At 40.8% G+C, this 125,125-nt stretch overlaps 4 protein-coding genes and 1 pseudogene across 6 annotated transcripts; 2 read left to right on the forward strand and 3 right to left on the reverse strand.

Moving 5' to 3' along the window:
• Positions 1-31,128: 31,128 nt before the first annotated feature.
• LOC109547312 (acidic mammalian chitinase-like) lies at positions 31,129-34,311 on the forward strand (annotated as a pseudogene).
• Positions 34,312-36,788: 2,477 nt separating this feature from the next.
• LOC101325829 (ciliary microtubule-associated protein 3) lies at positions 36,789-41,623 on the reverse strand. The gene is made up of 6 exons (XM_004331151.4): positions 41,527-41,623; positions 41,151-41,293; positions 40,431-40,529; positions 39,567-39,697; positions 38,054-38,171; positions 36,789-37,023 (listed from the first exon to the last, which is right to left on the reverse strand). The coding sequence occupies exons 1-6, from the start codon at positions 41,543-41,545 to the stop codon at positions 36,955-36,957; spliced, it is 579 nt and encodes a 192-aa protein (XP_004331199.1). The 5' UTR covers positions 41,546-41,623; the 3' UTR covers positions 36,789-36,954.
• A 27-nt stretch (positions 41,624-41,650) lies between these two features.
• Positions 41,651-64,514, forward strand: LOC101326117 (oviduct-specific glycoprotein-like). Of its 3 annotated transcripts, XM_033862038.2 has the most exons (9): positions 41,651-41,768; positions 42,886-43,027; positions 43,318-43,367; positions 43,868-43,939; positions 58,032-58,061; positions 58,469-58,673; positions 59,653-59,709; positions 61,370-61,535; positions 63,813-64,514. In XM_033862038.2, the coding sequence occupies exons 2-9, from the start codon at positions 42,966-42,968 to the stop codon at positions 63,855-63,857; spliced, it is 687 nt and encodes a 228-aa protein (XP_033717929.1). In that variant the 5' UTR covers positions 41,651-41,768; positions 42,886-42,965; the 3' UTR covers positions 63,858-64,514. The 3 variants fall into 3 exon arrangements, with proteins under 3 accessions (XP_033717929.1, XP_073665724.1, XP_073665729.1); XM_073809628.1 differs by lacking the exons at positions 41,651-41,768; positions 63,813-64,514 and adding an exon at positions 49,275-49,398 and having other exon boundaries at positions 43,015-43,027; positions 50,720-58,061; positions 61,370-62,360; XM_073809623.1 differs by lacking the exons at positions 58,032-58,061; positions 63,813-64,514 and having other exon boundaries at positions 41,654-41,768; positions 61,370-62,361.
• LOC101326862 (ciliary microtubule-associated protein 3-like) lies at positions 64,499-90,732 on the reverse strand. Its single transcript, XM_073809633.1, has 6 exons — positions 90,673-90,732; positions 71,692-71,834; positions 70,977-71,075; positions 70,079-70,209; positions 67,329-67,446; positions 64,499-66,288 (listed from the first exon to the last, which is right to left on the reverse strand). The coding sequence occupies exons 1-6, from the start codon at positions 90,713-90,715 to the stop codon at positions 66,220-66,222; spliced, it is 603 nt and encodes a 200-aa protein (XP_073665734.1). The 5' UTR covers positions 90,716-90,732; the 3' UTR covers positions 64,499-66,219.
• Positions 90,733-95,310: 4,578 nt separating this feature from the next.
• CHIA (chitinase acidic) lies at positions 95,311-104,996 on the reverse strand. Its single transcript, XM_019919170.2, has 11 exons — positions 104,975-104,996; positions 103,743-103,772; positions 102,729-102,930; positions 101,564-101,620; positions 100,710-100,875; positions 98,002-98,126; positions 97,697-97,820; positions 97,223-97,408; positions 96,590-96,709; positions 96,361-96,502; positions 95,311-95,612 (listed from the first exon to the last, which is right to left on the reverse strand). Exons 1-11 carry the CDS (start codon positions 104,994-104,996, stop codon positions 95,371-95,373), a joined length of 1,416 nt encoding a protein of 471 aa, XP_019774729.2. The 3' UTR covers positions 95,311-95,370.
• Positions 104,997-125,125: the final 20,129 nt, after the last annotated feature.

Raw genomic sequence — 125,125 nt, forward strand, 5'->3', positions numbered from 1 at the left:
TTTGCATGTATATCTCCACAACTAGATTATGATCTCCTAGAGGGAAGAGGCTGTGTTATTTTTCTCTTTAAATCACCAGATCTTAGGTGTCTTGCAGATAAGTACTTAGCAGACATCTGTTGTACTGCCAAATTAATGAAAATACAAGTGAGATAAATGCTGTTACAGTGAATTCTGCCTGAGAGTTTCAGGAAAGAAGAAGGTATCACAGAGGAAATTAACTTTGGGCCTTGAAGTGTAAGTAGGAACTCATCAGGTAGGGAAAGTAAAAAGGCATCTCATGCAGAAAAACAGCATAAGAACAACACAGAGGCTTGGAAGAGTTTGTGCCATTGTAGATCAGTGGGGACTCTGAATTGGCTGGAGCACACAGTACCTGGAAAGGATAGCAGGGAATGAGACTGCCAGGTGGGTTGGATCAGATGGGCAGGGCCTTGCTAAAAGTCTGGACTTTATTATCTAATCGATGGGAAACACAGTGGGTTTAGAAGAAGAGAGAGAATGATCAGAACATTGTTTGAGGAAGAGAGGTCTGCTGGCAGGGCCCCCCTGTTCCACAGCCCTCAGTTGGGGTTCCTCAGGTTCCCGTACCTGGTGGAGACACAACTCCAGAGAGATGCATATTCTTCATTCCTGGTAGAGCTTCTGCCTTAGGACCCTAGCCATTTTCCTAGCTCATGGTCATGGCTGAGAGACCTAAACAGAAGTGAAAGACCCCAAAGCCCAGAATTTAGAGCCAACCCAAATCAGGGAGCTCTCAGCTTCCCTATTTCTTAGTTCCACTGTGACTCTTCACTTTACTATCCAAAAGTCACAGGAACCACAAAAACAGCTCCCCACAGTCCTGTTGGCATGTTGACCAAGGCCTCCTTCCCTGTCCCTCTCACAGTCAAAGACATGGCAAAAGGATTTTATCTTCTTGAGTTTTGACACATAATGAGTTCTCTGAACTTGGCCACAGCTGGTGAGGGGTTGACAACACAATAGGCTGCCCAGGGACCTTGGGAATGGGACAAGTGTGGAGCTGGATGCAGGCTCTGCAGCTGGATTCTGGTACAATGCCTTGTGCAGCTGTTCTACTGTCACAGGGATAACGAGACCCCTCTCAGCTCAGATGTTACACAGAGTGACGGGCCCCAGGTCTTTGTGTGGGGACTGTATTAGAGATGGGGAGGATGCTGCTTTGGGCTGGTAAGTAACACAGACCCACTCCCCTCTTCTCCTCTAAATCCAGAGAATCCTTTTCATCAAGGCATCAGAAAGCAGGGATCCAGCCCCTAGCTTCAATACAAAAAGGCTCTGTTTGGATTTTTCTATTGTCATTTCTCTCTTGTCCTGGCATGTGCCATCTCATCAAGCCCCTGCTTTGTTAGGCTATGGCTTTCTCTCTCTTTTGCATATGCTCAGGGCCCAGAATGAAAAGAGTGACATCCTCTGTGCATTGATAGAAAGTGCTAAAGCAGCAAAGAACTGCATTTCAAAGTCTAAGCAGGTGCGTCCCAGAAAGTCATCCATTCCCTGCATGTCTCTGGCTCCCCTGGGTGAAATGATTGTGCCTCAGAGCCATCCCTATGGACATATTAGGTGTTTCTTCCATTTTCTTTCCTCTTTCCTTCTCTCTTTCATCCCATTAATGATGTGCCACTTTATTCTGTTGCCTAAGTACAAGGAGGAGGCAAGTAAGGAGGGGGAAATATGGCTCCAAGGGAGTAGGAGATATCTGGAATGAGATTGGGGGATCTAGGTCAGGGCAGATTCATATTCCTATTCTAATCATACCACGCATTCAATCAATAAGTATTTATTAAGAAGTTACTATAGGACAGGTACTGGGCCATTTTTTAACCAAAAAGCAAATCTCTATATTATCAGACAGTATTTGACTCCCGTTCAATCCCTTGTGTTTTTAGAGCTCTTTCACATTCATTATTTAATTTTATGGCATGAAAATCTAGAGTTGACAAAGGTCACAGTATTACTCCATCTCTGACAAGGGAGTGAAGACTTAGTCCAGGGCAGTGAATCTACTTGCCTGAGTGCTTGCCCTGAGCCCAAGCCCAAGCAGGGCCTGCATAATGGTCTCCTAGAGACAGGACATCTAAGCCAAGGCACTGCTTCTATAGCTTCCAATCCAAGTCCCATTTCCTCTCTCTCTCCAATATTTTACTTAATAGAATAATTTTTACAACTCCTAGTCTCCTTCATCCATCACCTCTCTCACCACCCATTTGTTGCCCAATGAGGCCTTCTGTAAAGGAAGAACTAATGCTACCCTCAGTGCTCAGATCCATGAGCTGGCAACACCCCACTCCCAAAGAGCCTTGGAAGGCTGTGGTCCATGAACACCTGAGGATGCTGAACACCACCAGGGGGAACAGCTCATCCAACAGGCTCTGGGGTGTCCTGGGCATCAGTGAGAATGCAGAGCTGTTCAGCTGTTGCCCTCACTGAACATTCAGCTGAGTTAAGACAAGAGCAGAGGGCTTCCCTGATGGCGCAGGGTTGAGAGTCCGCCTGCCGTTGCAGGGGACACGGGTTCATGCCCCAGTCTGGGAAGATCCCACATGCTGCAGAGCAGCTAGGCCCGTGAGCCATGGCCGCTGAACCTGCGCGTCCGGAGCCTGTGCTTCGCAACGGGAGAGGCCACAACAGTGAGAGGCCCGCGTACTGAAAAAAAAAAAAGAAAGACAAGAGCAGATAAGCTGGATCTTGGCTTAAGGTCATTGTTGAAAGGTGAGAATCCAGTCCATTGGAGCCTTGATGAACACGCCAGGTAGATGGGCTAATGGTTTAATTAACACGCATTGGGAGAGACCTTCAAGTTGGTGGAAGAATAAGACGTGGAGATCACCTTCCTCCCCACAAATACATCAGAAATACATCTACATGTGGAACAACTCCTACAGAACACCTACTGAATGCTGGCAGAAGACCTCAGACTTCCCAAAAGGCAAGAAACTCCCCACATACCTGGGTAGGCCAAAAGAAAAAACAAAGACAAAAGAATAGGAACGGGACCTGCACCACTGGGAGGGAACTGTGAAGGAGGAAAAGTTTCCACACACTAGGAAGCCCCTTCACTGGCAGACATGGTGGGTGGCTGGGGGTAAGCTTCGGAGCCATGGAGGAAAGTGCAGCAACAGGGGTGCAGAGGGCAAAGCAGAGAGATTCCTGAACAGAGGATCAGTGCTGACCAACACTCACCAGCCTGAGAGGCTTATCTGCTCACCCACCAGGGCTGGTAGGGGCTGGGAACTGAAGCTCTGGCTTCGGAGGTCAGATCCCAAGGAGAGGGCTGAAGCTGGCTGCATGAGGACAGCCTGAAGGGGCTAATGCACCACTGCTAGCTGGGAGGGAGTCCGGGAAAAAGTCCACCTCTGGACCTGCCTAAGAGGCAAGAGACCATGGTTTCAGGGTGTGCAAGGAGAGGGGATTCAGAGCACCGCCTAAACGAGCTTCAGAGACGGGCGCGAGCTGTAGCTATCAGCACGGACACTAGAGAGAGACATGAAACGCTAAGGCTGCTGCTGCAGCCACCAAGAAGCCTGTGCGCAAGCACAGGTCACTATCCACACCTCCCCTCCCGGGAGCCTGTGTAGCCCGCCACTGCCAGGGTCCCGTGATCCAGGGACTATTTCCCCAGGAAACACACAGCTCACCTCAGGCTGTTGCATCGTCATGCTGGCCTCTGCTGTTGCAGGCTTGCCCCGCATTCCATAACCCTCCCTACCCCCAGCCTGAGTGAGCCAGAGCCCCCTAATCAGCTGCTACTTTAACCCATTCTGTCTGAGTGAAGAACAGACGCCCTCAGGTGACCTACACAAAGAGGTGGGGTCAAAGCCAATGCTGAACCCCAGAAGCTGTGCAAACAATGAAGAGAAAGGGAAATCTCTCCCAGCAGCCTCAGAAGCAGAGGCTTAAATCTCCATAATCAACTTGATGTACCCTGCATCTGTGGAACACCTGAATAGACAACGAATCATCCCAAAATTGAGGCAGTGGACTTTGGGAGCAACTATATATATATATATATATATATATATAATTCCTTTTTCTCTTTTTGTGAGTGTGTATGTGTATGCTTCTTTGTGTGATTTTGTCTGTATAACTTTGCTTTTACCATTTTTCCTAGGGTTCTGTCTGTCCTTTTTTTTTTTTAATATAGTTTTTAGCGCTTGCTATCATTGGTGGATTTGTTTCTTGGTTACATTGCTCTCTTCTCTCTTTCTTTTTTTTTCTCTTTTAAATTACTTTTTAATTTAATTGTTTTAATTTTTAATAATTATTTTTTATTTTAATTATTTTATTTTTTCATTCTTTCTTTTTTTCTCTCTTTTCTTCTGAGCCATTTGGCTGACAGTGTCTTGGTGCCCTGGCTGGGTGTCAGGCCTGTGCCTCTGAGGTGGGAGAGCTGAGTTCAAGACACTAGTCCACTAGAGAACTCCCGGCTCCATCTAATATCAAATGGTGAAGGCTCTCCCAGAGGTCTCCGTCTCAACGCTAAGATCCAGCTCCACTCAATGACCAGCAAACTACAGTGCTGGACACCCTATGCCAAACAACTAGCAAGACAGGAACACAACCCCACTCATTAGCAGAGAGGTGGCCTAAAATCATAATAAGGTCACAGGCACCCCAAAACACACCACCAGGCATGGTCCTGCCCACCAGAAAGACAAGATCCAACCTCATACACCAGAACACAGGCACTAGTCCCCTCCACCAGGAAACCTACACAACCCACTGAACCAACCTTAGCCACTGGGGGCAGACACTAAAAGCAACAGGAACTATGAACATGCAGCCTGCGAAAAAGAGACCCCAAATACAGTAAGTTAACCAAAAGGAGAAGACAGAGAAACACACAGCAGATGAAGGAACAAGGTAAAAAGCTACAAGACCAAACATATGAAGAGGAAATAGGCAGTCTATCTGAAAAAGAATTCAGAGTAATGATAGTAAAGATGATCCAAAATCTTGGAAATAGAATGGAGAAAATAAAAGAAACGTTGAACAAGGACCTAGAAGAACTAAAGAGCAAACAAACAATGATGAACAATATGATAAATGAACTTAAAAATTCTTTAGAAGGAATCAGTAGCAGAATAACTGAGGCAGAAGAATGCATAAGTGACCTGGAAGATAAAATAGCGGAAATAACTACCACAGAGAAGAATAAAGAAAAAACAATGAAAAGAATTTACGACTGTCTCAGAGACCTCTGAGAAAACATTAAACTCACCAACATTTGAATTATAGGGGTCCCAGAAGAAGAGAAAAATAAAGGGACTGAGAAAATATTTGAAGAGATTATAGTTGAAAACTTCCCTAATATGGGAAAGGAAATAGTCAATCAAGTCCAGGAAGAATAGAGAGTCCCATACAGGATAAATCCAAGGAGAAACACACCAACACACATATTAATCAAACTATCAAAAATTAAATAAAAACAGGGATTCCCTGATGGTGCAGCGGTTGAGATTCTGCCTACCGATGCAGGGGACATGGGTTCGTGCCCCACTCCGGGAAGATCCCACATGTCGTGGAGTGGCTGTCCCGTGAGCCATGACCGCTGAGCCTGCGCTCCACAACAGGAGAGGCCACAACAGTGAGAAGCCCGTGTACTGCAAAAAAAAAAAAAAAAATTAAATAAAAACAAAAAATATTAAAAGCAGCAAGGGAAAAACAACAAGTAACATATAAGGGAATCCCCATAAGGTTAACAGCTGATCTTTCAGCAGAAATTCTACAAGCCAGAAAGGAGTAGCAGGACATATTTAAAGCGATGAAAGGGAAAAACTTACAACCAAGATTACTCTACCCAGCAAGGATCTCATTCAGATTCAATGGAGAAATTAAAACCTTTACAGAAAAGCAAAAGCTAAGGGAATACAGCACCACCAAACCAGCTTTACAACCAATGCTAAAGGAACTTCCCTAGGCAGGAAACACAAGAGAAGGAAAACACCTACAATAACAAACCCAAAACAATTAATAAAGTGATAATAGGAACATATATAATGATAATTGCCTTAAATGTAAATGGATTAAATGCTCCAACCAAAAGACCTAGAGTGGCTGAATGGATACAGAAACAAGATGCATATATATGCTGTCTACAAGAGACCAGCTTCAGACCTGGGGACACATACAGACTGAAAGTGAGGGGATGGAAAAAGATATTTCATGCAAATGGAAATTAAAAAAAGCTGGAGTAACAATTCTCATATCAGACAAAATAGACTTTAAAATAAAGACTATTACAAGAGACAAAGAAGGAAACTACATAATATTCAAGGGATCAATCCAAGAAGAAGATATAACGATTGTAAATATTTATGCACCCAACATAGGAGCACCTCAATACATAAGGCAAATGCTAACAGCCATAAAAGGGGAAATTGACAGTAACACAATCATAGTAGGTGACTTTAACATCACACTTTCACCAATGGACAGATCATCCAAAATGAAAATAAATAAGGAAACACAAGCTTTAAATGATACATTAAACAAGATGGACTTAATTGATATTTATAGGACATTCCATCCAAAAACAATAAAATACACTTTCTTCTCAAGTGCTAATGGAACATTCTCCAGGATAGATCATATCTTGGGTCACAAATCAAGCCTTGTTAAATTTAAGATAATTGAAATTGTATCAAGTATCTTTTCTGACCACAATGCTATGAGACTAGATATCAATTACTGAAAAAAGATCTGTAAAAAATACAAACACATGGAGGCTAAACACTACACTACTTAATAACCAAGAGATCACTGAAGAAATCAAAGAGGAAATCAAAAAATACCTAGAAACAAATGACAATGAAAACACAATGACCCAAAACCTATGGGATGCAGCAAAAGCAGCTCTAAGAGGGAAGTTTATAGCAATATTTTCCTACTTCAAGAAAGAAGAAGCATCTCAAATAAACAAGCAAACCTTACACCTAAAGTAATTAGAGAAAGAAGAAGAAAAAAACCCCAAAGTTAGCAGAAGGAAAGGAATCATAAAGATCAGATGAGAAATAAATGCAAAAGAAATGAAGGAAACAGTAGCAAAGATCAATAAAACTAGAAGCTGGTTATTTGAGAAGATAAAATTGATAAACCATTAGCCAGACTCATCAAGAAAAAAGGGAGAAGACTCAAATCAATAGAATTAGAAATGAAAAAGGAGAAGTAACAACTGAAACTGCAGAAATACAAAGGATCATGAGAGATTAATACAAGCAACTGTATGCCAATAAAATGGACAACCTGGAAGAAACGGACAAATTCTTAGAAGAGCACAACCTTCCAAGACTGAACCAGGAAGAAATAGAAAATATAAACAGACCAATCACAGGCACTGAAATTGAGACTGTGATTAAAAATCTTCCAACAAACAAAAGCCTAGGACCAGATGGCTTCATAGGCAACTTCTATCAAACATTTAGAGAAGAGATAACACCTATCCTTCTCAAACTCTTCCAAAATATAGCAGAGGGAGGAACACTACAAAACTCATTCTATGTGGCCACCATCACCCTGATACCAAAACCAGACAAAGATGTCACAAAGAAAGAAAATTAGAAGCCAATATCACTGATGAACATAGATGCAAAACTCCTCAACAAAACACTAGCAAATAGAATCCAACAACACATTAAAAGGATCATACACCATGATCAATTGGGGTTTATCCCAGGAATGCAAAGATTCTTCAATATACGCAAATCAATCAATGTGATACACCATATTAACAAATTGTAGGATAAAAACCATATTGATCATCTCAACAGATGAAGAAAATGCTTTCAACAAAATTCAACACCTATTTATGATAAAAACACTCCAGAAAGTAGGCACAGGGAACTTACCTCGACATAATAAAGGCCATATATGACAAACCCACAGCCAACATCGTCCTCAATGGTGAAAAACTGAAAGCATTTCCACTAAGATGAGGAACAAGACAAGGTTGCCCACTCTCACCACTATTATTCAACATAGTTTTGGAAGTTTTAGACACAGCAATCAGAGAAGAAAAAGAAATAAAAGGAATCCAAATTGGAAAAGAAGAAGTAAAACTGTCACTGTTTGCAGATGACATGATACTATACATAGAGAATCCTAAAGATGCTACCAGAAAACTACTAGAGCTAATCAATGAATTTGGTAAAGTTGCAGGATACAAAATTAATGCACAGAAATCACTTGCATTCCTATACACTAATGATGAAAAATCTGAAAGAGAAATTAAGGAAACACTCACATTTACCATTGCAACAAAAAGGATAAAATACCTAGGAATAAACCTATCTAGGGAGACAAAAGACCTGTATCCAGAAAACTATAACACACTGATGAAAGTAATTAAAGATGATACAAAAAGATGGAGAGATATACCATGTTCATGGATTGGAAGAATCAACATTGTGAAAATGACTATACTACCCAAAGCAATCTACAGATTCAATGCAATCACTATCAAACCACCAATGGCATTTTTCATAGAACTAGAACAAAAAATTTCACAAATTGCTAGGAAACATAAAAGCCCCTGAATAGCCAAAGCAATATTGACAAAGAAAAATGGAGCTGGAGGAATCAGGCTCCCTGACTTCAGACTATACTACAAAGCTATAGTAATCAAGACAGTATGGTACTGGCCAGAAACAGAAATATAGATCAATGCAACAGGATAGAAAGCCCAGAGATAAACCCACACACATATGGTCACCTTATCTTTGATAAAGGAGGCAAGAATATACAGTGGAGAAAAGACAGCCTCTTCAATAAGTGGTGCTGGGAAAACTGAACAGCTACATGTTAAAGAATGAAATTAGAACATTCCCTAACACCATACACAAAAATAAACTGAAAATGGATTAAAGTCCTAAATGTAAGGCCAGACACTATAAAAGTCTTAGAGGAAAACATAGGCAGAACACTCCTTGACAAAAATCACAGCAAGATCCTTTTTGACCCACCTCCTAGAGAAATGGAAATCAAAACAAAAATAAACAAATGGGACCTAATGAAAATTAAAAGCTTTTGCACAGCAAAGGAAACCATAAACAAGATGAAAATACAACCCTCAGAGTGGGAGAAAATATTTGCCAATGAAGCAACTGACAAAAGGTTAATCTCCAAAGTTTACAAGCAGCTCATGCAGCTCAATATCACAAAAACATACAACCCAATCCAAAAATGGGCAGAAGACCTAAATAAACATTTCTCCAAAGAAGATATACAGACTGCCAACAAACACATGAAAGAATGCTCAACATCATTAATCATTAGAGAAATGCAAATCAACACTACAATGTGATATGTCTTACCGGTCAGAGTGGCCATCATCAAAAAATCTAGAAACAATAAATGCTGGAGAGGGTGTGGAGAAAAGGGAACCCTCTTGCACTGTTGGTGGGAATGTACATTGATACAGCCACTGTAGAGGACATTATGGAGGTTCCTTAGAAAACTAAAAATAGAACTACCATATGACCCAGCAATCCCACTACTGGCCATATACCCTGAGAAAACCATAATTCAAAAAGAGTCATGTACCACAATGTTCATTGCAGCTCTATTTACATTAGCCAGGACATGGAAGCGACCTAAGTGTCCATAGACAGATGAATGGATAAAGAAGATATGGCACATATATACAATGGAATATTACTCAGCCATAAAAGGATACGAAATTGAGTTTTTTGTAGTGAGGTAGATGGAACTAGAGCCTGTCATACAGAGTGATGTAAATCACAGAGAGAAAAACAAATACTGTATATGCTAACACATATATATGGAATCTAAAAAAAAAATGGTTCTGAAGAACCTAGGGGCATGACATGAATAAAGACGCAGACATAGAGAATGGACTTGAGGACACGGGGAGGGGGAAGGGTAAGGTGGGACGAAATGAGAGAGTGACATGGACATATATACACTACCAGATATAAAATCGATAGCTAGTGGGAAGCAGATGCATAGCACAGTGAGATCTGCTCTGTGCTTTGTGACCACCTAGAGGGGTGGGATAGGGAGAGTGAGAGTGAGAGGCAAGAGGGAGGAGATATGGTGATATATGTATATGTATAGCTGATTCACTTTGTTATACAGCAAAAACTATCACACAATTGTAAAGCAATTATACTCCAATAAAGATGTTAAGAAAAAAAAAACACACATTTATTTGATCCTCACTATAATGTCACTTCTGTAATGTTAGATAATGTCACTTCAGTTATCTAATACTCACAATATATTTTGAAGTGGGTTTTAATCTCCGCATTTCTGTCCGTAAGCAAATTGATATTAGGAGTCGTGTGACAAGGTATCCAGCATCCTGCAGCTGGAAGGAGAAGAGCCAGGCTTCAAGCACAGCAGTATCTGCTCAGAGCCCATGCTCTTTCCACTCACCACTCACTAGGTGGTGGGGAACCCAGGTCCAGGATCCCCTCCTCCCCAGGGTGGCTTAGGCACATGTTGTGAAGAAGAAGATCTGTGCAGGACTCACCAGGAGCTGACTGTTCATTGTTAGTTACCCAGCAGGGCAACAGGTCTGTAGCTTCCCCAGGAAGCCCGGAGCTGAGTCATGTATTTATTGCCTTTTTACAGGTCTGGCTGTGTTGCTGCAGCTGCAGCTTGGTAAGCATCATGAGTGTCTTTCCTTTTGACAGAGGAGTTTCCACCATCGGCAAACATACATATTTGAAAATCTGAGAGAGCTGGAATCTCCACCTCCTATAAGACACTTAAAATTGTTACAAAAAAGAAAGAGAGAAAGGAAAGAAGGAAGGAAGGAAGGAAGAAAAAAAGAGAGAGCTTCCTCAACTCTACCTCCTACACCCCCGTATCCACATTCCTATGAACTAGAGGTGGGAATGAGAGTGTTGAGGCTCACGATGACCCTTGTCAGGGTAAGGAATTAAGATAGCAGTACAATGGGTTAGTTTAGAGTGGACCAGTCTTCAACTCCATAGAAATTAGAACTCTTCAGGGAAGGTGGTCCACTTTATCTTGTATTTGTTGTGACTCCATTCCCAGGCCTTTGAGAGGGGAATTTTAGCTTGTAGTCTTACCTCAGCAATCTGAGCCTTTCTCATGTCTTCCTCACACCCCCAGTGTACACAGCTCATCTATGTCTTCACCACTATGGTGTTGGGGTCCAGGGCAGGCCACCCCAAAACATGCCTCAATGGCATATTGACTATTTTGAATTAAATTTGCTTAAGAAATGGCTGCTGCAAGAGGAACACTTTGACCCTCCTTTCTGTCTCCCTGAAAGTAGGAAATAAATCTCTCATGTGAAAGGGCCACTCCCTGCATCTGGAGGTAGAAGGACACCCTTATCCCCAGAGACAAGGAATTCAGGACCAAGAAGTCTGCATAAACAAATTTTGTTACTTCTTCATTAGTCTGCTACCCCAAGCGCTCACCCCTTTGTTTTTTTAAATCTTCACAAGTAAATGTTTCTTTGTTTAAAAATGATATATAAACAGTCTTATTTGGTCACTTTGGGGGTCTGATTTCTTTGAAACCTCCATGTTTATGAATTAATTTTTTTTTTTACTCCTGTTAATATGTAGTGTGTCAATTTAATTATTAGACCAGCCAAAAGAATTCAAGAGGGGTAAAGGGGAAATTTCCCTTCTCCAAGAATGGTTCAAGATCAAGATGTCTCCCAGTGGAGTGATGATGCCATTTACCCCGTGTTCCAGGCCCTCAAGCAGCAGTGAGTACCTTGTCCTGGAATATCTGGGAGAGTCCTAGGACAGACATTCTGGGTGGACTTGAAACTCAAAGCTAGTTTTGGGAGCCATCTCCCAACTCAGGGCTAAATTATGCAATACGGACAGGGTGGCTCTGGTGGAGACAGGAATGAAAATGACAAGCCACTGTGACACAAATCAAAATGACTTCCCTTTCCTCAGCAGTAATTTTGCATGCCACAATAACTGGCTTCATTGCTCTAATCTTCTCTTTCCCTTTCCTTAACCTTACTTCTGTGAAAATTAATAAAGACAAACTTCTTTTAAAATGGAATTGAGATGCCAGAAGGGGGAGTTCTCACACAGTACCCCTCAAGGTCAATAACAGGAAGGACAGTCGCTTAGAGACCCCAACAGGAAGAATCATCATCAGGAAAGAATCGTCAGTTACAGGACTCAACAGGAAAGATGTACTTGCATCTCCTACAGGAAATGGACAACCCCAGCTACCTGGCCTATGAGAACCCATCATCTGTCTGAACTCCCACTTTCCTCCTTTCCTTCAAAACAACCCCTCCCAACTTCCTCCTTTTTACTCTGTAAAATAACTTCCCTCTCCTTTGTTTGTTAGATTTCCCTTGGCTTTTGCTATAGCCTGCATATCCAAAATTGTAATTCTTTGCTGTTCCTGAATAAACCCATTTTGCTTGAAAAGTAACTGGCTGTTTTATTTTTTAAGTTCACACCTGTAAATTGGAAGGCCCTGTAGTGCTCCATCACGTGTCCCTTTGAAGCTACTTAGCTGAAGGCAGTGAGCAAGGGAAAGTCCAGAATTTCCAGAGGGAATTAACAGGAAAGTAATCTCAGAGACTGATTGAAATTAGCCTCAGTTAAAGAACTTTCTAAGTGAATTACCTTCCTACTGACATCAGGATGAGAGGAGTCAACCCAGTTTGGAAGATCCTCATTTTTTTCTGTTTTCAAATTGGTGAAGCAATTGATAATTTTGTGTGGTGATGTGGTGGTGGTGAGGATAACCTCTAGAGTCTCAGGGGTGCCTTTGGATAAATAGAGTTTATCCAGATCTAGGATAATAGGATGAAGAAAGGCAGAGAACTAGAGAAAGAGAACCAGCATGAAGGGTTACGCTGTGGAAGGAATCTGTCATATGACATACATATAGTATATGATAAGTTTATTTGCAGTGCTTCCATTTATTTCAATAAGTATTTACTGAGTCCGTTATTATGTGCTTAGTACCATGATAGGTACTAAGGATAAGATAGATGCAAGATATCCAAGGAAGAAGGAGCTATAAGAGAAGATATCTTAATACAATGTCTCCTACTATGTCAACTAGAGCAAAGAAGATAAATAGGGGAATATTGCCAGCCTGGGGAATGCATGAAGGATATTAAATATTGTTGGGATAACCCAAGGATATTAGATATCTGTTAATTAGCATAGAGCCAGAGTCTTTCAAGACACTATAGGAGAGAAAACGTGAATGAAAGAGTCCCAGGAAGCTTTTTGTCTAGTGGAGAAACAAACATGTATACACCCAGCTGAAAACTGCAGTGGAGTGCCATGATGGAATTTGTAAAATGTCGTCAGAAAATGATGAGAAAGCAATGGTAAATTCTGCCTGGGTGAAGGATTTAACGGTAGGTAACATTTGAAAAAGGCAGTGAATAATAAGTAGAAATTTGTCAGAGAAGAATGGGAAGGACATTGCAAGAGAATGGAACTCCTCGAGCAAAGGAATAGAAGTGTGAGTGTATAAAACGAGTGTTTGGGTGAACTCTGAGCAATCGAGTAGCTGTAAAACCATATCCTAAAGAGAGGAAAAGAGAAAGAGGGAGGGAAGAGTGATAATGAATATTTTGTGAAGGGAGATGTCATTTTTCTTTCCCTACCGCTGTATTATGATGCCCTTGCTGAAGGGATTTGGGAGTTAATGAGAGGACATGGAGTGTGACTGGTAAGTGGCTTCAAGAAGACCCTAAATTAACTAAGGGATTGTTCATCTGCAAGCACCAAAAGGCCAGGTTAGCTATATTGTCTGCCTTATAGGCTCTATAGGAGGATTTTTTTTTTTTTGGTATCCCTTCATCTATCGCTACTATAGGAGGATTTTTATAATATCAGACTACCAGGAGCAGATGCTGGAGATGAAGATGGATTGCTCAGGACAGGGCTGCATGGGCTGGTGATGATTCCTCTGATATTTCTTGGAGCTTGGACTAGATCAAATCCATATGAGTGAAAGAAGGAAAGGGAACAGGTGATGGCATCTGAGTGCCACTCAAGATCATGCCTTCCCCAGGTTCACCTCCACAGTGGCCAAGACTGGCAACTGTAAGGTATTCATTGACTCAGTGATCACATACATCTGGCTGGATGAGTTTGATGGCATTGACCTTGACTTTGAGTACCTGGGCCCCCAGAGCAGGGGAAAATATTCCAGACACTTCGGTTTCAAGCCTTAACTCATTCACACACACACACACACACACACACACACACATACACACACACATACCTGGTAAACATACATTCCAGTACACACAGGGAGATTTTTTTCCCTACCAAATATTGTTATATTTTATATATATAAAATTTTATTTTATAAAAATTTATATTTATTTATGTATTTATATTTATTTATACTTGTATTTATATAAATTTATATTTAAATATAAAATTTTATATATTTAACTTAAAATTTTGTTCATGTATGAATACTGTATCTTCCCTAAAATTATTACTATTATAATCACCAATACTGTCCTATCTTTTCCAACAGGAAATGTTATCAGCTTTTTTTTTAACAACTTTATTGGAGTATAATTGCTTTACAATGGTGTGTTAGTTTCTGCTTTATAACAAAGTGAATCAGCTATATATATACGTATATCCCCATATCTCGTCCTTCTTACGTCTCCCTCCCACGGTCCCTATCCCACCCCTCTAGGTGGTCACAAAGCACCGAGCTGATCTCCCTGTGCTATGTGGCTGCTTCCTACTAGCTATCTATTTTACATTTGGTAGTATATATAATACAATGGAATGTTAGCCATAAAAAGAAACGAAATTGAGTTATTTGTAGTGAGGTGGATGGACCTAGAGTCTGTCGTACAGAGTGAAGTAAGTCAGAAAGAGAAAAACAAATACTGTATGCTAACACATATATATGGAATCAAAAAAAAAAAGGTTCTGAAGAACATAGGGGCAGGACAGGAATAAAGATGCAGACCTACTAGAGAATGGACTTGAGGACACAAGGAGGGGGAAAGGTAAGCTGGGGCGAAGTGAGAGAGTGGCATGGACTTATATATACTGCCAAATGTTATCAGCTTTTGAGGCTGAGGCTCAAGCCATCCCTGTCTAATGATCTTGGCAGTTATGTCTGCAGGCAAAGGAACTGTTGTTTTGTGTTATGAAATGGCCAAGATCAGAGCATGAGTCAGGTAGCAATACCCGAAGACCTGAACAGCAAGTCTCATTCCAGTGAGAAATTTAAACCTGAGGGACCCATGGAGCTGCAGTCAGACTAAACTTAACATAGTCTGTACATCTTTGCCTGGTGTTTGTGGGGTTCCCCCCCCCTTCTCTTCCTCAAGTCTCTTGCTTGACAGCTGCTGTATGCTAACGACTCTCGTCTCCTGCTTAGGGCCTAGAGAGTGTTCCATGTGTCCTACATGACTTGAGGCTCTCCATGGGCTTGCATGAATGCATGTGGCCCAGCTACTGTACTGATCCAGGGAGAGGAAGGCTTGTTGCATCCACTGAAGGCATGCCACTAGTGAGAGCAGAAGAGGAGAGTTAGAGAAAGTTCTTTATTCTGAGTGCAATCAAGCTTACTGTCAATGCCCACCTGAACAGTGATGGGGCAAGCTAGGTGTGTTGATAATTCCTCTGCTTGTATTTTCCCTAGGACCGTTCTGGGAAAATTTTTTTACATTATAGCCTGACACTAGGCATGAAGAGGTGAAAGGGGTCTGGCTCCAGGGTATTCTTCCCAAGACTCCAGCAATAGCTAGTTCATCAGCCCCCTGATCTATCCACTGCATGAGAAACCAGAGGGGTCTCTGAGGTCATGGAGCATCATTATCTAGAGCTGAAGGAAGCCTACTTGGAATGGACCTGAATGGCACACTAGTTCATTGGAGATTTAAAGGAATAGAGAAGTTTTTTTCCTGGAAGAAATTCTGAGATGCAAGTTGACATATAATCAAAGTGCTTTGCAGAGTGACTGTAGTTAATACAGTGTTGCATATTTTTAAAAGTTGCTAAGAGAGTAGATCTTAAAAGTTCTTATGGGACTTCCCTGGTGGAGCAGTGGTTAAGAATCTGCTGCCAATGCAGGGTACATGGGTTCAAGCTCTGGTCCGGGAAGATCTCACATGCCACAGAGCAAGTAAACCCGTGTGCCACAGCTACTGAGCCAGCACTCCAGAGCCTGTGAGCCACAACTACTGAAGCCCGTGAGCCTAGAGCCCATACTCCACAACAAAGAGTAGCCTCCACTCACTGCAACTAGAGAGAAAGCCTGCATGCAGCAAGGAAGACCCAATACAGCCAAAAGTAAATAAATAATAAATTTTTAAAAATAATAATAACAGTTTGGTAATGATGTATAATAAAGTTAATCTAAAAAAATTAAAGTTCTCATCACAAGGAAAAAAATTGTAATGATGTAAGGTGATGGATATTAATGAAACTTACTTTGGAAATCATTTCATAGTGAATGCAAATATTGAATCATGTTGTATACCTGAAACGAATATAACATTCCATGTCAATTATTTTTTAAAATAAACTGCTGAGTATTTTGTTGTTGTTGTTGTTGTTGTTGTATGCGGGCCTCTCCCTGTTGTGGCCTCTCCCGTTGCAGAGCACAGGCTCCGGACGCGCAGGCTCAGCAACCATGGCTCACGGGCCCAGCTGCTCTGTGGCATGTGGGATCTTCCCGGACCGGGACACGAACCTGCGTCCCCTGCATCAGCAGGCGGACTCTCAACCACTGCGCTACCAGGGAAGCCCTGCTGAGTTTTTTTTTTTTAATTAATGAAACTACCATATGATCCAGCAAAAAAACCCCCAACAAAACAAAAATAAAGTGGGGTAGGGGAATCATGTACAATTACATCTGAGAGCACAGACTTGTTTTGTTGGTCCTAAATGAAAAGCTAGTGCCAACAGGAAGAAATTACAGGGAATCATTTTGCAGATCAATAAAACAATTAACTTTCTAGGGCCAGTTGTTAGACTGAGAGCCACATCATAATGGTATCAAATGCCTGATTAGGTGGTTAGCTCAAAAGTGTCCAGCAAAGGCTAAATGAACCTTTTTAATGCTCTGGTGGGAACTTACATCAAACCAGTGGCTTTAAAACTTTTGAAAAAGCATTGTAACTCTTTCTCAAATGAAATATTTGTCAGATCTCTAATCAGAAAAGATATAAAAGTGAAGGGATTCTGGTTGACATGGTTCATGCATCCTTGTCCAGGTTTCTAGGATTCTGTGGATCACCACTGGAAAACAAAACAAAAACCCACACCGCCAGATAATCCACTGGGTCCCTGAGAAATGTCTCAGCTGCAGGTATAGCCATGGCCATGGCCCCTGTCTCAGCCATCATGACAATGACAGCTTCAGCGAACAACCCTCCTGTGCCATTTCCCTCCTAGGCTCCTGGGCTTCATCATGTGATGACCTATGATGTTCATGGAGGTTGGGACACTGGCACAGGACAAAACAGCCCCCTGCACAAGGATTCCACTGACCATGGAAATTTTGTCTATTTCAACACTGTAAAGTAGGAGCCATTGGTTAGGACTGGGAAGCAGAAATGGGGAGGAAGGTAGACAGGAACTGAATTTGAGCCTTAAGCTGAATATTCCCCCAGGAACTTGCCACAAGAATATTGGTGAGATGATGGAGTTCCTGATGAGAATCTCATCATGGGGTTCCCCACGTATGGACAGACCAAACACCTTACTTCTTCAAATGGTGGGCAGCACCCACCTCAGGACAGGGTCTATTGGGACCCACACCCAGGAGGCTGGCTTCCGATCTACCATGAGGTAACTCCTCCCAGGAGAGACTGCAGTGGAAACTCTAGTCAGTTAGGGAGTGAGATTAGATAAATTTGGGATCCTTTTGTTAATAAAATAACTCTTGTTGCATAATTGCTTATGTCTCTCCATATACCCCTACTGGAGATGAAAAACATTCCCCAGGAAGAGATGAATCACCTTGGAAATTGAAGTGGTCTTCCTATGTGTAAGATAACCTTAGTTTGACTTATAGGAGTGGTAAGCTCATTTTAATAGTAAGAGTTTAAACCCAAGTAAAAATGCAAAGTTTTAAAATCTCTGCTTTTTAATTTTTAGAATACAAAAGCTTTCAGGGAAATAACTCTTGTGAGCTCAATGTAATACTCAAGCTACTTCTGTTTAATAAGTATGTCTAAGATAACTTATTGGGCACTTATATATGTCAGGCAGTGTGCTGGACATTGGGAATATAGTTAAGACATAGTTTCTGCTCTCATGGAGCTCATAGCCCAAGTATAGGAAGCAAAAACACAAAGGAATAATTACAATAAAGTGTGATTTGTGCAACAGTAGAATTGTTCGTATGTGAACATCTAAGAAAAATATTCACCTTTCCTATTGACAACCCCATCACCATGATTTTGCTCACTTGGGTACCTCTGATTAGATATGCACATTTCTTTTTACCTCAAGCCACCATCTCATGGATTAAAGATGAGAAGCCCCCTTAAGACTACAAAGGAATGCATGGATTTGGTTTGACAATACTGAAAGCTATGAGCATAAGGTAAGTTTCAGACCATGGACCTTAAGACTATTTACATTATCTCTGCCCTTGAAAAATTCACTAAGTGGGAAGAGCCCTAGTTAAGGTGACAGGAAATAACAATTACAGTTACAGCTTTGTTATGGTCTCACTGTGATATTAAGCCAATAATTCCCATTATTAAGCCTGTTTCCTAATTTTTAAAACAAGGCCACTGGGATGGATAATTTCTGAGCTGCCTTTCCTATGTTCTTGGAACATAGGAAAGGCAGCTCAGAAACCAATGATTGAGATAGCCTTATACACCAGAGGGCAGACAGCAGAAACAAGAAAAACTACAATCCTGCAGCCTGTGGAACAAAAACCACACTCACAGAAAGATAGACAAGATGAAAAGGCAGAAGGCTATGTACCAGATGAAGGAACAAGATAAACCCCCAGAAAAAACAACTAAATGAAGTGAAGATAGGCAACATTCCAGAAAAAGAATTCAGAATAATGATAGTGAAGATAATCCAGGACCTGGGAAAGAGAATGGAGGCAAAGATCGAGAAGATGTAAGAAATGTTTAACAAAGACCTAGAAGAATTAAAGAACAAACACCTAGAAGATTTAAAGAACAAACAAACAGAGATGAACAATAAAATAACTGAAATGAAAACTACACTAGAAGGAATCAATAGCAGAATAACTGAGGCAGAAGAACGGATAAGTGACCTGGAAGACAGAATGGTGGAATTCACTGCTGTGAAACAGAATGAAGAAAAAAGAATGAAAAGAAATGAAGACAGCCTAAGAGACCTCTGGGACAACATTAAACGCAACAACATTCACATTATAGGGGTCCCAGAAGGAGAAGAGAGAGAGAAAGGACTAGAGAAAATACTTTAAGAGATTATAGTCAAAAATTTCTCTAACATGGGAAAGGAAATAGCCACCCAAGTCAAGGAAGCACAGAGAGCACCATACAGGATAAACCCAGGGAGAAATATGCCAAGACACATAGTAATCAAATTGGCAAAAATTAAAGAAAATGAAAAATTATTGAAAGCAGCAAGGGAAAAAGGAAAAATAACATACAAGGGAACATCCATAAGGATAACAGCTGATTTCTCAGCAGAAACTCTACAAGCCAGAAGGGGGTGGCATGATATACTTAAAAGTGATGAAAGGGAAGAACCTACAACCAAGATTACTCTATCCAGCAAGGATTTCATTCAGATTCTATGGAGAAATCAAAAGCTTTACAGACAAGCAAAAGCTAAGAGAATTCAGCATCACCAAAATATCTCTAAACATATGCTAAGGGAACTTCTGTAAGTGGGAAACACAAGAGAAGAAAAGGACCTGCAAAAACAAACCCATAACAATTAAGAAAATGGTCATAGGAACATACATATGGATAATTACCTTAAACGTGAATGGATTAAATGCTCCAAGCAAAAGACACAGGCTTGCTGAATAGATACAAAAACAAGACTCATATATATGCTGTCTACAAGAGACCCACTTCAGACCTAGGGACACATACAAACTGAAAGTGAGGGGATGGAAAAAGATATTCCATGCAAATGGAAATTAAAAGAAAGCTGGAGTAGCAATACTCATATCAGATAAAACAGACTTTAAAATAAAGACTATTACAAGAGACAAAGAAGGAAACTACATAATAATCAAGGGATCAATCCAAGACGAAGATGTAACAATAATTATATATGCACCCAACTTGGAGCACCTCAATACATAAGGCAATTGCTAACAGCTATAAAAGAGGAAATGGACAGCAGCACAATAATAGTGGGAGACTTTAACACCTCACTTACACCAATGGACAGATTATCCAAAACGGAAATAAATAAGGAAACAGAAGCTTTAAATGACACAACATATCAGATAGATTTAATTGATATTTATAGGACAATCCATCCAAAAACAACAGATTACACTTTCTTCTCAAGTGCACACGAAAGAGGATATATCACATCTTGGGTCAGAAATCAAGCCTCAGTAAATTTAAGAAAATTGAAATCATATCAAGCATCTTTTCTGACCACAACACTATGAGATTAGAAATGAATTACAGGGAAAAAAACACGTAAAAAACACAAACACATGAAGGATAAAGAATATGTTACTAAATAACCAAGAGATCACTGAAGAAATCAAAGAGGAAATCAAAAAATACCTGGAGACAAAAGACAATGAAAACATGATGATCTAAAACCTATGGGATGCAGCAGGAGCAGTTCTAAGAGGGAAGTTTATAGCTATAAAAGCCTAGCTCAAGAAACAAGAAAAACCTCAAATAAACCATCTAACCTTACACCTAAGGGAACTAGAGAAAGAAGAACAAACAAACAAAACCCAAAGTTAGCAGAAGGAAAGAAATCATAAAAATCAGAGTGGAAAGAAATGAAGTAGAAACAAAGAAAACAATAGCAAAGATCAATAAAACTAAAAGCTGGTTCTTTGAGAAGATAAACAAAATTGATGAACCATTAGCCAGACTCAACAAGAAAAAGAGGGAGAGGACTCAAATCCATAAAATTAAAAATGAAAAAGGAGAAGTTAGAAGAGACACCACAAAAATACAAAGCATCCTAACAGACTACTACAAGCAACACTACGCCAATAAAACGGGCAACCTGGAAGAAACGGACAAATTCTTAGAACCGTATAACCTTCCAAGACTGAACCAGGAAGAAACAGAAAATATGAACAGACCAATCACAAATAATGAAAATGAAACTGTGATTAAACATCTTCCAACAAACAAAAGTCCAGGACCGGATGGCTTACAGGTGAATTCTATCAAACATTTAGAGAAGAGATAACACCCATCCTTCTCAAACTCTTCCAAAAAATTGTGGAGGAAAGAACACTCCCAAACACATTCTATGAGGCCACCATCACCCTGATAGCCACACCAAACAAAGATACTACAAAAAAAGAAAATTACAGACCAATATCACTGATGAATATAGATGCAAAAATCCTCAACAAAATACTAGCAAACAGAATCCAACAACACATTAAAAGGATCATACACCATGATCAATTGGGATTTACCTCAGGGATGCAAGGATTCTTCAATATACGCAAGTCAATCAATGTGATACACTATTTTAACAAATTGAAGAATAAAAACCATTTGATCATCTCAATAGATGCAGAAAAACTTTAGACAAAATTCAAAGCCCATTTATGATAAAAACTCTCCAGAAAGTGGGCATAAAGGGAACCTAACTCAACATAATAAAGGCCATATACAACAAACCCACAGCAAACATCATTCTCAAAGGTGAAAAACTGAAAGCATTTCCTCTAAGATCAGGAACAAGACAAGGATGTCCACTCTCACCACTATTATTCAACATAGTTTTGGAAGTCCTAGCCACAGCAATCAAAGAAGAAAAAGAAATAAAAGGAATCCAAATTGGAAATGAAGAAGTAAAACTGTCACTGTTTGCAGGTGACATGATGCTATACATAGAGAATCCTAAAGATGCCACCAGAAAACTACTAGAGCTAATCAATGAATTTGGTAAAGTTGCAGGATACAAAATTAATGCACAGAAATCACTTGTATTCCTATACACTAATGATGAAAAATCTGAAAGAGAAATTAAGGAAACACTCACATTTACCATTGCAACAAAAAGAATAAAATACCTAGGAATAAACCTATCTAGGGAGACAAAAGACCTGTATCCAGAAAACTATAACACACTGATGAAAGAAATTAAAGATGATACCAACAGATGGAGAGATATACCATGTTCTTGGATTGGAAGAATCAATATTGTGAAAATGACTATACTACCCAAAGCAATCTACAGATTCAATGCAATCCGTATCAAATTACCAATGGCATTTTTTATGGAACTAGAACAAAAATCTTTAAATTTGTATGGAGACACAAAAGACCCCGAATAGCCAAAGCAGTCTTGAGGGAATAAAATGGAGTGGGAGGAATCAGACTCCTTGACTTCAGACTATACTACAAAGCTACAGTAATCAAGACAATATGGTACTGGCACAAAAACAGAAACATAGATCAATGGAACAGGATAGAAAGCTTAGAGATAAACCCACGCACCTATGGTCAACTAGTCTATGACAAAGGAGGCAAGGGTATACAATGGAGAAAAGACAGTCTCTTCAATAAGTGGTGCTGGGAAAACTGACCAGCTACATGTAAAAGAATGAAATTAGAATACTCCCTAACACCATACAGAAAAATGAACTCAAAATGGATTCAAGACCTAAATGTAAGACCAGACACTATAAAACTCTTAGAGGAAAACATAGGAAGAACACTCTTTGACATAAATCTCAGCAATATCTTTTTTGATCCACCTCCTAGAGTAATGGAAATAAAAACAAAATAAACAAATGAGACCTAATGAAACTTCAGACCTTTTGCACAGCAAAGGAAACCATTAACAAGAAAAAATGACAACCCTCAGAATGGGAGAAAATATTTGTGAACGAATCAACAGACAAAGGAGTAATCTCCAAAATATATAAACAGTTCATGCAGCTCAATATTAATGAAACAAACAATGCAATGCATAAATGGGCAGAAGAGCTAAATAGACATTTCTCCAAAGAAGACATACAGATGGCCAAGAAGCACATGAAAAGCTGCTCAACATCACTAATTATTAGAGATATTCAAATCAAAACTTCAATGAGGTATCACCTCACACCAGTTAGAATGGGCATCATCAGAAAATCTACAAACAAAAAATGCTGGACATGGTGTGGAGAAAAGGGAACCCTCTTGTACTGTTGGTGGGAATGTAAATTGATACAGCCAGTATGGAGAACAGTATGGAGGTTCCTTAAACAACTACAAATAGAATTAACATATAATTCAGCTATCCCACTACTGGGCATATACCCAGAGAAATCCATAATTCAAAAAGACACATGTACCCCAATGTTAATTGCAGCACTATTTACAATAGCCAGGTCATGGAAGCAACCTAAATGCCCATTGACAGATGAATGGATAAAGAAGATGTGGTATATATATACAATGGAATATTACTCAGCCATAAAAAGGAACAAAATTGGGTCATTTGTTGAGACGTGGATGGATCTAGAGACTTTCATACAGAGTGAAGTAAGTCAGAAAGAGAAAAACAAATATCAGATATTAACGCATGTATGTGGAACATAGAAAAATGGTGCAGATGAACCGGTTTGCAGGGCAGAAGTTGAGACACAGTTGTAGAGAACAAACGTATGGACACCAAACGGGGTAAGCTGTGGAGGGGGGTGGGGATGGTGGTGTGATGTATTGGACGATTGAGATTGACATGTATGCACTGATGTGTATAAAATTGATGACTAATATAACCTGCTGTATAAAAAAATAAATAAAATTAAATTTAAAAATTAAAAAAAGAAATCAATGATTTACATATATGTCAGGATTCATGTTTATGTATTATATATAATTTATATAACACATATATAATATATATATAATACATGAACATGAATCACTGACATTTACCTTCTTAGACATGTACACAGACACACATATACGCTAATACCCAAAAGACCTTTACAAATAAACACGCTCACTTCTTGTTCTTTGTAATCAAATCCAGGGGTTGTGGTAGAGAAGAAATTGAAACTGGAATATTTGTTTTTTCTTCACCAACTTTGACCAACTCTTTTATCTCTAACTGCATGTTCTGCCTTGCCTTTCTATCTCTGTTCTCCCTACTTCGATAAGTTTAGAGAAGAGTAAGCAAAGGTAAGACAAAGGAAGATGAGATTGTCCTGGGGCAGCAGGAAGGAGGTTCTGAGTGTTCATACCCCTTTGTTCATAAGAGAGGAGATAGAATTAAAGCTGCCAAGAGGAGGAACATTACCCCTTATATTGATGAGCAGGGTAATGATGCCATGGGGGGGGGGGTCACAGAGGGCCCAATAATTTTGCTGGCATAACTTTTAAGAAGGAGATGGTAAAGCTAACCATAATCAACCCTATTACCACTAATGCAAGTGTGTGAGAAGTGCGTAGCCTCAGTCTCTCAGACCTTGACAATTCATTGGTGACCAAAAGGGGACTTGATGGTTCCTGTAGGTGCATTTGCCAATAAAATCCTGGCCTCAGGACCATGTCTGCATGCTTGTTGGAGGCTGCTGGCACTCCATAAGCGTAACTGAAGACAAAGCTCTCTCTGCTTAGAGAGTTCTTTTTTGAGATTATGACAATTTTTTTTTATTCCATTGAAAGAGAAGGAAATGTACATGTTACTGGTTATTTACAATGTGCTAGCTTTTTAACATATGTTATTCCATTTAATTCTTATAATAAGCCTAGAGGCTGGATTACATGAAGAATGCATGATGAATGTATGCTCAACAAATGGAAGTGTTATTATTATGAAATATGTATTATAATTTTCATTTTCTAATAAGGAAATTGATGCTAAGAGAGGTTAATTTACTTTTGGAGGACATATAGTAAATGGTGTACTAGTATTTGGTTTACAGGTCTGAATAATTCCAAACTTATCCTCTATTCACCACACCTTAACAGACTCCCAGTTTGTAAGAACACTTGTCATTCCAAGAGCCTCTTGTATAGGGTTCGGTTGGCTTCCTCTTTTGGAAAACAATATGGCTGTATATAACAGGAATTGTGTAAATATGTATACTCTTTAGCCTCCAATTTCAATTCTTGGGTATTTTTGGAAAGACAATGTGATCAAAGCATTTATGTATTAAGGTATTTCTCAGAGTCTTGCTTATGATTTGTAAAATATCACAAGAATGAATAATGGTGTATTAAATTATATTTCATAAACATGAAAAAGTATTTTAAATCATTAAAAATAAGTATAAAGATTAAGCAGAAACATGAGAAATGTTTATTTGTCATCCAAAGTGAAAACAAAGATAAAAAACAGGATTTTTATGCTGTGATGGTGACCTTGTAAATAATGATGGTGGGTGCATGAAGACTGTAATTAACATGCAAAAGTGATGAGGTACTTTACAGTAGTATGATGATGTTTTTCTTTATATTTTCTTTTTACAAAGGTATTGCATAATGCTTTCAATAATTTTATAGTGTTTTAAGAGACTTTGTGCTGGGTTGTTAGATGACACTCATATCACAAGTGAAGTTTCTGAAAGCCAATGGATTTGACGGATGGTGCCATGGTTTGGGGTCTTGGCTTAGATGACTTCTTGGGAAACTTCTGCAGTGAGGGTTTATACCTTCTGATCTCCAAGCTCAAGTCTCTGCTGGGGCTTTAGACACCAGGTAATTAGAGAAACACCTTGAACCAAAAAAACTATACTTCCATACACATTGGTTCACTTACTGATTCTCTAGGAAACAGAGACACAAGGCATAATTCCTGCTGTGGGGATTTAAATTTATTTTTGCAGAGAAAAATTTAAAATTCTAGCAAGGATGACCGTATGCTTTACTTCCCAACCTGGGATACTTTTTTTCCCCTTCTCTAAAAACAACTTTATTGAGGTATAGTTTACATACCATGAACTTTACTCATTTTAACAATACAATTTTACAATTTCACTCATATTGCGATTCAAAGATTTTTGTAAAATTTACAGACCTGTCACCATAAATCAATTTTAGAACATTTTCATCATCCTAGAAAGATCTCTCAGGGAACTTTCCTGATGGTCCAGTGGGTAAGACTCCACGCTTCCACTGCAGCAGGTGTGGGTTTGATCCCTGGTCGGGGAACTGAGATCCCACATCCTGCGCAGCGTGGCCAAAAAAAAAAAAAAAAATCCCTCAAACAACCCATTTGCAGTCACTCCCCATTCCTGCTCAGCCCCAGGCAACACTAATCTGCTTTCTGTGTCTACAAATTTGTTTCTTCAGGATACTCATATGCATGGAATTGTAGTATTCATGTTGTAAATGTATCAGTACTGGGACATTTTTGAGTGAATAATAGTACAACCCTATAGAGTCCACAGAAACGTGGGATGGATGGTCATCCTATTTAGAGTAGGCCAGAGCCCATGAACCATTTCACCTAGGCATAGGACATTACAATTTAAATGATGTACCATGAGAGTCAGTACCTTGAACATCAAGACAACTTATGGTTTCTAACATTCAATAATTTCTCATCTGAGAGTTTGAGATGGGCTTTTGAGGTAAATTATTGAACAAAGCCCTAGAAAATATGCACTTTTCCATCTGTCAGTATGTTATATACAAAATTACTGCCTTGCTATGGTGAACTTGAGACTAATTCATTTTGCCTATCAAGAAACAGCTATTGCTGTGTAACCCAGCAAAGAAACTAAATACCAAATATTTCAAGACTATATATTTTCTCCAGTCTATCTAGTGAAAGGAATAAAACTAGCATTCTTTTCACTTTGAGCAAAGAATCCTGTGGTAATCTGCAACTCTGCTCTCATCTTTGGTGAAAAGCGTCCTCCTACCTCTAATCTGGATTGATTTGGATTTAAGAAGAGAAGACTTTTCTAATTTTGTATGTTTAGGGTATTGATCCCTCTATTATTCTAGTGAAGAGCTCACTTTAGACTTATCTGAATGTGGAATCAGTATGTTGTTTTCTTTCCAGAGATTACCATTGATAAAAAGATGATTCAAATTATAATAAACTAAAAGATCTAGCTGAACAAGTTGTAGGGAAACATGAACAAATCAAATTGACATAAAATGAGGTAGAAAACTTAAAACAGACCAATAACCTTGGAAGATGTTGAAAGTGCTATTAAAAATTACCCCCAAAGCTACCAGGCCCAGACAGTCCTCAAATATTTAAGAAAGAATTAAGAACTTCCAGAGCCTAAAAAAATCTTTTCAATTTATTTACATTTCAACTAAACCTGATAGAGATAAAGAATAAGCATATATGTATTGAGCATCTATTATTTCCCAGGATTCTGCTAGGCCCTGGGGATCAGAAGCAAATAAAGTATATAAATTTCTTTTCTTCATGGCTTTTCTAATCCATCAGAATAAATCATATACCTATATGGGAAAACTCAACATTATAAATTTGTCATTTTCACATAGTAATTTCCAAATGTATCACAATGTAAAAATCCCAGAGCTGTGTGTGTGTGTGTGTGTGTGTGTGTGTTTTAATTGGATAAACTGATTATCAGGTTAATCAAGAAAAATACACTAGTGAAAGTGGTCAAGGAAATATTTCTTTAAAAATTTGGAATAAGGCTTCCAAATTGCCTTTCAGTGATTCTTGCCTCCTTGTCTTCATGCCCTTGTATCATCCCCTCCCACACTGATAAGACTGGCCTGTGTAACCAATAAGGACACTGTGGATACGTTGGAGTGGGACTTCCGTCATGCTCTTTCTTGGTTCATTTACCCTGGGAGTATCAGCTGATATTCCCCCAGGCCCACAGGGAGGTACAGAGACCTTCTGCCAACAGCCAGCACCAGCTTGCCAGCCATGTGAGTGAGTCATTTTAGGAAGGGATCCTTCAGACGCAGTCAAGCCTTCAGTAACTGCTCCAGTCAACATCTTGACTGCAACCTGCAGTCCTCATCAGAGAACCCAATCCAGAACCACTCAGCCAAAGCTGCTCCTGAATTATAGACTCTATATGAAATAATACATATTTCTTATTGTTTTAAGTGGCTAAGTTTGGACATAATTTGTTATACAGCAATAGATAACGAATAGAGTCAGGAATAGCTTGGTTGTTGATATTTGTCCATGAGACTGCCCAACACCAAAACTGTTGAAGAAGAGACATCCATTTATTCAACCAACTTGTATCAAGTGCCTAGTCTGTGTCAACTTCCAGGGATCCAAAGATGAACTCGAGAAGACTTAAAGGAGGCTAGATACACTGAAGAAATTCTTGGCTCAACCTGAGGACCTGCTTTAAGGCCAAGGCTGGCAGCTGCCCCTCCACCTGTGCCAACTCTTAACTGCCCGGTTGGCTTAGGGCCAGGTTTGAGAGATATGGCTGCTGGCAGTGGCAAATCTATGGCCTTGGGGCATCAGGTGAGATAAAACAAGCCCTGACCTCTGTAACTCCTGCCCGCCTTGTAGCACTGACTACTCTCCCAGGAACACCTCTCCTTCCTTCCCCCACACCTCTAAACCTCATCTGTTTTTCCTAAGGAGTCAAGCTCTAGCAAAAATAAGACACAATGTTCCTTGTACCCTAATACCCCCATCCCTCCAAGAATGAGGAGGAGGAGGCGGAGATACAAGGTCGATGTTTCTCTGGCAGCAGCTGCTTTCTTTCCATCTCTCCCCTGGGCTGGAATAAGAGGGGAGAGCTGGCAGCTGCAGCATCCTATGTCTGCCCCTGTCCTTTCCCTCCAGAACTATGACAGTAAAATCACTAGGGGACAAGGGGGAGAAGATGAGCAGGGCTAACACTTCCCTGAACCAGGTTCCTTCCAGGACCCTTGCCACTGGCCTTAAATGGTCCTATAGGAGGAAAATTACATGCCTTAAATGAATACTCAATATCGCAAATAACCGCCCCCTGCAATGTGTTTTCCTGGTTCTGGGCCCTTACCTTGGGACCCTCACTCCAGCATTGTGCCCTTCATTCCTTCCCTGGGCTTCCACATCCCCAGGGGGACTTGGCCTCAGTACTAAGCTAAGGCTTCCATTTGTAAGCAGTTCTTTCAAAGTAGCCAGGCCTGGGCTAGTGAGGGAACTCTCCTGGGATTCTCTTCCCCTTAGATTCTCATGAATCTGGGATGAAATGGGATGGGTGGAGATATGAATGTGACAGCCTCGGGCATCTGTGATCATAACGTGGCAGCTGTGCTGTTATCAGGATGATAAAAGGGGTCTCCTCTTTACATAAGGACTGCGCCAAGTGGCTGCCCAAGGTGGCCAGTGTGTAGGCATGGTGGGGAGGATGCTGCTCTGGGCTTGTGAGTCTCCTACTCTTTTTGCCCTTCTTCCTTCCCACAGGTCATGGGGTGTCTCTGGGAATGGGGAGGAGGGCAGGCTTCTGATTCAGTGAGGCTTCTACATGCCGCCTTCCCCCTCCCCCACCCCAATGCCTTGGGCTCTGAAAGGCCACTGATAAATCCAAAGGCCTTTGGGCCCTTGACATCCTGGAAGTCTCCTGGGTAGCAGCAGGTCCTAACTGGGAAACCCATTTGAGGACTCCTTGTTTTTGTATTTTGTTTCTTTGTTTGTTTCAGGCTTGGCTCTTCTGCTGCAGGTACAGCTAGGTAAGGAGTAACACAGCTTCCTGTCCACACTCCAGTTTTCCTGATCATTACTCCTTTTTCCCTCCTTCCTTCCAACTCTGCATTTCCTTCTCCTTTCGTGACGTCAGGACTAGAACCCCAGTGTGGGTTGGGGCGCAGGCTGCTGTGGTCCCAGCAGCGGTCAGCATCCCAGACTGATCCTGATCCACTGCCTCCTTAGGCTCCAACAATGGCTGCCCTTGCCCTGTTGAGATGCCTTCTGGGTCCAAGCCAGCTACATCCCTCACAACTACACGGTCCGCTGGGCCATAGCAGCCCTGGCCCTACTGCGGAGCTGCACTGCAGAGAAAGAGTAGCCAGAGCGGGTGCTCTACTGAGGCTGGGGCACGCACTGGGGCAGTGGTGGAAAACCGGTCTGAGTCCCAGGCAGTTTCAATCTGCTTCCTCCACCTTGTTTTGAGGATTAGCAAGTGTGTGTACACTCTTCAAGAGTGGAGTCTAGGCTTCTTATAGCTCCTTGCCAGTCCCACTAGTTTTCAAAGCACCTAAGGGGACTTATCCTCCTGGTGTTGGACCCCAGGGCTGGGACGTCCAATATGTAGCCCGCCAGGGAGGATCTCTGAGCCCACATAATCCTCCTCCTCTTCTGTGTCCCCTCCCAGGGGTGCAGGTCCTGACCTGATCACTTCTCTTCCCTTCCTACCCGATTACATGTGGATCTTTCTTACAGCTTTGGTTGTATAAAAGTCATTCTGCCAGTCTCCAGTTTGTTTTCAGTGAGAATTGCTCCACATGTAGTTGTGTTTTTGATATGTTCATGGTGGGAGGTGAGCTCCACGTCCTCTCACTCCGTCATATTGATCTCCCCTCTGAGGGTGTATAAACATGTGTTTATAGACTATAAAACTGCTGACTATGGCAGAGGATCTAAATTTTCTAGATATTAAGACACCTTCAAATACAGGATTCAGAAAATATTTAATAGCATATTCTTTGTGGTGTCAGAAGTGCCTCATTAAATGTATTCACAGATTGTAAATCACATCTTAATTTGGAAGCAGTAAATATAAAAAACAAACATCATAGAATCAAAGAAATATAGTTATCTAAACCACTGCCCTTGAAAGATCTCACTACAAAAGAAAATGTACATGTACCTTTGATCTTATGAATAAGTAGAAAAATACTATTCAATGGGTATACCAAAGAAAAAAAAGTTTAAATTAAAAATCCATTAATTAACATTAACATTTTTGAGTTCATCTTAACTGTAAAAATACAACAGGGGTTATTATAAAATGCAAATTAAAAATTAATATTAGAATGGTGTGGGGAGGATTCCTGGATCTGTGATGTTAATACAGATAAACTCTCTGCCTAGATTCACCACCATGGTCTCCACAGCTGTCAAAAGCAAAATCTTCATCTGTCCTGTCATTGACTTCCTTTGTCAACATGGATTTGATGACATTGACTTGGATATAGAATATCCAGGGATATAGAATATCCCAGGGAATATCCCTCCCACCTGAGGACAAACAGTGATTTACCATCTTGATTAAGGTGGGAATGAAGCACTAGCTCTGTGTCCTCTTGTAGGGAGGCTGGTACCTTAGTAGATTTTCTGTAAGAGTTGCATTTCCTGGGGATAGCAAAGGATGCTGCCCTCGGAAGTACACTAGTGAAGGTGTTTGTGGTTTGCAGGCAACAGAAACAGACTAGCTAACTCAAGCCAAAAGAGGATTTATTGAAAGGATACTGGTATCTGAAGGAACCCAAGGAGGACATTCTTGAGTTGAGGAGGTGGAACCATTTGTTATATCATTTGTTCAGTAAGTATTTATTAAGCATCTACTGTGATCCAGACATTGTGCTTTTCACTAGAGATAGAGCAGTGAACAAGACAAGCATGATCCCTGCTCTTGTGGGGTTACAGCATAGTGGAGGATACAGAGGGGGAAAAAAAAAAGAAAAGAAAGAAAAATAAAATGAAAAAAGAAAAAATCAAATAATTGCAAATGGTGATAATAGCAGTGATAGCAGCAAATAGGATGGTCGGGACAGGGGGCCTTCCCAGAGGAAGTGATATTTAAGCTGCAATGTGAAGAGTTAAAAGGAGCCAGGCATACAAAAGATAGGAAGAAGAATTTTCTAAGGAAGTGGTAACAGCAGTAGCAAAGCACTGAAGGCAGGAAAGAGGCATGGCTATTAAAAATTGAGAGACTAGAGCTTTAAAAGGGAGAGTGAAGTCACAGCAGGCAAGATAGCTCCTAGACTCTCTGCCAGGAGTTCCTGGGCTTTTTCTTTAGAATTGTCATAAAGTGTGACTTGGATTCAAGGACTGTTAGTGTCCTTGTACCTCTTTGGTCCAAGTTACACCTTGCCAGAACCTATCCCTATATCTCAGGGGTTATTTCCAGAAATAAGGGAATAGCTACAAGCTGGAAAGCAGCCCCAAATGTACATACTATTGGACAGAGATAATGAAGACAACCGCAAAAATTCACCCTTTGTTCTCTCCAGGAAATGCTACGGGCTTTTGAAGAAGAAGCTAAGGAAACAGGATACCCAAGACTACTGATCACAGCAGCTGTATCTGCTGGCAAAGGGACCATTGACACAGGATATGAAATTGCAGAGGTTGGGAAGTGAGTGTGATGAACTTCCCAGGGCCCCCAAATCCTAGAGCAGAGATTTGTAAACTTTTTGATGGAGAGCATCCCAAGTAGTTATGTAAACATAATGTTGAGAAAGCTGGTACCTTCAATTGCCAAAGAAGTTTGGGGAATTAATGGCTTCGGGATAAAGAGCTGACTCCTTTAAATTGCCACTATGATGGGTGTTGGGGAAAAGAGGAACAAGATTCAAGACCTTGGCAAATCCTTATGTGTAATAGAAATTACCATTAGCAGTTCCTTTTGGAAAAGGTTGTAAAATCAGGAGAACTATTATTGACAAAGCTACTCATTTGTGCTTACCATGGCCCTGGAGATGTGTATTTCTAAAACACACTCTTCTAACAACATATCTTTCCCTCTTCTCTGGGTTTGCCCTTAATCTTTCAAGGAAGTAAAGGAGACTTTCTGTCTAGTCCTATGGGAGTCACAGAAGATAATCTGCTCCCTGGAGACACCAAGGAAGCCACATTAGTGGGGCCATATGGACATCTACTTGACATCATGAATTTCCACAGCTACCATTTCTTGCTCTTAAATTGTCTGTAAGAAAATGCTCCCAGGATCTTGATGGCTCAAAATCTCTTGTTCCAGGCTCCTTGATCCCATCAGTGTGATGACCTATGACTTCCATGTTGTCTGGGGCACATATACAGGACACAACATTTTCCTGCATGTAGGAAGCAAGGATGGAGGTGACATGTGTTATTGCAACTGTGTAAGAAAGAAAAGACTCAAATCATATGCAGAAGGGAGATGGGGAAGGGATTGGGAGTCTTGGTTGTTGGAAAACAGGGTTTCTCTTTGGGGGACAATTAGCTAGACTTTGTTGATCATATGGAACAAACACTGGTGAGGAATAATGTCTGTGTCGCCTTCTGCAGGAATATGCCATGAAGCCCTGGAGAGACAGTGGGGTCCCTTCAGAGAAGCTCATCATGGGTTTCCCCACCTATGGGAGGACTTTCCGGCTCAGCACTTCTGACACCTCAGTCTGTGCCCAGTCTCTGGAGCAGGGTCATCTGGTCCTTACACAGGTGAGGCTGGCTTCTGGGCTTACTATGAGGTAACTAACACAGCTAATTCAGGCTAAAATGCCCTGGGGAAAATTCTTCCACTCTCCAAGTCATCTTGCTACCCTTCTGCTCTTGAGATCCTATATCCATCCCAGCTTTCACAGATCTGACAGCTCTGAGCATAGCAGCCTGTGGAAAGGCAGGTTGATGGCTGTAATACTTTTCACTTAAAAAAATCAATCTGAATTTCCTTTTTGGGTTTTGAAGTGTATAGCACCATCTTTGCCACAGCCCAAAGCAATACTGAATTTTAGTACGCCCGCGTAAATAGGTGGAGAAGGATTTCAACAGACTAGCCTGGGGATGGCAAATATTTTGATCTCCCTGCCAATCTGAATTGATTGATTTTACTCAAATTCTATGCTGAAAATCCAGGGAATGATTAGCAGTGTTTGCCAAAGACTAGAGTGTTTGTGGAAGAATGATCTCAGCACATATGGTCATGCTTACCATTTCTCAACCTCTGGGTACAGAATTAGAATTTCACTTGTTCATAGCCTGTTTTCATAGAAATTTGTGTTCATTTTATGAAACAAAATCACTTTTGAGAGAAATATGTGAAATGGTGATATTTCATAACGTCCCCTTTTCTATCCCCCTCCCATTTCTTACTATTTTTCTCCCATTTAAGTCCTTTTTCTTCCAATATATGACATAATCTGTGACGTGTTCAATGTTGCCTTCTTCATTCCCCGCATAGATCTGCATATTCCTAAATAAAGCCACAAATGCCTGGACTGAAGACCAAAAAGTCCTATATGCTTATAAAAACACTGAATGGTTTGGTTATGACAATATTGAGAGCTATGGATATAATGCATGAACAGTGTAAAAAAATTACAATTCTAGCTTTGAATCTTAAGCTCATCAGGAGCCCATTTCACTAAGATCTATGGTTTCAAAGTTTTAAATATGCACAAAGTGGAGTAGACACCAGGCAATGTCTAGATAAGTACTTCGAATGTGGCTCCTATGAGGTCTGACCTTGACACACCTACAGTAACTTGTGAGACTTCAGGGCATCATTACAACTGGGAGTGGAGGACAGATACAATCCACTAGCCTCCCTGGGGAGTCCTTCTCATACTTCAGCCAGGCCCAAGGAGCCAGTAGATGAGTTTATTTTGATTCCTGCTGTATCCCCAGTGCTTGCCACTACCTGATCCATGGTAGGAACTCAATATGATGATGACTGACAGACTAAATAGATGATGTAATGGTAAAGGAGGATTTTTAATTTATATATTTATTTATTTATTTGGCTGCATGTGGTCTTAGTGGTGGCAGGCAGGCTCCTTAGTTGCAGCTCCAGGGCTCCTTAGTTGAAGCTCACCGGCTCCTTAGTTGGAGCACGTGGGCTCCTTAGTTGCAGCTCGCCGGCTCCCTCGTTGCAGCACGTGGGCTCCTCAGTTGTGGCAGGCAAACTCTTAGTTGCGGCATGTATGTGGGATCTAGTTCCCTGACCAGGGATCGAACCCAGGCCCCCTGCGTTGGGAGTGCAGAGTCCTATCCACTGTGCCACCAGGGAAGTCCCTGAAAGGGGCGATTTTTGACTCTGTGAGTTTTACATGAATATGGGAAAGGCAATCAAATCAGGACATTCCCACTCCATGCCAGGGAACTCAGACACTTGGAAGAGCTCCTTTTCAGTTACTGTATTCTTCAACTCTGTTTGGTTGTTCTTTATATTTTCTAACTCTTTGTTAGAAACTTCTTGTAACTTCTCACTCTGTGCATCCATTCTTTTCTCAAGTTCTTGGATCATCTTTACAATCATTACTTTGAACTCTTTCTCAGGTAGATTGGCTCTCTCCACTTCACTTTGCTGTTCTTCTGGGGTTTTATCTTGTTCTTTCATCTGAAAATATTCCTCTGCCATCTCATTTTGTCTAAACTTCTATTTGTATTTTTATGTATGTGGAAGGTTAGTTATATTTCTCAGCCTTGGAGAAGTGGCCCTCTGTAGGGGATGTCTTATGTATCCCAGGAGTACACTCCCCTCTCATCTCCCAAGGACCAGGGACCAGCTGGTCCCAGGGTGGGTTCTGAACTGTGTTTGAAGACTCAGTTCCACAGGCTGCAGGACTGTAGTTTCCTTGTTTCTGGTGTCTGCCCCCTGGTGGGTGAGGCTGGTCTAGAGGGTTGTGCAGGCTTCCTGGTGGGAGGGGTCAGTACCTGCCCACTGGTGAGTGGAGCTGGGAGTCTTGGCCCTCCGGTGGGTAAGGCCATGTCAAGGGGCATGTCTAGAGGTCGCTGTGGGCTCAGGAAGTCTTTTGACAGCCTGTCTGCTGATGGGTGGGGCTGTATCCCCATCCAGTTTGTTGTTTGGCCTGAGGCGTCCCAGCACTGGAGCCTAGAGGCTGTTGGATGGGGCCAGGTCTTGGTGCTAATGACCCAAGCAAGATGTCAGCCTCCAGCAAGAGTTCATGCAGATGAACACTCCCCAATACTTTCACCAGCACGGTCTCTGTCCCCAGGATGAGCTGCCCTCACCCCCCCAGGAGAACCTCAAATACCAGCAGGTAGGTCATGCCCAGGCTCCTATGAAGTTACTGCCTTTGCTCTGAGACCTGGTGTGTGTCAGATTTTGTGTGCACCCTTTAAGTGAGGTCTCTGTTTCCCCCAGTCCTGTGGAGCTCCTGCAATTAAGCCCCACTGGCCTTCAAAGCCAGATGCTCTGGGGGCTCTTCTTGATGCCGGACCTGCAGGCTGGGAGCCTGATGTGTGGTTCAGAACTCTTACACCTGTGGAAAAACTTCTGTGATATTATTCTTCAGTTTGTGGGTCACCCACCCAGGGTGTATGGGATTTGATTATAACATGAGTGTGCCCCTCCTACTGTCTTGTTGTGGTTACTTCTTTATGTCTTTGGATGTAGAATATTTTTTGGTAGTTTCCAGTCTTTTTTTATCGATGGTTGTTCAGCAGTTAGTCGTGGTTTTGGTGTGCTTATGAGAAGAGGTGAGCTCAAGGTCCTTCTACTCTGCCATCTTGTCCAGGAATTGGAAGAGCTCCTAAAACATTATTTATTCTGCCTTAAGAATCCTCTACATACAGCAAGCCCAAATACAAGGCCAAGCAAGCCATCCAAATCCATGATATGTGTAGACCAACAGTCTCCTATCACCAGGACTAGTGGTAGAAAACATAAAACTCGTGCCTGGGAATTAGAGCTAAAGGGCAGGGACCCACAAGTATTTCAGTAAAGTAAAGCCACCCCCCTGAGCACTCAGTAGAAACCCCCCTGACCCATCTACATGTATATACAACAAACCAGCACATGGAGAGAGAGATCTCTGAACTAATCTTTATGCTGTTATATAGTAGTTATGAGCCCCTTGCCCCTCCCTGTGCCCCATGCTGGCAGACAGGCAGGCCAGAGCAATGCAGAAGGACAAAAGCAGCTCTGTCCTCAATCCTGGAGAGTCTGTGGTCAGGAGGAACACGTGAAGGTAGTCACAGCTTTTCAGTTGTAATACAGGCTTAGGTAGGCCACAAGGTTCCGATGCTTTCTAAAGTCTTTGTCTGTGGGCAGCTGCAATGGAAGAATGCTGTCTAGGTTAATATTAGAATGAGAACCCTCTGCCTCTGGTCTTCTTGGCTGTGCAAAATAGAACTGTATGTTAAGAGCTGTTGTGGCCTAGCTGAATCCCAACCCATAGGATCCTAGCCTTAGTGAGTCTCTCAACATTGCTATATACATCTACTCTTTGTCATCTTACTCTAGGATATATCATAGGAATTATTTTCTCTTGATAACTACCCAAGTATAGCTGGTAAATTTCTTGAAAACAAAGATTATGTGTTTAGTTCTTGAATGTTACCCAACGGCCCTATCACAATTATGTTAATTCATTTGGCATTTAATAAATACTTGTAGAATTAATCCAAAGTTCCACTAGGGGAAAAAAGGGCACTTCTGGAATTATGATAGCTGACACGGATTGAGTATTTATTATGTTACAGGTACGGTGCTAAACACTTTTCTATGACTTCTCAATCTTCACAACTTTATCAGATTGAGTCTATTATTACATCCATTTTAAAGACAAGCAAACCGAGACTTAGAAAAGCTAGAGGACACACAGCAAGCAAATATAAAAGTTAGAAGACACACAGCAAGCAAATATGCAATTCGTATTTGAACCCACTCAGTCTGTTCCTGGTATCCATGTTCTTGCCAGAATGATCTACAGCCGTTTGTAGATCAAGTATTGTAATGGAAAGAGCAGTGGCTTAGGAGTCACAGCTACAAGCTGCTTAATCCATCTGAGCTTCAGTTTACTCCTCAATCATAGAGGAGAATTATCTTGGACTACCATAAAAGATTGTTTGATGTTTAAGTAAGAAAATGTGACTTTTGTTCAGCACACACACCTTTAAAAGTCAAGTGAAATTGTGCAACTCTCCAAAAAGATCCCCATATCCATATACACACAAAATTGTGCAAGTAATTTCAGGGGAACAAGGACTTCTTGAAGCTTATTCACGGACTCCTGGTTAAGAATCACTGATACATGTGGAAGTATTAAATACAGGGCTCCACAGACGTCCAATCTTATTACCTCAGCTTTCAGGGTTCTTTTCTGTAGACATGGAATCTGGGCCCAGTCTGGAGATCCAAATTTCATTGGCCAGGTGACTTTTTTGGGTGCCTTTATCTCTGGGTTATATGTGTCAGGGCTAGACATAAAAATATAAAATATTATGTTGAATGAGTTAGTGACCATATACAAACCTCATCAGTACCACATGTGCACCTGAGCTAGTCCTCACTCCTTTGGAAAAGGCAACAGACTGATTAGATCTTAATGTCAGGCAAGCATAGTGTTCCTTTGCCTGTTAATGTATTTCTAAATAGGTGTTAGTGTTCAAGATTTCTAGTCTTGACATGCAGTGAGGGTAAAAATCGACTCTAGTTTAAAATATTTCTGAACCTCAGTATTCTTAGCTGAGAGACCAAAAGATCCCAGAAATGGTGGAGGATAAAAGAGATCTTCCACAGTGATGCTTAAGTTCTGCCCATGATGTGAAATTTCCTGACAATGGGATATTTTGTATTGCCTTTGTTCATAACACTTTGTCTTTTGGTGTAGACTCTTTGCTGTGGAAATAACACATAGAGTGGTCATGGGAATCAAGATTTAACACTTCTACTCCTTTACTGAAACCTTGAGAGAGTTATACTCACTCTCTGATCCTTGGAATGCTCACCAGTAAAAGAAAGACCTTGACCCTGTGCCCTACAATTCCGCATACTCTGAATGGCTTCCTAAAGCACTTAGAACGCATTCCTTGGTCTACTAGGCCTATATACTCTAGCCCCTCCTCCTCCTCTGTTCTCATTTCCTCCTTGCCCACTACACTGTAGCCATACTAGCGTTTTTTCTTTTTTCCTCACACCAAATTCTTCCCAATTTACAGCCTTTGTACTTGCAGCTCCTCCTGCCTGGGAAGCTCTAGGCCTAGGTCTTCACAGGGCCATTTTAGTCTTATCACTGTGATTTCAGATCAGGTGTCATTTCCATAGAAAGACCTATCTTGACAGTCCTTGCCAAAATAGATTCCAGCCATCACTCCATATCATATCATCTTGTTTGGTTTTATTAAGCACATCACTAGGTCACTATACTTCCTGGTGTGCTCATGACAGCCCTAGCTTATGGCTACAGTCTTGGTATAATTATTAATAAGATCCTCTTTCACTCTCGGAAGTGACACACTAGCTAATAAATTATATGGTCACTCTCTTTATTACCACTGATATTTTCTTGTTTATTTGCTTCTCACCTGTCTGGACTCTAGAGTGTAAGCTCCAAGAAATCAGGAACCTTGCATGGTGGGTTTAGTGCAAAATCTTCAGAGCCTACAAAACTGCTTGGCCATTTATAAATATTTATTGAATGAATCACTATCCTCTATAATAATTTTGTAATTCTAGAGATCTGGAAGGCAAGAGGTTGAATCTTTAAAGATAGATAGTTCCTTATTTAGAGGGCATAGTTGGGATGTAACCCCTTTTTGTACTTCCTTTCCTATTGCTCTTTGTTGAAGTGCACCAGAAAGAGGGGCACTTACCCAGGATAACAAGTGTCCTTAGAGTATGTCCTAAATCGAGGCAACAAGGCATTAAATGGAGCAAAATTTTGTTTGTGTGTTTGCTCCTGAGGACCAACTGTTTGGTACATGCCTGGGTAAGGTGTCATATCCTATTTCCAAGAAAAAGATCAATAGTTTAGAGGGTAATATATATACATGTAAAGGCCTCTAAGTAGAAAAAATAACATCATCCTCTCCCTGTTCATGTTATCAGCTATGATTGAACCACCTCAAGCTATAGAAATAGACCTACAATAAGTAGAAAACCAAGATAATGGTATGGTTCAGCTACCTAAAGGTACCTAATGCTTAGGTTGTAGAAATAAACCTATGGTGGGTAGAGAGCCAAGGTAACTATTGCAGCTACTACCCCCACCATCCCACCATCCCACTCAGAGATTCTTTTAGAGTCAGTATCCCTCTCGAGCTTAATTGTCAAGAAAATGTCCAACAAGAGGTTAGGAGCCTATACTGAAGACTTGAAGTCCAATCACACAAAAGGGTGAAGAAGTTCGATTTTATTTTTAACTGACAAGATAATATGATGCATATAAACAAAGCTTCTGGTACTTTAACATCAGGTATCTCAGGACTGAAGCCCTGCCTTGGTACCATTCCTTCTGAGAATTATTTTCCACTCTCCCAGGACACTCACACATACACATTTGCAATGTTAATATCTAAGCTTTTCATATAGGCTTCTTAGTAGCTTTCTTCTAAATGACATTTTTTCTTGAATTTCAGGGCATGTCCTTTAGGTAACCTCTAGCTTTGCTCCCCAATGCAAATACATGCAGCATCATGGATCACACTAAACTCTAAGTACATTCAGCCATTTCTAACCTTGCTGATTGGCTTAAACCTCACGGCTGTTCTGGCTCCCAAAGCATATCCTTTTGTACTGGTCGGGATCTTAGAGAGGTTGTATGCCAAGCCATACCTCTTCCGGTAGTATATAGAAAACAAAGAAAAAACATACATAGAGAACATTATAGTTATTAAAACAGAATGAACTTAGAGTATTCCTGAATCTTCTCTGCCACAGTTGCTCTTTCTTTCTTGATTCCTCTGCATCAAGACCATACAAGCAATCACATAAGTAACCCAGGCAACTCTACAAAGGAATGTGGCTGGATAGGTAGAGTGAATGACATTTCTATGCATTCCAGTGAATCCAGTTTTCTAAGGCCCACAGAGCTGAATCTGCTCTCATGCAATTGTCAGTCTGATTATATGATTTCATAAACTGACCTACCAGCACAGCCACAGTCCAGGTTTGGATTAAGGGGAGCTATTGATTCCTTTGTAGGTGGGAATGGTGTGGGAACTATACTGGGGGCCGCATAAGGCCAAGGCTTGCATTTGGTGGGGATTCAAAGGGGAGCAATGCAAGCAATGCAATTTCTGATATTGGCCCTGACAGCTGGTTGCAGAGGACCAGGTCACTTTCTCATGTTGGGACCCTGAAGGTCACAAATCTCACAGGGCTTTTCTTCCAGGAAACTCAAGCACCCTTAGATAGTCTGGAAACTGAGATCTACTTAAAGGAAAGTGAATACTCACATCTTCTGCTATGTAACATCCAGGCCCTCTGTGGGGCACTCCCCTAAGAGGGAGAAACTTGTTCCCCAACAAGTTTGGGGGGTGGAAGTGAGGAAAGAGCTTCCTCCGTTGACATGTTCCAAAGGAGCAGTTAACCAGCGTCTCTGGAGAGCAAGAAAGAGGAGAAACTCCACATGAGGGAAGGCCCCATGGTCTAAGTGAGAGCCTGGAGGCAGGTGGGGTGTGGGGAGGGGGAGCAGAGACCTGGGCAGATAGTACTCTGAACAAAACAGTGACCAGTCCAAGGACAGGGGTGAACAAATTTCCCTCCTTTCCCCCTCTTTCCCAGTCTCCCCACTCTTCCTCCTGCCTCTACTCTTGACTCATCCCTCCTCACCTGCTTTGTTGAAGCACATTGTGCCAGTGCCACTAAGACCAGCGTTTGTGTATTGCGTTGCCTAGGAAACAGAAGCTGGCCGGCAGCTCCAGCTCTGTTGCTCCTTGAGGGGAGTGGCTCCTAGTACACATGCGCGGCAAGCGGAGCTGCCCCGGAGCTGTCCCGGAGCCACGTTGGGTGGGAACATGCACCTCCAGGGCCAGGAGCCCAGGAGAGTGTGAACTAGCAAAAACAAAGTGACTGTATGTGTACCAAGGATATGAGGGGCATAAAAAGGCTGAGGAATTACTTCAGACTGAGGGATATTGATGAAACATGAAAATCTAATGCAACACGTATTCCTGAATGAATGAGATAAGAAAGATGTGTTGTTGTGACAATTGCCAAATTTGAATAGGGTCTGTGGATTTAATGATAGTGTTTATCACTGTTGATTTTCACGTTGGTAGGGGTGTATGGTCATAATGTTTGAGAGAATCTCTGGGAGATTAACAGTAGAGTTTTTAGGATGGTTGGGGAATCATGACAGAAAAATTATCTATACGTGGGGCGGGGGTGGGGGCGGGGGGAGGGAGAGAGAAGTAACATTTAACAGTAAGAAATAGAACCTAATTTTAAAAATGGGTAAAAATTTGAATGGGTACCTCAGAGAAAAGAATGTCCAATCTGTACTACCTGTATCTTTCCGTTTCTTCCCATTTTGCTTTCTTTGTTTTGAATGTCAGGTTCAGCAATGGAGACTCTGGAATTTAAAAAAAAAAAAAAAACATCATTTGGGTGTTGGCAGACATTGCATGGAAGGTAAAAGTGGGACATTAAAGGTTGAGTCTCTCTGGCAGTTGAGCTTGAACACTACTTATTCAGGACAGCTATGTGTAGGGTTTTTGAACTTAGCCAGTCACTGAGAAGACACTGAGAAGACAACATATTTTTTACGACTCTGTAAGACATTTATTCAAATTGTTCAACCAATATTTATTAGTGTCCAAATAACAGAGAAGATTTAACCATACTGGACTGTATGCTGCGCAGATCATTGTGGCGATTCATCTTTGTTTGCAATGTTTTCTTACTGGAAGCAGGATAATGGATTTTACTAGCCATTCCATCTTTCTCTGTCTTTTTCTAGAAGCTTTCCCCACCTAATTTTCTGGACTGTTAGTAGGACATCAGTAATGCCAGAATAAAGTCAAATGGCTTGAGAGTTAGTTAAACCTTCTAAAGATGCAGACTTTGCTTTTATAGGAATAACTTAATTTGTTAGTTTATTGACAATGGACTACTTGAATCCTAGAAGTGAATTGCTGTCTTGACATAATCCAAGCTTGTTTTCCTCACCCTCTTCCCCACTCCCAACAGGTGCTGTTGAATTGTGGGAGCTGGATGAGAATGAGACACTCATTGTCAGCAAGTTCTGCAAGTATAAGCATTATGACATCATGTCTACAGTCAGTGTGCTGAGCTCTGACACACAAGCTGTCAGTGGTAGGAAAGACTTCTGGTGAGTCCCTGCTCCCATAGAGTCTCTAGGCCTCCTTTGTGTGTCTTTAGTGTCATACTGACCTCATTAAGTAATGTTTTGGACTTATTATAAGAACTCAGTGACTAATTATGACATGTCTATAAGGTTTCCTTAGAGATTTTGCAATCTACTGTAAAAACAGGCTATATCAGCTGTCCAGTAGACAAAGACATAAGATGTGTCTGTTAAAGGAATTTCTTGTTTGAACACATGTTTTTATGTAGACAGTGTAGGTCAACATTAAGTTTCTGCTTCATTTTGCTTCTTAGCATCAAGGTTTGGGACCTTGCTCAGCAAATGGTTCTGAATTCATACCGAGGTGAGTGCATGCTCTTTCTTTATCAGTCCTAGCCTTGGCTGTTTTGTTTTTAGATGGTACTAGGAATCCACCTGGAAGAGGCTTTCCTTGGCTAGAGTCAAAGGTGAAGGTGCCAGATGCCCAGTCACTCTGACACAAGTGACAAAATTGTTTTCTTCCCACTAAAGTTCTGCTGACCCCATTTCATGCAGAGGGTCCCAAGAGGAAGGGCTGATTCCTGGGTGGGTCATTTACATTTCCTGGATGGGTGAACAAAAGGGCCAGAGTTGTTATCTTCATGCTTTGTTTTGAAACTTGCCCGTGACTCACATCTGGAAAGGGCGAGTGGCTGATGGGTAGATGTAGGTTGTGAGGGTCAAGGATGAGGACAGGACTGCCTTAGCAGGGCTTGGGACACTGAATAAAGGTGCTCCTGGGATTGCGAGTGACTTCACCTGGGAAACTTCGGCTCAGAACTGGGCTTGGAGTCTTGTTCCAGACCCCTCTTCTTCCCTTTGCAGGCTGCAGTGCCTCTGGCTACCTTCCCGCCTCCCTGGCTTGGCATCCTCAGCAGAGTGAAGTCTTTGTCTTTGGTAAGGCAGCATGGCGAACTGTGTCTTGACTCTGGGGAGGGCAGTTTGAATGAGAGAGCTGACCCCATAAGTCGAGACTCTGGCTGCTCAGTCTCATCAGCACACTTGGGCGCAAGGTGAATTATATTAATGGGGGTGTAGGGAGGTGGGATGATCCAAAAGTGGTTTCAGTTTAGCTTTGGAGAACATGATGATTTTTGTCCTAGTAGATTTGATTCCTGACTGTTTGCTGTGGCTCTTGTATTCATGGCTAGAAGTCAGTGGGCCAGAAAGCAAGTGGATTGTTACATAGGGAATGTTGTATAGTAGGGACAGTTGTGTTAACCGTGATATGGCTGGGTATATGGTGACATAGTTTGTGATAACAATTATGTCATCCATTAATTTAATTTCCACAACCCCCAAATGACCAGTTATTCCTACTTTACCAAAGTGGAAACTGATGCTCAGAGTGGTTAACTTGTTCATGATGGAGGGCATTCAAATCCAGATCTGGCTGAGTCCAAAGCTCTTGCTTGTAACCTCTGTGATGTACTCTCTCTTTCCTTCAGGTGATGAGAATGGGACTGTCTCCCTTGTGGACACCAAGAGTGCAAGCTGTGCCCTCAGCTCAGCTGTGCACTCCCAGTGTGTCACTGGGCTGGTGTTCTCCCCGCACAGGTTCTGTTCTTTGTCATCAAGGGCCTGGTGGGTATGAATAGGAAGAATGAGGGGGGATCCTTGCGTTGACGTAGCATTAGCTGATTGGGTATCTCCTTAAAGCAGGCACTGTTGTAGCTGAGGTTTTGGAATGTGAAAGATCTCTTAAGACTGTAGTCCATTTTTGGGGTTGTATGGTCTCTGACTGCAAATGGCTAAAATATGGTCTTGTTCCTGCTTGACATCCAAAATGATTAATACTGTGGGCTTGTAGGGCTGTGTGGTTGGAAAGCCTGTGTTTCTGGCTTTTTGCCAAAGCTACAGGGAGGGACCAGATGGGATGGTTAGTTGCCAGGATGGCTTTCAACCCTGGCTTCCCTCCATTTCCTTTATCTTTCCTTGGAACTTGTACTGTAGACTTGAGTGGTAGCCAGACTTTAACCCACAGTGGGGATCAAGCCACCTTCTCTGATCATTTTAAAATGGGCTTTGGGGATTGCCCAGTCAGGTTTTGTCTTGAGACCCATGGGCTTTACCTTTCTCAACCTTCTTCTTCTCTCTTAATGCTCCCCTCCTGGTCTCTGTTAGTGAAGACTGCTCACTTCCTGTGCTTGACTCAGGCTTTTCTGAGCTGTAGGTGTGATGTAGAACCCTGTGATCAGGAATTAGGGAGGGGAGCAGCAAATTGCTGGGTCCTTTTTCTCTTCTGAAAAATATTATCTCTTTCAAGGGGACTGGGTGATTGAAGCAAGCAAACTGTTGACTGTCTCCCTGTTCTGGGGGGCTGACTCAAAACCAGCTCTGTCCCTGGTAGAGGAGGAATGTGGTGGTGGGTGTGAATTCTAAGTCTGATATTCCAGGGGTCAGTGCTGTCCAGAAGTGTGCTTTCAATGTTGCAGCTGCACCCTGAGTCAGCTCCCCAGAGCCAGCTCTGCCCACCAGTACACCTACAGCAGCTGTTTCTAAGCTTCACTTTCAGCCAGGTTGGAGGCTAGTCCCACCTACCAGCACACCCACAACTGTCATAGAACCACCACAACAGGAAGGCCCATGCAGGGTACACCTCTAGAGTGCCTGGCTTTGGTGACCAGAAGTGATTGCTCTCTGGTCCCCATAGGAATTCTTCTACATAAAGCCACTCCTTCAAGACTGGGAGATGTAGGTGATCTATCTAATATATAGAAACAAACAGAGAGTTAGAAAAAATGAGGAGACAGAGGCATATGTTCCAACGAAAGAACAAGACTAAACCTCAAAAGAATAATTGAACAAAATGGAGATATGTAATCTACTGATAAGGAGTTCAAAGTAATGGTCATAGAGTAATGATCATAGAGTATGAAAGGGTGAACACAGTGAGAATTTCAACAAAGAGATAGAAAATATATAAAAGAACAAATCGGGAAGAATACAATAACTGAAGTAAAAAATACACTAGATGGAATCAACATCAGATTAGATGACAGAGAAGAAGAGATCAGTAATCTGAAAGACATAGCAATGGAAATCATACAATTGGAACAGCAAAAAGAAAAAATAATTTTTAAAATGAGGAGAGTTTAACAAACTTTGGGAACAACATTACATTGTAGTAACATTCATATTATAGGAGTCTGAGAAGGAGGAGTGAGGGAAAGGGACAGAAAGCTTATTTGAAGAAATGATAGCAGAAAACTTCCCTAACCTGGTAAAGAAAACAGACATCAAAGACCAGGAATCACAAAGAGTCCCAAGCAAGATGAACTAGAAGAGACCCACACCAAGACATAATTAAAATGTCTAAAAGTTAAAGATAAAATAAATCTTAAAAGAAGCAAGAGAAAATCAACTAGTTACAGGCAAGAGAACCCCATAAGACTATCAGCTCATTTTTCAGCAGAAAGTTTACAGGCCAGAAGGGAGTGGCATGATATATTAAAGGTGCTGAAAGAAAAAAAAAAAGCAAGACTACTCTACCTAGCAAAGTTATCATTCATAATTGAGGGAGAGAAAAGAGTTTCCCAGCTAAGCAACTGTAAAAGAAGTTCATCACCAGTAAATTGGCCCTGTAAGGAATGTTAAGGGATTTCTTCAAATGGAAAAGAAAAGGCCACAACTAGATACAAAAAAATTATGAAAGAAAACTCTCACTGGTAAATGGAAACATAAAGTAAAAAGCAGTGGATCAAGCACCTATAGCTAGTATGAAGGCTAAAGGACAAAAGTAGTAAAATAATCTACATCTAAAATGATTAGTTAAGGGTATGCAAAATAAAAATATGTAAAATATGACACCAAAACTATGATTCTCCCACAAAAACAGACACATAGCTCAATGGACCAGAATAGAGAGCTGAGAAATAAATCCATGCTCATATGGTCAATTAAGCTATGACAAAGGAGGCAAGAATACAGAACAGGGGAGAAAAGAGTCTCCTCAATAAATAGTGTTGGGAATATTGCACAGTTATATGTGAAAGAATGAATTGGGCCACACTATCTTACAGCATATACAAAGCTGAGTTCAAATTGGTTTCAAACACTTGAATGTAAGAATGTAAGACCTGAAACCATAAAACTCCTAGAAGAAAGCATAGGCAGTCAGATCTTTGACTTAGATCTTAGCAATATTGTTTTGGATCTGCCTCCTCAGGCAAGGACAACAAAATGGGGGGGAGGAAGAAAGAAAGGAAGAAAGAAAGGAAGAAAGAAACAAAGAAAGAAAGAAAGAAAGAAAAGAGAGAAAGAAACAAAAGAGAGAAAAAAAGAAAAATGGAGCTATAGCAAATTAAAAAGCTTTTGCAAGGAGAAAGAAACCAGCAACAAAACAGAAAGGCAACCTATGGAATGGGAGAAGACACTTGCAAATCATATATTCAATAAGGGGTTAATATCTAGAAAAATAAAGCACTCATATAATTTAATATCAAAAAACCCAAACAACTGGATTAAAAATGAACAGAAGACCTGAAATACACTTTTCCAAATGTAAATAAATAAATAAATATGGCCACCAGACACCTGAAAAAATGCTCAACATCACTAATCATCAGGAAAATGCAAATCAAAACTACAGTGAAATAACACCTCACACCTATCAGAATGACTATTATCAAAAACCAAAACATAAACAGGACAGCTCCATGTAAAAGAATGAAATCAGAACACTCCCTAACACCACACACAAAAATAAACTAAAAATGGACTAAAGACCTAAATATAAGGCCAGACACTATAAAAGTCTCAGAGGAAAACATAGGCAGAACACTCTATGACATAAATCACAGCAAGATCCTTTCTGACCCACCTCCTAGAGTAATGGAGATAAAAGCAAAAATAAACAAATGGGACCTAATGAAACTTCAAAGCTTTTGCACAGCAAAGGAAACCATAAACAAGACCAAAAGACAACCCTCAGAATGGGAGAAAGTATTTGCAAATGAAGCAACCGACAAAGGATTAATCTCCAAAATTTACAAGCAGCTCACGCAGCTCAATATCAAAAAAACAAACAACTCAATCCAAAAATGGGCAGAAGACCTAAACAGACATTTCTCCAAAGAAGATATACAGATTGCCAACAAACACATGAAAGAATGCTCAACATCATTACATCATTAATCATTAGAGAAATGCAAATCAAAACTACAATGTGATACCATCTCACACCAGTCAGAATGGCCATCATCAAAAAATCAACAAACAATAAATACTTGAGAGGGTGTGGAGAAAAGGGAACCCTCTCACACTGTTGGTGGGAATGTAAATTGATACAGCCACTATGGAGAACAGTACAGAGGTTCCTTAAAAAACTAAAAACAGAACTACCATACAACCCAGCAATCCCACTACTGGGCATATACCCTGAGAAAACCATAATGCCAAGAGTCATGTACCACAATGTTCATTGCAGCTCTATTTACAATAGCCAGGACATGGAAGCAACCTAAGTGTCCATCGACAGATGAATGGATAAAGAAGATGTGGCACATATATACAACAAAATTTTACTCAGCCATAAAAAGAAATGAAATTGAGTTATTTGTAGTGAGGTGGATGGACCTAGAGTCTGTCCTACAGAGTGAAGTAAGTCAGAAAGAGAAAAACAAAAACTGTATGCTAACACATATATATGGAATCTAAAAAATAAATAAATAAAAGTGGTCATGAAGAACCTAGGGGCAAGACGGGAATAAAGACACAGACCTGTTAGAGAATGGACATATATACACTGCCTGTGTTTCAAGACTATTCTACAACATGCTCATTGATTGTAAGTTGCCTTACAGGCTTTCCTTTGAATTCCTGTTTTGATTGATTTAGCCAGAGCTGGTGTCTGTTGTTTGCAACCCCACAACTCCAACAATTACTTGGTCAGTGGGGAAAATGCTGCATGTTCTGTGAGGTTGGAAGTGAATAGAAGCTGTTGTCAGAGTTATGGGAATCTTTCTGTGAAGTCATCACTGTCATCAGGAATAACAGTCCCTCTTCATTGGTTTCTGTGAAGGGTATTGTCTTTCTTGTTCTGACCCTGCTCTTCTGACTGCAACGCCCCAAGAGTCTTTCTGGGCCCCATGCACTCTGGTGTGCCACCGAAGGTTGGGCAGCTGCTCATTAACATACACTTTAATAACAGTGTAGCCTGCATAGTTGGCTGTCTAATAACTATTCTCCCTCCTTCCTCCATAATTACCAACAGGACTTTGATTTTGTTCAGGTATGGGTGGCCATGTCCTTTAGAGAAGAAACACATCAAGAACTTGGGTCCTGGATGATTCTGCTAAACACCTGAATTAAGCAGTGCTGATTAAGCCGTCTCTTCTGGACTTCTTTTAATGAGTGTAAATAAGTTTTCATTTTGGTTAAATTGCTTCTAGTTGAGTGTTCTGTTGCACCTAAAAAATGCAAATAGTTAATAGTCATTATATTTTTGAGTACTTACCCTTTAAACGCTCTATTTAAAGTAAGACTTTTAATAATCTGAACACTCAGAAAGATAATTATTAATATTTTAACATTATAGGCGGGAAAACAGACTCATAAAGATTAAGCAACATGATCCAAGATTATATGGTCTGTCAGTCAGGGTCCTAAGGAAAACAGGTGGTATACTCAAATTAAGATAATGTGAGGAAGGTTCATTTACAAAGAGAGTAACTACAGAGTTTGGGGAGTGGTGTAGGGGAATCATAGAGCTAGTGTAGGAAGCCAGGGCTAGAAGAGTGGAACTGTTACAGGGAGAGGTTACCTGAAACTGGAAGAAGAGATAGTCAGGTCGAGCAGTCTTCCTTGAGTGGAGCAGTGAACCTCCAAGGAGGGTTATGGTCATCTTGATGTGACCTCACAGGGAGTGATCCTTACCCTGACCTCACTCTCCTTCCTCCCTCTACTCTTTTGTCAGGCAGAGCCCACTGAGCTATTGGATGTAGTCCAAACAGACTAACTTGCAGGGGCAGAGAGCAAGGTGGAGAAAGATAGGGAGGTAGAGGGACAATTGGAAAATATCTGTTGTGGTCCAGCCTGTTTGCCCCCTACTGTCCTCTCTTGTCTGAAATGCAGGTCAAATGTCATGACCTCAACACAAGAGATGCCCAAAGTTCCATCAGCTATTTATCATCATGGGATGATGTTCATTTGTTCATAATTTCACTTTAAACCTAAACAATTAGCCATCAACAGTGCCCTCATATAAAGTAACAGGAGGGAAATGGGAAGATAAAAACAAGTAATATAAAATATAGCTGTTACAATCCCTGCTTCTATAAGTGGACCCAATGCCAGTTGCCTCTTTCTAAGCCAGAGTGTGCTCCTTGGCTGTGCTTTTCCTTAGCTCATTCATTCCAAAGGCAGACTATTTAATTATTGGTTCTGGGGCTACAAAGATAAATCAATCACTTATCCTCACTAAAAGAGTTCACTTTGCAATAGTTGAAACAGTTGTTTAATTTTAAATCTAGGGTAATAAGGGGTAAGTATATACGTGATCTCAGGTTTGTGATGGCATTAAAAGAACAAGAACAATAATGAAAGCAACTCTGCTTTAACTGGGTTTTTTTTCACCCTTGAGATTATTAATTATCAATAATGGATAATTCTTTGCTGTTGGAGGCTGTCTTGTGCCTTGTAGGGTGTTTAGCACCATCCCTGTCTTCTACCCACTAGGTACTAGTAGCACCCCGTCCCCATCGTGACAAGCAAAAACGTCTCCAGACATTGCCAAGTGTCCCATGGGGGTGATTTATTGCCCAGTAGAAAACCACTGGCTTAAAAGGTAAAGAAAGAGGTCATTGCGTGTATGTGCAATAACATATTTATCTGTCTCCAAGTAATGGTCATTTAGTTAGATGGGAATTCTCTTTTTTGTTGTTGTTACAAATAAACCTGCAGTGAACATACTCTCTTTGTGTACTTGGGCAGATATGTCTGCATGGTAAATTTCTAAAAGTGAACTTGCTGGGTTATAAAATGCGTTTAGGATTGTGGTGTTCTCAAAATGTCTTCTAAGGAGATTGAATGAATAGTGTTACCTTTACGACTTTATTAAAATATTCTTTTTTGAATTGCCTCAAGTTTTACACTTAAATAATATCTAAGAAATCATGGGGTTTTTGGATAATTACATTTTCTAACACATTAAAAATAAGCACATAAATATTAAAATTAAAAAATCCTAATGTACAGCCAAAAATCATCTTTTATATTAAATATTGGGAAACTATGCTCTAGTCTATCTCCTTCATTTTAGAGATGTGGTAAAGCTATTTCAAGTTTACACTGATCTGGAGTCAACGCTCTTTGTGTTCTTGTGTTATTCAACCAGTTGCTTTTGTTTGAGTCATACTTCTCCAGTTCTTCCGCATGAGAATCATGAAAAGTTTGGTCAAATGCTTTGTTAAACCCACAGCCCTTCATGTCTGTGATCTTGCCTTCATCTAGTTGAGTGTGTAGAATGTGGAAAAGGTTGTGCTGCAGTGGGGATTTCTTCAGCAAGCCAACTAAAAGGTATTGTACGTGCCTTTTCTCATTTCGTGAGAACAGGCTGAGCATTGGGAAGGAGTGTTTCCTAAGCATCTGGGTGGGTGTGTGAAAATACAAAGCAACGGTCATACTTTTGACAGCAGGAACCCAAGGAGGAGGATTGGGAGCGAGCAGTGCAACGTGGCACAGTGACTTTCAACCTGACCCTCACTCAGCATTTCACTGTTCATCATCTCCTACACACAGAGGCTTAGTTGCCAATTCTTTGGCACAGTCATCCCGGAATGAAGCAGACGTCACTCCTGGGCATCCATTGTTATATCTTGCCGTTCTTCTCAGCATCATTAGTCACTTTTGAAAGTATGGAAGAGGGAGGTCTGGGATCCAGCCTTGCCCACTGCAGCAGACTAGGAGCCCAGAACACTGAGCCAGGTTCAAGCGAAGGAGGTTCAGTTGGCAGGCAGATCTGGTCCTGTGATGGGTACAGCATGAACAGCTAGTGCCCCTGGCAGGAGTCTGGGTGGAAGGGCACAAACCTCGTGGGAAATCTCAGTGATGTGGTATCTGGGGAGCAGGAGGTGGGGTGAAGGGAGGCTTAGAAGCAGAGAGAAACAGGCATTCACATCAGGGTGGTCTTAAAAGACAGGCAGTAAGGCCCCAGGAGCCTGGCAAGAATGAGTCAGGACCCAGGCCCTAGGAACCAACTGTGGTGCCTACAGTTATAAACCAGGGAGAGAAATCAAAGCAGAGACCCAGAAAGAAGATTTAAGGCACATGGGCTGGGAATTAGGAAACAAGTAAGAGCTTGGTCACTAGAGTTAGAAACCGCACCAGGGGTAATCTACCAACGGTGCGAGATGTTGCCAGATCTAATCCAGCACTGCATTCAGGGACTTAATTATCTCCTGATTCAGGTTAATATTAGCTCAAGGTATGGAGGGTGGCATTGAACATGCAGGTGGGACGTAATGACAGTGCAAAGCAGGAACTGAATCTCAATCCTGTTTAGAAACAAAACTCATGTGATTTCCACTGCACTTATCCAAGAGATACAAGAGAGAGACACACACTAGCTCTGGAGGATGTGATCCATGTGCTCACTAGACTAGAAGCTCCTTGAGCAGAAACTATGCCTTCATCATCACAAACATAGGGTGGCTATCAGGGCCTGGCCTGTGCTCAGTGAATATTCATTGAATACATGAAGGAAGGCGAAGAGGGCTGAACGAATGGAGACACAGCCTCTGTTGGGTGGGGTATTCTCTGGCTTTCCCAAGTTTCAGTGAAATATCCTTGCCCTAAACATTCTATGCCATTGTTTATACTTATTGTTTTTATTCCACGATATGCAAGCAACCTGCTGATACAAATGAAACTCTCCTAGTTTCCTCATATTGGAAATGAAGTGAATTCAACCACTAGCCATTGTTATTTGCCAGGGTCATTTATTATATTGATATCTGGTTAGCACCTCAATGGCGTGTGGATTAGGTGAGCTGTGTGAGTCCCCAAGAGGATGGGCATAGTGGATACACTGAGAACATCCAGTTTCTGGTCCCCCATGATTGAGGTTCAGACCCTGAAATATGGGAATTCTCATGGTCTGAGAGCCTCTGTAGCAGAAAAAAAGCTGATGGATCATTGGAGTATAGACTTATGTTATTTATTCTTCATAAATTGTTGTACCCTTCATATTATTGCTGTATTATTGTTGTATATTTTAAAAATTCAGGTGTCCAGAATTGGGTTCATTATATTACTTAGGTTCATGACACTTCTCATGACAGTGTCACCATTGGCTCTTATACTGGCTCAAACATTGTTGACTCAAACAAAAATTCAGATTTTTTTTTTATTGAGAAATTGAAGAATCCTCCAAAAGATTGGTTCTATTTCACTGCAAGGCAGAAATTAGTGGCTACTCAGTGCTGTCCCTGTTCATACCAATCTCTGCTGCCTCCTCATGTTAGTTGAAGTGTATCACTGAGCTTGAACTGTTATTCTTCCAATTAAGTGAAAGTGAACTATTCTATTGTGTCCACTACACTGATTTACATTATCTGCCTGTCAGCATTTGAGTTTGAGAACCCTGCTCTCGGGGAAACTCTTATGGTATCACTAATACCTGCTGCCATTGACTGAGCCCTTACTATATGCAAAGCACTGAATTAACAGTTTTTCACACATTATCTCTCTTTTTTTTAAACATCTTTATTGGAGTATGATTGCTTTACAATGTTGTGTTAGTTTCTGCTGTATAACAAAGTGAATCAGCTATATATATGCATATATCCCCATATCCCCTCCCTCTTGCATCTCCCTCCCACCCTCTCCATCCCACCCCTCTAGGTGGTCACAAAGCACCGAGCTGATCTACCCTTGTGATGCTGCTGCTTCCCACTAGCTGTCTATTTTACCTTTGGTAGTGTGTATATGTCAATGTTGGGACGAAGTGACACATTATCTCTTTAATATGTATAAAACCCTATGAGGTAAGTTCAAGTGTTATCTCCGTTTTACAAGTGTGGAAGCTGGAGCTCAAAGAGCCAAGTAACTGTCCAAGATGATAAAACTTCTACTTTTTTTTTAATATAAATTTATTTAATTTTTATTTTTGGCTGCGTTGGGTCTTCGTTGCTGGGCACGGGCTTTCTCTAGCTGTGGCGAGTAGGGGCTGCTCTTTGTTGCAGTGCGCAGGCTTCTCATTGCAGTGGCTTCTCTTGTTGCGGAGCACGGGCTCTAGGTGCGTGGACTTCAGTAGTTGTGGCACGCGGGCTTAGTAGTTGTGGCTCATGGGCTCTAGAGCGCAGGCTCAGTAGTTGTGGCACACAGGCTTAGTTGCTCCGCAGCATGTGGGATCTTCCCGAACCAGGGCTCGAACCCGAGTCCCCTGCATTGGCAGGCAGATTCTCAACCACTGTGCCACTAGGGAAGCCCTAAAACTTCTAATTTTTGACACTAGGATTCAGACTTTGTCCTGCCTGAGTCCATGTCTGGTGCTTTTTAACTTTACATTACACAGCTTTCCTAAACCACTAATCTTAAAACAATAGAATTACTGCTGCCCTTCAGTGTTTCTTCCTCATACTCAGTCCACATGGGGCTGAATTCCAGAAAGAGGGGCTGAGTGCCACCCTGCCCTCGCTAGGGCCCATGGTGGACACCCGCTCTGTGCCAGTGTCAGAGGGAGTTGTTGCTTTGTTGGATCTGAGAGCTATAGCTCTGCTGGGTGGGAAGACAGGAGATGCTGGGGTCGCTGTGACTCTGGGGCAGCTGCCCATTAATCATTGTCCCTGGTTTTGTGTGTATTTAGCTGGGCTATCCCAGTGTTGTCCCAGGGTCATACCTGGGGAAGCACATATAAAGGGGTTCCATGTCTAAGCCTACAGATCTCACAACATGGAGATGGGGAAGCTGTTGCTATGGGGTGGTGACTGTGGTGGGTTCCAGCCCTGCAATGTCTCTCAGTCCAGGGGTGCCAGGCTTCATAAACTTGTTGTCTCTCTGGTGCCTGAGAAGCATCCTGGGACTCAGGGACCTGGATTAGGTAGAGGTAGGACAGGACACAGTGAAGGGCCAGAGGGGCCAAGGGAGGAGAGATCAGAGCAGAGGTGGTGCTCTGGCTACACGTTAAACATTTTTATACCTGGCATCCACCTCAGACCTATTCAATCAGAATCTCTGGGGGAGGACCCAAGATAACACGACTTTTATTTTATTTATTTATTGAAACATCTTTATTGGAGTATAATTGCTTTACAATGATGTGTTAGTTTCTGCTTTATAACAAAGTGAATCAGCTATACATATACATATGTCCCCATATCTCTTCCTTCTTGCGTCTCCCTCCCTCCCACCCTCCCTATCTCACCCCTCCAGGCGGTCACAAAGCACGGAGCTGATCTCCCTGTGCTATGCGGCTGCTTCCCACTAGCTATCTATTTTACGTTTGGTAGTGTATATTTGTCCATGCTACTCTCTCACTTTGTCCCAGCTTACCCTTCCCCCTCCCTGTATCCTCAAGTCCATTCTCTAGTAGGTCTGTGTCTTTATTTCCATCTTGCCCCTAGGTTCTTCATGACCTTTTTTTTTTTTTGATTCCATATATATGTGTTAGTATATGGTATTTGTTTTTCTCTTTCTGACTTACTTCACTCTATATGATAGGCTCCAGGTCCATCCACCTCACGAAAAATAACTCAATTTCGTTTCTTTTTATGGCTGAGTAATATTCCATTGTATATATGTGCCACATCTTCTTTATCCATTCATCTGTCCATGGACACTTAGGTTGCCTCCACGTCCTGGCTATTGTAAATAGTGCTGCAGTGAACATTGTGGTACATGACTCTTTTTGAATGATGGTTTTCTCAGGGTATATGGCCAGTAGTGGGATTGCTGGGTCGTATGGTAGTTCTATTTTTAGTTTTTTTTTTCTTTTTTTGCGGTATGAGGCCCTCTCACTGTTGTGGCCTCTCCCATTGTGGAGCACAGGCTCCAGATGCGCAGGCTCCGGATGCGCAGGCTCAGTGGCCATGGCTCATGGGCCCAGCTGCTCCGTGGCATGTGGGATCGTCCCGGACCGGGGCACGAACCCGTGGCTTCTGCATTGGCAGGCAGACTCTCAACCACTGTGCCACCTGGGAAGCCCTATTTTTAGTTTTTTAAGGAACCTCTATACTGTTCTCCATAGTGGCTGTATCAATTTACATTCCCACCAACAGTGCAAGAGGGTTCCCTTTTCTCCACACCCTCTCAAGCATTTATTGTTTGTATATTTTTTGATGATGGCCATTCTGACTGGTGTGAGATGGTATCACATTGTAGTTTTGATTGGCGTTTTTCTAATGATTAATTACGTTGAGCATTCTTTCATGTGTTTGTTGGCAATCTATATATCTTTTTTGGAGAAATGTCTATTTAGGTCTTCTGCCCATCTTTGGATTGGGTAGGTTTTTTTTTTGTTTTTCTTTTTTGGTTTTTTTTTTTTTGTATTATTGAGCTGCATGAGCTCCTTGTAAATTTTGGAGATTAATCTTTTGTCAGTTGCTTCATTTGAAAATATTTTCTCCCATTCTGAGGGTTGCCTTTTCATCTTGTTTATGGTTTCCTTTGCTGTGCAAAAGCTTTTAAATTTCATTAGGTCCCATTTGTTTATTTTTGTTTTTATTTCCATTTCTCTAGGAGCTGGGTCAAAAAGGATCTTGCTGTCATTTATGTCATAGAGTGTTCTGCTATGTTTTCCTTTAAGAGTTTTATAGTGTCTGGCCTTTCATTTAGGTGTTTAATCCATTTTGAGTTTATTTTTGTGTATGGTGTTAGGGAGTGTTGTCATTTCATTCTTTTACATGTAGCTGTCCAGTTTTCCCAGCACCACTTATTGAAGAGGCTGTCTTTTCTCCACTGTATATTCTTGCCTCCTTTATCGAAGATAAGGTGACCATATGTGTGTGGGTTTATCTCTGGACTTTCTATCCTGCTCCATTGATCTATATTTCTGTTTTTGTGCCAGTACCATACTGTCTGACTATTGTAGCTTTGTAGTATAGTCTGATGTCTGGGAGCCTGATTCCTCCAGCTCTGTTTTTCTTTCTCAAGATTGCTTTGGCTATTCAGGGTCTTTTGTGTTTCCATACAAATTGTGGAATTTTTTGTTCTACTTCTGTGAAAATTGCTATTCGTAGTTTGATAGGGATTGCATTGAATCTGTAGATTGCTTTGGGTAGTATAGTCATTTTCACAATGTTGATTCTTCCAGTCCAAGAACATGGTATATCTCTCCAACTATCTGTATCATCTTCAACTTCTTTCATCAGTGTCTTACAATTTTCTGCATACAGGTCTTTTGTCTCCTTAGGTAGATTTATTCCTAGATATTTTATTCTTTTTGTTACAATGGTAAATGTGAGTGTTTTCTTAATTTCAGTTTCAGATTTTTCATCATTAGTGTATAGGAATGCCAGAGATTTCTGTGCATTGATTTTGTATCCTGCTACTTTATCAAATTCATTGATTAGCTCTAGTAGTTTTTTGGTAGCATCTTTAGGACTCTCTATGTATAGTATCATGTCATCTGCAAACAGTGACAGCCTTACTTCTTCTTTTCTAATTTGGATTCCTTTTATTTCTTTTTCTTCTCTGATTGCTGTGGTTAAAACTTGCAAAACTACGTTGAATAATAGGATAACACTACTTTTAAATTAGCATCCAGGGTTGAGAACCACTGACCTTGAGCTTTTGCTGGGACTTCTAAATGTCATGGTTGTCCCTGTGCAAAGCATTTGTGTATATATGTGGTGTTTACTGAAGTGGTGTTTATTTTTTTAGGTAGATCTGGCTTTGTCTGCTCAGGGTAGAGAAGAGGAAAGAGGGAAGGGTGTGTCTGTCTCCATTTGTGTTAGTTTGTGGATGTACTCAGAACTGGAGGGTGTGCTGGGACTTGTCACTCTGGGTGTGCCTGTGAATCTGTGTTTGATTCCTCCTTTGTGTCCTGCAGGGCTGGTTCTTGTGCTGAAACACCACAATGGTAAGGACCCTGTGTGGTCCTCTCCAGAGCCAGGGAGAGTGTCCATCTGAGAAGTGCTCCAGGTCCAGGGCCCCTGCAGCCCCACCCTGCCCTGGCTCCGTGTCAGGAATCGCTGACCCAATGCAGTTCAGCAGAGGATTTTCAGTCACCTGCTGTTTGGCTCACTCTCTGTGCCAGGATCCAGACTCGAGGATCTATTCTGACCAGGGTTTCACAAGGCATCCTTCCCCCCGCCCCCGGGGACCCCAGCAGTGGGGGAGGGACCTGCCTTCAGTGTAGCTTTGGGGTGTGAGTGGGGATGTGTTACTGTGGCCTTGTCTCTTGAGCTGTGTCCACGCTGCTCTGTGGAAGCTGAGCTCTATCCCCACCTTGGTTTCAGCCAACAAATGCCTGCTCTCCCCTGCCAGGTGCTGCCCACAAACTGGCGTGTTATTTCACCAACTGGGCATTTAGTCAGCCCAGCCCTGCTTCGATCCTGCCCCGGGACCTGGACCCCTTTCTCTGCACCCACCTGGTATTTGCCTTTGCCTCAATGAACAACAATCAGATTGTTCCTAAGGATCCCCAGGATGAGAAAATCCTCTACCCAGAGTTCAACAAGCTCAAGGAGAGGTGCGTTCACTTTGGATGTGGGGTTGTATTTTACAAATGGAAGAGAGTTAATCCTTTTCTCCTGTGAGTCATCAACTTTCCTCTGATTCTTGTGTCCTAACCTCCTGTCCAGGGCGCTCCAGAGCTTCCCTGCCTTGGGAGCTCCCCACTGACCAGCACTCTCAGCTCGTTCTTGCCTCCTTGCCTTCGTGGCTGCTGTGGCCCCTGCTTGTAATGCCCTCCTCTCTCTTCTCTGCCTGGCATCCCCCAACTCACCCTTCAAGCCCCGTGTTGAGGAGTCTATGTGTTAATGCTGTTCAAGCGCTTCAGAGAGGGCTGTGCATCACAAATGCTTCACAAATGCTAGTGTTTCTGTTACCATGTATCACCTGCAAATGAGCCCCCCAAGGGAAGGGCCAATGTCTGTGATATCTTTGTTCACCAGTGGCTGGGTCAGTGCCCAGCAGAGAGCTGGTGCTCAGTACTCCCTCCCCAGGACTCCTGGGCTCTCCTGTCCCTGGGGGTAGTCTGTCACTGCATCCATGGTATAGAAGGGTAGGAAAAATCCATGTTACTAGATTATAAGCTCTGGAGAGGAGAGCAGGGAGCTTATCCTCTGTTCACTGCTGTATCTCAAGCACCTAAAGCAGTCAGTGGCAAATAATAATTGCTCAGTAAATGTTTGTTGACTAAGAAAGTGAGTGAAGAGAAATTTTAGGAGGCTTTTTCTTTTCCTTTTTATGGGACTGTCATGGGAGCGGGGAGTTTGGGGGCCTTTGGGCAGCCCTGGCGTTCCTGGGTGTGATGACTTTTGTGTGGGCTGGTTGTTCTCCCTCTTTTCCTTCTTCCCTTCTTGGGTTCTGCTGGGTTCTGCTCTTTTCTTCCTTAGGTTCCCCCACCCATCTCCCCACTTCCGTTCCTGTCCTCCCATCCCCCCAACTTCCCACTCACCAAATGAATGAATGAGAACCCAGCTCACAGACTCTGTCCTGCATCACAGGAACAAGGAGCTGAAAACAATGCTGTCCATCGGGGGGTGGAACTTCAGCACATCGAGGTGAGACTGTGCTGTCAGGTCTTCTCTCTGGGGTGGGGGCGGTGTATAGGGGAGGAGCAGGCAGGCCAGAGGTGAGGACAGGCCAGCTGGGCCCTGGGGAGACATGCTAGTACTCCCCCGAGTCCTGACCTGTCCCTGGAGTCCAGGGTCCCCCGACCTCTCCTCCATGGTGAGTGAGGGGAGACAAGGCAGGTTCAGGAGATGGTGGGAAAGGGGCTGGAGGGAAATGAGGGGAAAATGGGGTGCTCACAGTTGTCCCCTCAATGCTTCAGAAGAGGCAGGGCTTTTGCCTCAGAGAGGGGAGGAGTCTTGTTTAGGACATGGATAAACCCCAAGCCTCCCAGGGCCTGGGTTTCCTCGCTTTATAAATGGAGCCAGAGGTATCAACCTGAAAGGATGGGAGGAAAGAAAGTAATATAAACCAGATGCTCAGCTGAGCACCTGGGCACATGGTCTGTGTCCAGTGCATGGTGGCTACTCTTCGTTACCCTCCACTAGGCAGTGTGGAAGTGACAAACTGCCTTCATGTTCTCTGAAGAAATTTTCCCCTATTTCATGGCTGAGGCCAAGGGTAAAGAGTTGCCTCCCTTCCTGCCTTAGAGGAAGGAGCTGTAGGAGAGGGGTACCTGGAGGCCTGAGAGTGGGAGACTGTGAGGAAGCACCTGGCACAGAACCCAGGAGCAATGCAGGGAGGATGCAGGGAGCTGGGTGAGAACTGGCTCTGCCTGACCCCAGGCCTCGCCTCTCCCTGGGCCACGACTTCTTGAACATTTGCTGTGTACAAACGCTGGCCAGAGGCTTTGCATGCATTATCTCGTGGTTACTTGGGAGAGGCTTACAAAGTGGCTGTTTACATTCTAAATTTGCAGAGAAAAGCAGGAACACGAGCTTAAGAAACGTACCATATTTCACACAGGTGACCATGAGAGATCGCTCAGCTATGGGTGGAAACCAGATAATGGAACTAGGCCTGCCTAAGTCTGAATCTGGTTAATTTTCTAATCATTGCACTCAGGACTAGTCCCAAATTGCTTAAAGTTCAACTCCGATAAGTTAGAAGTTTTCCAATAGTGTCTTCACTGTGGAAGAGAAAGCACTAGGAAAAAAAAAAAAAAAAAGAAAGAAAACAATCAAACAGCCAAAGAACAAAAGAGCAAAGAGTACAAAACTCCTAGTCTGAGCATGGCCCTCCTGTGCCACGTTAGCTCAGAGGTCTTTCTGGAAATGCTGGCCCTTAGCTCATGTTCCCTCCGCTAATCTGTTCAGGCAGAGAAAGTCAGTGCCAGGACAGGGTGTCAGGGCTGAGTTGTTACCCACGAGGAAACAGCAGAGGGACAATGCGTGGCTAGGGGCGGACCATGTTTTCAGAGGCCAAGCTGGCCTGAGCCTGCTCTCTCCACCCCAGGCTGTGTGCTTGTTTCCATCTGGCAGGGAAAGTTGTGGTTTGCAAATCCTCCCTGGAGCCTGAAGTCCCCATTCCTGGGTATTGGAGCCCCATGCTGGGAGGGGCTTTAAGAAGCTCTGAGAGTTTCAACGACCTGCCTTCCTTTCCTCAGTCACATCCACTGTGCCCTCCATGGGGTGCGAACCAAGGGGTCTTGTAAAGGAGGCTGAGGTTGTGCAGAAAACACTCCTGGCCTCACCTCTGGTCTCCCTGCAGGTTCACCACAATGCTGTCCACATTCGCCAACCGGCAGAAGTTTGTCAATTCAGTGATAGCCCTCCTGAGGACACATGGCTTTGATGGTCTGGACCTCTTCTTCTTGTACCCTGGACTCAGAGGCAGCCCCAGGCATGACCGCTGGACCTTTGTCTTCTTACTTGAAGTAAGGCCAGCCTGGCAGCTCCCGAATCCAGAAATGATTCTACTTTGATCATATCTGGGCTCAGGGCACAGGGGAAGCCTAAGGCCGGGGACAAGGGCAAGACAGTGGTAGCAGAAGGTTGTTTACTGCCATCAGCTGCAGGTGTTGGACAAAGAGCTGCCTAGCAAGGGCCCTATGGCGGCTCTTTCTCTCTGTCACATCTGGGCCTTGGCCCAGCCCTCCAGCCTGAGTGATGCCTTCTCTGTGCAGCCCCTGGACTCCCTCAGGTGGGCTGTCTGAACTCTGCTCCTGGGCCTGCTGCCAGCCTTCTGTTCAATGACTTACCACATTGGCTCACGTCCAGCTCTTTCCATCGCACTGCTCGGTCAGTTCATCTTTACAGAATCCTGGTCAGGAGAAAGGGGCTGTATCGTGCAGTGCTTAACAGTCTAGACTTTGGTGTCAGATATACCTGATTCTCAAGTCCTGATCTAAGACTGGGTGACTTCCCAGAAACCTGTGAAAGAGTAATAATAATAGGATCTACCTAGTAGTTCCTGTGAAGATTAAGCAAGTAATGAATGTTAAAATGTAACTTAGCTTGGAATACTAGTATTAAATAAATATTAGCTTTGTTTATATTAATACCCAAGAGTTTATTAACTGGAGCAAGAAAACAAAAATAGAACTGAGTTAGACAATCATACCTTGAATTCACAAAGCACATATCCTTTCATAAAAGAAAAATTCATAGGGTTTCAACCCACTTGCATTTTTCTTCCTAATATCCCCTTGTCACCCTGTACTCCATCCTTTGTTGTGTAGATGCCATTCGATTCTGGCTACCAAGTGCTCTTTGTGTCTGCAGGTTGACTTTCTTAAGGAGAACAATTTTGGTGCGGTCATGATTTGGGCCATTGATCTGGATGACTTCTTAGGCTCCTTCTGCAATAAGGACAAATATTCACTCACAATCAAGCTGAAGTCACTCCTGGGCTTGTCCTCAGGTGCATCACTACTAAGTTCACCACATTGTTCTAAAGATGATGTAGGTCAAGCTGCAAGAATGGCAACTGCAGAGGGGCAAGAGTGCATGGAGGTAGCCACAGAGCATCATGTGAAAAAGGGACAGATTTACAGGAAGAGGTTTTTTAGAAATACTTTTTTCAACCAAGAGGCCAGTCTAAGTTCAATAGCTATGTGGGCAAAGATTTGAATATACCTTATACCCTAGAGGTGGGCCTTTCTTCTCAGGAAAATTTTGTCTGGGAGGAAGAATCTGATATCTTGAAAGTGAGTCTGATGCATGTGCTGACATTTTCTCTAAACTAGACAGCTCCCCTGTCAGTGCAGTGCACCATATCCTAACTTAGACATAAGCAGGCCAGCTTAGCCATTACCCACCTGCCTTAGTTACAGCTTTTGTCTTTGGGTGCTAGTGGGGAGGGTTGGAGGTAGGTCTTGAAGAAGAGCAGGCACAAAGGCTCACATTGCTGATTGGTCCATGACTCAGCAGTGTGAGGAGAGAAACCCCTGCTCTTCACATGCTTTGTATGTTCTTTGGTTAAGCATCCCTGGGGTAAGGCTACAGATGGAGGTAGAGAAGTAGAAGATATAAGGGTTCTGTATGTCTCTATTCTCAGGATATTGACAGAATAATTGATTTTTTTAAATTGTAAAACCTGTTAAGAGATGATTATAAAAAGATGGGCTCAAATTATAGAGTGAGGGAGTAAGAGGCAGCAAATTCTAGTGGTGGAGAGGGTTCTAGTAATACAGTAAAATTAAATATAAAATGTCTGAATTGCCAGGGGGAGAAAAAGGGGATAAAAAGCAATGTTGAAAGGAAACAAGCAAAAATAAAGTATAAGAAACAAAACATAACAAGATGAAAAATCTAAGTATAATACGGCTAACAAGATGACAAAATGCAGATGTATTACTTATGACAGAAATATGGATAAGCCTCCTCTACGAAAACACAAGTATTAATTAGTCCCCCACATAAAATCCTTGGTCTAATCACGGTAGGGTTGGGTTCACTTCTCCCTGAGTAGAAACGTAGCATAAGCCCAGGGCTGACATCCTGCTAGGACTCCAGTGGCCCTTGTTCTCCCTTCCTCCTTGCTTTGGACATCTGTCCCCTTATAACATTCTTCCCAACCATAGCTTGGGAACTCTCACAGGGCTCAAGTTCTTGGAGAGCAAAACTGATATAAGAGGAGATCTATAGCTTTTGCTTCTAGGTTCAAAAACAGCTTATGATGATGTTCTGAAATGGCCTTTTTGTTCTTTTAGAATGCACTCCACCAGCCACCAAGACCTGGTACAACCCACCAGTGACACACGGAAATGAAGTTTCCTGCGCCAGTATCGGTGGAGACAACCCACCAGGGACACCGGAAGTGAAGGTTTCTGTGCCAATATCAGTGGAGACAACCCACCAGTGACACCCGGAAGTGAAGGTTTCTGTGCCAATATCAATGGAGACAACCCACCAGTGACATCCGGAAGTGAAGGTTTCTATGCCAATATCAGTGGAGACAGCGGCAGTGGTGGAGAAGGTGGTGGTGATGGAGGAAGTTGTGGAGGTGACGGTGATGGGGGCAGTGGAGGAGATGACGGTTTCTGCACTGGTAAAGCAGATGGCATTTATAGCAATCCTAAAGACACCACCAAGTTCCACCAGTGTGTTGGAGGCAAGACCTTCCACTCCCAGTGTGCTCAGGGTCTGGTGTTCCACCAGAACTGCAAGTGTCGTAATTGGCCTTCAATTTAAAATGTTGGAAAAATTCTACTTTGTCGCAAATTCTCTTGTGCTGCATGTCAAACTTAATCTTCCAATACTCCATGTAGTCTACATATTATATCAATCTATCTGTCAATTTGGAAGCCCTACCTTACTAAAACAGAATTATAATTAGGTTTTACTCCATTAAGATCTAAAAAAACTGTAAACCCCTTGAACAAAATCCATATGTAAAATAAATGACACTGTATGCTTTATGTTTTGTACTCATTTGTATTTTTTCTTAAGTACTTGTATATACAATTAAGCATTTCAAGGGACCCTGGAGGTTAACTGAAGCTATAGTAAAATTTTTACTTTTTGTCAAATCAGATTACTATTTTAGAAAGGGGAGTTGCCTTCCCTGGCAAAAGCCTTGAGAGTATGAACCAAAAAACAGTGTGAAAGATGTTCTCTCATCCCTGTCAATATCATCGAAAGAAGGGGCCCAAGACCCTAAGTCAGAAAAAATAATGAATGCTAAATTACCACCTCTGGAAAAAGCAGCATGTGTGTGGATCCAGAGGAGAAAAGGGAGGGAGGTGTGCAAAAGCGGTGAGAAATGTTAATCTTGATTTATCTCAAGTCATAAAAATACTTCTTGACAAGATAAGAGAAATCTTTAAATGATCAGATTAAAGGAAGTAAAAGTTTTTAGACTGAGGTATATTTAACATTATCTCAATATTCTAATTTGATTTCCAGTGGACTTGTCTTTCACCATTTTCCTTCAGAAGATCTTGGCCCCTAAGGAATTAGGCCTCTCAGCATCATACTCCCAATAGGTTTCAACTCCTAGGGCTTCTTTCACCAGCTAACACTTATCATACGCTGACCCTGAAGAGTACATCAGGCTACAGCTTTTTGAGGCACTAGCAGCATCTCACTCTTTGGTATCCAGACACATGAAGACTTGCCTTCGGTCTGATAATTACTAAGAAGGCTAAGTAGGCACAAAAGGACCTTCCCATTAAAAGATAAGGTAGACTATACTTAATGCCCTTTCTGAAGGAACCATACTTGAGTTATTTCAGTTTGTGCTGGAAGGAAAAGGCCTGTCTCCCAGGCCAGTGTCTAGATAAGTACATTGAATGTGGCTGCTATGAGTTCTGACCTTAACACACCTAGAGTAACGTGTAAGGCTTCAGGACATCATTCAAACTGGGAGTGGGGAACAGATCCAATCCATTAGCCTCCCTGGGGAGTCCTTCTCATACTTCAGTCCAGGCTCAAGAAGCCAGTAAGTGAGTTTATTTTGATTCTTGCTGTATCCCCAGTGTTTGTCACTCTGCCTGATGCATGGTAGGAACTCAATATGATGATGACTGAAAGACTAAATAGATGATGTAATGGGAAATGGGGGATATTTTGATTCTGTGAGTTTTACACAAATCTGGGAAAGGCAATCGAATCAGGACCTCCCCAATCCATGCTGGGGAACTCAGACACTTGGAAGAGCTCCTAAAACCTAAACATTAACACTGCCTTTAAGTATCCTCTGCTTCTAGCAAGCCCAAATACAAAGCCAAGCAAGCCATCCAAATCCTTGATATGTATAGACTAACAGTCACCTATCACGAGGGCTAGTGGTATAAAACATAAAACTTGTGCCTGAGAATTAGAGCTAGAGGGCAGGGACCCACAGGTATTTCAGTAAAGTGAAGCCACCCCACTGAACACTCAGTAGAAACCCCCTTGACCCATCTACATGTATATACAACAAACCAGCACATGGAGAGAGAGCCCTCTGAACTAGTCTTTATGCTGTCATATAGTAGTTATGAGTCCCTTACCCCTCCCTGTGCCCCATGCTGGCAGACTGGCGGGCCAGAGCAATGCAGAAGGACAAGAGCAGCTCTGTCCTCAATCCTGGAGAGTCTGTGGTCAGGAGGAACACGTGAAGGTAGTCACAGCTTTTCAGTTGTAATACAGGCTTAGGTAGGCCACACGGTTCCGATGCTTTCTAAAGTCTTTGTCTGTGGGCAGCTGCAGTGAAAGAATATTTTCTAGGTCAATATTCGAATGAGAACCCTCTGCCTCTAGTCTTCCTGGCTGTGCAAAACAGAACTGTACGTTATAGCTGTTGTGGCCTAGCTGAACCCCAACTGCATAGTAACCTAGCCTTAGTGAGTCTCTCAACATTGCTTTGTACATGTATTCTTTGTCATCTTACTCTGGAATATATCATTCTAGGAATTATTTTCTACTTGGTAAATTGTCAAGTATAGCTGGTAAACTTCTTGAAAATGACAATTATGTGTTTAATACTTGAATGTTACCCATAGGCACAATGATGTTAATACGTTTGGCGTTTAATAAATATTTGTAGAATTAATCCAAAGTTCCATTAGGGGAAAAAAGGCACCTCCTGAATTATGATAGCTGACACGGATTGAGAGCATTTATTATGTTACAGGTACTGTGCTAAATGCTTTTCTACAATATCTCAATCTTTACTACTTTATCAGATTGAGTCTATTATTATATCCATTTTAAAGATAAGCAAACTGAGGCTTAGAGTAGTTAGAGGACTTGGACAGGATCACAAAGCAAGCAAATATGGAACTAGTATTTGAATCCAGGCAGTCTGTCCCTGAAATTCATGTTCTTGCCAGAATGATCCACAGCCCCTTGATGATCTAATAAGCAAGTGGTGTGATGGAAAGAACACTGGCTTAGGACTCACAAGACCTAGATTCAAGTTGAGTAACTTCTACAAGCCACTTAATTCATCTGAGCCTCAGTTTTCTCCTCAGTCATAGAGGGATAAGTATCTCGGACTACTATAGATTACTTGAGAACTAAATAAGAAAATGCGACTTGTTTGCTCACACGCACATTTAAAAACCAAGTGAAATTGTGTAACTCTCCAAAAAGATCCCCATGTGCATATACACACAAAACTGTGCAAGTAATTTCAGGGGGACAATGATTTCTTGAAGCTTATTCACAGACTCCTGGTTAAGAATCACTGATATACATGGAAGTGTTAGGTAAAGAGCTCCACAGAGGTCCAATCCTATTACCTCTGCTCTCAGTGTTCTTTTCTGTAGACATGGAACCTGAGCCCAGTCTGGAGATCCAAATTTCATTGGCCAGGTGACTTTTTTGGGTAGCTTTATCTCTGGGTTGTATGTGGTGGGGCTAGAAACAAAAACACAAAACAACATATGTAATGAGTTAGTGGTCATATATGAATTTTTACCTCTGATCTAGAGTCCTAACTTTTTGGGGAAAGGCAGCCAACTGATTAAAATAAGATTCCTTTACCTTTTAATGTATTTCTAACTAAGTTTTCGCGTTCAAGATATCTAGTCTTGACAAAGTAAAAATCAACTTATTTTAAAATATTTCTGGAACTTCAGTATCCTTAGCTGAGAGACCATAAGTTCCCAGAAATGGTGGGTAATAAAAGACAGCTAACACAGTGATGCATAAGTACTGCTCATGATATAAAATTGAGGATAAAAGTGCAGTGCTAATTTAAAGTTATCAGTAATATAGGGACAGCAAAGCAGAACCAGGTGAAATTTCTTGATAATGGGATTATTTAATAATTGCCTTTGTTCATAACACTTTGTCTTTTGGTGTAGACGCTTTGTTGTGGAAATAACACATAGAATGGACGAGGGAATCAAGATTCAACATCTCCACTTCCTTACTACAACCTTGAGAAAGTTACACTCACTCTCTGATCCTTGGATTTCCCACCAGTAAAAGAAAGACCTTGTGGCTGTATCAATTTACATTCCCACCAACAGTGCAAGAGTGTTCCCTTTTCTCCACACCCTCTCCAGCATTTATTGTTTCTAGAATTTTTGATGATGGCCATTCTGACCTGTGTGAGATGATATCTCATTGTAGTTTTGATTTGCATTTCTCTAATGATTAATGATGTAATGATGTTGAGCATTCTTTCATGTGTTTGTTGGCAATCTGTATATCTTCTTTGGAGAAATGTCTATTTAGGTCTTCTGCCCATTTTTGGATTGGATTGTTTTATTGTTATTGAGCTGCCTGTAAATCTTAGAGATTAATCGTTTGTCAGTTGCTTCATTTGCAAATATTTTCTCCCATTCTGAGGGTTGGTGGAATGTAAATTGATACAGCCACTATGGAGAACAGTATGGAGGTTCCTTAAAAAACTACAAATAGAACTACCATACGACCCAGCAATCTCACTACTGGTCATATACCCTGAGAAAACCATAATTCAAAAAGAATCATGTACCAAAATGTTCATTGCAGCTCTATTTACAATAGCCAGGACATGGAAGCAACCTAAGTGTCCATCATCAAATGAATGGATAAAAAAGATGTGGCACATATATACAACGGAATATTACTCAGCCATAAAAAGAAACAAAATTGAGATATTTGTAGTGAGGTGGATGGACCTAGAGTCTGTCATACAGAGTGAAGTAAGTCAGAAAGAAAAAAACAAATACCATATGCTACCACATATATATGGAATCTAAGAAAAAAAAAAAAGGTCATGAAGAACCTAGGGGTAAGACAGGAATAAAGACACAGACCTACTAGAGAATGGACTTGAGAATATGGGGAGGGGGAAGGGTAAGCTGTGACAAAGTGAGAGAGTGGCATGGACATATATACACTACCAAATGTAAAATAGATAGCTAGTGGGAAGCAGCCGCATAGCACAGGGAGATCAGCTCGGTGGTTTGTGACCACTTAGAGGGGTGGGATAGGGAGGGTGGGAGGGAGGGAGATGCAAGAGGGAAGAGATATGGGAACGTGTGTATGTGTATAGCTGATTCACTTTGTTATAGAGCAGAAACTAACACACCATTGTAAAGCAATTATACTCCAATAAAGATGTTAAAAAAATAAATAAATAAATAAAATTAAATTAAAAAAAAAAAAAGAAAGAACATCCTTGACCCTTTGCCCTACAATTCCACACATTCTGAAAGCCTTCCTAAAGCACTTAGAATACCTCTCTTGGTCTACTAGGCCTACATATTCTAGCCCCACCCCTCCTCCTATGTTTTCATCTCCTCCTTGCTCACTGCACTCTAGCCAAACTAATTTTCTTTCTTTTTTCCTCACACCAAATTCCTTCCCAGCTTATAGCATTCGCACTTGCTATTCATCCTCTCTGAGAAGCTCTGGGCCCAGATCTTCACAGGGCCAGCTCAGTCTTGTCATTGTGATTTCAGATAGTGTCATTTCCCCAAAAAGACCTATCTGGACAATCCTTGCCAAAGTAGATTCCAGTGCACCACTCTGTATGATATCATCATCCTGTTTGATTTTATTCAGCACATCACCAGGTCACCAGACTTCCTGATGCACCCATGACAGCCCTAGTTTATGGCTACCATCTTGGTATAATTGACACCCTTTCATTCTGAGAAGTGTCACTGTCTGACTAACAAATATGGTCACTCTCCTTAATACCATTGATATTTTCTTGTTTATTTGCTTCTCATTGTTTGGACTCTAGAATATAAGCTCTAGAATATAAGAATAAGAATATAAGAATCTAGAATATAAGACATTAGGAATCTTGTGTGATGGGTTTAATGCAAAATCTCTGAACCCTACAAATCTGCCTGGCCATTTATAAATATTTATTGAATGAATCACTATACTCTACAATTTTATAATTCTAGAGACCTGGAAGGCAAGAGGTTGAATCTTTAAAGATAGATGATTTCTTATTTAGAGGGCATGGTTGGGATGAAACCCCTTTTTGTACTTCCTTTCCTATTGCTATTTGTTGAAGTGCACCAGAAAAAGGGACACATACCCAGGATAACAAGAGTCCTTTAAGTATGTCCTAAATCGAGGCAGCGAAGAATTAAATGGAGCAAAATTGTGTTTGTGTTTTTGCTCTCGAGGATTGACTGTCTGGTACATGCCTGGGTAAGGTGTCATATCCTGTTTCCAAGAAAAAGACCAATATGTTAGAAGGTGATATATATATATATATATATATATATATATATATATATACACACACACAGACACACACACACATGAAAAGCCTTCTAAGTAGAGAAAACAAAATCATCTTTTTCCTGTTCATGTATCAGCTATGGTTTAGAAACAAGCCTATAGTAGGTAGAAAACTAAGATAAGGGTATGGTTCAGCTACCTAAATGTACCTAGGCTTAGGGTGTGGGTAGACAGCCAAGGTAACTTATTGCAGCTACTACCCCCACTATCTCACCATCCCACCATGCCACCATCCCACTCAGAGATTCTTTTAGAGCCAGTATCCCTCTCCTTGAGCTTAATTGTCAAGGAAATGTCCAACAAGAGATTAGGAGCCTATACTGAAGACTTGAAGTCCAATCACACAAAAGGGTGAAGAAGTTCTATTTTATTTTTAACTGACAAGATAATATGATGCATATAAACAAAGCTTCCAGTATTTTAACATCAGGTGTCTCAAGACTGAAGCCTTGCCTTGGTACCATTCATTCTGAGAATTGTTATCTACTCTCCCAGGATATTCACACACACATTTGAAATGCTAACATCCAAGCTTTTCTGATAGGCTTCTTAGTAGCTTTTGCCCAAATGACTTTTTTTCTTGAATTTCAGGGCATATTCTTACATAACCTCCAGCTTTGTTCCCCAGTGCAAATACACACAGCAATACGGATCACACTAAAATCTAAGCACATTCAGCCATTTCTCACCTTGTTAATTGGCTTAAACCTCACGGCTGTTCTGGCTCCCAAAGCATATCCTTTTATACTGGTCGGGACCTTAGAGAGGTTGTATGCCAAGCCATACCTCTTCCGGTAGTATATAGAAAACAAAGAAAAAACATACATAGAGAACATTATAGTTATTAAAACAGAGCGAACTTAGAGTATTCCTGAATCTTCTCTGCCACAGTTGCTCTTTCTTGATTCCTCTTCATCAAGACCATACAAGCAATTACATAAGTAACCCAGGCAACTCTACAAAGGAATGTGGCTGGATAGGTAGAGTGAATGACATTTCTCTACTTCCAGTGAATCCACTCCTCTGAGCCCCACAGAGATGAATCTGCTGTAATGCAACTGTCAGTCTGATTATATGATTTCATAAACTGACCTACCAGCACAGCCACAGTCCAGATTTGGACTAAGGGGAGCTATTGAGTCACTTGCCTTTGGAGGTAGGAATGGAGTCTCTTTTGGTGAGGACTGTACTGGGGGCCGCATGAGGCCAAGGCTTGCATTTGGTGGGAAGCAAAAAGGGAGCAACTGTCCTTTGATTTCTGATATTGGCCCTGACAGCTGGTTTCAGAGGACATTTTCTCATGTTGGGACCCTGAAGGTCACAAATCCCATAGAGTTTTTCTTCCAGGAAACTTGGGTATCCTTGGATACCTTGAGACCCACCTAAGGGAAGGTGAATACTCACATCTTCTGCTATGTAACATCCAGGCCCTCTGTTGGGCTCTCCCCTAAAAGGGAGAAACTTGTTCCTCAACAAGCTTGGGGGACAGGAGTGAGGAAAGACCTTCCTCTGTTGACATGTTCCAAAGGAGTAGTTAACCAGCGGCTCTGAAGATCAAGAAAGAGGAGAAACTCCACATGAGGGAAGACTCCTGGTCTAAGTGAGAGCTCGTGGGTGGGTGGGGTGTAGGGAGGCGGGGCAGAGCTCTTAAGAGCAGGCCCAGCTCTTAACAAAAACCAGATCAACTCCATGTAAGGGGGTGAAGCGCATTTTCCTTCCCTTCGCCCTTCTTCTTTCACAGCCTCCCTACTCTTCTTCTTACCTCTACTCTTGACTCCTCCATTACAGCCCTCCTTACCTGCTTTATTGAAGCACATCTCAGCAGTGCCACCAGGGCCAGAGTTTGTGTACTGCATTGCCTAGGAAACAGAGGCGGGGCTGGGCAGCCCCAGCTGCCAAGCTCCCAGAGAGGAGCGGCTCTGAGCTAGCCTACTCAGCAAGTGGGGAATCCTGCAGAGCCACCCTTGGGGCAGGAAATGCACCTCCAAGTCCAGGAGCCTAGGGGAGTGAAAACTCTGCAGCTGGGCAAGAGGTAGGGGGTTTGCTGGATCTGAGGTTGTAGGCTGAAAAGCTTTGGAAGCTGTGCCACCAGAAATGCACTGCTGAGGAAGGAGGGACCCCCATGTTCAGGATGCCCTGAAATCCAGGCTACTAGGTTCAGGGATGTAGGAAAACACAGCCTCTGCAGTGGTGGCCTATGGGGGTGGGATTCCTGGGAAATGCCCAGAAGAGAGGAGTTGGGGACCTAATGGAGCCCAGAAAGTTCTGTATTAGGCCTCTCTTAGACACATTTTCCCTTTTCTTCAAGCAATTCCCATCAGGTTACCCCCTTCTACCCCTAAGTGGTGCTCGAGGCTTTAAAAGGTCTGGAATCCTTAGGGGAACAGTAAGAGTGCAGTGGAATCACAGAAGTGCTTAATAGTTTAAATTTGGAGGTAGTTACTTAAGTCACAGTTTCCTCATCTCTAAATTGGGAATAATAATTCCTCTTTATAAGGTTGTTGAGAAGATTAAGATAACAGGATTAAAGCAGTTCATTGCCTGGTGCTTGGTAGGTGACAATGCAAGAGACTATTATTACTGAAATAGTATCTAGCTAGCTTAGGAGCACTCCCATCCTAACCCAAGAAGAAATATCAGAGTGTATGATGACTTCTTTACCTTTGTCCTAGATATTAACACTAACTTGTTATCACTTGATTTTAGGATAACTTTAGGAGTTGTCAGGTGTGAGAGGCAACAGGATGCAGTGTGATTGGTACATTCTACCTTTGGCTTCTAAGGATGATCTTGGGATCCACACATACCCAAGGCTAGCACAGTCTACAGGATGATTTTATAGCTCTAATATAGGGGTTCCAAAAGAGGTAATACTGAGTCCTAGAGGATATTTTGGAAACTTGTAGAAGTGTTTTGCTTGTTAAAAATTACTGAGGTAATGCTCCTGGTCAATGGGACAGGGAGGCTGAATACCTGTAGCTCATTGCCCAGTTACACAGTGAATTGTGTCAAGTCGTATATAACATTCAAATGTCTTCCTGGCCTCTACAAAAATAACTGATTGTATCTGACATATATAGCAACATTGAAGAAGGTTTTTTTTTTTTTTTTAAACCAAATAATGCAGAAAGCCCAGTAATATAGGAGAAGGTCTTATGAGAAACAAAGCTTAATTGGAATAAAAATATGGTCTCAACATTATTGCACAATTTGCTTCAAGCCTCCTTTCCACTCAAAATATAATTACAGTAAAAATTATGGTAAACAAAATGTAAAGAGATGTAGTATTAACTTGATAATTTTCACTTTCTTTAATATTTTAAGGAATATTAACATTTTTAATACTCATAGTGTTTTTTGAAAATTAGTGTTTACATTATTAGTGACATGAAACATGTCTCACAAAGTACTTTGAAATTATGGCAACATATTCCCTCATTGGTAGATTGGTTTGCTTCAAGATAATCCTCCAGGTGAGAAGAGGTAGAAAAAACAGACTCAGTAAAGCATATATATTTCAAGACATCAGAGATATACCAAAGAACAAAGAACCTGCAGGACCAAGATCCCGGAGAAAGGGGTAGCCCAAAGTGGTGAGCCCAACAGTTGATGCTCCTGTTCCCTTTGAACATTCACTAATTAAAAAGTTGACTGACATAAAAAGGAACGAAATTGGGTCATTTGTAGAGATGTGGATGGGTTTAGAGACTGTCATACAGAGTGAGGTAAGTCAGAAAGAGAAAAGCAAATATCGTATATTAACACATATATGTGGAACCTAGAAAAATGGTACAGATGAACCAGTTTTCAGGGCAGAAATAGAGACACAGATGCAGAGAACAAATATATGGACACCAAGGGGGAAATGCGGTGGGGTGGGGGGTGGGGGTGGTATGATGAATTGGGAGATTGGGATTGACATATATACACTAATATGCATAAAATAGATAATTAATAAGAACCTGTTGTATAAAAATATAAATTAAAATAATAAATAAAATAAATTTAAAAAATAATAATTTTTTAAAAACCTGGTGGAGAAGCAGAGGATTTGAGCAGAAACTTGAGCAGACAGTCTCTGAAAGATGGGGAGCAAAAATTAGGCTGACCATGGGGGAGAGGAGACTGGAAAACACCCTGGACTTTTAGTTATAACTCTAAAGAAATACACCTCAGGAATAAAAGTAAGTAAGAACTAGAGCAGCTCTCAAAAAATTCTGAAATTCAGCTTTGTATCAACTCAGTCCCCAGTTGCATTAAGATGATCTATTTCTACCCTTACTGCATACCAGAAACAAAAGTAATTCATCTATTAGCATAACATCATCCGAGCCTCAAATAATTTTTATAATTTTTTATGCAAAATGTTTGGCATTCAATATAAAACAACCACTCCTACAAAAAAGAAAAAAGAGAAAAAAGAAAAAAAGTAGAAATAAACCCAAAGGAAATCCAGAGATTAGTGTGGACTTTAAGATCAAGTGCGGACTTTAAAATACCCGTACTTGGCTTCAGATTTTAGAAGAAGGCTGAAGATTGCAGCATGAACATAGGAAGCAAAAGAAAACAAGGAAATTTGTGATCATGAAGCAAATTCTTGGTTTCTGAGGTAAGAAGCTAAAAGAAAAAGATAGATTAGACCCTAAAAACAAAACCAATAGAGATCCCAGTGTACTCAGGGAAAGATAAAATTTCCCCATCAGTCTTTATGTTTATGTTACTCATATAACACACAACAGAGCCCACCTTCATCCAGACTGATGCAAATGTATCAACTCTTCACTAAAGCCAATCCAGACATAGTACAGTCAAAGATAGACTGTCTATATGTTATGTATATCTCCTGTATTACTCTTTGTGGAATGGTAAAATTCAGAAGCTAAGCAGAATTTCAGGTAGCTCCAAGGATTGTCAAGAATCATTGAATCTTTAAATGATGGATTATTTTGAATGATGATAATGTGTAAAGGAAACTTTGCAGATGACCCCTTAGAACAGAAGAATAGTTAGACAAAGTTTTATATGTAGCCACTTTTGATGAAGACCTTAAAGAATTCAGCAGTTCTTGTCATATACATTTCTAACCATAGTGATAGCATAAAGAGGATGCCTGATATTTATGGAGACTATCTGTTACAGATTTATGAGATAATTATCTGCTTTCCTCATTTGACTATGTATGAGGCCATTGTAAGAATTATGATTCTAGGGAACCATTTGCTCTGTTTCAGTGGTCTAATTGAATGGGGATAAGTAGACTCAACATTTTGTATAATGTTTTAAATAGATTTTTGTCTCATTTCACATATATACAATGGAATATTACTCAGCCATAAAAAGAAACGAAATTGAGTTATTTGTAGTGAGGTGGATGGACCTAGAGTCTGTCATACAGAGTGAAGTAAGTCAGAAAGAGAAATACAAATACCATATGTTAACACATATATATGGAATCTAAGAAAAAAAATGTCATGAAGAACCTAGGGGTAAGACAGGAATAAAGACACAGACCTACTAGAGAATGGACTTGAGGATATGGGGAGGGGGAATGGTAAGCTGTGACAAAGTAAGAGAGTGGCATGGACATATATACACTACCAAACGTAAAATAGATAGCTAGTGGGAAGCAGCCACATAGCACAGGGAGATCAACTCGGTGCTTTGTGACCATCTAGAGGTGTGGGATAGGGAGAGTGGGAAGGAGGGAGCCGCAAGAGGGAAGAGATATGGGAACATATGTATATGTATAACTGATTCACTTTGTTATAAAGCAGAAACTAACACACCATTGTAAAGCAATTATACTCCAATAAAGATGTTAAAAAAATAAAAATAAAAATGTATTGGATTTAACAGTAATATGTCAATATACAGCAAATGGTAAAAGCTGATAATTGTATTTAAGAGACTAAATGAAAAGATGGAGAATTTTAGAAGTAAAAAAAGAAGCAAATAAAAATTGTAGAAATTAAAAGTGCTGTCACCAAAAGTAATAACTGAATGCATGAAGAACAGAAGATTATAAAAGGTGAAAAAAATTAATGAAATGGAAAATAAATCAAAAGAATGTACTCAGACTGAAGCTTGGAGAGGCAAAGACAGAATATACAGAGGCAGATGAGAAACAATGAAAAGTTCTAACACAGATGTATTTGGAGTTCCACAAGGAATGGAGAGAAAAAGAATGTGGCAGATGCAAGAGTTGAAGAGATAATGGTTAAGAATATTTCTGAACTGATGAAAAACATTGAACCAGAGATTAACAAATGCTACAATCTTAAGCAAGACAAATACAAGGAAAACTTCATTTGGTCATATAGTAAAACTGATGAAAACCTAAAAAGAAAGATTTGAAATTGGCCAGATAAAAAAGGCAGGTTACTTTTAAAGAAGCAACAAGAAGCCTGGAGGGTAACTCTTCAATAGAAAAAAAGAGAAGCCAGGAGACAATGGAATTGTATTTTTAAGTGCTAAAGAAATAACAGTAAAAGGATGGAATATATATCCCATATGAAAACTAACAGAAACAAAGTTAATGTATGCGTACCAAGAGTATGAGGGACATAGAAAGGCTGAGGAATTACTTCAGACTGAGGGATACTGATGAACATAATGTAATGCAACATTTATTCCTGGATAGGATCCTTAATGAGATAGGAAAAATATGTAGTTGGGACAGTTGGCAAATCTGAATAGGGTCTGTGGATTTAATGATAGTGTTTATCAGTGTTGATTTTCAGATTGGTACGGTTGTATGATCATAATTTATGAGAGAATCTCTGGGAGAGTAACAGTAGAGTTTTTAGGGAGAAGGGGGAATCATTTCAGAAAAAATATGTATATATGGAAAGAGAGAGAGAGAGAAGTAACATTTAACAGTTGAGGAATTTGGGTGAAGGGGATAAGGAGATTCTTTGTACTGTTTTTGTAGCTTTTCTTTAAATTTGAAACTTGCAAAATAATAATTTAAAAAAATATATGTATCAGGTATCATTATGAGAGTGAACAACAAAGCCAAGATATGGGAGAAGATATAAGCAAAAAAGCATCTGAACCTGCAATATGCAATAAAATATCCACTACCCATATGTAGCTATTGAGCACTTGAAATGTGGTTTGTCCAAATTGGGATGTATATAAGTGAAAAATGCACACTAGATTTTAAAAACTTAGAATGAAAACAAAGTGTACAAATTATGTCTTTAATAATGTTATATTGGTTACATGTTGAATCGATGATATTTAGATATAATTGGTTAAATAAAACATACAGTAAAATTAACTTCATATGCCACTTTTTACTCTTTTTAATGTAGCTATTGGAAAGTTTAAAATTAAGCACATTTGTTCAAATCGTATTTCCATTGGATAGTGCTGATCTAGAAGATATAAAGCTCTCTTACAGATCAATAAGGAAAAACAACTAATTTTAAAAATTGGTAAAAAACTTGAATGCGCACCACAGAAAAAAGAACATCCAAATGACCAGTAAACGTATAAAAAGTGCTCTACGTCAGTAGTCAAAAGGAAATGAAAATTAAAATCATAATGATGTACCCACCTGATGGCTAAAACTATAAAGATGCAGAATAGTGCTAATGATGTGAAATAACTGGAAAGCTTTAATACACTTTTAATAAAAGGGTAAATTGATACATTCACTTTGGAGAACTGATAGTATTTACTGAAGCTGGGCATAGACATCTCTGTGACCTAATAATTTCTACTCCTTGATATCTACTTAGCAGCAATGAATACAGTTGTGTTCCAAAAACATGTATTGATACAAGAACATTGAAAGCAATGTTACCCATAATAGTCCCCAAACTGGAACAAGTGAACGTCCATTAGCATTAAAAAGGGACCTTCAAGATGGCGGAGGAGTAAGACACGGAGATCACCTTCCTCCCCCAAAATACGTCAGAAATACATCGACATGTGGAACAACTCCTACAGAACACCTACTGAACGCTAGCAGAAGACCTCAGACTTCCCAAAAGGCAAGAAACTCCCTAGTACCTGGGTAGGAAAAAGAAAAAAGAAAAACCAGAGACAAAAGAATAGGGACAGGACCTGCACCTCTGGGAGGGAGCTGTGAAGGAGGAAAGGTTTCCACACACTAGGAAGCCCCTTCACTGGCAGAGCCAGGGGGTGGGTGGGCGGGGGGGAGGTTGGGAAGCTTCGGAGCCATGGAGGAGAGCGCAGCAACAGGGGTGCAGAGGGCAAAGTGGAGAGATTCCCGCACAGAGGATCGGTGCCGACCGGCACTCACCAGCCTGAGAGGCTTGTCTGCTCACCTGCTGGGGCGGGTGGGGGCTGGGAGCTGAGGCTCAGGCTTCGGAGGTCAGATCTCAGGGAGACGACTGAGGTTGGCTGCATCAACACAGACTGAAGGGGACTAGTGCACCACTGCTAGCCGGGAGGGAGTCCGGGAAAAAGTAAGGACCTGCCTAAGAGGCAAGAGAACATTGTTTCCGGGTGCACGAGGAGAGGGGATTCAGAGCACTGCCTAAATGAGCTCCAGAGATGGGCATGAGCCACGGCTATCAGCGCAGACACCAAAGAAGGGCCTGAAACACTAAAGCTGCTGCTGCAGCCACCAAGAAGCCTATGTGCAAGCACAGGTCACTATCCACACCTCCCCTCCTGGGAGCCTGTGCTGCCTGCCACTGCCAGGGTCCCGTGGTCCAGGAACAACTTCCCTGGGAGAACACATGGCACGCCTCAGACTGTTGCAATGTCATGCTAGCTTCTGCCACCGCAGGCTTGCCCCGCATTCCATACCCCTCCCTCCCCTCTGCCTGAGTGAGCCAGAGCCCCCTAATCAGCCACTACTTTAACCCCGTCCTGTCTGGGCAGGAAAAAGACGCCATCAGGCAACCTACACACATAGGCAGGGCCAAATTCAAAGCTGAACCCCAGGAGCTGTGCGAACAAAGAACAGAAAGGGAAATTTCTCCCAGCAGCCTCAGGAGCAGCAAATTAAATCTCCAGAGTCAACCTGATGTACCCTGCATCTGTGGAAAACCTGAATAGAAAATGAATCATCCCAATATCGAGGTGGTGGACTTTGGCAGCAACTGTAGACTTGGGGTTTGCTTTCTGCATCTAGTTTGTTTCTGGTTTGATATTTATCTTAGTTTATTATTTAGAGGTTATTATCACTGGTAGAATTGTTTATTGATTTAGTTGCTCTCTTCCTTTATTTTTTTAATATATAAATATATATATATATATTTCCTCTTTCTCTTTTTGGGAGTGTGTATGTGCATGCTTCTTTGTGTGATGTTGTCCATATAACTTTCCTTTTACCATTTGTCTTAGGGTTCTACCTGTCCTTTTATTTGTTGTGTTTTTTTGTATACTTTTTAGCACTTGTTATTGGTGGATTTGTTTTATTTTTTGGTTTTGTTGCTCTATTCTTTATTATTTTAAATGACTTTTTAATATTTTTATTTTTAATAGTTTTTTCTTTATGTTATAACTTTCTTTTCTTTCTTTCTTTCCTTCTTTCTTTTTCTTTCTTTCTTTTTCTTTCTTTTCTTTCTTTCTTTCTTTCTTTCTTTCTTTCTTTCTTTCTTTCTTTCTTTCTTTCTTTCTTTCTTTCTTTCTTTCTTTCTTTTTTCTCTCCCTTTTCTTCTGAGCCATATGGCTCACAGGTTCTTGGTGCTCTGGCTAGGTGTCAGGCCTCTGCTTCTGCGGTGGGAGAGCCGAGTTCCGGACATTGGTCCACCAGAGACCTCCTGCTCCACGTAATATCAAATGGTGAAAGACGTCCCAGAGATCTCCATCTCAATGCTAAGACCCAGCTCCACTCAATGACCAGCAAGCTACAGTGCCAAACAACTCGCAAGGCAGGAACACAACACCACCCATTAGCAGAGAGGCTGCCTAAAATCATAATAAGGTCACAGACACCCAAAAACACATCACTGGACATGGTCCTGCCCATCAGAAAGACAAGATCCAGCCTCATCCACCAGAACACAGGCACCAGTCCACTCCATCAGAAGCTTACCCAACCTACTGAACCAACCTTAGCCAGTGGGGGCAGACACCAAAAACAACGGGAACTACAAACGTGCAGCCTGTGAAAAGGAGACCCCAAACACAGTAAGTTAAGCAAAATAGGAGACACAGAAACACACAGAAGATAAAGAAGCAAGGTAAAATCCCATCAGACCAAACAAATGAAGAGGAAATAGGCAGTCAACCTGAAAAATAATTCAGAGTAATGATAGTAAAGATGATCCACAATCTTGGAAAAAGCAGGGAGAAAGTAAAAGAAACGTTTAACAAGGACCTAGAAGAACTAAAGAGCAAACAAACAATGATGAACAACACAATAAATGAAATAAAAAATTCTCTAGAAGGAATCAATAGCAGAATAACTGATGTATAAGAACAGATAAGTCACCTGGAAGATAAAATAGTGGAAATAACTACCACAGAGCAGAATAAAGAAAAAAGAATGAAAAGAATACAGGATAGAGCAGAAGCAAGAAGAACTACAATCCTGAAGCCTGTGGAACAAAAACCACATTCACAGAAAGATGGACAAGATGAAAAGGCAGAGGGCTATATACCAGATGAAGGAACAAGATAAAACTGCAGAAAAACAACTAAATGAAGTGGAGATAGGCAACCTTCCAGAAAAGGAATTCAGAATAATGATAGTGAAGATGATCCAGGACCTCGGAAAAAGAATGGAGGCAAAGATCGAGAAGTTGCAAGAAATGTTTAACAAAGACCTAGAAGAATTAAAGAACAAACAAAGAGAGATGAACAATACAATAACTGAAATGAAAACTACACTAGAAGGAATCAATAGCAGAATAACTGAGGCAGAAAAATGGATAAGTGACCTGGAAGACAGAATGGTGAAATTCACTGCTGTGGAACAGATTAAAGAAAAAAGAATGAAAAGAAATGAAAACAGCCTAAGAGACCTCTGGGACAACATTAAATGCAACTACATTCGCATTATAGGGGTCCCAGAAGGAGAAGAGAGAGAGAAAGGACCAGAGAAAATATTTGAAGAGATTATAGTCGAAAACTTCCCTAACATGGGAAAGGAAATAGCCACACAAGTCCAGGAAGTGTAGCGAGTCCCATACAGGATAAACCCAAGGAGAAACACACTGAGACACATAGTAATCAAATAGGCAAAAGTTAAAGACAACGAAAAATTATTGAAAGCAGCAAGGGAAAAACGACAAATAACATACAAGGGAACTCCCATAAGGTTAACAGCTGATTTCTCAGCACAAACTCTACAAGCCAGAAGGGAGTGGCATGACATATTTAAAGTGAAGAAAGGGAAGAACCTACAGCCAAGATTACTCTACCCAGCAAGGATCTCATTCAGATTTGATGGAGAAATCAAAAGCTTTACAGACAAGCAAAAGCTAAGAGAATTCAGCACCACCAAACCAGCTCTACAACAAATGGTAAAGGAACTTCTCTAAGTGGGAAACACAAGAGAAGAAAAGGACGTACAAAAACAAACCCAAAACAATTAAGAAAATAGTCATAGGAACATACAAATCAATAATAACCTTAAATGTGAATGGATTAAATACTCCAACCAAAAGTCCAGGATGAGATGTCTTCACAGGTGAATTCTATCAAACATTTAGAGAAGAGCTAACACCCCTCCTCCTCAAACTCTTTCAAAAAATTGCAAAGGAAGGAACACTCCCAAACACATTCTATGAGGCCACCATCACCCTGAAAGCCACACCAGAAAAAGATACTACAAAAAAAGAAAATTACAGACCAATATCACCAATGAATATACATGCAAAAATCCTCAACAAAATACTAGCAAACAGAATCCAACAACACATTAAAAGGATCATACGCCATGACCAAGTGGGATTTATCCCAGGGATGTGAGGATTCTTTAATATAAACAAATCAATCAATGTGATACACCATAGTAACAAACTTAAGGATAAAAGCCATGTGATCATCTCAATAGATGCAGAAAAAGCTTTCAACAAAATTCAACATCATTTATGATAAAAAAAAAAAAAAAAAACACTCCAGAAAGTAGGTATAGAGGGACCTTACTTCAACATAATAAAGGCCATATATGAAAAACCCACAGCCAACATAGTTCTCAATGGTGAAAAACTGAAACCCTTTCCTATAAGATCAGGAACAAGAAAATGTTGTCCATTCTCACCACTATTATTCAACATGGTTTTGGAAGTTTTAGCCACAGCAATCAGAGAAGAAAAAGAAATAAAAGGAATCCAAATTGGATATGAAGAATTAAAGTTGTCACTGTTTGCAGATGACATGACACTACACATAGAAAATCCTAAATATGGCACCAGAAAACTGCTAGTGGTAATCAATGAATTTGGTAAAGTAGCAGGATACAAAATTAATGCACAGAAGTCTCTTGCATTCCTATACACTAATGATGAAACATCTGAAAGAGAAATTAAGGAAACACTCCCATTTACCATTGCAACAAAAAGGATAAAATACCTAGGAATAAGCCTACCTAAGGAGACAAAATACTTGTATGCAGAAAACTATGACACTGATGAAGGAAATTAAAGATGATACAAAGAGATTGAGAGATATTCCACATTCTTGGATTAGAAGAATCAACATTGTGAAAATTACTATATTCCCCAAAGCAATCTACAGATGAAATGCAATCCCTATCAAACTACCAATGGCATTTTTCACAGAACTAGAACAAAAAATTTCACAATTTGTATGGAAACACAAAAGACCTTGAACAGCCAAAGCAATCTTGAGAAAGAAAAATGGAGCTGGAGGAATCAGACTCCTGGAAATCAGAGTATACTACAAAGCTACAATAATCAAGACAGTATGGTACTGACGCAAAAACAGAAATATAGATCAATGGAACAGGATAGAAATCCCAGAGATAAACCCATGTATATATGGTCTCCTTATTTTTGACAAAGGAGGCAAGGATATATAATGGAGAAAAGTCAGCCTCTTCATTAAGTAGTGCTGGGAAAACGGGACAGCTACATGTAAAAGTATGAAATTAGAACACTCCTTAACACCATACACAAAAATAAACTCAAAATGGATTAAAGACCTAAATGTAAGGCCAGACACTATAATACTCTTAAAGGAAAACATAGGCAGAACACTCTATGACATAAATCACAGCAAGATCCTTTTTGACCCACCTCTTGGAGAAATGGAAATAAAAAGAAAAATAAACAAATGGGACCTAATGAAACTTAAAAGCTTTTGCACAGCAAAGGAAACCATAAACAAGATGAAAAGACAACACTCAGAATGGGAGAAAATATTTGCAAATGAAGCAACTGACAAAGGCTTAATCTCCAAAATTTATAAGCATCTCATACAGCTCTATATCAAAAAAAAATCCAATCTAAAAATGGGCTGAAGACCTAAATCAACTCTTTTCCAAAGAAGATATACAGATTACCAACAAACACATGAAAGGATGCTCAACATCACTAATCATTAGAGAAATGAAAATCAAAACTACAATGAGGTATCCTCTCACACCAGTCAGAATTGCCATCATCAAAAAATCTACAAACAATAAATTCTGGAGAAGGTGTGAAGAAAAAGGTACCCTCTTGCACTGTTGGTGGGAATGTAAATTCATACAGCCACTATGGAGAACAGTATGGCGGTTCCTTAAAAAACTAAAAATAGACCTACCATACAACCCAGCAATCCCACTACTGGGCATATATTCTGAGAAAACCATAATTTAAAGAGTCATGTACAAAAATGTTCATTGCAACTCTATTTACAATAGTCAGGACATGGAAGCAACCTAAGTGTCCATCATCGGATGAATGGATAAAGAAGATGTGGCACATATATACAATGGAATATTACTCAGCCATAGAAAGAAACGAAATTGAGCTATTTGTAATGAGGTGGATAGACCTAGAATCTGTCATACAGAGTGAAGTAAGTCAGAAAGAGAGAGACAAATACCATATGCTAACACATATATATGGAAACTAAAAAAAAAAAAAAAAAGTGGTTATGAAGTACCTAGGGGCAGCACAGAAATAAAGACACAGACGTAGAGAGTGGACTTGAGGACACAGGGAGTGGAAAGGGTAAGTTGGGACGAAGTGAGAGAGTGGCATGGACTTATATATACTACCAAATGTAAAGTAGATAGCTAGTGGGAAGCAGCCGCATAGCACAGGGGATCAGCTCAGTGCTCTGTGACCACCTGGAGGGGTGGTATAGGGAGGTCCAGAGGGAGCTGCAAGTGGGAGTAGTAATGGGGATATATGCATATGTATAGCTGATTCACTTTGTTATAGAGCAGAAACTAACACACCATTGTAAAGCAATTATACTCAACAAAGGTGTTAAAAATAATAATAAAAGGGGTTCTATTGAAAAGATTTTTTTAAAAGTTAAAAAAAAGTAAAAAAAAAAAGGTATTCATTATTTTACTTTATGTTGTAGATTCCACATATAAGTGATGACATACAGTATTTGTCTGTCTCTGTCTGACTTATCGCACTTACCATAATAACCCCCAGCTCCATCCATGTTGTTGCAAATAACAACAATAACAATAGCAGTTGTTGCTTCTCATGGTTGAATAATTAATATTCCATTGTGTGTATGTGTGTGTGTGTGTATATATATATATATAGATATATATATATATATATATCTATATCTATATATATATATATCTCACATCTTCTTTATCCATTCATCTGTTGATGGAAACTTAGGTTGCTTCCATACCTTGGTTATTGTAAATAATTCTGCTATGAACATTGGGGTGCATGTATCCCTTCAAATTAGTGTTTTTGTTTTCTTTGGATATATACACAGAAGTGGAATTACTGGATCATATGGTAGTCCTATTTTTAGCTTTTAAAAGAACTTCCATACTGTTTTCCATAGTGGCTGCACCAATTACACTCTCACCAACAGTGTGCAAGTGTTCCCTTTTCTCCATATCCTCACCAACATTTGTTATTTGTGGTCTTTTTGATGACAGTCCTTCTGACAGATGTGAGGTGAACTCTCATTGTGGTTTTCATTTGCAGTTCTCTGATGATTAGCAACATTGAGCATCTCTTCATGTGCCTGTTGGCAATCTACATGTCTTCTTTGGAGAAATATCTCTTCAGGTCTTCTCCCCTTTTTCTAATAGGGCTGGGTTTTTTTGATGTTGAATTGTATGAGCTGTTTATATATGATGGATATTAACCCCTTACTAGTCATATTATTTGGAATATTTTCTCCCATTCAGTATGTTACCTTTTCATTTTGTTGATGATATCCTTTGCTGTGCAAAAGTTTTTAGATTTCATAAGGTCCCATTTGTTTATTTTTGCTTTTGTTTACTTCACCTTAGGAGACAAAGCCAAAAAAGTATTACTACTATTTATGCCAAAGTGTGTTCCACCTTTGCTTTCTTCTAGGAGATTCATGATTTCAGGCCTTACATTTAGGTCTTTAATCCATTTTAAGTTTATTTTTGTACATGGTGTGAAAAATGTTCTAATTTCATTCTTTTACATGTAGTTGTCCAGTTTTCTCAGCATCACTTATTGAAGAGATTGTCTTTTCTCCATTGTATATTCTTGGGTCCTATGTTATAGATTAATTGACCATACATGTGTGGGTTTCTTTCTGAGCTCTCTATTCTGTTCCATTGGGCATGTGTCTGTTTTTGTGCCTGATCATACTGTTTTGATCACTGTAGCTTTGTAGTATAGTCTGAAGCCAGGGAGCATGATACCTCCAGCTCTGTTCTTTCCCAAGATTGTTTGGAGTATTCAGGGTCTTTTGTGTTTCCATACAATTTTTTTTTTTTTTTTTTTTTTGGTGGTACACGGGACTCTCAGTGTTGTGGCCTCTCCCATTGTGGAGCACAGGCTCCGGATGCACAGGCTCAGTGGCCATGGCTCACAGGCCTAGCCGCTCCGTGGCATGTGGGATCTTCCTGAACTGGGACACGAACCCATGTCCCCTGCATCGGCAGGCGGACTCTCAACCACTGCGCCACTAGGGAAGCCCCTCCATACAAATTTTTAAATTGTTTGTTCTAGTTTTGTGAAAATTGCCCTTGGTTTTTTGATAGGGATTGCATTGAATCTGTAGATTGCCTTGGGTAGTATGGACGTTTTAACAATATTAATCATTCCAATCCATGAACATGGTGTATCTTTCCATCTGTCTGTTTCATCTTCAGTTTCTTTCATCAGTGTCTTATAGTTTTCCAAGTACAGGTCCTTTATGTCCTTTAGTAGGTTTATTCCTAGGTATTTTATTCTTTTTGATATAATTGTTAATGGAATTTTTTCCTTAATATTTCTTTTTGATAGTTTGCTGTTTGTTTATAGAAATGCAATAGATTTCTGTATATTAATTTTGTCTCCTGCAACTTTACCAAATCATTGATGAGCTCTAGTTTTCTGGTGGCATCTTTAGGATTTTCTATGTATAGTATCATGTCATCTGCAAACAGTAAGAGTTTTACTTCTTTTCCAATTTGGATTCCTTTTATTTCTTTTTCTTCTCTGATTGCTGTGGCTAGAACATCCAATATGATGTTGAATAATAGTGGTGAGAGTGGACATCCTTGTCTTGTTCCTGATCTTAGAGGAAATGTTTTCAGCTTTTCACCATTGAGTATGATATTAGCTGTGGGTTTGTCATATATGGCCTTTATTACACTAAGATATGTTCTCTCTATGCCCACTTTCTGGAGAGTTTTTATCATAAATAGATGTTGAATTTTGTCAAAAGATTTTTCTGCACCTATTGAGAAGATCATATGGTTTTTATTCTTCAGTTTGTTCATGTGGTGTATCACATTGATTGATTCGTGGATACTGAAAAATCCTTGCATCCCTGGGATAAAACCCACTTGATCACAGTGTATGATCCTTTTAATGTATTGTCAGATTCAGTTTGCTAATATTTTGCTGAGGATTTTTGCATCTATGTTCATTGGTGATATTGGCCTGTAATTTTCTTTTTTTTGTGATATGTTTGTCTGGTCTTGGTATCAGAGTGCTGCTGGACTCATAGAATGAGTTTAGAAGCATTCCTTCCTCTGTAATTATTTTGGAATAGTTTGAGAAGGATAATTATTAACCCATCCCCAAATATTTGGTAAAATTCACCTGTGAAGCCATTTGATCTTGGACTTTTGTTTTTTGGGAGTTTTTACATTACTGGTTCAATTTCATTAATGGTAATTGGTTTGTTCATACTTTCTATTTTTTCCTGGTTCAGCCTTCAGAGATTGGGAGATTGTACATTTCTAGGAATTTATCCATTTCTTCTAGGTTGTCCATTGTATTGGCATATAGTTGCTTGTAGTAGTCTCTTATGCTCCTTTGTATTTCTGTGGTGTCAGTTGTCATTTCTTTTTCCCACCTAATTTTATTGATTTGGGCCCTCTCTTTTTGTCTTGATGAGTCTGGCTATCAATTTTGTTTATCTTTTCAAAGTACCAGCTCTTAGCTTCATTGATCTTTCCTATTTTTAAGTCTCTGTTTCATTTATTTCTTCTCTGATCTTTATGACTTCTATCCTCCTGCTATCTTTGGGATTTATTTGCTCTTCTTTTCTAGTTCCTTTAGGTGTAAGTTTAGATTGTTCATTTGAGATTTTTTGTTTGTTTCCTGAGGTTAGCTTGTATCACTATAAACTTCCCTCTTGGAATTGCTTTTGCTGTGTCCCATAGATTTTGAATTATGTTTTTATGTTCATTTGTCTCTGGGTATTATTTTTTATTTCCTCTTTGATTTCTTCAGTGATCCTTTGGTTGTTTAATAGCATATCATATAGCCTCCACGTGTTTATGTTTTTGTCCAGTTTTTTCTTGTTGATTTTTAGTTTCATTGCACTGTGTTTGGAAAAGATGCTTGATATGATTTTAATTTTCTTAAATTTATCAAGGTTTGTTTTGTAGCCTAGCATATGATCTGTCCTGGAGAATATTCCATTTGCACTTGAAAAACATGTGTTTTCTGCTGCTTTTAGAGGAGATATTCTTTATACATCCATTAAGTTCATCTGGTCTAATGTGTTAATTAGGTCCCATGTTTCCTTATTGATTTTCTGTCTGAATTATCTGTCCATTGATGTAAATGGGGTGTTACAAGTCCCTATTATTATTGTTTTACTGTCAATTTCTCCCTTTATGTCTGTTAATATTTGCTTTATGTATTTAGGGGATCCTATGCTGGGTGCATATATATTTACAATTGTTATGTCTTCTTCTTAGAAGAAGACACCATTGTGTGGGGCCTGGTCTTGGGTCCTCTGATGGGCAGAGCCATGTCCAGGGGTGGCTATAGGCTCAGGGGATCTTAAGGCAGTCTTTCTGCTGGTGGATGGGGTTGTGTCCCCACTTAGTTGCTTGGCCCGAGTCAACCCAGTACTGGTGCCTACGAGCCGGTGAGTGTGGGCGGGCTGGGTCCTGAGGCTAATTAGCTCGGAGGAGAATTCCAAAATGGTGCTTGCCAGCACCAGTGTCCACGTGGTAGAATGAGCACCCCAAAATGCTGCTGCCAATGTCTAGGTCCCCAGGGTGAGCTTCAGTTCTCTCCTGTGTCTCCCAGAGGCTCTCCAAGATCAGTAGGTAGGTCTGACCCAGGGTCCTTTCAAATTACTGCTTCTCCCTTGGTCCTGAAGAATGTGAGATTTATGTGAGCCCTTTAAGAATGGAGTCTCTATTTCCCACAATGCTCTGAGTCTCTTGAAAGTAAGCCCTGCTGGCATTCAAAGCCAAATGTTCTATGGGCTCGTCTTCTTGGTGCAGGACTCCCAGGCTGTGGAACCTGTTGTGGGTCTCAGACCCCTCTCTCCTTGAGAAGAAACTCTGCATTTGTAATTATTCTCCTGTTTGTAGGTCACTCACCCAGGGGTATCAGTCTTAACTATACTGCAACTCCACCCCTCCTACTCATCTCTTGTAGTTCCTCCTTTATATCTTTAGTTGTAGAAGATCTTTTCTGGTAAGCCCTTTTCTTTTTCATTGATAGCTGTTCTGTAAATTGTTGTAATTTTCATGTGCCCGTGAAAGAAGGTGAGCTCAGGGTATTTCTACTCCTCCATCTTGGCTAACTCTCCCTATTTCTTGAACTGGATACTGCTTAAACCAATGAGTTCACCTTGAATATTTCATTAATCTGTTCAGTTATGATTTGGACCTTTTTTGGTATGTAAGATAGACCAATAAAATAGCTTATTTAAAAAAATCTGGCACATTAACATTATTTACTCACTTCTTTTCAAGAATAACATAGTCACACCCACTTCACTTTTTTTTTTTACTTCAATGATTTGTAATTTGAGTATTATCCTTCTTCTAACTAAAGCTATTTACCTTCTTCTGTTACCAGAAACCAGTAAGTCTAGAGTGTTATTAATTCTCCTAACATTAGTTTTTGTTCTGATGTCCACTTATAACACTGCTCTTTTACTTTCCTAAACTACTTGTATGAAATGACATTTAACCTTCTCTCTTAATTCTAGACTTACTCATTATTCATTATATGGTGCAAGAGCCTGACTACTCTATTCTTCTAAAGTAGTTGTATCTGAGCATTTATATATTGCAATATTATTATTTTATTAGGAATTATTTTTCCTCCTTTACAATTATAGCATAATATTAGTAGGTTATGCTATCCATGAAGTTAATCTTAGGATAATAAAGGGAGAGTTACAAAATAATTAGTTACTCAAAGCAGGACTTGGGTCTAAACAGAATTGAGAACCTCTGATCAAAATAATAGGGATTCTGCTGGAGGATGGATGTGTCTTGAGAAGGGAAACAAAGGAGAGGATAATAGACTTTCTAAATCCCACTTTCCTGACTTCCTTAAACACAAGTCTCTTTCATTTATTGGTAGAAGAACAAACACAGGCTTTGAAGCCCCTCAGAACTGGTTTCTAATAGGTACAGGTCTGTTATTTACTAGCTACATGACCTTGTAGAAGTTACTTAAACCACCTAAGCCTTGGTTCATCTATAAAATAGCACTAATCATTTCTTGCTTCTTAGGGTTGCCATGAGAATTTAGGAGTTAACACAGACAAATCTTGCACAGCAAGTGACTAACCTATAATTGACATTGAACAAATATTAATGCACTTCCAATCTACCAACTCCATGCCCAGGACTATAGCTAATTCCAAGGGTACCTTTGTGCAAATTTTAAAATTGTATCCTTTCATCTGGATGGGTGTCACTCCCAGTCAAGTCTCATGACTTGGTGAGTGGAGCACTGCGCCTATCCCCACGAGGATCAAGGTCCTTCCCCTACCTCTCTCCAATTAGACTCCAATACTGAAGGAATGAGTTTTCATACATGTGCTGGAGTCCAAGGATATGATTACCATGATCAAAGTCCCAAAGGAATGGCTGGGTGATCTGTAGCATAATTTTGTTTCCCTTCATGTTCCTGGATAGACCAGATGGCATGAAGATCTACCAGATCTTCAAAGTAGATCTCTGAGAAGATCTCTGAGAAGCTCTGAACCAGAGCTCTCTATCAAAGGGACTTTTAAAAACCCTGACTCTCTTGTATACCATCTCCATGAGTGACTACTCTTACAAGTGGACTTTAACCAAGAATTTGATGGGTGTAACTCAGACTGGCTGCTAAGCAACAGCCCCTCCCTGCTTGAAGTCATTGTGACATTGCTTTCTACAAGGCAACATTATGATGTAGAAGGAGCCAGAAAAGCCCAACTTTGAAAATAAGCTCTGCTAACTATTAACTTCATAATCTTGGGCAAATTTTCCTCACAATATCTCAGTTTCTTCACCTGTAGCACAAGGACAATATTCACCATGTAGGAGATAACTTATATAAAGTCCAATGCTTGGCTTACTCAACTTGTTCATCATTTCCCTTCCTGCCCTCATTGATTTATTCATTCAACAGGTACTTATTAAACTCTTATAATATGTCAGGTACTGCTCTAGGCTTTGGGAATATAGCAGTGAACAGAAATCCTTGTTCTTCTAGAGGTTAATTCTAGCAGGGGAGGCAATAAAAGTGGTAAATACATAAAATGTATGGGATGTCAGGTATTGATTTTGCCAAGGAAAAACAAAGGAATCACAGACAGGGAAGAAGGGAAAAGGGAGTTTCATGGCCAGGAAGGGGCCCACTAGAAGGTGGCTTCAAGGAAAGGCCTACAGGAAGTGAGGCAGAAAGTCAAATGGAAATCTTGGGGAAGAGTATTCTAGCTTGTGCAAAAGCCCCGAGGCAGTAACATGCCTGGACTATTGGAGAAACAGCAGAGACACCAACGTAGTTGAAATAGAGGTAGTGAGAAGTGTTTTCAACATTTCTTTTAAGGCAGGTTTAGTGGTGATGAACTCCCTCAGGTTCTGTTTGTCTAGGAAAGCCTTTATTCCTTCATTATAATTAAGTATAAATTTGCTGGGTAGAGTATTCTCAGCTGACAGTTTTTAATTTTTCAATATTATGAGTATGTCATCCCACTTTCTCCTGGGCTGTAGAGTTTCTGCTAAGGAATCTACTGATAGTCTAATGGGGGCTCCTTGTAGGTTACTGTCTTTATTTTCCCCCTGGCTGCCTTTAAAATTCTTTCTTTGTCATTGACTTTTTTTTTTTTTTTTTTTTTGTGTGGTACGCAGGCCTCTCACTGTTGTGGCCTCTCCCGTTGCGGAGCACAGGCTCCAGACGCGCAGGCTCAGTGGCCATGGCTCACGGGCCCAGCCACTCCACGGCACGTGGGATCTTCCCGGACCAGGGCACGAACCCATGTCCCCTGCATCGGCAGGCGGACTCTCAACCACTGCGCCACCAGGGAAGCCCTGTCATTGACTTTTGACAGTTTTAATATAATGTGTCTTGGAAAAGGTCTTCTTGCCCTGAGATAATTATGTGTTCTCTTATCTTTGTGAACTTGTATACCCAGTTCCTTCCCAGGCTTGGGAGTTCTAACCAATTATTTCTTTAAATAAACTCTCTGTTCCTTTCTCCCTCTCTTCTCCTTCTGGGATACCCATTAGGCTTATGTTGCCTTTCCTAATGGAATTGGGTAGTTCTCATAGAATTTATTCGTTAAAAAAAATCGTAGTTGTCTTTTCTCTTCTACCTGAATCATTCGTAGATTTTGAACCTACGAGCTCTCTTTTGCTTATGGTCTGCTCTATTTCCAATGCTTTTAATGCTTTCTTCATCTAATTTATTGAGTTCTTCAGCTCCAGAATTTCTGTTTTGTTCTTCTTTAGAGTTTCAGTCTCTTCAGTAAAGCATTCCTTCTGTTCATTAATTTTATTCCTGAGCTCATTGAACTGTCTTTCTGAGTTTTCTTGTAGCTCATTGAGTTCTTTCATAACAGATATTTTCAATTCTCTATCAGTTAGTTCACACTCTTTCATGACTTTAAGTTTGGTTTCCTGAGAATTGCCGTTTTCTTTTTGTGATACCATATTACCATGGTTTTTCATGGTGCTTAATGAGTTGTTCCTCTGCTGGCACTTTTGAAGTAGCAAACACCTTTTTTAATTAGGTAAAACTCTTTTCACTTTGATTTTAACAATTCAACATGTTGGTTATTAGAGGCCTTTTTTTTTTTTTTTTCCCAGTAGGTAGTGCTATAGCACAGTTTTTGTTTCTCTTACCTGAAATGTCTCTGGCTATATTTGAAAATTGACTTTCCACCCTCCACCGCCTCTGCCAGAGGTGTCACTTATGCCCTTGCTGCTTTGCCTCCAGAATCTCTGGTGCCTTGCTGTTGTCAATGTTGCCATTGTTGCTAGGGTCACTGCCAAGGGCATCAAGATGGTGGGCACCTCCACTGGGTCCAGGGATGCTTAGGTGGTGGGCAACTCTGCCACAGCAAGGGCAGAGGGAGGGTGGGGTAGGAAGGGGGTCATGGGTGCCTTTGATGCATCTGGGATTGTCAGATGCAAGAGTGCCAGAGTCCAGGCACCACCAGAACTGGAGGGACTGAGGTCATGGGCCTTGCCACTGCTGATGCCTGGTTCCCTGTGTCTGGGGTATTGCTGCAGTCTGGAGGCCTACTTTGTGTGTGCTGCCTCCCCTATTACTACTGGGTCCTCTGGAACTGTTGGCTCAGTACTGTCGTGGCCACGGAGTCCAGATTGCAAGTACCACCTCTCCTGTTCTCCCAATTCCATCTCCTCTATTTATTCCAGTCTACTTATCTTCAGATGTACAGATGTGTGGATCTCTCCAGAATCCTAGTGTGTTGGACCAGAGGAACCTTTGTTGAGTTATGAACGTTTTACTCATTGTAGATTGAAGAGGAGAGACCAACAGACTGTCTCATACTACCATGATATTGACATCACCGCTGATCTTCTTTTTCCCAACATGCCATGTTCATTCCACCTCAAGGACTTTGTACTTGCTGCACCTCTGCACTTTTCCCAGATCTCAGAATGACTGATTCCTCTCTAATATCAAGGATCATCTCATATGGGATCTCTCCAGAAATGCCTTCCTGCACTGCTCAAACTAAAATAGGCTCCTCCCTTGGTCACTTTCTATCACTGATTCACTTTGCTCATTTCTTTTTTCTTTTTCTTTTTTTTTTTTTTTTTTTGCTAATTTATTGCTTAACACTCCCATCAGCAAAATATAATCCCCATAAGGGTGAACTCTTTATGTTATTCACCACTATGTCTTTAGTACCTAGAACATTATCTGGCACATAATAATCAAGAAATGTTGTGGGCTCATGAATAAATAGTCATTACCCAGAAAGCTGCATGTGCCTCATCATTACCACCAGTGCTGCCATCTACCATGAGAACACTGAGATCTGTGTCAAAGGAGGCAGTAAAACATAATAGTTAGGACTGTGACCTCTTTTGGATCTGGCTCTGCAACTTATAGCTGTGAGATGTCGGGCAGGTTATTCAGTTTCTTGGGTTAATGTTATCTTCCTCACAAAGTTGCTGAGCGAATTAAATAACAAAACACATGTAAAACACTTAAAATGGAGTTTGACATACAGTAAGCATGCCAGAAAATAGGAGCCATTATATTCTTATTACTTAGGATTCTTTCAGTTGAAAATAAAAGAAACAAACTTAAGCCAGCTTATGTAGCAAAGAGGAGGTTATTACATACTTATAGGGGTGTTTCACAGAACCCAAAGGCAGAAATGCATCTGGGCCTCAGGAAGGAGCTAGAATGAAGAGTTGGAAAGCTATTGATAAATGTTCTCTCTGCATCTTTAATCGTGGCTTTTCTCCACTGCTCCCCTTTAGTCTTCTTGCTCTGCATCCAGGGCAACTTTCCCTTCTCTTCAGTTTCTCACTACAGATCCTAAGCTTATATATTATAGGCAAAGCCAGTCTCAGGGACTGTTTGCCATTCCTTGTTCTCTGTTGCAGATTCCAAGGGGTGATAATCTGATAAGCCCTCTTGAATCTGATGTCTACGCCAGTCAATCAGCCAAGCCAGGGGAGGAGATAATGCAGTAAAACCACAGCTGCTAGTGACCACAGCTATGGTTTCAAGGAAAGGACCTCTGCTTTCACTCCTGAGAAAGGCAGACATCCCCAAAGGAGCCCACTGCAAAGACCTTCCCGATGGTGCCAATTCAGGGGAGCTGGACCAGCTCTGGGACCTCAGCAGACACGGAAAGAATGTCCTGGCCTTCTGTTCCTTGAGCATGCCAAACAGGCCTGTGCCCCCGAGTCTCCCAGAATCACTTTGGTTCCCTACTGAGAACAGTCACCAAGATGCAGACCTATCTTCTTCATGTCCTCATCCCATGCCAACACCGAACATTCAGATGTTTCCTCCTACAACATCCAACCTTTATGCAGATCAACCTAAGCCAGTAGAAGGCTTGTGGGTTTGTTGGTGTCATCACTTCTTCACATACTCTCTTCTGCCACTCCACCCCCATGCACAACCTGTATTTTCAAATCTAGAAGGGTCTCCACCCAAATCACTTAAAACCAAGGACACTCATGTTTTGACTGATGGATTTTATTGCAGCACTCTAGGTAGGAGCAAGGTGTGCTAAACAAAGGAGACTGTTCAGTACATTAGGGAATGGAGACACAGGTCAGATTTATGCCAACTTGCAGCACTGACAGCTGGTGTCAAAGACAAGCCCAGCCGGGCAATACTGCTCGTATGTGATTCCATTTGCGCAGTTCACGAAGGCATTTCTGTTATTTGCCACAGGGTAGAGGCCATTGGCTTTGCCGGCACAGTATCCACTACCCACAGAGCTGCTACTCCCACTTCCACTTCCACTCCCACTTCCGGTACGACTGTTGGGCTCACTGGACTGAGTGGAGGTGGTGCAACCTGAAACAGCATGAAGAGCGTACTAGTGGACCTGGCAGAAGCTCTCAGATTCACCTAGAGGTGAAGAACTAGCAGACCTGGGGTGAGGTCTGGAGGTGGAGTGCAGTTCGCTCTGGGTCCCTGTAACTGAGGAGCTCACAAGATAACTCCATCTTAGGAATTAGGAACAGCTATAATTTCAAGCCAGCCCAGTTTTAAATTTTAAAAGTTCTCTCTTATGATGTTAAAATCATTTTTAAAAAATTTTACTGAGCACCCAATATATGCGAAATGCTTTTCCAGGATCTGGTTATAAGCAGTAAGCAAATAAACTGTAAGAGAAAATCTGGACAAATTTTAGGGAATTGGTACTTCCTCTGAATTATAGATTAGAAATATTTCAGTACTGCTTAGGGTTTTTTGTTCAATCTCCCCAAGCAGGCTGAAGGAGACTTTTAATAAGGGGTTCATAGAAAAATAAATGCTTATATTGAAGGTCAGCCTAATTTCTTGAGGCTTTTCCACACCTTTAAGAATTAGTAGACCTGGAAAACCCACCCAGTAAGCCTGGTTTCTCATAAGAACATAAAATTCCTGATGTGGACATTCAAGGGTAAGGAAAGAATATAGCACTTCTCTCTCAGGCAGGCAAGAACAGTGAGGTAAAATGGGAAGAGACTCCTGGGGCAAAGGGGGAAGATGTTAGGCTGTCTTTTGAGTTGGAAAAGGAGCATTTATACACCATGGGCATCCCCCTGCTGTCACTTACTTGCACTCTTCAGGCCAAGAACATCCTTCAAGGTGTTGATCAGGGGGAACTTGCCCTGGTTACAGAATGTGCCTGTGAAGTCATCCATGTCAATGGCCCAGACCATGGCACCTCCAAAGTTGTTCTGTTTAAGCCACTCAGCCTGTTTAAGGATAGAGGACACCAGCAGTCATTTTATTTCGGGGGACTCAGGGCTGAGCTCACAGCACATTGGAGGGGCTGACCTTACCTTGATATTAAAGCTCTTGACGTTGTCATAGCCAACCCACTTATTGCCCTCATAGGTGTAGGGCACGTACTGAGAGGCATCCCATGCCTGAGTGGCTCCATCTTTCAGGAAGGTGCAGATCTTTAAAAAGTCAAGAGATTCAAATCCTTTAAGTATGACTCCCCAAAAAGAGAAAACATACAATTTCCTCTTTGATTTTTTTTTTTCTGTCATGCCTGCAATAGGGGATTTCCTCAGATTTCTAATTATGGGTTTTTGTTTGCAGTAAATAAGATCAAGTTGTTTTTGAAATACTCAGACGTTATCCCTATTTTTAGTGCTTGATTTTGAGAACCCATGTTAGTATGGGAGACACAGTTATTTAATTCCCTTAAGTGCTAATATAAATGACCTTAAGTATGTAGTCTGTTGTTTGAAGGGATATTGCACACTACAAATGTTCTTCATACTGGATTAGGTAAATGAATAGGTTACTTAAACACCTGAAGCATTTGGAGTAATATCTGTGTTACAGTAGGTAAGTAGTGGACAAAATGAACATTCAAGCTTTACACAGATTCTAGCCCTAAGGCTACTGTGCAGCACAGGGCATGAAATTCACAGAATTTCAACTGTAAAGCCCAGGTTACCTACCTCATAGTAGGCCAGGAACCCAGCCTGCCTGGTGTAGGGCCCAGCAGGACCAGCACCAGAAGTGGGGGCACCAATGCCATTGTTGGAAGGGTTGCTTAGGATGTAGTCGTGTCCATAGGCAGGGAATCCAACGATGAGCTTCTCAGCTGGGGCCCCATTGTTCTTCCAGTAGTTCATGGCATAATCCTGAAGATGTAGCAGGTGAGTTAGAGGCCCACCCAGCTGATGACCCATTGCTTAGTTATGCTAGTCCACTGTCCTAAAAGGTAAAATTGAATGATGCTAATAACAGATAGGTTAGTTGGTATTTTTGGAAATATTTTGGTGAGGTTATAGTTAATGAAATATGATCAGCCACTTAAGAAGAGAGTTGCCCAAATGAGACTTTTGCAGAATTTATATTTCTTTTGTCTCTGAATCTCCATGTGATTTACAACATCTCTGGTCTGAACCTGCATCTGTGTGGGTACTCACCACATTGAGGTAAGCATTGTTGCCAGTGTCAGTTGGGTATTTGTAGAGGGGGCTGTTCTCTCCAGTGTAGCCCTCCCATGGGCCATAGAAGTCATAAGTCATGACATGGATGTAGTCTAGGTACCTGAGGTGGGATAAAGCGTTTAAAAGCATTTCCAACTGTTATTTCCCACACCTGTGCAGACAAAAGATACCACTTCCAATGCCTCTTAAACAAAGTCCCTGAGTGGCAAGACAGACTAAGGACAAGTCTGCTTTGCAGAACTGATACCTATAGGAGTTTGAGGATAAGGTGAGTCACTCACTGGGACAGCTGAGGAATCTCATAGCCAGACTGGATGTTGGAGATGCCAGCAGCTACTGCAGCAGTGACCAGCAGCCTGGGCTTGTTGGTTTGGATGGCCTCCTGCTCAAAAGCTTCACGCATTTCCTATAGAATAATCAAGTATAGTAGGACATCTATGAAACTGATTTCACCTCCTTAAATATTAATAAATATATGTTTGTATAATGCTTTTCTTTTTCAGAGTGCTTTCACATATTTTATCTTTAGTTTCTGCATATCCCTATAAAGTAGACAGAATTGATGGTATTCATTTTATAGCTAATATGCATAGAAGTTAGACAATTTCACCAAAGTCTCACAGCAAGTGAGTATCCAGGTCATGACGAGAACCCAGGTTCCAGATGACCAGTCAGAGCTCTACTTATATCACTACACTTTGAAGTTATACTTGCTACAGTAACCCATATCCAGCTTTTAGCAATATAGAGATTTGCTTCCCTTTGTCCAGTAAATGAGCTACTTTATAGGACTGACATCCCATCAAATGAAATGCTGAATTGGCCAGTGAGGAAGGTGGTAACAGCCAGGTGATAGATTCCCGTTCAATGCTAGAGGTTAATCCACTGTTATTTTGTGACTCTAATCTTACCCAGAGCACTGGATTCAGTTTTTTTTTTTTTTTTTTTTTGCGGTACGCAGGCCTCTCACTGTTGTGGCCTCTCCCATTGCAAAGCACAGGCTCCGGACGCGCAGGCTCAGCGGCCATGGCTCACGGGCTCAGCCACTCCACGGCATGTGGGATCTTCCCAGACCAGGGCACGAACCAGCGCCCCCTGCATCGGCAGGCAGACTCTCAAGCCCTGGGCCACCAGGGAATCCATGGATTTAGTTTTTATAACTGCATTATTAGGGTGTACCAGAGTGTGTTCCAGTGAAGAGTGGGTCTGAAAATTGTTGTATGGGTACTTGTTAAAGGAACTAGGTTATTTAACTGGAAGGAGAAAAATTATAGGCAAGATATAGCTGTCTTCAGATATCGAACTAATATATTGCAAAAGGTGCAGCTTTATTCTATGTTACTTCAGTGGGCAGAGCTAGAACCACTAATTGGAAGTTATTAATTATGACTGGACGCATGTATTGACTAAGAATACAGATGTTCTTTTTGATCTCTAGAGCTGTTCAACAAGTAAGTAGGTTTATTTTTCAACCAGTGAATTACTTAATATTGAAACTATTGGAGGCTGCCTGACAATCTGGTATACCAGATGGTATAGGAAAAAACCCTGTCTTGGGGGAGAGTAAATCTAAAAGCCATCCTTGGCTTTTCTCACTCCATTCATTTTTCCTTGGTGATCTCTTAGTTATCTACCTTTGCTGATGACGTCAATACAGTATATCAAATCAAGTCCTTTGTTCTGAACTCCAGCTTGGCATTCACCCAATATCTATTCATCCAGTGTCTATTAGGCAAAACTATAGGATGTCCTACAGATTCCTCTCACTCAGCATGTTCAAAGGCAAATTAATGAGCCCTTTTTCTTGCTCCAAATCTACCTTTTTTCCTGTATTTACCATCTTAGTTAACAGGACCATAGTCAAACTAGTTCTCAAGGTCAGAAAACTGGACGTTCTCTCTTTTTCCACTTCCAATTGGTCTCCAAATCCTATTGATTCTACCCTCCTAATATCTCTTATATACTTCCTTTTTCTGTTCTCACTGTTAGGGTATTCGTTCAGACCCTCAGCATCTCTTGCTCGATTTATTGCAATAGCCTCCTAACTCTATCCCTGACTCCTTACCTTCTAATTCGTCCGCCGTGGTTAAAGCCAGAGTGATCCTTCTAAAACATGAGCTTTGTCATATCTTTCCATTACTTAAAAATCCTTCAAAGTTGCCTTGAACGTAATGTCCAAATTACTTAACATAATATACAAATCCTACATGATCTGATTCTTGTCTCTGGTGCAGCCTCATAATCCATTACTCACATACCTGCTCACACATATCCACATGTCTTCATTTGTGCAATCCCATCATCACTTAATTGGTTAACACCACTTTTAAGACTAAGCTCTTCTTGATCCTGCCCCAGAGCAGAATTAGGTACCTTCTCTCTGTGCTACTTTTGCACTCTGAATACCTCTATCATGACATTTACCTAAGTGTACTGTAATTGTTGGTTATTTTTCAGGCTTCCACCTAAGATGGTGTAGTTTTTAAAGCCAAGGATTGTGTCTTATTCTTATCTTTAGCCTGACACTTAATGCAGTGTCTGGGATGGTGTAAGTGCTCAGTGATAATAGGCAGTCTAGTATAAAGGTTAGAAGCAATGGGCTCTGTAGTCAGACTACTTGGGTAGTTATGACACCTATTAGTTGTGTGATATTAGGCAAGTTACTTAAACCCGCTATATATTAGCTTCCTCGTCTGTAAAATAAAGATTATGGTACTTACAGTACCTATATCATAGAGTAGATATGAAGATGAAATGAGTTATGATTCTAGAAACAGCTTGTAGAATTGTGCCTGACACAGAGCACACATCATAATATTATTATTATTAAAGGCTGTTGAGTGTAGGCATGATATCTAAGAATCTTTGCAATGTAAAGTTTCCAAAATTCTAAATTCCAGTTTTGTTTCACTCTGGAACCACCAGGTTCTCCTTGAAAAGAACGGGCTTTGAATTTTCTTGGGCTAAACACTGCCACCTCCCTCCTCACCTGCACCAGGACAGTGAAGAGGTGCTTGTCCTGAGAAGGGCTTCCACGAGAGCCAGGGTACTCCCAATCGAAGTCCAGCCCATCAAATCCATACTGACGCAGGAATTTGATGACTGAAGAAATGAAAGTCTTGCGATTCTCTGGAGTGGAAACCATGGCAGTGAAACTGAAGGAGATCCAAAGAAGGCAGGGTGAGGCCTCGGTAGTCCCAACACCTTGTAACGAAGTCAAACTCCTATATTTCTGCCTCAGAGCTTTACACCAAGACCCACATCCCAGATAAAACTATGTTCCTGGCTTTCTCCTGTGCTTGCTTTGTAATCACTGCTCTGTCAGCCATGGTACCCCAGTGTTCTCTTTGTTTTGTTATCCACCCAACTCTGATCTTTCTCCCAAATTGTACCTGTTGCTTTGAACACCTGGCTACCTTGGCCCACTGTGTTGTCTCTCTAGATAGTCCCTGATGTTCGCATACCCTCAAGAAATTCTTCTTGTTTATTTGCATGACTTTCTCTTCCCTTCTCCCAGAAGGTAAATAGACAGAAGTGCTATAACACTCTCCTCAGGGTTTGTACTTCTGAAACATTTTGAGAAGAGGTTGTTTTGAAATCTCAGTAACTAAGCTTCTGTGAATGTAGTCCCAGAATATCCAACTAAATGTAAACGTACAAAATAAATGGTGTTCTAATTAATACTGAGATTCTGGTGTAGTAATTTATTTAAGTAGCATATTTGTTTAATGTATATCCTTAATATCCTGTCTTAAGATGTGAAATCTGAAGGGACATAGGTCACATTGGGCTAACTTGTTTTCTGTAACAAATGAACACCAGGCTCTCTTGTAGAGGACTTACGGGGCAGTTCCAAAATTCCAGCCTCCAATGGCCAGGAGAGTTTTCAGCTGGCTGTTCCTTTAAAGCAAAGGATAGAAAAGAAAAACTTCAAAATCCATGAGTCCCTCAATTTAAAATAACATTGCTTCGGTATTGGGCCTGGTCAGAAACTTTGATGTTGCCTTGATAAAATATTCTGTATAATAATTTTCCTTCACTACTGAACACTTTATAAAAATTATTTGTGTTATCATTATGAATGCACTCAGAGTTCTTTAGAAAAATCTAAATTAAGCAACTGGGTTTTTTAAAAATTGGAATGTATTGGCAATTCTTACATTCTACTCTATCAGATGAAATGGTAAATATTGCTTGAACATAATTACTTTCTCAGACTTTATGATAATGAATATAAATCAGTTGGCTTAAAATCATGCACATTTTCTGGAATAGTGGTTCTCAAACATCAGTTTATATAAGAATGAAGTACAAGGACCAGAGTTGGAGGACAACATTAAAATTCCAGGGTTTTAACCCCTTTCTCAGAGATTGTGATTCAGTTGAATTAGGGATTGAGATTTTTATCAAGTGACTCATGTGATTTTGTTGCATGGTCAATGGATCACACTTTGAGAAATACCACTCTGAAGGGGTTTATTTCTTCTTAGGTATCATAACTCAAATTCTAGTGGCTGCATTCAAGATACTGCCACTACTGAAGGTAGCAATGGCCTGTAGCCTTACTTCTCCTGGATGTAACTAACTGAACAAATTAGAAATTAAAAGATACCAGGGTTTTTGTTTGTTTTGTTTCATTTTTACACAGAACAGAACTCTATTAAAATACAGCAAACTCTTCTGATTTCTTGGGCTCTGTTATGTCTAATCTTTGTTATCCTCTGCCTCCTGTTCTCTGATGCAAGTAGCTAAGATGGTTTGCAGTTTCCTGAGTCATAAAAAAGATAATTACAGTGAAAGGAAGATACAGAACTATTTTTTAATACTAGCTAGAGCAGGCAACGTGCTACGTTATCTATATCCTCAATACTTAAAGCGTAGCTCCTGGACCAGAAGCATCAGCATCATAGGGAAGCTTGTTAGAAATAACAGAGTCTTGGTTCCCACCTCAGACTCACTGAACCTGAACTGCAGAGATACCAACTTAGATATCTTCCCGTTCTCTTACTTGTTTTTCAGGCTATTGAAAGATTGGTAGAGAGTCACATCATTCCATTCAATGGTGGTGATCTCGTTGTTTCTCATCCCAGCAAAGGCATAAATCAGGTGAGTACAGAGGCAGGGGTCGATGTCGTCAGGCTTGAAACTTCCCAGGCCTGGTCGGTACTGGGACCAGTTGGTGAAGTAGCACATCAGCTGGTAGGCAGAACCTGAGAGTAGTAAGAAGTAAGAAAAATGGCCTGACTTAGGTGCCACTGAAATGTGCTGTAAGTTTTAGCCCTGCTTCTGTTTCCCTCCCTTTGCCTCAGATACCTGATCTCTGTGTAAGGGTGGTTAATAGGAACAATCTTGCAAATGATTTCAAAGCTTCAAACTTGGGAATTAGTCACTGACTTTCAAGTTGGTTATTTTTAACTTTGACAGATTCACTCTGGGATCTTGGTGGAGCCTAGGAACCACTGAAGAAAAAATGCCCAGTAGTCCTATGAAGCCCAGTGAATACCAACTTACAACTCTCAGGTGGTCATGCTGAAGAGAATAACAGTGGCAGCCAATAAAAAATAACAGGTTCTCCCAACATCAAATCCATCTGTCTGTAAAGAAGACAGTAGCTTTCTTTCCTAGCATAGCTTTTCTATCTCTTGATATGCTTTTATTTTTATTTATTTATTTTTTAGGTGGTGCGCGGACCTCTCACTGTTGTGGCCTCTTCCGTTGTGGAGCACAGGCTCCGGACGCGCAGGCTCAGTGGCCATGGCTCACGGGCCTAACCGCTCCGCAGCATGTGGGATTTTCCCGGACCGGGGCACGAACCCATGTCCCCTGCATCGGCAGGCGGACTCTCAACCACTGCGCCACCAGGGAAGCCCTTGGTATGCTTTTTAAAAAGTAATATTAGAATATGAAAAAATAACATTTAATACATTAAGCAGACAGTTGCATTATGAGTAATTTATAAAGATTTTAGGTTTATTGTAGGAAAAAATTATGTCAAGGATATAATACAGAGTCCATGACTTACCTAGCTGAGCATTCAGCAGAAGGGCCAGACCTAAGAGAAGGAAAACACATGTATTCTGAACCAATTGTCTATATCTTGTAGAATATAATTCTGAGGCCTTCGGTACCATCCTATGGGTCATAGGTTTTTATAGCCCAAGTGGCACTTAGGGGTTATGCCAAAGAGTAGGCTTCACCTTTATTGGTGAAGGCACCAATAAATCTGTACTTCCCTTCTCTTAGTCAAAAATGAGCATGGCTCTCCCTTCTTCCTTCTTCCATGTCAGTAACAAATGTTACGGAAGACAGAGTTGGAAGTCTACTACCTATGGGAGATCTACGTACTGAAACTACCCAAAATTTACTCTACTCAATGACTACACACCCATCCATGCTTCACTACCCTTAACTGGGATGAATACAGCTTCACACACAAAGCATCCTCTAAATCAGTGAATTCAGTATCTCTTGGGGCCTTCAAGTTTTTTTATACCAACTTTAAGAGCCCTTACGGTAGAAGAGAACTAGAAACTGTTAGACAAGGCTCCAGATGCTGTTCCCTGGCTTCTACCAGGACACTTTTGACCTGATTGCTTTATAAATTGAGCTAGAGGTTTCATTTGGAAAAGGTTCTGAAGCTATAAAAAGTTTGTAAATCTCAGCTCTAGGGCAACTAATAAGCTATGGATATAAATTGGCTCTAAACAATGTACTGAATCAACCCCTTTAAATGATTGAATTATAACTGATATTTTTATAATACATCAGCAACTCAGTAAGACAGTAAGGGATTAAAGAGAAATAATTCTGAAAACAGTAGATCAAAGATAACTTGCATAACTCTGTCTCAGTTCCCACTGATTTTCATCTCTGAAAAAGATAGACCAAAAACACAAACATGTAAATTAAAATAAGATCAATTAAAATGAGGTGGTGCAGGAAGATGAATAGAGAAATGGGAACAACCCAACAAGGAATGGGAGTGTAAGACAAGCATTGGAAGAAAACTAGCCTTTCTTTTAGGACCATGCTTTTGGCATCAATGAAGGTAGAAATGCTGCCAGAGTCAATTGAGATTAAAAGAATCAGAAGTAGACTCATTTGTGTATGTCTGGCTTCTCTTGGAAATTTGAAATAATGAAAGAACAACAGAAAAACATAGAGGTGTGTGTGAAGACTATTTCATGCCTGTCAGATGCAGAGAGAAAAAGAAATCAGGTAAAAACAAGGCTTTATCTCCAATTACAGACTCACCTGTGAGAATAAGCTTTGCCATGGTTGCCATTGGCTCTGGTCTAGCAGAGCCTGGATTTTCTTTTTATACCATCTGAGTACCAGGTTATCACAAAGGATATCTTCCAAGTGGAGAGCATTTAACCCAAATGTGTATATAGCTAATCAGTAAGTCAACAGATCTCCTCCCCTACAAACACCACTTTGTGTACCTCCAACCTGCACTCCCCTCACCACCACCTTCTCTGCTCAATAAGGACAAAATGTCATGGCTCCTAACAGGGTGGTAGAGATCATCACCATGAAAAGCACCGGCTTATTAGTTTTTTTGGCAGTTCTCAGGGCTGATAAGCATCTGTTTAAACATTGTGGTTTTCATGAGGTGGACATTTTGTGCCTGGCATCAAAGCATGTTTTTATTGGAAAATAAACAGTAAAAACCCTTGGAAGGTATTAGCTGTTCTTAAAACTTTTTTTAACCCTCAGAATGGGAGAAAATATTTGCAAATGAAGCAACTGACAAAGGATTAATCTCCAAAATCTACAAGCAGATCATGCAGCTCAATAACAAAAAAACAAACAACCCAATCCAAAAATGGGCAGAAGATCTAAATAGACATTTCTCCTAAGAAGATATACAGATAGCCAACAAACACATGAAAGAATGCTCAACATCATTAATCATTAGAGAAATGCAAATCAAAACTACAATGAGATATCATCTCACACAGGTCAGAATGGCCATCATCAAAAAATCTAGAAACAATAAATGCTGGAGAGGGTGTGGAGAAAAGGGAACATTCTTGCACTGCTGGTGGGAATGTAAATTGATACAGCCGCTATGGAGAACAGTATGGAGGTTCCTTTAAAAACTACAAATAGAACTACCATATGACCCAGCAAACCCACTACTGGGCATATACCCTGAGAAAACCATCGTTCAAAAAGAGTCATGTACCAAAATGTTCATTGCAGCTCTATTTACAATAGTCAGGACATGGAAGCAACCTAAGTGTCCATCATCAGATGAATGGATAAAGAAGGTGTGACACATATATACAATGGAATATTACTCAGCCATAAAAAGAAACGAAATTGAGTTATTTGTGGTGAGGTGGATGGACCTAGAGTCTGTCATACAGAGTGAAGTAAGTCAGAAAGAGAAAGACAAATATCGTATGCTAACACATATATATGGAATATAAGAAAAAGAAATGTCATGAAGAACCTAGGGGTAAGACAGGAATAAAGACACAGACCTACTAGAGAATGGACTTGAGGATATGGGGAGGGGAATGGTAAGCTGTGACAAAGTGAGAGAGTGGCATGGACATATGTACACTACCAAACGTAAAATAGATAGCTAGTGGGAAGCAGCCGCATAGCACAGGGAGATCAGCTCGGTGGTTTGTGACCACTTAGAGGGGTGGGATAGGGAGGGTGGGAGGGAGGGAGACACAAGAGGGAAGAGATATGGGAACAAAAGTATATGTATAACTGATTCACTTTGTTATAAAGCAGAAACTAACACACCATTGTAAAGCAATTTTACTCCAATAAAGATGTTAACGAAACAAAACAAAAATTTTCTTTCATGGAATTATTCATATATGATTTGTATAATCAGTGCCTAAGGGCTTTCATCTTCAGGTGCTGTTTTATGAACATTCTATCCATACCTGTTCTTTGGAATGACCTTAGTCATGATTATACGATAATTTTATCTAGGAACGTATGGTTCCCAAAATGCACCCTCTGAAGGTCAATGAGAACTCTCTAATCCATAGTTCCAAATTACATCCAGAAGATGTTTAAAAATATTTTGTGCTGCTGATGGATAAAGATGGTGCAGATGATATTGAAGAGTTTCTTTTAATAGAAATATTTGCAACTTGACCATTTATAGAATTTTTGTTTAAAGTTAATTCCAACCCACCTTTCCAAACACTATCCACTACTATTGTCCTATAAAAAAATTCTGCTTCAGCCAAAATGGTCTATTCATTGTCCCCAAACATGTCTTTCATGCCTTTGCTCACACTGTCTCTCCACCCTTTGCCTGTAATATCTTCTATCCCAGTATTACAGTTCTTCAAAGTCCAGCTCAGATCCTCTCCTTGAAGCTCAATGATCTCTCCTTCCTCTGAAATACTTTATGTCCTTTAGTACATATTGTCTATTCTTGCTTTTATGGTACTGTCTTGTGACAGTAACTGGAAAGCAGTTGGTAGACATATGGGTGCACATGATGGGATGCTGACACCTTAGCAGACTTATTGTAAATATAGACTAATTTTTATTTTATCTCATTTAGAAACTAAATTGTGTCCATTTACTCAATGATAATTAGGTCCTGGGTGTTTGGTTCTCACTCATAGGACCAGAGAGAAAGTCTGGTAGAAGTGCTGCCAGGAAGATTTTCAGTTATAAAAATAATAATATCAACAAACAGTACAAGCACCTACTATATGCCAGAGATTGTTCTTGGTTTTTATATTACGAAGGATTACTTTTTTCTAAGTGATTAAAACCAACTCTAACAAGCACAAATCAGTATATTGGGAGAATATGAGGAAGCTCACAGAATCAAAGATAAGAATATAGGACCTGCTTCTGATTATGACAGAAATCACATTTCTTGGGGGAGAAAAGTGGGAGGAGGGCTTAGGATAAGTAAGCTCCAATTTTACTTTTTATCCATGCATCAGTCCATACAAGAATCAAAGTCCTGTGAGAAATAGTCTGATTGTGTAGCTTTGAGCTTGAACCAGCCCCTCACTTAGAGAAAGGACAGGGCACTTGCATTTAAATTTCCATCCAAATTGGCCATAAAAGGAAATTCTAAAAGAATGGAGAGTGAATACTGAGTGACTGGAAAACAATGAATATTCGTCAGAGGGCTCTACTTCCTTATTTTATTTGGCCTATAACAATAATTATTACTGTCACCTCAACTTTGTAGGTGAGAAAATTGTCAAACAAATCTTAAGTACCAGGTCTGGGATTCAGTGTCAAGAGCAGGAGCATGCAGAATGGAAATCTCCTAATATTTACACTGCATTACTTCCTTATATTAAATGAAGTGGGCTAGTTGGTGGCACAGGTTGAACTAGGAAAGACATTTCCATGAGGTACCTAGGAGAATATGGTTGGGACAAAGAGTCAGAATTGTGTCAAATCAAGGGCAAGTCAAAAATATGCAAAAACAAGCAGCACGGCCGGTAGTCCCAGATTTATCTATTTGGCACTAACATATCTAGATGTTGTTTAAATTTAGTAAGATGTTTTCTATTGAATTGGCCCTCCTGGCCCTGTACAAAAGACCTGCTGGTAAAACGTCCCTTCTTAATAACTCCTTAGTAGCTCCAGCTGAGTCCCTGTCAAACTTGCCTTCCATCTGAGCACTTGAGTGCTGGAAAGAATTACCAGCATGATAAGATTTGTAGAATAATAAAGGTTTAAAAGTGTTGGCATTGTGTATCTTTCCATATTGCTCATTTTTCTTTCAGGAAGCCTGTATTATTTAGTCTCTATCAATTTTATGGTACCATATATATAAGTTTAGATATACATTTTAAAGAAAGGTATTAAAGTGAAACCCCTGTCCCACCACCCAGTTTGAATAAGATAATATTATCTTTGAATATTATCCTATATTTTCTTCCCCAGAAATAATGAAATCATGTTGATGTTGGTAATGTTAACAAAGCTCAAGCCCATTTAAGAACTCATTATCAACAGTGAAACCATGCTATTTGATTTCACTTTACTAGAAGAAAAGATGGGACTCAAGCCCAGGAACCATATTAATAAGCTCTATTAAGGAATAATTTACATAATTCACGATGGTTCATATACAGTGGGCTACAATCTGTTTGGAGAGTGAAGCAACTAATTGGCTGTGTCACACACACTCTCTTTGATAGGCAGAAGCATTAACTAACTTTGCTTTTATTTATTGTTTGAATTCATTCATTTATTGTAAGAACAAAGATCCCTCCTTAGGCAAAGACATAGAGAGGAGTAACCTACTCTGGTGTTTTGCCCTCCAATTCTTACCTATTTTCTTCCTATTCCTTTTCCTGTTCCTAGTCCTCCTACTTTGTCCCAAACATCTACCCCTCAAGTGGCCCTAGCTTGTTTCCACTCTGCTCAAGCTCCCTCCCACTGTGATACTTCCCTGGGTTCAGCCTTCCTCAGCTGCCCCCAGCATAAGCTGCCTCACCACCAGACCCTGAGCCTAAGGGTGACACTTTCCAGGTGGTTATTTCCCCCAGGCCAGCACCTCTTCCTATTGCCCATATTTCTGTGAATGCTTCCAACATTCTGGTCACCATGGCTCTCACCACAATATCCCTTTTGAATCATCTCTCTACTCTCCACAACCCATTGGTTACTGAGCTTGGTAGCGCTCCTCTCCTTGGTCCCCTCTCTTCAGTACCCTCCATTCCACTCTCCACCACCACTGCTCTCAGAGCTTATCATCTGTGATGGTTTACAGGCATATCTCAGAGATATTGTGGAATCAGTTCCAGACCACTGTAATAAAGCAAATATTACAATAAAGCAAGTTACACAAATTTTTTGGTTTCCCAGTGCATATAAAAGTTATGTTTACACTATACTGTAGTATATCAAGTATGCAATAACATGATGTCTAAAAAAATGTGCATAACATAATTTTACAATAGTTTATTGTAAAAAAAAAAAAACACCCCTAACCGTCAACTGAGTTTTCAGAGAGTCTTTTTTTTTTTTTTTTTTTTTTTTCCGGTATGCGGACCTCTCCCGTTGCGGAGCACAGGCTCCGGACGCGCAGGCTCTGCGACCATGGCTCACGGGCCCAGCCACTCCGCGGCACGTGGGATCTTCCCGGACCGGGGCACGAACCCGTGTCCCCTGCATCAGCAGGCGGACTCTCAATCGCTGCGCCACCAGGGAAGCCCCTCAGAGAGTCTTAATCTTCTTACTGGTGGAGGGTCTTGCTGCGACATTGATGGCTGCTGACGGATCAGGGTGGTGGTTGCTGAAGGCTGGGATGGCTGTGGCAATTTCTTAAAGTAAGACAACAGTGAAGTTTGCTGCATCAATTGACTCTTCCTTTCATGAATGATTTCTCTGTAGCATGAACCGCTGTTTGATAGCATTTTACACACAGTAGGACTTCTTTCAAAATTGGAGTCAATCCTGTCAAATCCTGCCACTGCTTTATCAACTAAGTTTATGTAATATTCTAAATCCTTTGTTGTCATTTCAACAACCTTCAAAGCACCTTCACCGGGGGTAGATTCCATCTCAAGAAACCACTTTCCTTGCTCATCCAAAAGAAGCAAGTTCTCATCCATTCATGTTTTATCATGAGATTACAGCAATTCAGTCACATCTTCAGACTCCACTTCTAATTCCAGTTCTCTTGCTATTTCTACCACATCTGCACTTACTTTCTCCACTGAAGTCTTGAACCCCTCAAGTCATCCATGAGGGTTGAAATAAACTTCTTCTAAACTCCTGTTAATGTTGATATTTTGACCTCTTTCTATGAATCATGAATGTTCTTAATGTCATCTAGAAAGTTGAATGCTTTCCAGAAGGTTTTCAATTTACTTTGCTCAAATCCATCAGAGGAATCACTATCTATGGCAACAACAGCCTTTAAAAATGTATTTTTTGAATAACAAGTTGAAATTACTCCTTGATCCAATGGCTAACACAGAATGGATGCTGTGTTAGTGGGCATGAAAACAACATTATCAGGAACAAGACAAGGTTGCCCACTCTCACCACTATTATTCAACATAGTTTTGGAAGTTTTAGCCACAGCAATCAGAGAAGGAAAAGAAATAAAAGGAATCCAAATCAGAAAAGAAGAAGTAAAGCTGTCATTGTTTGCAGATAACATGATACTATACATAGAGAATCCTAAAGATGCTACCAGAAAACTACTAGAGCTAATCAATGAATTTGGTAAAGTAGCAAGATACAAAAGTAATGCACAGAAATCTCTGGCATTCCTCTACACTAATGATGAAAAATCTGAAAGTGAAATTAAGAAAACACTCCCATTTACCATTGCAACAAAAAGAATAAAATATCTAGGAATAAACCTACCTAAGGAGACAAAAGACCTATATGCAGAAAATTATAAGACACTGATGAAAGAAATTAAACATGATACAAACAGATGGAGAGATATACTATGTTTTTGGGTTGGAAGAATCGACATTGTGAAAAGGAATATACTACCTAAAGCAATCTACAGCTTCAATGCAATCCCTATCAAACTACCACTGGTATTTTTCACAGAACTAGAACAAAAAATTTCACAATTTGTATGGAAACACAAAAGACCCCGAATAGCCAAAGCAATCTTGACAAAGAAAAATGAAGCTGGAGGAATCAGGCTCCCTAACTTCAGACTATACTACAAAGCTACAGTAATCAAGACAGTATGGTACTGGCCCCAAAACAGAAATATAGATCAATGGAACAGGATAGAAAACCCAGAGATAAACACACGCACATATGGTCACCTTATCTTTGATAAAGTAGGCAAGAATGTACAGTGGAGAAAAGACAGCCTCTTCATAAATGGTGCTGGAAAAACTCGACAGCTCCATGTAAAAGGATGAAATGAGAACACTCCCTAACACCATACACAAAAATAAACTCAAAATGGATTAAAGACCTAAATGTAAGACCGGACACTATCAAAATCTTAGAAGAAAACATAGGGAGAACACTCTATGACATAAATCACAGCAAAATCTTTGTTGATCCACCTCCTAGAGAAATGGAAATAAAAACAAAAATAAACAAATGGGACCTAATGAAACTTAAAGGCTTTTGCACAGCAAAGGAAACCATAAGCAAGATGAAAAGGCAACCCTCAGAATGGGAGAAAATGTTTGCAAATGAAGCAACTGACAAAGGATTAATCTCCAAAATTTACAAGCAGCTCATGCAGCTCAATATCAAAGAAACAAAAACCCAATCCAAAAATGGGCAGAAGACCTAAATAGACATTTCTCCAAAGAAGATATACAGATTGCCAACAAACACATGAAAGAATGCTCAACATCATTAAGCATTAGAGAAAAACAAATCAAAACTACAATGAGATATCATCTCACACCAGTCAGAATGGCCATCATAAAAAATTTTCAAACAATAAATGCTGGAGAGGATGTGGAGAAAAGGGAACCCTCTTGCACTGTTTGTGGGAATGTAAATTCGTACAGCCACTAAGGAGAACAGTATGGAGGTTACTTAAAAAGCTAAAAATAGAACTACCATATGACCCAGAAAACCCACTACTGGGCATATACCCTGAGAAAACTATAATTCAAAAAGAGTCATGTACCACAATGTTCATTGCAACACTATTTACAATAGCCAGGACATGGAAGCAACCTAAGTGTTCATCATCAGATGAATGGATAAAGAAGATGTGGCACATATATACAATGGAATATTACTCAGCCATAAAAAGAAATGAAATTGAGTTATTTGTAGTGAGGTGGATGGACCTAGAGTCTGTCATACAGAGTGAAGTAAGTCAGAAAGAGAAAAACAAATACCGTACACTAACACGTATATATGGAATAAAAAAAAATGGTTCTGATGAACCTAGGGCCAGGACAGGAATAAAGACGCAGACGTAGAGAATGGACTTAAGGACATGGGAAGGGGGAAGGGTAAGCTGGGATGAAGTGAGAGAGTAGCACTGACACATATACACTATCAAATATAAAATAGATAGCTAGTTGGAAGCAGCTGCATAACACAGGGAGATCAGCTCGGTGTTTTGTGATCACCTAGAGTGGTGGGATAGGGAGGATGGGGGGGAGACTCAAGAGCAAGGGGATATGGAGATATATGTATACATGTAACTGATTCACTTTGTTATGCAGCAGAAACTAACACAGCATTGTAAAGCAGTTATACTCCAATAAAGATGTTAAAAAATTTTTTTAAATAAAAAAGAATCACTGATCACAGATTACCATAACAAATACGATAACAATGAAAAAGTTTGAAATATTGGGAGAATTTTTAAAATGTAAGACAGAGACCCAATGTAAAAGAATGTTATTGGAAAAATGGTTCCGATAGACTTGTTCAACACAGAGTTGCCATAAACTTTCAATTTGTAAAAAACGCAGTATCTGTGAAGTGAAATAAAACAAAGTGCAATAAAATGAGGTATAAGTCTTCTGTGGTCTCATTTTCCTTTTAAATGTAGTGTATATATATCCCCAATTCCCTGGGTCTGAGAGGGGGGCTTTAATGGCTCCTATTGCCTCATAGCGTCTTTTCTTCTTCACCTGTCAGCAAGACTCCACAATCTGGCCTGAACTCACATTTCTAGCCTTGCCTACTGCTTGCCCCTCAGTATACACCTTGGGTATTAAATTATACTATTCCCCATTATGAGATCCAAACCAGTCTCACCTCTATGCTTTTTCTGAAGCCATTCTCTCTGTCTAGAATTTAGAATATATTCCTCCTGTATCCATTGCCATCATTAAAGGCCCAGCTCAAATGGTTTCTGCCATGATACTTTCCCCAATCATCACAGCTGGAAGTGAGCATCTTTGCTCCCTGGCATTTTTTATTTTATTTTATTTTTTTGTGGTACGCGGGCCTCTCACCGTTGTGGCCTCTCCCGTTGCGGAGCACAGGCTCCGGACGCGCAGGCTCAGCGGCCATGGCTCACGGGCCCAGCCGCTCCGCGGCATGTGGGATCTTCCCTGATCAGGGCACGAACCCGTGTCCCCTGCATCGGCAGGCGGAATCTCAACCACTGCGCCACCAGGGAAACCCACTCCCTGACATTTTATTTGCACCTTTCAGATAATTCATTGCTTATTTTATGGACCATTTGGGAAGAAGTGTGGAACTAGTAGAAGGGCCACACAGATTGAGGTTCGAGTGCTTTCTACCACTTCTCAGATGTGGGAAATTTGGAAAATTCCTTAATCTCAGTTTCCTAGTTTGTAAAAGTGGGACATAAATGCTTACTTTTCAAAGCAGTTCTCAGCATTAAACAAAATATATGTAAAAAATCAAGTGCACAATGAGCACTCCACAAATGATAATTGTCATTATAGAATATTGCACATGTGCCTTATCTTCCTTGCTTGACTTAATGCTCCTGAAGAACACCAACCAAACCAATGTTGCTTCCCATATCACACCTAAAATCTACTTCCTATGCAAAATAGGCCACATGGATAAACATTCACTGAATACCAAATGAATTAATTTTAGTAAGAGTAACTATTATGCATATTTTATATACAAGAACTGGTTGCCCCAAGAGCATACTTTTGGGCAGGGATGTTCTGATCTCTTTCAAATCACATGCTGTAGAAGGCTGTCCAGACATACCACCTGCCTTAGTACAAGCACTAGGAAATGCAGGATGGATTTTAGCTGAGCCTTTTTGCAGTCTGAGAAGGGTTGCTGTAAAACTCGTAGCCGTAAGAGTGAGGCACTGAGGTAGTGTGCACACCAGGTACACCTGGATGAAAGGCAAGTATGGTTTCTCTCATCTTGTACTCCAGCCCTCCCAGATCATCATTAGTTCCTACTATGTCTCCAGAGCTATGTTTCGGAATGCTCAAAGCATTCTTCTCCCTTAAAAGTAAAACAGGTGAGCTAGGGAGTTCTAGCAGTGTAGCATATGAAGCACTTTGCTGGTGCCTGTGGGTCTGGACTCAGTCCTATCTCTGATTTATTTTGGGTTTCCAATCTGTAGAATGGCATTGAGGTCCTGACCCTGTTCTTACTACCAGATCTTAAGTCTCTCAGGTGAGTTTAAGAAAGCTCACAACCATCTGTGCTAGTTCAGCTGGTTTGTTTGAAAGCTTCCCAACCCTACTGTGGGCTCCTGGAAAGCCCTACAGGGCTATTAATATTCCTTTTTTCTGACCTCTTTTTCAACAGTAAGGACAGACCCCAGTCTATGATTCTAGAGCAGCGGTATGCTGCCCACACCTCTCAAAGGACAGTAAGAACTGGGATTACAGCAGTGATGGGGACAGGGTGAGGGAGGAGGGTGAGACTGGACTTGGAACTAATAAGCTGAGGGGCTTGGGAAAGTCACTTAATCTCTCTGGCTTCCTATGTCATGTATTAGTAGGAAACGATTTCCAGAAACAGATTAACATGCTATTACTCTCTCTTTCCCCTGTGCCTTCACACCTGATGCTAGAATATCTAACAATACTTTTGAATAGAATAAATGTCCAGATTCTCAAATTTCCTATGTACTCTCTGCTAGAATTCGTCTGCCTGAAAACTAGTCTACAGTCTGAAGATTTTCCTCCTTGCTTTACTTTTCACAATTGTTATTTCTTCAATGGGGAGAGAAAACAATATAAATCAGGCAGGTCAAAAAAGATTGTAGATTTAGCTCTTTCTCTTCAATGAGGCAGCCAATAAGAAGATGTAGAGATACAGATCTTTGTGAGACCCTGATGGGGTCTTTGCTTTTGAGGTTGAGCCCAGTGACCATGTCAAAGATGTCAAAGGAATGTCAAACGCAAAATTCAAGACGAGGAGGGCATCCCACCTAGCCAGCACCTTCCGATTTTCATGGGTAAGCAGCTGGAGGGTGGCTATACTCACTCAGACTATAACATCCAGGAAAAATCCACCCTGAACTTGGTGCTGCACCTACCAGGTGGCATTACTGAGGCTTCCTCCCACAAGCTAGACCAGAAATACAACTTCAACAAGATAAGCTCTCCCAAGAGTTTCCCTCACCTGCACTCCTATGCTGTCAAATGTTACAAGCCACACCAACAACATGCACCCGAAGAAGAAGGTCAAATATAGTCCCTCCTGCTCTGCAGGGTCATACCCCCATGGTCCTGGGAGTGTCAATAAAGTTTCCCTTTAGTTGACTGGAGCAGTGAAAAAAAAAAAAAAGATTATAGATTTAAACCTAAATATACTAGTAATTACAGTAAATGTAAATGGGCTAAATACTCTAGGCATAAGTCAAAGATTGGCAATCTACTTTCTTGTTTAAATACTGCTTAAGTGTATGCTGCTTACAAGATACATACCACAAAGCTACAGCAAGATTGAAGTAAAAGGTTGGGAAAAATATACATGTAAACACTAGCCAAAAGAAAATTGATGTAGCTATACTGATATTAGACAAAGCAGATTTTAAGATAAGAAGTATTCCTTGAGATAAAGAAGGACATTTTGTAATAATAAGGGGTTGATCCAACAAGAAGATATCAAAATCCAAAGTCTCTATAATATGTAAATTGACAAAACCAAAAGGAGAAACAGACAACTTCAAAATCACAGAGGGAGATTTTAAAGTACCTCTCCACAGTAAGAAGAAAAAGAAAAGTCAGTGTCTAGATCTGAGAAGATGATTAATAAATTTGACCTAATTGACATGCATAAAATACTGTATCCACAGTTGCACAATCATTCTTTTCAAGTGAACAAGAAGGAGTGAGGAGGGTAGGGGCCCTTGTTTCCAGAGAGTTCCCATCACTTAAAGCACACACAAAGAAGAAATACTCTGATAAAGAGGCAGAATCTAACAGGTAGTACTCATAGATGTATACACAGAAATCTGAGAGTGTTGCCATAGTAATGAGCATATGGGAAACCAGGGTAGCGGTATTAAAAGAAGGCATTCTTCCAGTAAAATGTGAGTCACAAGTTGGAAGAAATAAAGGGAGGAGGTACAGTTCCCATCCCTTATAACCTTGTGGACAGATACCGTACTTACAGTAAAAAACCATGGGAATGCACCTGCATTGAACTATTTATTCATTAATGTTCATTTATTTATTTAATAATGATCTAGTGGGGCTTCCCTGGTGGCGCAGTGGTTGAGAGTCCGCCTGCCGATGCAGGGGACACGGGTTCTTGCCCCGGTCTGGGAGGATCCCGCTTGACGCGGAGCGTCTGTGCCCGTGAGCCATGGCCGCTGAGCCTGCGCGTCCGGAGCCTGTGCTCCGCGACGGGAGAGGCCGCGGCAGTGAGAGGCCCGCGTACCGCAAAAACAAACAAACAAACAAACAAAAAATAATGACCTAGTGAATGCCTACATTGTGCCAGGTACCATGAGGATGCTGGGTTGTATGAGTAAACAAGACACAGGGCTCACCATCACTGGTACAGATAGGTAAATAAGTGGAAAATTATGATCTGGTGAATTAAGTGCTACAGGACAAGTTGGTCCAGAGTAACCACTAGAGCCAAGCAAAAAGGAGTTCAGCTTGAGGAGCGGGCAGCTATGCACCTGGGGTTAAAGATTCCAAAGAAAATGGTCAGAGGTAGGTGGAAGGACTCAAAAAATGTATTTGGAAAAGATCATATTGAGAATATCCTGCATTTAGTATTGAGATACAATAAAGACAATGGAGAGACAGGGGGCAAGGGAAGCCTAGCAATGTGATAATGAAAAAATTCACCACTAAAAAAAATAAAATAGCTCTGATCTGCTGATGATATGTGTCTGAGAAAGTGAAAAAAGTGAAGTACAAAAGAGTCTGCTTCTGACATTGTGCTGAAATAGGAAGTTTTATTATATCAAGTAAAAGTTTATACACTATGTTTGGTTGTACATTATATAAAATAAACAGGAAGGTAGCCTCATAAAAAAAAAGTATGCTTCTGTACATATCAAAGATAAGAAACCGATTATGATGGATTGTTCTGGAAAATGGGACTACAGAACATGTGTGGACCATTGTAAAAACAGTCACTCGGCTTTTTAGCTCTTTGCATCAGGAGATAGAGATACTTACCCCACCCTTTGAATCTGAGCTGGCCTTGTTATTTGCTTTGATAGAAAGCAGCAAGAGGGATGACATTGTGTGAGTTCCTGGTCTAGTTTTGAAGAGGCTGTGCGGCTTTTGCTCTCACAGTCTTAGAGTGCTGAGACTGCCATCTGAGCAGAGTGAGCCTGAGGGAGGACAAGAAGCATGTGGCCAGTCACCCTAATGGCCCTAGCTGAGAGCCAGGCAACCCCAGGAGCAGTGTCAGCCAGTGACTGCCAGCTGACCATAGAGGCATGCTTCAGCCCAACCAAGACCAGTAGAAGGAGTGCCCAGCTCATCCTAGCCCAAATTGCTGATCTACAGAATTGCAAACTAAATTTATTGTTGCTGGTTTTTTTTAATTTAAATTTTTAAAATTGTGATAGAAAACACATGCTGTAATATTTATCTTCTTAACCATTTTTAAGGGTCCAGTTCAGTAGTGTTTACTATAATCACATGGCTGTGTAACAGCTCTCTAGAACTTTTTCACCATCCTAAGCTGAAACTCTATACCTACTGAACAACAACTCCCCGTTTCCCAGTAAGCACCGTCTACTTTCTGTATCCATGCTTGTGACTACTCTAGATACCTCCTGTAAGTAGAATCATATAGTATTTGTCATGTTGTGATGGGTTTATTTCACTCAGCAAAGTTCATCCATGGCATAGCATGTAAAATTGTCACTATTATAAGCCACTGTATTTGGGGGAGTTTTATCATGCAGCAAAAGTTAATTGATATAAAAAGGGTAGTCTCAAAGGGTCTGATTCATTAAGTCTGGGGTGAAGACTTGAAATCTAGTGAAAATATTAGATATTAACTGGAGGAAATAGCAAGAGAAAAGATTTTGGAGCCAAACCACAAGCCACACAAGAGCCTTAGGGACCAAGGTAAGTCCTGTGAGACTTATCCTCTAGGCCAGTGTTCCCTAAACTGCCCTTCAGAGTTATGTCAATGAGTGCTGTGTTCATGATAAAAGGAGTTCTTTGGTTGAAGGTGTTGGGAAAATGCTGCATCTGAGAAGCATCTCTTGGAAAATCACAATTCTCATGGTATTGAAAGCCCCAAGAAGTCCTCTATGCTTAACCTGGCATTTCCCAAATATGTTTAATTCATGAATTTTTTTCCCCAAGTTTTCCACATTACTGTCCTACAGAACACACCAAGAAGGGGATACAGTAGACAGTGTTTCCCAAATTATTAAATATGAAATCTTTTTATCATGCATACTTGATATTTATAGTTTATATATAGTTTTATATGGTATATAGTTTAAGTAACACTGCAGCTGTGTTAAGTAGAAATATATACCTATAAAATTTTTAACAGCTACATTTAGAAAACCGGTGATGTTAATTTAATAATATTTTATTTAATCTAATTTATCTATAATAACATTTCATCATGTGACTACTCATTTATACAATTAATATAAAAGTTATTGAGATATTTTACTTTTTTTCCCTTTAGTGAGTCTTCAAAAGCTGGTGTGTATTTCATACTTAAATATGCATTTCAGTTTGGATGAGCCATGTTTCAAGTGCTCAGTAGCTGCCTGTGACTAGTGGCTACTGTTTTGGACAGCCCAGCTCCAGAGAGCCCAGCAGAGAACTCAGATTTGGCTCTTATGTTATAGGCTCCCCAGAGTTTTGCTTTGATTGACATGCATTTTGGACTTAGGACCTCCCTTTCTTTTGAGGGATGCTATAGGGAGCATCCATTTATAAAATATGCCTTGTGTGTACTGGGCGGATGTTCATCCTCACATTATACAGTGTGTTCTCTTTAGGAAAATCCTGGGGAGAAGTTTATTTCTCTTCTTAGAATCTAAACTAGTTGGATCTGTCTTGTTGGTTTGCTCTGATCTTCTGGATACTATATATTGTGTAACTAATTTCTTTTCCTATTTTTTACTGGCTACCTGAAATGTAGAATCAAATTTGTGGCCCACACATAGTATGCATATAGGATACATTTCCCAAATGTGTTTCATTTATTACCAGCTTGCAAAACGCTGGTGTTATTTAGAACATGTTTCGCAAAATGCTGCAGCTGATGGAAGAGCAACCTGTCAGATCCAAATGATAGCTCTGATAGTGATGTTTGAGAAAAAAAAGATGGTGGTGGAGTGAGGAACTAGAGACAGCAGCAGGACAAGAGTGGAGCAGGTGAGCGTCAATGTGTAGGAATAACGAGCAAGGTCTGGTCCCACAGACTTGCCTGCCTCCCATCTGGGCTCTCAGAGCTTCCAGCCAGGAGGTTTTAAAGACCCAGGGCGTGGCCCACCTGCTCCTTGTTGCTGGGAATGGTGGCCACCGCTCCTGGCTAGACTGTGGTGCCCCAGGTCGGCTGGTGGGAAGGGAACTCCCGCAGCCAGAGCCAAGCGGCCTTAGGAGTATAGGTGGCCTGCGCTTGAGAGGGTCCTCACTTTCCTCACGATTTTCCCGGGGCAGAACCCAACAGGGAATGCTCCTTCCAGCCAAGAATCCAGCCTTGGATTCTGGCCTTGACAGCTCAAGCCAACTCAGGACGCCCCTACAGAGGTTCTGAAAAAAAAAAAAAAAGTCAATCTTTAGCAATGGATCACACAGCCTGTGGGTGTGGATGAAGGGTGCAGGTAGCCGCGAGAATTGTGAAGTGCAGGAGGTGTGGATCACTGACACCTCCAGCGCGCTGTCACTTGACCTTCAATTGTCTCCTTCCAGGAACAGGGATGGGGATTTCCTCATTGGGCTCACTCCTCCCTGTGGCTTCCCGTCCAGTCCAGCCGTGACAGCAAACCGGCTCTCTTCATCACCCTAAGAGATTCTGGCCCCTCTGCCCTTAACTTCTGCTCTGAGCTCGACAACCCTCGCGAAGGAGGGGGGAGGGGGCGTGGAAGATAGGGGGAGGGGACGCGGGTAAAAGAGGGGACAGAGTTCCGAGGGGCCAGCAAGTGCGCTTGCCGGGGGAAGCGGCTTGGGGTCGCTGTGGCTGGGATCCAGTGCCCCCGCGGGAGGGAAAAGAGGGACAGTCACTGTCTCGGCCCCGCAAGCGGGGCGGATCATTCCGTGCAAGTGATGAGGACGCTGGTGGTTCCTAGCGAGATGGCTCAAGGACAGCCCCGCTGCTTGGGTCACCACCTGCCAGCATACTCCAACCACCCTGCTCCCCCTTCGAGGTCCCTGCCCCGCCGGGAGGGCGATGAGACAGTCAGGGGCAGCATGACTCAGATTCCTGGATGGGGTGTGCTGAAGTCAGAGGAGCGGGTCCTAAAACACTGGGTACTGCCCCCTGACCGGCTCCACTTCACTTTCCCCTCAGTTCTGAGTATGATCCAGAGACTGGAGCCCGGGCTGTAAATGAGGAGTGGCCTCCGTGTGTGGATGGGCCAGAGGGCAGCACGGAGTGTGGGTTAAGACGGAAGCCACACTACCAGCTTTGAAATGCATTTTCCAGCCCTTTGACCTTAGGCAAGTCTCTCAGCCTCTCTGCGCAGGCGTCCTGTAAAGTGGGAATAATCACCATGACTACCACAGGGGGGTCCTAATGAAAATCCAGTGAGTGGATGTTCATTAGAGTGCTGAGGACAGGGCTGTTCATAGCGTGCTACATAAATGTTGGTTAAATAAATAAAGCAGCAGGAAGGAACTTGGAGCGAGGACTGGGGGAATATGGAGGGTGACTTCCTTCTTGACAGAGCCAGGACAATGAGATAAGGAGCCATGAGGGTGTGTGGACTCCCAGGATAAAGACAGCAATCCAGACACAAGTGCAAACGGCTAAAGTGCAAGCCACAGGGATCACAGGGAGATGGGGAAACCCTGGGCCAGAGATGTTGTAATGGCTCTGAAATAAGTTCAAGTTAAGTTCAAGTTTTCTCTTTGTAGTTAGTTTACAAAATGGCCGGGTCAGCACTTTGTGCAAATCTGGGGTCTTCTTTTCTGCAGATGTATGAGTACATTCAGTATATAATGGAATATCTGATCAACAATTCTGAGTCCTTTCACATAATTTATCATCCAAACCCAGACACGTTTGAGTGAAAGGGGCATTAGAAATATGTAATTTTTGAAATGTTTATTTTGGATTGATGTTATGTTATACAAATGGACTTACCAAATAGTTCTGTTAAAATTTTTTTCAAAAATTATTTTTCTAAAAAGTAAATATATATATGCCCAGTAAATCAAAATTTTAAATTCTGAATGATTATTCTTGCTCCATATTCACAAACTTCAATCAATTTCTTAGCCATATTTCTAGTAAGATGTCACTGGCATTTTTCTGAAGAATAAAAGTTTTTCAATGTGGTTTTACTATTTAAAAATTTTTTTATAATGTTGCCTGAAATCTTCAAAATTGCTTTTCATGGTTAATCATTTCAAAGATGCTGATACCTTTGGTGTTATTTTGCTAGGGCTGCCATAAAAGAACAGAAATTTATTTCCTCACAGTTCTAGAGGCTGGAAATCTGAGATCAAGGTGTCTGCTGGGTTGGCTTCTTCTGAGGCCTCTCTCTGTGGCTTGTAGATGTCCATCATTTCCATGTGTCTTTACACAGTCTTCCCTCTGTTTGTGTGTGTGCGTGCATGTGTGTGTGTGTGTGTGTGCGCACACGTGTGTCTGTATCCTAATCTTCTCTTCTTATAAGGACACCAATCATACTGAATTAGGGGCTACCCTAATGACCTCATTTTACCTCAGTTACCTTCTTAAAGGCCCTGTCTCCAAATACAGTCACATTCTGACGTACTCAGGGTTAGCACTTCAACGTATGCATTTTAGAGGGACACAATTCAGTCCATAAAACTTCTGTTGATTTTTCTTTGTAGGCCAGACAGTTTTTAATTGAGAAAAACTCTCTCTACAGATGCTCAGAGGAAATTCTGCTAAATCGGGGATATTCTCAATTCTACTTTTTTCTATTAAAATGTTTAAATATTTTAATTCAAATATTTTCACAGATGTTATCTTTTGGCTTCCATCCAGAGAAGCTTTCTTCAACAAATATCTTCGTTACTCCTTTGAATGTTTCCCCAAATTTAGATGCTGCAAGGTTGTATGCCTCTTCAGTTTCTTTCTAATCTAATATAGCAATAAATATATCCAATTAAAAATTGTAGCTAGGGCTTCCCTGGTGGTGCAGTGGTTGAGAGTCCACCTGCTGATGCAGGGGACACGGGTTCGTGCCCCGGTCCGGGAAGATCCCACATGCCGCGGAGTGGCTGGGCCTGTGAGCCATGGCCACTGGGCCTGCGCGTCCGGAGCCTGTGCTCCGCAGCGGGAGAGGCCACAGCAGTGAGAGGCGCGCGTACCGCAAAAAAAAAAAAAAAAAAAATTGTAGCTAAAAATAGTGGCTCAATCAAAATATTCTTCCTACAAATTGAAATATTTGAAAATGCAGTTTTAAAATTTCAAAACTGTATGTCATATACATTTGAGCACTTCTCATTTAATTTGTTCACTTCTCATTTAATTTGTTAGATGCCTCTTTCAGAGTCTTCCTATTTGCAAAATTCATTTTTTAAATAATATTAACTTATTAAAACTTCAAAAGTTAAAGTGCTTTAGAGTTTCTTCATTGAATACTTTGATAAAATATTTATAATCGTTTTGGAATAAAATGCAATCAAAACGTAGAAGATATCTAAAATTTTTTTTAAAAGTTCAGTACCACTGTGGAACACTTTGAATTAAGACATAATTCTTCAATGGTCCAAACATTTCTAAAATCCAACAGACAATAGGCAGCAAAGAGAGGAAACTTGTACTGACACATTGATGTATATTTTCTTGTACTCAGCGTCAGCATTGTCCAAAAATTATAGATCAGTTACTCTAGGTATATAAAAATATTTGAAAATTTTACAACTTTTATTTTGAATGATAGAATGTCACTTTTTTTTAACACATTAATGAGTGACTTGTGACCTACAGCTAATTCCCAGCATATTTCTGCTCTGTAGGTTTTTTAATTTAGAAAGAATATTTTTTTACATAATGTTGTGTTCCATTGATATTTAAATTCATCACCACAAATATTATCATTGCAAAAATAACTTTCAATGTTGAAATTTTTAACCGAATTTACAGCAACATTTACAATAATGTCAGATGTTTCACCTTTGACGAAATGAACCGCCAAAAACTTTACTTTGATTTCATGAACTGAGTGAAAAAAATTCAACTATTACTAGAATTAACTTATGTGACTTTCTATTTAAAGCACCTGATGACAGCGATATAAATTTGTCATTACTTAAAAGCTTGTGAAGCAAACAGAGCTTCACTTTTATAAATATGTGTGCGTGCACACACACACACAAACACACACACACACACAGATTAGATAAAGAGAGAAATGAACTTGGCACATCTATTCTAATATCTGCCTAAATGAAATTTATGTTTCACCAAGTGATATCAAACACCTTTGGCAACTACCTTTGTTAAATCAGCATCTTTAAGTAAAATTCTCTTAAAATAGTTAGTAATTTAGACATAGATGCTGATGCTTGCTCAGCAGATTTGTGACCTCTGGTTTTCATGCAATGCCCAACAGCCCCATGGTAGATAGTGATGTCAACTAACAACTTATGCAAGTTATACATTCAGCTCAACTTTCTTGGAAAATGGAAATTCAGTACTTAATTTTTCATTATATAGTCACTTTAATTGTATATAGCTTATTGCTGACAAAAGCATTTACTTGAAAAATAGAAAGTGTTGTCAGACAATAAAATAAGTGGTTGTAGATTTATGCCACACAATAAATGACAAACCCTGTAGCAAGAGCATTCAGACTACTCTTTATAAGTTCAATGGTCCGATTGCTTGGTTTTTCTTTCCCTGTTCATATTACACATAATTCTAACCTATATTTTCCCACATTTCCCACTGATCCCACCCTTGGTGGCCTGATGACTTTGTGATTCTTGCAGGCCGTGGTTCAGGCCACAACACAGTAGGTGGCCCACCAAGGAGCAGCAGTGTCAATACCTCCCCCATAAGCCTTGCAGACCAGAGGAGATAGCTGTCCTTAGCCACTTCCATCCAAGCACACGTCCGTTTCTCAGTGAGCATCTGCAGGCAGTCGCAAGAGGCTATAATTTAAGATTTGTCAGAAAAGAATCAGGAAAAGAGAGACGGGTTATTACCAGTGAACATTTACATTTAACCATGTGTTAAAGTAAGAATGCTGTGTACAGACCATGGCAGAAATTGGAAGTAGTATAAAGTAGAGGTGTGTCAAATCTACTCCAGATAACTTTGATACAACTAGTAAAAAACAAAACAAAACAAAACAATTTTTAATAAAATTCTTAAACCAGTAAAATTGCTAAATGAATGGGAAGCTGGGACAATAGTTAACAACCAGGACTACCT

This window comes from Tursiops truncatus, chromosome 1 (genome assembly GCF_011762595.2).
Source record: "Tursiops truncatus isolate mTurTru1 chromosome 1, mTurTru1.mat.Y, whole genome shotgun sequence".
Taxonomy (NCBI): domain Eukaryota; kingdom Metazoa; phylum Chordata; class Mammalia; order Artiodactyla; family Delphinidae; genus Tursiops; species Tursiops truncatus.

Excerpts from the sequence above, each read along its gene's own strand:
- LOC101325829 (XM_004331151.4), bottom strand. Across the intron at positions 40,530-41,150 it reads GATGTTACATAGCAGAAGAT|AGGTATGGCTTGGCATACAA; the intron begins GTGAGTATTCAC and ends TACTACCGGAAG. Across the intron at positions 39,698-40,430 it reads GGTTTAAGCCAATCAGCAAG|GATATGACACCTTACCCAGG; the intron begins GTTAGAAATGGC and ends TCTTGGAAATAG.
- LOC101326117 (XM_033862038.2), top strand. The coding sequence starts at position 42,966 with ATGTCTACAGTCAGTGTGCTGAGCTCTGACACACAAGCTGTCAGTGGT. Across the intron at positions 43,940-58,031 it reads GAGTGAAGTCTTTGTCTTTG|GGCTGGTTCTTGTGCTGAAA; the intron begins GTAAGGCAGCAT and ends TGTGTCCTGCAG. Across the intron at positions 59,710-61,369 it reads TGGAACTTCAGCACATCGAG|GTTCACCACAATGCTGTCCA; the intron begins GTGAGACTGTGC and ends GTCTCCCTGCAG.
- LOC101326862 (XM_073809633.1), bottom strand. The coding sequence starts at position 90,715 with ATGCTACAGATCACCCAGCCATTCCTTTGGGACTTTGATCATG. Across the intron at positions 67,447-70,078 it reads AAGGACTCTTGTTATCCTGG|CCCCACCACATACAACCCAG; the intron begins GTATGTGTCCCT and ends TTTTGTTTCTAG. Across the intron at positions 66,289-67,328 it reads AAAGAACACTGAGAGCAGAG|CTGCCCACAGACAAAGACTT; the intron begins GTAATAGGATTG and ends CTTTCACTGCAG.
- CHIA (XM_019919170.2), bottom strand. The coding sequence starts at position 104,996 with ATGGCAAAGCTTATTCTCACAG. Across the intron at positions 102,931-103,742 it reads TCTGCTGAATGCTCAGCTAG|GTTCTGCCTACCAGCTGATG; the intron begins GTAAGTCATGGA and ends TACTACTCTCAG. Across the intron at positions 96,503-96,589 it reads TCAAGAGCTTTAATATCAAG|GCTGAGTGGCTTAAACAGAA; the intron begins GTAAGGTCAGCC and ends ATCCTTAAACAG.